General features: G+C 46.3%; 2 protein-coding genes across 5 annotated transcripts in view; both read right to left on the bottom strand.

Annotated features, from left to right (window-relative positions):
• Positions 1–6,044, bottom strand: part of Tbc1d7 (TBC1 domain family member 7) — an 18,514-nt gene extending 12,470 nt beyond the window's left edge. Inside the window, exons 1-3 of one of the 3 annotated variants that reach the window (XM_076939120.1) lie at positions 5,799–6,044; positions 4,398–4,547; positions 3,363–3,443 (exon numbers count right to left, since the gene is read on the bottom strand). In XM_076939120.1, the coding sequence (XP_076795235.1) occupies positions 3,363–3,443; positions 4,398–4,509 (193 nt within the window). In that variant the 5' untranslated portion in view covers positions 4,510–4,547; positions 5,799–6,044. The remainder of the gene's footprint in view (positions 1–3,362; positions 3,444–4,397; positions 4,548–5,798) is intronic. The other 2 variants (XM_034509807.2, XM_076939121.1) reach the window with 2 other exon arrangements.
• Positions 6,045–30,198: 24,154 nt separating this feature from the next.
• Gfod1 (Gfo/Idh/MocA-like oxidoreductase domain containing 1) lies at positions 30,199–133,370 on the bottom strand. Of its 2 annotated transcripts, none has more exons than XM_034511061.2 (2): positions 132,293–133,370; positions 30,199–36,595 (listed from the first exon to the last, which is right to left on the bottom strand). In XM_034511061.2, exons 1-2 carry the CDS (start codon positions 132,543–132,545, stop codon positions 35,676–35,678), a joined length of 1,173 nt encoding a protein of 390 aa, XP_034366952.1. In that variant the 5' UTR covers positions 132,546–133,370; the 3' UTR covers positions 30,199–35,675. The 2 variants fall into 2 exon arrangements, with proteins under 2 accessions (XP_034366952.1, XP_076795233.1); XM_076939118.1 differs by lacking the exon at positions 132,293–133,370 and adding an exon at positions 73,013–73,108.
• Positions 133,371–144,179: the final 10,809 nt, after the last annotated feature.

Below are 144,179 nucleotides of genomic sequence, written 5' to 3'. Positions count from 1 at the left end.
AGTCCTTTTCCTCGGTTTATCCTCACTAGTTAAAGCTTATCTACCGAACGGTCTTCATCAATAAGGCCAGCGTACATTGTATTTCTGTGACATTTTGTGGTTGTTACTTAACTATGCTGCCTGCTATAAAACTATAAAACTCTCTCTCTCTCTCTCTCTCTCTCTCTGTGTGTGTGTGTGTGTGTGTGTGTGTGTGTGTGTGTGTATGTAGGTCAGAGAACAACTTTGTGGAGTGAGTTCTCTCCTTTCACCTTTATGTGGGTGTCTGGTATGTGAACTAAGGTTACCAAGCTTGTGCAGCAAGCACTTTCACTCAGGGTCTCATCTCATGACTTCCCTGTGTGTTTATAAATAAATGGTATCATGAAAACCATGGGCAGACAACCAGCTCCATCTCAGATCAGCTAACACCAGGGCTCTCACCAGTGTTTCGGTCTACAGGGCAGACCAGCCCAACACCAAATATTCCCCAAAGAATCAGAGCCCCAGGCAATAGGAAATGGATTATAGAATGGTAACAATGCATTGTTAAGGCTCAGTTTTGATATAAACAAAATTTTCACTTTATTTATTCCAGTCCCATTAATGTAATGAGACAGTGCAGAGTCAGAGAGTCTGGGGTCAAGACTCTTGGGTTTGAGGTCTAACTACATACAGTTCACTAACTTGAACATTCTCAGCAATTCCTTCTGTTTACTGTGCCTCATCTTCTCCCCATCTGAAAATTAGACATAATAGTGTCTAAACCCACAAGTTGTTGTGATGAAGAGGCAAATTCATAAAGCACTCGATAAAGTGCTCTGGCACATGTGTGTCAGGCACAGGTGTGTCTAGCACATGTGTGTCAGGCACAGGTGCATCAGACACAGGTGTGTCAGGCACAGGTGTGTCCAGCACATGTGTGTCAGGCACAGGTGTGTCCAGCACATGTATGTCAGGCACAGTTGTGTCCAGCACATGTGTGTCAGGCACAGGTGTGTCTAGCACATGTGTGTCAGGCACAGGTGCATCAGACACAGGTGTGTCAGGCACAGGTGTGTCCAGCACATGTGTGTCAGGCACAGGTGTGTCCAGCACATGTATGTCAGGCACAGGTGTGTCCAGCACATGTGTGTCAGGCACAGGTGTGTCCAGCACATGTGTGTCAGGCACAGGTGCATCAGACACAGGTGTGTCAGGCACAGGTGCATCCAACACATGTGTGTCAGGCACAGGTGTGTCCAGCACATGTATGTCAGGCAGTTTATTTGACTGTGATTCGCCTTTGACGCAAAACCCCACAGACCAATTATTCTAAAGGACATTTTGGGAAATAGCAGTTAGACAAGCTCAACACTTTTCATGCATAAAACATGGTTAAGTGTTTTTTCCTGATATAAACTCAGTGTGTCTGAGGGGTTCTGTACCAGGTTCTCAGAGCAGTCAAGGGAACACACTTAAATGTCCTCCATATCTGGGCTGCTACAGACTGAAGAGCTATAGCTGACCTACCAGAGGCAGCAGATTGTCAAGAGTGTCAACTCTTAGACCTGTGTCTAAGAGTTCACCCCCAAAGCTCTCTCTGACATTTACCTAACATAGTACGAGAAAGGCAGCATCCATAGAGCCCAGAGCAACCAAACCCGGACTATAAAGAGCCCTTTATTCTGTGACAGTTCTGCATTTCCAGTGCCTCTGACTGTGGCAGAGAAACAACAGTGGCTTAGGTGATAAAGAAGGTAAGAAAAACTGAGATCAAAAAACAACAACAAATAAAACAGTTGGGCCTTGGCACTCAGGAAGTGTCACATGCACAACATAACATCTTCCATTAATAAGACATACAGGGCATCCCGTAAGAAATGAACACTGGTGATAATTGCCTAAAATGTACCCTTAGAAGAAGTTTACTTTGATGACTACAAAGTTTTTATGTAAAATTTAAGGAAAAATAATTCTCTAAGGAAAATTTAAACAGTTATCATGACTTTTGTAGATGGTCACCACACACACCAACCCAGACAGAGATGAGCGCACCAAAGCTGCCAAGATGCTCAACAACAACAACAACGCCATCTTGAAGTGCTTCCTAGCTTGCATTCTTTTGTGGCTGCCTTATTGCACGGCCACACTGAGGGCTGCAGATTTCTCAGGTTCTGAAATATACAAACAGGGCATGAGCTCTGTTACCTAGCCCCGCCCCTCAACGGAGCCCTTCACGTGAGTTCTACAAATACAAGTGTTAATTCTTTGTCTATCACCGGCCTTAGGAAAGTATTTTAGGCCCCCAGAGTCTATGTCCATCCAGGATAGTAAGACTTCCCTCAGGACCATTCTAGAATTACTGTACATAATTTATGTAAACTATTTACGTTGGTGATGGAACCCACCGATGCCCAGTACACAGAGGTAGTCCATATTCCTCATAAAGCTCCATCCTCACCCCGACTCACAGTGAGTAAACCCCAGCTGCTTAAGAAAGAAATGGAGGATGATAATGAACGGGGATTAGATGCTCCAGCAGGCTCAGCAATGATGGGAAAAGTCCAGGGCTCAAAGGGATGCTGCCAGCTGCTTGTGGCAGACGCCGAGTCAGCTCTCCTTCCTTGGCCGCCCAGTTCTGAAATCCTCTCACACTTGTAGGCAGAAAAAGACTCTGATTCCATTTTTTGTTCATTTGTTTTTGTTTTGCTTGTTTTGAAATCTGTCACATCACTTTTATTTCAAAGGATAAAGGGGCATTTATGTAACTCCCTTAGCGTCAGAACATTATCCTCTACCACTGAGAGTCACAGAATACAATGCGCTAAAGACTAAAACCTAAGAGTAATTTAGCTCAAGATGTCTCTGGACAGATGGAAAACTGGAGGCCAGCATGGCCTTTCTCCTGGCTAGCCTGCTGAGAGTAAAGACAGCCAGTTCTTCTTTCTCCCACCCCAGTGTTCATGCCTGCTGATGTGATTACCTAAAGCACACACCTGCATAGAACTGATTTTGATGGCTACAAAATCTTCGTGTTAAGATTTAAGACAGAAAAATATTATGGGGAAAAACTAAAATAGCTGTCAGTGCTTTTGAAGATGGTGACCACAGAGATGCACTAGATACCTGAGTGTACAAAGGCTTTACTTCAGGAACAAATATTATCTTCTCCACTGCCGTTAATAAGCAGAGACTCCAAGAGAAATCGTTAATATACTTCTGCTGAAGTCACGAGCCGAAAGGCTTTTACAGTGAGCAGTAATTGGGCCTCCTGAGGAAGACCCAATAATCAGCAAAGAATCTAAGCAAATGCTCCTTTTGTGTCAGATGACAAAGGATCCCATTCAACACATTTGAAATCAAATCCTCCCTGCCCCGCCCTCCACTCCTGGGTCTCATACCTAGAAGCACCTTCCATACCAATGCACGGTACATGGATGGGAGAGGGAACCTCTGGCTAAATGTGCAAAGCTTCTCGACGTCTAGAGGAAGGAAAAGAACAATTAGAAATATCCCACGGGCTTACAGCACCTGAAAGTGCAATTTCACTTCTTAAAACTGTCTGGCTCAGACGTGCCTGCAGGAGAAATCCAACGCATAACCAGCAGCAAATTTAGGGAAAGCCATAGAATTAGCCATTTCTAATCTACATCTTCTACCAACTAAGCCATCTAAACCAGCACTTTTGCAGCACGGAGTGTATTTTGCATCTGTCACTGCATCCTCTCTAACATCACTAAACTTACTAATCACAGAACCACGTGGGGAGACAGTGTGGCTCAGTGGCAGAGCATGCCTTAGCATGTGCTAGGCCCTGGGTTCCACTCCCAGCTCTTCCAACAACAAGAAGCACTTAAGTTTGTTTTTACCCTATGGTTCTGTTTTACTGTAAAAACGGGTCTTTATTATTGTTGGCTTAAGATAAATTAAATATAAATGTGTACTGGAGGATTAGCTTCCACAAAAAAATAAATCATAACCAGGGTTCTTGCAAAGTTGACCTAGAAACCAAGGTGCTATGTCTAGAAATTGAGAGGAAATAGATAAATTTAATTAAAAAAAAAAAAAAAAGAACTGATTTCTGTTTAAAGGTGAAGGTGTCTTACTATTTATCCCCTGACTGTCTTAGAACTCTCCATGTAGACCAGATGCCCTTAGACTCAGATCCCCTGCCTCCGCCTCCAGACTGCCAGGATCAATGTTTTACACCATCACACTAAGCAGTGTCCAGTTCTTAAGAAGCTTTACAAAATCTTCTGCCTCTCAATGAATTTGAAAAGGTTTCAACTTTTCTCAAACTACACCACTCTGATACTATGGTTTTACACACACACACACACACACAAATACAACACGTAATAAGTACTGCTTTGAATCCCTTATGGTAATATTTACCTGGTAACTTCAAACAAATGAGCCTAAGCAGTGAGACTCACCCAAACGGTCATCTTTCAGGAGGATTTCCAGTGATTTCTTTTCTTCAACTCCACGAAACCCAACTTTTTCATAGTAGACTGAACGAAAGTTCCTCTGAGAGTCGTCAGTCATGTTTCATCCTTAGAGGAATTTTTTTTTTTTAAGTGAGCCTAAAACCAAAGAAATAAGAATTGGGGAGACATTAAGTGGTTTTTCTCTGACTTTTCAATAAATCAAACATGATAAATTGCCTGCCCCTAAGCAAGGAGCATTAAATCTTTGAATTCACACAACCCTATCCTGCCTTCCTTATTCATCTTGGTCAAAGATACAGATATGAAGATATCGGTTAGTGTCCTCCAGGTTACTAAAATAGGGGGCACAGAAGAGAGCCTCTGGGGTTCATTCTTTACTTATGAGAAACCCTAGCACGATGAAATACCTTGTACTTGTGAATGAACAAAATAGATAAATTAGAAAAGCAGGCAGGTTATGTTATATAAACGGAGCTAACCAGCAGTGTATACTAATTCTGCTTCCAATTTTACAACTAAGGTCTCACTAAGTAGGCCCAGCCTGGCCTCAAACTCAAGAGATATTCACCTCTGCCTCCTAAGTGCTAGGATAAAAAGTGTGGACCATGGCTCCAGATCCAAGATAGGTATGTTTTTTAAAATAAGAGGAGACATCCAAAATATTAACAAGTTATTCAGTTAGTAAGATTCTAGGTGACTTTAATTTTCTTTTGTTTTGCTTAGCTGTGCTCTCAAAAATGGGCATTTGGAGAAATTAGAAGGAAAAAAAAATGCCTAAGTCCTGCCCTTATTTTTTCTTCCTGTAAACACAATTCTGTCAAATGTAATTATCAAAATACAAAAGTCCAACACAGAAACAGCATTAATGTATAACCAGAAGACAGTCAAAATCTGGCAAGACCACTCAAATCATCTCGGAAGCAGTCTTTGTGATACTAATGGTAAACCAAAAGATCAAACTAGGTTAGTGAGCCAGGCACTAAAGATGCAAACATTCTTCCAAAGAATAAAGTCCTCAGCTAATAAAAGCCCCGGAGACATTCCCCAAATAACCAGGGGAGGTTGGATTTCTTGTTGGGAGTTTCTGTTACGGAAAAGATTATAATTCATTTTTATAAAAAGCTATTTAGAATTTAGAATTGTCTTTTAAAAGTTCCACGAACTCTTTAAAGCTGTTTTTAAAACCCCAAATATTAAAATGCAAAATCTGTAGTTTTGAGGGGTTTTTTTGCTTTTTTTTTTTTTTTTTTTTTTTTTTTTTTTTTTTTTTTTTTTAAAGCATTCGCTGCCCCTGTTGTCTGAGAACAGCATTCCTGAGACTGCACAGTGATGGCAAAAGCATGGCCCTGAAAGACGCGCTGTCAAACCCTGCTCAGGTGACTCCACCTGCGGGAAAGGTGCCCGCACCCGGTGAAGTCCCAGGCCCCGCTCTCCCGGCTATGCACGCTTCACCTCTAGTAGAGCAAACCCGGTTCAGATTAAGAGATCCGGGAGGAGGCAGAGAGCAGGCCGGGAACGGTGGGCTACAGGCGGGCAGGTGGAACCATAAACGTCAAGGCCGAGCGAGCGAGGGGAGCGATGCCGCTGGACACTCGACCCGGCCCTCTCCGCCGCTAACTCCCGCCGCCGGATGTGACGTCGCGCCGAATGCGCGTGCGCAGAGAGCATCTGCGGGAAGCCCCACCCACACGCGGATATTGAAGTGGTAAAGCTGGAGGAGCTGAACGGTGGTAGTGGGCTGAGGATCCCTGCGTTCGTATGTATCGACGTCTGCCCCTCTCACCTTGATCTCAAGACCCTGGTGATCGTCTCCCCTCCGTTCAAGCGCTCCTGCTTAGGGCACTCTTCTTCGGCCTCCATAATCCTGCCCAGTGAAAACCGGGATCCCTCAATCAGTGTTTCTCTCACCTCGCTGGGTGGAAAATTGGAAACTAGCCTTTACCTATTGATTGGGCTGCACTGTTTCTCCCAAACGTCCAAAGTGACTATGAAGAAACAAATCAGTAAGTCCTCAGATATTGAAAACTGAGTGATGGACAGGAGAGATGGCTCGGCAGTCAAGAGCACTTACTGCTTTTGTACAGAACCTAGGTTCAAGTCCCAGCACTCACTTGGACTCACAACCATCAGTAACTCCAGTTTCAGGAAATCCAAAATCCCTCTTCTGATTTCTGCCAGTACTAGGCACGAGCATGGTGCACATGCACGCAGACAAAACATGTATACACAAATATTTAAAAACAAAAAACAGTAGACCCCAATGACCAAGGAAAGAGAGGCAAAACCATTTGTTCATGGTTTACTATGCTCAAGGGGCAGCTACTCAGTCAGACCTGGTAGAATGCCAAGTGTGCAGCCAATTAAGGCTGCTTGCTTGGGGGGAAGCTGTGAGCCACTGGACAGACGTGGGGCATCCTGTTTGATTTGTCATGGAGAGCATCTTCTTTGGCCATCCCCAGGCAGCACCGAATTGGAAGCAAGGACTAAATTAGGGAACTATTAGGAAGATCTAACTGTTGGGGACAGACTACTGAGTTGCTTCTTGGGTTGTTTAGTCACAGTCTAAGAACCTAGTTACAGAGGATGGGATGCCCTCTTTAGCTTTCCTTGGACACCAGGCACAAATGTGGTATATAAACACACAAGCAAGCAAAACACCCATACAAATAAAAAAATATTTTAATATAAACCTGTATATAAGAAGAAAATGAAGTTAATAATACACTAACTACGAATGAGCTCATCATTGGATTTAACAGATAGAGTACTCTTTAAGCATTAAAATTAATACTTACTGTTTATTTTACAGGTCTGTGGCCTGGGGAGTATAGCAATGCCTGGGAAGGCTTAAACCACTGTGGTTTGAAAAGCAATCTTCCTGAGAAAAGATGGTTCAGAGATGTGCCTGGCTCTTTAACAGACTGCCAGACTCATGTTTTGATGACATTATTATATTAACTTTAGTTGCTCCTCAAAAAAAGTACTTTTTATTTCAGTTAAATTTCACAAAATGTATTGCCAGTCTGCTTTACTTGTCATGACATTAAAAGTTACAGGAAAGTTAGAAATCACAATCAGATATACGGGTGAGGTGCATTGTGGGTAAGATGGGTGTAGAATTTTAAAATAGAGGAATGAGAGGTGATTGGGTCACACAGCCATGCCACTCCCAACCTTGCCTTCCACTGCCATCCTGACTTCCTCCATTCTGTCTTTTCCTCCATTCCTCCACTCAGTCTTTCTTAAGCAGTCCTTTGGGGTAGCTACTCAAGCTGCATTTACTTCATCTAAACCTAGGGCAAGCCATAACTTAGGCAGACTCCTTCTTCTTACCTCTGACATAGAGCTCTTAGTGACACAGTCACCATAAAGTGCTGGAAGGATTGGTGGCCCAAGGGGACATATGTGGTGGCAGCAAAGGGAGGGCCTCTAACTGCCTATCACTGTCATTTGTGATAAGCTGGTGAAGTGGGCATTATTTCCTTTGTCCCAGACAATTTCAGAAACCCACAATCTGTCTGATTCCTCAGACCCACCCTGAGGTGCTCCCTAAACCTGCTGCCCTCATCCGAGTCTCTGTCCTCCTGTATCCAGGTCTGATTTTCTTCCATGGCTCTCATCGTCATCTAACACTGTTTAATTTATTAGGCTGTCTCCTCCCGCCCACCAGAACAACAGCCCCACAAGGTCAGAAATGTGTGCTTTTCTAATGAAAGCATCCTGTGAACAGGGCCTGGCACACTGTGTTTACTGTGGATGCTTATTGACCGAAAGGGATCCCACACAATGCATGGGAGATCACTCTTTATTAAAGTCGTCTATTTAGGCCATGAGCTGTTAAACGTCATTGCTAGTCGTCTCCTATCACAACACGGGCTTCAGCAGTCCTTTAGAGACGGCTCACTCTATTCACCCATCTAAACCCATGTTTATGGTTTAGGTGACACCAGGGCACTGGTAGAGTGGTGAGCATCATGAAAGGGACAAGTTACCTTTAATGTTGTGACAAAGCAGACAGACAATACATTTTGTAGAATTTAACTGGAATAAAAAAAAATACACTTCATCATGATAGTTAATATTGTCAACTTGACAGGACCTAGATCACCTAGGAAACTAAGCTCTGCCCTGTCTGTAAGAACCTCTGCATTAGGTTAATTGAGGCAGAAAGACTTATCCTAACTCTGTGTGGCCCATTCTGTGGGCCAGTGTTCCAGACTGACAGAGTGATTTAAATGGGAAATGCCTCCTCCCCCCTATCCCCACACACACACTTCATGTCTTTGAAGTACTAGTCCCCAACTTGCTGCTTGCTGTTAGTGGATCCAGTGTGACCAGCAGCTTCTCCTGCCACCATGCTTGTCCTAACACGATAGGGTCTGTCTTCACTTAAATTGTAAGCCAAAGTAAGTCCTTCCTCCCGAGGTCTTGTCAGGTATTTTTATCACAGTAACAAGACAGGGAGCTAACACAGCCACGGTGAGGCGCTGTCTCCCTGAGTGGTTGGGAAAGCACTGCAGAGAAAGCAGTAACTGGGCTGCATAATAAAGAATGTTTACTGTGAGTGTAGCTAGTGGTGAAGCCGCATGCTGTGCCGGGTAGTCTTAGATCAACTTGACACAAGCTAGAGTTATCTGAAAGGAGGGCGTTTCAAATGAGAAGGCGCCTCTGTAAGATTCAGCTTAGAGCATCTTCTTCATTAGTGATTGATGAGGGAGGGTCCAGCCCATTGTGGGGAGTGTTATGCCTGCACTGGTGGTGCTGGGTTCCATAAGAGCTCAGGCTGAGCAAGTCATGGGGAGCAAGGCTGTCAGCAGCACTCCCCTGTGGCTTCTGCACCAGCTCCTGCCTCTAGGTTCCTGCCCTAAATGAGTTACTGTCGTGACTTCCTTCAGCGATGAACAGGGCTGTTGAAGTGTAAGCCAAATAAATCCTTTCCTCCCTAACTTGCTTTTTGGTCATGGTGTTTCATCGAAGCAATAGAAACCCTAAGGTAGCATGCAAAAGGGCCTGGGTTCAAGCCATGGTGCCACCTTTTAAAGTGTTAAATCATAAAGGCAGGAAATGACAACCTGGACATGTGTGTATGACATGGAAGTCATAGCATATTTGAGACTCCACTCCAGTCTGGGCATGTCATGGGGCACAAACAAAAGGAGAAAGTGAAAAAGCAGGTTTGAAACTTGACCGTTTCGTTCCGTTCCGTTGTAGGGAGACTGAGCTCTATGTGCTGGCATTAGCAAGCAGCGCTCAGAAGCAGCTGCAGATTGTACGCCCACGTCAAAGTGAAGGGCAGAGGTGTGAGGGTGCCTCGAAAGTGAATTCTAGGATGCTTAATCAAATCTTAAGCAGAGTATACACATCAGGGATCTCCCCCTCAAATGTGGGATTTTACCAGCCTGGCAGCCCCAGGAATTCAGCTCCCTGTAATTCTCAATAGAAACAGCAGAGGGCATCGACAGCAGTGAGTTCAGATTGCTGGCACGTTGCCCCATAAAGGGAAAAACCAAACTGCCAAGACTGGCTGGGGATTTTGTGTCCACCAAGCAGCAGTGGTTGTTTCCAGATGCTGAGGAAAAGACCAGACTTATGTGCCCCGTAGGCTACAGGTCCATCTTCACCTTGCAGGTAGAAGTTCCTGAACAAAGCAAAAAGGACACAGAATGTCGCCCAGAGGCTCATGTGTTTGGATGTTTACCCCACAGTTGGTGGTATGGTCTAGGGGAGGTTTCAGACCTGGAAAGGTGGAGCCGTTTGTGCAGAGGGGATTTTTGAGATTGGAAGTACGGTAGAGACAGATGTTTGATCTTTTGAACTGAAATACTGTAACATACTGTTTGTGTTGGTTAACCGACATGCATTCTGAGGCATGACTCAGCAGGCACTTTGGAGTTGCGAAAATATAGGGTATACTAAAACAAAATAAGATAATTAAGATGTAACTGGGCTGCATAATCTGTTTTTCTAAGGCTGTAGACAAGGCCGGCCACTTGTGATTGTCCTGTCTCAGCCTTATGGGCATGCACCACCACACATACAATCTTACAGGACCATTGTCATGTATGCTGGCCATTATGAACCTGTCATGTAGTACGAGGCTCTACTTACTGCTGACAACCCAGTTCAGGATTTAAAGAGTGGTCCATGAACCAGTCTGTGGGGCAAGCATGGCCTTTCAGAGCAGGCATGGAGGCAGTTTGATAATTATTTGATGTCTATTGACATATAGTAACCAAAATTGGGAGTTTATGTTTTGTGTGTCTATTATTTCAGTTTTCTAGTTAGGTGATGGCTCATCATTGGTCACAGGATCAGACAAAAAGCCCTGGTTTGTTTTGTTTTTGGTTTTGTTTTGTTTTTGGTTTTGTTTTTGTTTTTGTTTTTTGTTGTTTTTTGTTGTTTTGTTTTGTTTTGTTTTGTTTTTTCGAGACAGGGTTTCTCTGTGTAGTCCTGGCTGTCCTGGAGCTCACTCTGTAGACCAGGCTGGCCTTGAACTCAGAAATCTGCCTGCCTCTGCCTCCCAAGTGTTAGGATTAAAGGTGTGCGCCACCACCGCCCGGCACAAAAAGCCCTGTTGTAGAGAGTATATAGTAAAGTAAAAATTCATAGGAGATACACACATGCACATATACATACATATATGTGTATATATAATATATGTACATAAATATAGAATACTATATATTATATTGCATATATATTGCACTGCTTACAAATATATATTATATAATGTATAACATACATATATAATATACACTTATACATGTATATAATATATAATAACATATAATATACACATACATATGTATTTATAAATAATGCTTCTTTCATGAAAAAATTAAACCTATCACAATTGGTTGGTTGAGGGAGGGCAGTGGTGGCCCATGCCTTTAATCCCAGCACCTGGTAGGCAGAGGCAAGCTGATCTCTGAGTTTGAGGCCAGCCTGGTCTATAAGAGCGAGTTCCAGGACAGCCAAGGCTACATGGAAAAACTCTGTCTCAAAACACAAAAACAAACAACTGGTGGTTTTTGGATCTGGAATCCAAGGCCTGGTGCATGCCACCCAAGCTCTCTACCACCACAGAGCTCACCTGTAGCCCAGCACAGTCTCACAACCACAGAAAAGCTTCTTGAGTCTCAAGATCATCAAAATTAAAATATGATCAGAGATCAGCACTCAGGAGGCAAGTAACAGAGTTGTCATGGTTACGGGCAGCCTACTCCACAGATGGAGTTCAGGTAAGACTGTTTTTGTTTTTGACCGATGTTGTTATTTAGGGGTATGGGATGGAGATTTAGAGATATTGCATTTCTAAAGAGGACTTGAGCTGAAGTTTTGCATGGAGAAACAGCGGGTGGGGGTGGGGGGAGCAGCACTCTTGATTTTCTTGGAGGGAGATCAACTGGAAAGTGAGCAGCTGTTGTGATTTTCAGGCAGGTGTACGTATCCAGCCACATAATACCCTTCACCCGGAAATGTTCCCCGGTCCCAAGTCTTCCCCTCCCTGTTCCTCATCTGTGTGCATTGCCATTGCTTTAACACAAGACTCCATAGTAAGAAGCAAGGGCTCCTGGGAAGATGAGTGCCTTCAGCAGTTCTGATCATCCATAGTGGTTTATCAGCTCCAGGGGCTGCAAATATCCATTCCTTCTTCAACGAATGTCTGAGTCCCTGTTACGTGTCAAGTGCCACACCGGGATGTGCGCCCTCACCCTTGGGAGCTTACAGCATGCTGACTGAAACTCCAGTTGCTATGGTTTTAATGTCCTCAGAAAATTCATTTTCAAATTTCATCACGTCTCTGAGGGTGGGGATTGATCAAGTAAAGTATTTTTACAGGTGCAGAGATTAGTGTTAAATGAAGCTGTAAGCAGGTGGGGGTGGGGGACCGTGGCTTTATAAAAGGGAAGACCCTAGTGAGGACATTCAGTCCTTTTTCACCACACGAGGCCCCTAAGCACCTCAGAGCCCTGCTAATAAGGAGTCCCCAGCAACAAGGAAGTTCCTCCCCTGGAAGCCACCATCCAAGTTTGCACTTCCGAGGCTTCAGAACCATGGGCCAGTTAGCCTTTCCTTGTGTCAGCTGCCTCCACAGGAAACTGACTAAGACCAAATGTAACAGGTGGTTCTGTTAGGTCAGAGGAGACTTCCTGGTTAGGTCCCAGGAAATGAAGAAGTTTATTTACTGCTGTGTACATGAGGAGTCTGTTTTAAGGACACTGGGAAGCCACTGAGGGAAAATGTCATGAGGTGTCCTGCTGGTATAGACATGCAGGTGCTGCACATGGGTCTTGGGGTGGTGAACATATCCCAGGATGATGTCTTGCTATTCCGATTCCGTTCCCCTGTGAGGCTATTGAGCCCAATTAAGGGTAATTTGCTTTAGAAAGATTACATTGTTGACTTCCACCTCTCTGCGATTTAGCTTAAATTCAATTTTAAATTTAAGTTCAAGTCAGGTTTAGCTGTCTCCAAATCGTTCGTTAGTCATTTTCACGATATAAAACTGTCTCTGACAACAGGGCACAGACATTAAGGCTTCTCAAGCTACTAGTTAGGCAAAGAACTTCTCATCTGACGTCTCTGTAAGAAGGGTTATGGGGAACTGTGTGCCACATTGGTTTATCGTGGGGATTGAAGAGAATAAACCCATGAAGCTCTTATGGTTACTTTCATAGCTAAAGCATGACAGCTACACCAGCAGTTTGATATACTAGGCTACATGGGGAGAGCCCTCTTTGTCATCTATGCGTAAGAGTTTGAGGGTTTAGCAGGAGGAGGTTAGGAGTCAGCATCTGTGTACCTGCATAGTACACAGAAAGAAGTGGGAGCCATGTCACAGGGTTGTGCCTCATATAAGAGAGAGAGATGAGGACAGTTACTGTTCCAGACCAAAGCAACTCTTATAAAAGAAAGCATTTAACTTCAGGTTGCTTACAGTTTTATAGAATTAGTCCATCATCATCATGGCAGGGAGCAGATAAGGCATGGTGCTGGGGCAGTAACTGAGAGCTTTGCATCCTGATCTGCAGGCAACAGGCAGAGAGAGCAGAGATTGGGCCTGGCATGGGCTTTGAAACCTCAAATCTCACATCCGGTGACACTGTTCCTCCAACAAGGCCACACCTCCTAATCCTTCCTAAACAATTCACCAACCGGATGAACATGCAAATATCTGAGCCTATGAGGGCTATGCCCATTTAAAACCACCAGAGATGGAGAGACTATGTGTGAGTGGTCTGTGTGGTGTGCTGACGATCTGTTCCCCAGGGCCTCTCACATGCCAAACAAGTGCTTTCTGACTACTAACAGAGCTACTTCTCAACCTTCAAACACAAGCTTTTGACAAAATGGAAAATTTTATTTTTGATGTTGGTGTGGCAGGAAATAGCCACAAGGCAGCACCTTCTATTGAGGGCGCACAACTCATCAAAGAACGCGTCTTTAGCCTCCACAATCTTCTAGGGACTTTCCCTCATTGCTAAGACTATGTACCTGACACGAAACAGCTTAAGGGAGGAAGTGTTTCATCTGGCTCACGGTGAAGTCATGGGAGTGGGAGGCAGCTGGTCGAATTGCGTCTGCAGTCAGGAAATGCAGTGATAAATACTGGCATTCAACTGGCTTCTTCCTTCCCCCCTTTCCATTTTATTCCTCTGGGCTTCCATGGAATGGCGTCATCCCTGTTCAAGGTAGATCTTCAGTCAAGCTGGCAGTACATTGTAGCAAGCAGCCAAGAAATGAGACACACAACAAATGGATACATTTATCTTTTCAGAAAGAAAAGGTAGGTGAGGAGACTTTTGATTGAGCATTGCATATCTGTTAAAGAAGGACAACAGGGCTGGAGTCATGGCTCTGCAGTCAGAACACTTATTCTTGTACAAGACCCTGACTTGACTCCCGTCACCCACATGGTGGTTTATAAACACCCATAAGTCTGGTTCTATGGGATCAAACACCCTTTTCTGATTTTGGTGGGCATCAGACATGTATGAGGTGCACATACATACAAACAGACAAAACACTCATATACATAAAATAAATAAATTTTTTAAAAAAGACAAGGAGGCTAGTGTGCTTGGGACAGAGAGAGAGAAACTGCAGAGCTGTCGGAATCATCAGAAAAGTTCGTGGTAAGGGCAAGCCAGTTTAGTCCCTGTGGGAACATAGCCATTCCTTGAGGAAATGGGAACTATTCTCAGCTGACTTTTCTGTACGAGAAACTGCATCAGTTGCTATACTGAGAACAGACCTCAAGAGGACTTGGATACGAGCCCATGGGCCGACTAGACAGTTGGGTAAAGGATGATAATGGTAATGACTTGGACCAAGGAAATTGCAAGGGAGAAGGTGACAGGAGATCAAGGCGTAGATATACTTCTCTTTGTATGTATACATATGTGGGTATGCATACATGTCTGCACATGTTCATGTGCTTGTATGTACATATAGAGGCCAGAGGTTGGTGTCCCATGTCTTCCTCAACCACTCTCCATTGGAGTTTCTGAGACCGTGGAGTTTCGTGAGACCACTCAGTGACCCTGAAGCTCACTGGTTTAGTTAGGCTGGGTGGCCAGCAAGTACCACAGATTACCTGTCTCCATCTCCCCCACACTGGGGTAACAGGCCTGTGCCTGTCTGCCTTGCTTCTGCGTGAGTGCTGGGCATGAAACCCAGGCTCTAGTGTCCCCAGCCCCTAGATATACTTTTAGGTCAAGTCAGCTGGATTTCAATTTTGATGTGAAATATGAATGAAATATTTGAGGCAACAGCACTGTCTAGAGTTGGGCCACAGCAATTGGGGTGGGGAGGGAAACGGTGCAGAAGAGAAGTTTTTGGAATATTGGTTTGAGATAGATGTCTATGGATTTGGTTGGTCATGAGTCTGGAGAATACAACTTATCAGCTACTTCCAGTTGTGAGCTCACCTCCATTGTCTGCCTACAGTAACAGAGCTGGCTCCTGTAAAGGTTTTCATGTGCCTTCTAGCTTGCTATTCTAGTTTATTAGCAAAATGCATTGGAGGGACAGACACAGCAAGGGGGATAAGTTCTCATTAATGTTTCATGGTAGACCCCTGCGGTACAGTGTCTGCAGTACAGTGTCTGCAGTGCCTGGTGCCTCCAGAGGATGACAGCCTACAGCCCGAGGATCTTGGCAGTAGCTTTCTCAAATCCTCTTGTGTAATTTCGTACAAGTTCTTAAGTGAAGCATCAACCAACAGTTTTCGCCATTGCTCAAAAGGACCATTCTCCCTGAGTCCAATCAAGGCAGTGGCCCAGCATCCTACAGATTACAGCTATACCCTCAACTGAGCCTGGAGCCCAGCCCTGGGCTGTGAAGAGAGGTAGCTGCTTTCAGATATCTATCTTCCATGGTTGGTTCACCTCAGCTCTAGGGTGATGGCTGCTCCTTCAATCTGCTGTTCCTGTAGTCATCAGTCTTTATCCACTGCTAGCCAACTCTCTACCATTCTGGTCCCCCATAATAATTATAAGTGTCCCTGTCCAAATCACTGTGAGGTGTCTGTCTCCTGGTTAGATCCTGACTGATGTGAGAGAATCAGGAAGCATGTAGACAATCGAGAGCTGCCAGCAGATAAAGCCTGCTTAGGACCATATGGTCACCATGGGCGTGGGCCCAGAGACCCCAGTGTTAAAAGATCAAGGAGAAATGGGAAAGCTTGCACGAAAGTCATGAAAGCAGTTGTAGCAAGGTCACACAGAAAGAAAGGTGTTCCTGGAAGTCACGATTAATAAACTTACACGTGTGAGCGATTGTTAGTGTCAAATACGGCTTGATGGCGTCAGGGCTGTTAGACTCTGTGGTCCTTAAGCTCCTGTCTGGGCATTAGAGCCATCTGAATGTGGCTGGAGCCTGGTGAGTGAGATCCTCTGCAGGTGATTCCAAGTTGTAGTCTCTCTCAAGGATGGGGATTCTTAATTAGGATCAATTAGAAGGCAAACAGTCTTTATGAAGGACCAATGGGGTAAGGATTCACTCGGAGCTGAGCAGGCAGCAAGCATACCCCAGACACACCTGGAGGTCTCCTGCGGCCCCACCCTATATCTCAGCCGCTCTTTGTTGAAGTGGGGAGGGATCGAACGCTTGTACACCCGTCAAATTCCCTGTGTCGTTTGCCTCTGTGGTCCCTGGAGCCACATGGACAACTGTCAGCCTAAAGGTAAACTCAAATTACACTTGACTGGTCCCTAAAGACTTTTGGTGTCACAAGCCACACTTGGGTGAGGAGGTGGAAGAGAGAGGGTATTTTTGGTTAAGCATCTGAGCAGGATGTTTACAGAGCACACGGCTCATATTGGTAGCGTGTGCTGTGCTGTGTCCTAATTGCCAGTGGCAGCACCATGTGGCCAAACAGTTACCCAGGACGGAAAAGCCAGAACTGAGCTAAGGGTTGGGTTGGGTTGGGTTGGGTTGGTTGGGTTGGCTTGGTTTGGTTAAGATAAGGTTTTTCTGTGTAGGACTAGCTGTCCCGGAACTCACTCCATAGACCATGCTGGCCTCAAACTCAGAGATCCACCTGCCTCAGCCTCCAGAATGCTAGGATTAAAGACATCCACCACTACTGCCCAGCTTCAGAGCTTTGTTTTTTAATGAGGCAATTTTGTGGCTGTGGTTGTTGTGCACCGCTGCCATCCAGCTCCTGAGCATGGATTGTATGTGCTCCCATCACTGAGTGTCAAAGGTTCGTGCTATACATGCATAGAGCAGTCGTTGAGTGTGGGTGTGTCTACAGCGGGGTGGGGGTGGGGCAGATGAGAAGTATAGCAGGAAGCTAGAAGTCAGACGACAGCGACAGTCACAGGAGTCAGTTCTCTTCTTCCACCATGTGGATCCTGGGGATCAAACTCACGAGGAAGCATGGTGGCATGCGCCTGCACCCCCTGACCCATCTTTTGGAAAACAAAGTTCTGAAACAGCTGTAAATGATCCGTGATCAGCTGCTTGGCAAGAGGCAACTGGAACGAGACCCTTCTCTCCTAAACACAGTCAGAGGTTCAGAGCTGTTTCTGCCTCTGCAGAACTTGGCCCAATGCTGTCTCTTCCCTGGCAGGGCAGATGCTGGGACTGCAGATGCAGGATGTGTTGGATAGCAACCTAATCTCAGAGCAAAGGGAACAGTAACATGAAAGGGTGGGCCATGTGGAGGCCCACAGTCTCTGAATATCACAATCAGGTCTCCCCATACTGCCTTCCAGTTCTCCAAGATGGACTTTGCCTAGGCCAGGAACTGCCTAATGGCCAGAGGAATGATGAACGGATAGGCAAATGAGAGAAGGTCTAGAGATGTAGCTCAGTTTATAGTGTCTGCCTGGTTTGCACAGAGCCATAAATTCAATTCCCAGCATTACACAAACTGAGTGTGCTGGCATGTGCCTGTAATCCCAGCAGCTGATGGGGGCGGAGGGAGTAGAGGCAGGAGGATTGGAAGGTTAAGGTCATCTTTTGTTACATAGTGAATTTGAGGCTAGCCTGTGCTACATGAGACTATTAGGAAGGGAGGGTGAGAGGAAGGGAGGGAGGGAAAGAAAGAGAAATTCTAATGGGGATGACGGAATGTATAGCTCATGTGGACAGATAATGCTGGTATAAGCTGAGGCTGTCCACAGAAGTTAGTGTACAGGCTAGAACATAGAAAAGAGAACAGTAAGTCTAAATGAAACCATAAGCCCAGAGCCACTTGTCAACAGACCTCAAAATACTTCCCTGAAATGCTAAGATGTTGGTGTGTGGAGGCATAGCCAAACACTCCAGGGAATGGCAAAACAATGGAGGAGATTCCAGACTGCCAATCATCTCACTAGTGGGACCCTGCTCACCCTGTGGAGCTTCAGTGGCTACTTGGCAGACAGGGATAAATCTGGGTGTTGTCATGACTTGTCCAGATCACTAAAGCCCTCTCAGCAAATGTGTGACTCAGTGGCCTCTATAACCTGGGTAATACCTGCAGCGCTTTGGATCTGGGCTGAGAAAACCTGTCTGGGAGTGGATTTCAGTGGTGTTTTGTGAGCCAGCTCACTCTTCCCTCCATCCTGACCTGCTCCTGAGTCTGTGGGTCAGTAGAGCACCACTGAACTGAACGGCGTCGCGAGCAGCGCATCACAGGGATTTAACTTATCTGAACACATCACTCGTAAAAGGGCTCTTTGTAAACTCTTTATCTGGGTCAAGGCTCCAGAATCACTGTTAAAGAAAGTACAAGGAGGCTCTTCACAGATAGGGAACAAGACTGATACTGCAGACTCCCATGTCTGTGGCCAGGCTTGAATGGCTCCACAAGCCCTGGCCTCATTTCTACAGCTTTCAGTGTGGGGGATGAAAGGCAGTCCAGAGCTGGAAAGAGTCCTGTCCTGGAGTTGCAAGCTTTCAGTGCTAATGAGCTGTCTGCAGACCTCTGCCAGGCTTGGAAGGAGCCTTTCATGTCCTACACCTGTGTTAGCAGCCGCCCGCCAGTATAAGGAGGATTTGTTGTCCTAAAGAATTACAAATGGCCTTTTTGCTTTGAGGCTCTCCAGGGTAAGAGGATTCATAATGGTGGCATAACGATGAGCATATCCATTTCCAAATGTTAGGCTGGCTTCCCTGGCCAAGGCCAGAAGGTGGCGCTGTGGTTCAACTGCCTGAGATGCTTTTCCATTTGTGTTTCTTTTAGTGCAATGAAAAAAATATGCACAACAAAAGTTTTGATTATTTTTAAGTTTATTGTTCAGTGTCATTTACTAATTCATATGAATTAGTATGTGCAGCCATGGCTCAAATATCTCCAGAATTCTATGAGAGAGCGAGAGAGAGAGAGAGAGAGAGAGGTGTGTGTGTGTGTGTGTGTGTGTGTGTGTGTGTGTGTGTGTGTGTTAGTTGTTTGAGACAGGGTTTCTCTGTATAGCCCTGGCTGTCCTGGAACTCACTCTGTAGACCAGGCTGGCCTTGAACTCACAGAGATCCACCTGTCTCTGCCTCTTGAGTGCTGGGATTAAAGGCATGTGGTAACTACTGCCAGGTTCAGAACTTTGGGTTTTTTTAATGAGGCAATTTTGGTTTTGCTATTATTGTTGCTAATTTCTTGCATTTGAACTGCACTTTGGTAATAACCTTGGCCTGAGATTCTTTGCCATGGTCCTTATGGTGTTTGTTTTGTTTTGTTTTGTTTTGTTTTTCAAGACAGGGTTTTTCTGTGTAGCCCTGGCTGTCCTAGAACTCACTCTGTAGACCAGGCTGACCTCAAACTCAGAAATCCGCCTGCCTCTGCCTCCCAAGTGCTGGGATTAAAGCCGTGTGCCACCACTGCCCGGCTGCCATGGTCCTTAACTACACGGCTGCGAACAGCCATGTATGGCAGATTAATTTTGCAAAGGACAAGATCCTGCTAGTTTCTTGGTGTCCATACCTTAAGCAGGTTGATTTAGTACTCAGCCCATTGGCCTTCCCCAAACTGACACACAAAGGCTCATCACACAGAGGTGGGCTTGGCAGCTTAGAGAATTCCACAGACGAGGAACTATCCTGCCTAAGGTCAGTTTCCCACTCCTCTTTGTAAAACAGTGTTAGCAAATCCATTGCGCCTCCAGCAGCTGTGCCTTTCTTGGCTATGGCGGCAGGTTATAGGGAAAGCTGAGCTTCCAACATGCATCCAAGCCTGCAGGATTGGATCCCAGCCACTTACGGTTGCCACGGAAGAGCGATGTTTTATTGTTACTTTTATTTTAGGCGTATGAATGTTTTGCCTGCACATACATCTAAGCACCACATGAGCGTACTGTCCTCAGAGGCCAGAAGAAGACAATGGATCCCATGGGACTGGAATTTCAGACAAGTAGGAGCCTGTGGTGGTTTGAATAAGAATGGCCGTCATAGGCTCTTATATTTGAATGCTTAGTCACTAGGAAATGGCACTATTTGAAAGGATATGGAGATGTGGCCTTATTGGAGGAAGTCTATCAATGAGAGAGGGCTTTAATGTGTCTTTCTTTGTTTGTTTTTTGTTTTGTTTGTTATTGTTGTTGTTATTGTGTTTTTCAAAACAGGTTTCTCTGTGTTTAAGGACAGCCTTAGCTGTCTGTAAACTCACTCTCTAGACCACGCAGGCCTTAAACTCAGAGATCCACCTGCCCCTGCCTCCTGAGTGCTGGGATCAAAGGCACCACTTCCTGGCTTTAATGTTTCAAAAGCCCACATCAGGCCCAATGGCTCTCTCTTGCTGCTGCCTGCTGATCTGGATGTAGAACCCTCAGCTACCACATTTGCCTGCATGCCGCCATGCTCCCCACAGGAAGATAATGGACTAACCCCCTGAAACTGTAAGCAAGCCCCAATTAAATGCTTCCTTCTCATAAGAGTTACCAAGGTCATGGGGTCTCTTCACAGCAATAGAACACTGACTAAGACAGAGTCATAATGTGGTTGCTGGGAATTCAACTCCGAGTCCTCTGGAAGAACAGTCAGTGCTCTTGACTGCTGGGCCATCTCTCCAGCACCAGTATTTTTATTTTCAACGAACACATAATTATACAAGTGTGTAAAGATAAGGCCACTATCTCAGATATTTAACATTTCGTTGTATTTGGAACTTTAAAAATACTCTGTTTTGAAATACTCAGTTACACACACACATACACACAGTGCCATTTGACATCAGAAGTTACCCTCGTATCCATTTGTTCTACCCGTGAACCGTCTCTATCTCTGCCCCACTCCTGGTGTGTTTCACGTAATGTCTTCCAGTTCTACCCATGTTGCCTCAAATGATAGAATCTCGTTCTTTTTATGGCTGAACAGTACTGTTATGTATGAACGATACATAGTACCTTTATCTGTAGAACACAACAGTAATGCATTTCTAGGTTCATCCCATCTCCTCTGTTGCAAATGCTGCTGCCATAGGTGTAAGTGAAGCTGTTTCTTCAACAGAAAGAGTCTGGATCTGCCCCATCTCCCCAGGGACTGCTCACCTCTTTATAAACTTGCCACTTCAGACATTTGTCACAACTGTAGAAAGCCAGAACACTGATTTCATCTCCTCAGATATCTGCACAAAGATCAACAGGCAGCTCTGCTCTGCTCCCCTTCAGAGCCCACAGTGTTCTCTGTGATCCCTGTACTAGTTTACATCCCCACGCTGTGTAAGCCTTCACCTCGTCTTCTTCCTCATCGCCATCTGTGATCATCCTAAGTGGAAAGAGATAACTTAGGGTGGATTCTGTATTGTCCTGGATATGAACAGTATGTAGTGTTTTGTCAGGTACCTCCCTGTTGGCCTTTTAAAATATCTTCTATTGACAAATGTCTGTTCAGGTCATTGGTCCATTTTTAAAATCAGATTGCTCAGCTCTTTTGTTTTTGCTGCTTTTCTGAAAAGGATTAAAGGCAGGTACCACTACTGCCCAGCTCGAGATAATTTTTTAATGAGAGGTACACATCTATTTTCTTCTATATGTGGGTATCTCTTTTTCCCAGCACAATTAATTGAAGAGATTTCCCTTCCTCTAATGTATGTTCCTTCAAACTTGTTCAAAACTCAGCTGAAAGTGTGTGGAGCCATTTCTGTGTTCTCTGTTCCCTTCGTCAGCCTCTGGTCTTTGTGTATGTGAGTACTCTGAACCTTTGGTTGACGTGACTTGTAGTTTGTTTTTGAGACAGACACTGTAATGCCTCTAGGTTTCTTCCCTTTGCTGAGAATTGCTTTGGTTGATCTGAATCTTCTGTCATTCCATACAAATTCTAAGAATATTTTTTCCGTTTCTGTGGTATTTTGGTAGCAGTTGCCTAGAGTCCATCGATGCAAGGACATCTTGTTTTTTACTGATTATTTTTAGGTTAGCATATGGTGCTGTGGGTTTCATCATAATATCTTCATATGTTTGCGTCATTATTAGTTCTCATTTGTTCCCTGTGTCCCTCTCCCCACTCCAGCTGGTTTCCTTTCTTTTCCCTGATTAGTTTCTCCTTCTGCTTTCTTTCTTTGTTTTTTTTTTTTAAAGATTAATTGATTAATTTTATGTATACGAGTACACTGTTGCTGTCTTCAGACACACCAGAAGAGGGCATCAGATCCCCTTACAGAAAATGGTCATGAGTCGCTATGCAGTTCTTGGGAATTGAACTCAGGACTTGTGGAAGAGCAGTCAGTGGTCTTAACCACTGAGCCGTCTCTCCAGCCCTTCCTTCTACTTTCTTATTATATGTATTTATTTATCCTCTCTATTCTTATTCCCCACCTCCCTTAAGTTTTCTTCCTGGAAAGATGGCTTAGCAGTTAAGAGTACTGGCTGCCCTTTGAGAAGACCTCAGGTTGAACTTTGAGCATACACATGGCAAACAACCTTCTATAACTCCAGTCTCAAGGAGATGCAACATTTCATCTAGCCTCCATGGGCACTGCATGCTTGTGCACAGACATAATACAGGAAGAACACGCAAGCACATAAAAATATAACATATCAAATCACCGCCCCCCCCCCCAGTTTTTTAAAAGATTTCTTCCTCTCATTTTGTGATCCTCTTTCTAGTTTTGTGACCTATACATACACATGCATATTCACACACACCCCATGCACACATACCAACACCAACACATATGATTGTAAATCTAGAGTCTGTGCAGAGAAGAAAACATGGCATCTATCCTTCTAAGTCTAGCTTGTTTCTCTTAAAATACTGATGCCCATTTCCAGCCCTTTCCAGCAAATGCTATGATTAGAATTTCCTTTATGGGAACATAACATTCCACTGTTGTGTAAGTACCATGATCTTTGGTTCCATTTCCTTACTATTGTGAGCAGTGCAGCAGGTAACGTGGATGTTCAAGTATCTCTGAGCTGTGTTGTCAGGCTTGGTGGTCCTCCAGTGTATGTTTCTGACAGCTTTGCTAAGAATGTAATGGCTGCAGTGGTGTGAGCTTATTTCTGGGTACTCTGTTCTGTTCTAGGGATCTGTATGTCTGTGTTTATGCCAGTGCTGTGTTTTGTTACTATGGCTCTGTAGTGTATTTTGAGACCAGGCATTGTGATGCCTCCAGCACTGTTCTTTCTACTTAAAATCTCTTTAGCTACCCAGGATCCCTTGTACTTCCCTATGCATTTTAGGATTATTTTTCCTACTTCTGTGAAGAATGTCATTAATATTTTCACAGAGATTACTTTTGGATATACAATAATTTTCACAATACTATTTCTGCCAAACCCATGGGCATGTGAGATTTTCTCAAATCTTTTAGTCTCTGCTGCAATGTGTGTGTGTGTGTGTGTGTGTGTGTGTGTGTGTGTGTGTGTGTGTGTATGCATCTTTACATTCTTAATACAAAAGTCTTTCTCATCCAGGGCTGGGAGGTGGCTCAGCAGTTTAAAACACTTCCAGAAGACTGGAGTTCAATTTCCAGCCCCTACATGTGGCTAACAGCCATCTGTAGTTCTAGTTCTAAGGGATCTAACACCCTCTTCTGAACACCCATACACATACATTTTTAAAAAATTTAAAAAAAATTATGTCTCTGGTTAGGTTTATTCCTAGAGGTTTGCGTGGTTTGAGTTGGTTTATGTTTTTCTTTGGTTTGTTTGTTTAGCTATTGTGAGTGGATTTTTTTTTTCCTGATTCCTTTCTCAGCAAGATTGTTTTGTAGAAAATCTACTCTCCTTGCATGTTGATTTTGTATCTTACCACCTGGCTGAAAGCACTTATCATATTCATGAGTTGGATTTTAGAATCTGTAGGGTATTTGAAATATAAGAATCGTATGATCTGCAAATAGGGATAGTTTGATTTATTTTCCCATTTGTATCCCTTTTATTTCTTGTAACATCGCTCTAAGGCTTTGAATGCAATATTTAAAGAGTGGCAGGACTGACCACCTTGTTTTCTCCCAGTGTTTAGACGATCTGCTCTGTGTTTACCATTAGTGTTGGCTATCGCTTTGTCATATATGACATTTATTATGTTGAGATATGTTCCTTTTATACCTTGTTTCTTGAAGCCATTTTTAATCTTAATTTTTATGTATATGAGTATTTTGGCTGTATGTATGTCTGTGCATCACATGCATGCAGTACCCAGGGAGGCCTGAGGAGAGCATTGGATCCTGGGACTGGAACAGTTATGAGCCACCATGTCAGTGCTGGGAATCGAACCCAAGTCACTAGAAGAGCAGCCAGTGCTCCTAACCGCCAAGCCATCTCTCTGGCCCTTTGGAGGCCTTTTATTATGAAAGGATGTTGAACTTTATCAAAAGCCTTTTCTGCTGTGAGATGATCAGGTAATTTCTAACCTTAAGGCTATTTACATGCTGGGTTTCATTTACTGATTTGTGTATGTCCAATCAAACTCGCATCTCTGGAACAAAGCCACCTGTTCATAGTGCATGATCTTAATGTGTTACTGCATTTGGCTCTCAGGATTTTATTGAGAATTTCTGCATCTTCATTCATTGCAGAAACTGACATAGAGTTTTCTTTCTTTCTATGTCCTCATCCAGTTTTCCTATCAAGGTAATTCTGGTTCCATAGAATAGGTTTGATGGCGTCCCTTCTCCTTCTGGCTTAAGGAACATTTGGGGTACCTTTTCTTGAAAGGTTTAGGGAGATTTATTACTGCCTCGACTGGTTGTTATGAACCTGCTTGTTTATTTATACTGGGTTTAATTAAAACGGTTTCCCTTTGATTTCCTCATTGCTCTATTACTCACTCAGGAGAACGTACCTAATTCCCTTGCACAGTTTCTCAAGATCCCCTTGCTACCAGTTTCTAGCATTATTCTACTATCACTAACAGAGGAGGCATATAAAATTACAAACTCATACACTGAATAGCTCAAAGATCTGCAAGGGGCAGCATTCTTAAACATCCTCGTGATACAACAGGGCTCACAGTAGTAAACTGTAGTCACTCAGGCCCCCTTGTTCCCAGTTTCTAGTATTACTCTGCTATTCCTAACAGAGGAGGCACATACTTCTCATCCCTGTTCTCCTCTCCCTCATTTTAAATATTTTCATGTGTACATTGTTATTTGTACATCCTTATATAAATTGTACATTATAAACATATATGAAATATCACAACTAAATGTATATTAACATACTTTGGTTATAGATTTTACTTGTTTAATTATTGAGACTTATTTTGTGGCCTAAAATAGCCTGTGCTGGACAATGTTCCCTGTGTGATGAGAAGAATATACATTCCACAGCTTTTGGATGTCATATGTTGTACCATGCTTAGTCTTAGGCAAACGTCTGAGAAGCAGCATTTGCAATGTCCTGTAAATGGCTGCCTGGTCTGCTTAGTCTATAGTATAATTTAACCCTAGTGTTCTTTGTTGGTTTATGTAACAATAGTTCTGGATTCTTCATCAGTCTGTTGATGAAAGTGGGTACATATGTCTCCAGCAGTTGGAGTATTAGCATTCATCTCTTATAGATCTAATCATGTCTTCAAGAGGACAGAGGATAGGGAAAGAGACAAAGGAGGCTGGGAAGGAGACACATCATTGACAGGAGATGAAGTGAAGGGGATACAGAATGTGTCAGGTGTCCAGGAAACAAAAGTGACTAAGAAGCACTCAGTCTGCATAGATGGTTTGGATGCACAGTGGGGTCCATGGCAGGATGGATGGATGGATGGATGGATGGATGGATGGACAAATAAAAGCAAGTAAGAGAGACTGCTTGCAAATAATGGAGAAGCTGGATGTCACAGGAAATCCAGTAAGGCAGGAGATCCAGATCTGACCACAGACTGGGTTACAGAGTCCCAGGGATAAGAAGCCTGTTGAGCTTCCAGCTCTGCGGGTCAAGCCGGCTATGCTGGGATCTTCCACAGAAACGTTCTAGTGTAGGAAGAGAGGGAGACTGGAATGACAGGCTTGTGAGCAGGTTCTCTGAATGCTGAGAAGGGCCAGGAGGCCCTGTGTATGCCAAAAGACAAATGGCAGACACTGAGTGGTAAGGGGCTGAAAGACCCAGGACAGGTGACGGGAGAGGGTAGAATAGAAGCTTTTGTAACTTTGCCAGGGTCAGGGGAATTTGCAAACGGGAAAAACACCAAGAATGGAGGGACCCAAGAGATGACACTTACTTAAAACACAGTGGTAGATATAGAAACATTTTTTTTTTCAGCAACTGCCAGCAGCTTGCTAACTTTGGACAGCCACATTTCATAAACTTCCTGCAGAAACTCCTCCGCCATTCCTTCTCATCGCCATCCTCCTTATACAAGCTGTTCTAGAATCACAGATTAAAGGCTGTCTGCAAAGAGCTCCTCTCCCACATCGCTCCCACGTAGCTCATGTGAATTCACTTATCTGCATAGCCTTCTGTACCTTGAATGCCCAGCTCTCTGGCCTTTCATCCATGTTCTCTCTTTCATCTGTTCTTACACTTCACATGCTCTGATCCTCTTGCTGCTGCACCCTCTTCCCCTTGCCATCCTGTTATAGCCAGCCCCTCCCTTCTTCCCTCCCGCCTCCTCCATGACTTCGATCTGCTCCGTGTTGTCCTTTCACAGCTGGATTTCTACACAGCTGCTATTTCGGGGCCAGTTCTGTCTCCTGCTTTGTGCCAGGAACCTGAGTATCAAGTTCAGCTGCCTCAGCTCAGCACACTGAAAAGCCACCTCATCTGTTGGTGAACTTGTCCCAGATGAAACCCAAGAACATAGTGGGTGTCTAGGCTGTCAGCACGACACTAGGTAATAGATCTGCTTGGTCCTTGCTGTTGGGGTATCTGAAGTGATTAACTCTCTTCCAAAAGGGTCTCTAGGCTTACCCTAACCTAGCCTTGATTGGGACCCTTTCCTTCTACGAATTAGTGGTTTGGGGTGTTTTTTACTGAGCCTTAACTTTGTACAGAAGTACCTCCCATCACCTGATTCACACAGGGTCCCTCCCGAGGCACCGATGACCAATAAGGAACGGATCTAGACAAATGGCATAGACAGATTGTGGTTTTTGTGACTGAGTCCCATTGATGGCCAAGAAACAAATCAATCAGTATCAGCTTTGAAGCTGTGAATCGGCAGCTAATGGGCGTCACATAACCAAATGTGTTTTTCCACCAAAGCATTAGCACAGTAAAGGGTTGTTTTGTTTTGTTTGTTTTGTTTTGTTTTCAAGACCAGTAAAGGGTTTTGAATGTGCCATCACTAAAACTCAATTCAAAACCAAATACAAGGTGGTTTTGGGAGCACTTGCCCATGTAGTATCTTGTAACTTTACTGCCTTGGTTCTGAGCATACAACACATGCAGTTTACACAGCACATGTTGTCATGCTACACGCTACCAGAGGATGCTGCCCGAGACACCTCAGCTTGGAGTCCAGGTTGCTTGGTGTTGGGAACTGCGTCATTTTCACTGGGCAAACGTTTCTGCTCTTATAGAAAGAGAGACTTTAATGTCTCCTGCCATCACTCTTCAGTGTGTAAATATCAAATTAGTGTATCTTTGGGTTGTATTATAATACAATTCTTGATTGTAAAAACTGCTGTTTGAGTTGCTGACTGGAGTTTTGTAAAAACATCATGAAATTGGAGCTGGACATTACAGACTGAAGTAAGTCTAACTGCATTAACATTGCATTGACATTGAATTTGGTATTTTAAAACATTTGTTACATGTGTGTGTGTGTGTGTGTGCGCGCGCGCGCGCCATGCGTGCATATGGAGGTCAGAGGACAACCTTTGAAAGCTGGCTTTCTCCTCCTTCCAGCCATGATTCCTCAGGGATCAAACTCAGATTGTCAGGCTTAGCAGTAAGCACCTTTACCCACCAAGCTGTCTCGCCCACCCAGGGTTGGTATAAATAACCCAGAGATGATTTAACATTTATGAGAGGGTAGTGTGGGTTCTGTGGTACATAGCACCATTTTAAGGAGAGGGCCTGAGCACCCATGGACTTGGGCGTATGTACAGACGGTGGACCAAATCCCCCTTGGATACTAAGAAACAACTGTAATTGCCTGAGAAAGCCTCCCTTGAGTTATTTAACCTCCTATTTTCACAGATGGCTGAAGGGAACAAGTGTGGGTTGATCTGTATGTAATTAAGAGATAAAGGTATTTCTGTAATTAGTATACCATTTGAGAGGAAGCCCAAGCAACCAGGTCAGATTCTGTGGCGTTTATCTTGCAGACCTGTGGTTGAGCCTCAGTCATCGCTGAAGTCACCCCTCAGGAATTTACCCAGCAGATGCAGACTGGAAGATAAGAGTCAAAGGAAGCCTGGACTTGAACAAGCAGGCAAAGGCATCTGAAGGGCTTTAACTGGCACCGATTTCTTAGAGCAGTTTTTAGTTCTATCAAGCTGCAAAGCTGTGTGTGTTTGTGACTTGGCGCTGACCCTGAGGAAGGATGTGTCCTTTTGTCTCATCTAGATCTCTTGATCAGTCTTCCAAGGGATCGGAGACAGAGTCTGGGAGCCCCAGGCAAAGAGACCTTTCCCACTCAGGGAAAGAACAAGGCAGATAAGGCTCAGTAAGTGGGTCCTTACTGCTTACATTAAAACGATGGTATTTTTCCCGTCTTAATAAGATTTCTACATACTTTGTATACATGTAATTCTCCATAAAATATGTCAGTCATTTCATTTCTCAAATGGAGCCAACCAGACTTGTCATGATAGGTACTAAAATACATGAGATTTAAAACAAAAGAAAAGGTTAATCCCAGCACTTGAGAGGCAGAGGCAAGTAAATCTACTTGGTTGCATAAAGAGTTTCAGGACAGGTAGGGCTATGTAGAGACCCTGCCTCAAAAAAAAGTGTGTTTGGGGGGTGGAACTAGAAGGTGGGTGTGTTTACAGGGTTGAGGTGGGTTGACAGACAGACATGAGAGGATACATGGAGTTCCCATGACCCATGAGGAGCCTAGATGGCATGCTGTAAGTCTGGCCATTGCATTGGGCAATAGTCTGGAACCTGGAAGCCATCCCAATCTATGATTCCACAAGACACAGAACAGGTTGAGCATGCCTTGTCCGCACCTGGCCCCGTGTATTTCAGATTCTAGAGCATGCTTCACTTGCTGGTTTGGGGACTTGGGAACACGTGAACAATGGTTGAGCATCTCCAATCTGAAAATCCAAAGTCCATGTGCTGTAAAGTCCATTATGTTGACACTCACTCAAAGGCTTTCAGATTTTGGAGATTTGGGGTTTCAGATTTTTCCAGCCTATATGATTCTGGTTTATGAAGCAAGGAATGATCTGAACTTGGGAACAGTCAGCACCACACAGAAAGGCCACAACGTGAGAACGAATAAGCAGCTCCTAGCTCAAAGAGGTTTGTAAGTGCTCGGGTTTGTGACTTGCAGTCAGCCTCGGTTCCCAGGATAGTCTTCTGGGAGAAGTGAAGATGCTGGGCTCCTGTCTCAACAAACATCCCCTCCCCCCACACCCCCTAATGTGGGCGGGTGGTTCTTTACTTATCTGCATTGCTCTGATTAGCACTGGTGAGGTTCAGTTCCTGCCAGGCTTTGTGTTTTAGCAGTGTTTGAGAGTGGCCATTTTGGACAGTGCTCAACCTAACTGTAAATTTGCATGCCATGGAGTCTCTCTATATCCTTATCCACAAGCCTTACCTAGGTTCTCTTCCCTCTATTTCAACATTTTCAGAATGGTTTGAGACAGATCTCTTGAGTCCACAGTCAGTGATTCCCACCTGTTTAGCTTCATGGATACTGACAAAGCCTCATCCCAAACCCCTCTGTCTGCCTCAGAGCCCCAAAACTGGGCAGCCCCCAAATCAAGAGCACCTGGGGTTAGAAAGACAAGACCAGACTGGAATCATCTCTTCTTTGAAGATTTTATTTGCCACTTTCACCCTTTCTCCCACCAACGCCCAACCCATCAAAGCCATTCATGGACATCGGAAGTGATGTCGGAGCAGCCCAGGCAGGTGGTTGAACATGTCTACCCTGGCCCAGAGCATCACACAGGCAGCAGTGTGGCATCATCCACTCAGGAGCCTGGGACTGCAGATCCCGAGGGAGGGCAAGCCACCTCCGGCTCCACAGCGATTTGCCTTGAGAACACCAAGCACAGCTGCAGCCACTGTCCTTTATCTTTTACATTTCTTTTTTTTGTTTAATAATAGAAAACAAAAAGTAAAACCTTCTATAATTTATAAGCTATTTTTTTGCTATCTACATTATATATAAAATATAGACTCTGTTTTACTTTATAACACACATCTTTTCCCTTTGATAAATAACTTTAAAATATCTAGTATACATGCCTTGACTTTTTATATATATAAGTTTGGTTTTATACATATACATACATATATACCCATGTTTGTAAAACAATAAATATACACTAGACAATGACAACCAAACCAATGCAATTTTGGTTTTAAAAAAGGAAATGAAAACAAATGACAGACTATAAAAGCACCAGGCAGCAAACAAAGCCATAATTGCTAGAAAGTTCTCCCTCCCCTAAACCAGGGACAGGGCAGAATAAAGGAGCAGATCAGGTCATAGGCTTTGCTTCTTCACCTGGGATGTCACATAGCACTACAAATAAGCCACTGCATTTCTTAGAAGCTATGGGGCTCATTGAACAGCCTAGCCCTTGTGGTGGCTGCAGAGGACAGCAGAGAGCTGGACATGGCACAGGAGACAACAGTGACGGGTAACTCCACGGCCATGATGGTTTCCCGGCTCTACTGGCCCAGGCAAGGTTTGATCGCTGCACTAAGCGTCAAGCATTTCAACTAGAAGGTTCTTTTTATCACTCTGTTCTCTGCTGGTGTAAACAAGGGGCTGCAGCAGATTTGAGAGTATTCAGTAGTGCAACGTGTCAGTACCCTGGAAGAGAGCCAGAGACTTCAGTGGCTCTCTCAAGGGCTCCAGCAGATAAGGACCCTGATGCAGGGGAGAAGAGGCCAGTTGGGTCTGCTAGCTTCCTTTTTTACATTAATGCAGTCACTCAGACTGATAAACTCTGAGGAGACCACTGACTTCTCTTGGAGAAGCCCAGGAGGGCTCAACATCGCGGCAAAGGAGTTCTAGAAGCCCCGGCTAAACGCAGAGCATCACCCACCCACTGGATGCCGACCATAATGAGCCAGGAGAACAATACAAGTGCTGGAGATGACTCTGGAGCCATACTGCAGACTCTTGACACCTCCCTTCTTCCTCCCTTGCCAAATAGGATTGCCAAACAGGTGCTAAGTTCTCCAGTGTCACCATCCTATCCTGCAAGCTCTGGGGTTTTGGTGGGTGGAGCAAGAGTCACGGGCTAGTCAGACTGAAGCTTCACATCCATCAGCAGAACAACAGCCAATAGTAGAGGGCCTCACGTCCTCCTCAGGGTGAACACTTGACTCTATGTTCCCTAGTCTCCAGAGATGCATAACTAGAGATAACCCTTTTGTTATAGTCACAAGGTTTTCTGAATACTTTCAAGACCTAATTGAGCCTGGAGGTGTGCCTGAGTGATAGAGAGCTTGCCTAGCATGCACAAAGCCCAGGGTTCTACCCCTAACACAGAACACATTTGTAAAATACGGTTTCCCCGTCACAGCTCAGTGAATACTGTCGGGTGTGGTGCAGGTCTGAGCTCATCAATGAGGCAGCTTAATGGCCTTGGGTGAGCCTCCCCTCCCTGTGTGGTAGCCCCGAAGGTACAATACATCAGTCAGTTACAAAAGATGGGCTCCCCAACCCTGGATCTAAAGAAGTGGGTGGCAGTGGCCATTGCGTTCCTCCCTGGGGTGTTTGATAGATGACACCCTGAAGTCCTTTCATGTGCAGTCAGGTCAACTTTCTCCCCAGGGCAATCATCAACAGATCCGATTTTCTCCAGCATCCACTGGAAAAAGAGACCAGATGAGAAACTTAATTCATAACCCACAGGTCGAGTTCAGTAGCTAGTCAGTGAACTAGACAAAGTAAGAAAGACGTTAATGGTACAATGCACAGCTAAACCCCAAAGTCTGCACCCCTTCCTGGGAAAAGATGTCTCCCTATGCTACACTTAGGCCCCACCACTAAGTCCAAGGCCATCTATGATAGCCTTACTTAGAAAGTCCCCAGGGCCAAGGGCTGCTGAGTCACTTACAATTAAACATCAACATGGGAAAGTCATCTTAAAAGCAGCCAAGTGACATTTCCATTTGGGAAGGGGAAGACACACTACTACTTTCTGCAGCTGTGACTGCCAGCCTGCTGGCATCCTGCTCAACTGGGGGCATTGTGGATCTCAGGCCACTCCTTCTGGTGGCTCCTTGAGGTGGGAGCACACCCCCTACAGGGCTCCATGAGGAATGCTTTACAGGTAGTGGTGTGTGCACTCATTGTGTGACTTTGGGCATGTCACATCTTTGCATATACATAGAGGGATGAGACCGTACCCAATGCTATTTTTATAGATGATGACAGGATATGTCTTCAATACTCTGCATTTCAGTGGGTGAGCCAGATGACACTGTACCTTGAATGCTGACAAGACCTGACACGGAGATGTACTGCCAGGGAAACTAAGATGCTTTGAAGGAACCCCATGATGCAACTTTACCACTGAGAAGAAGTCTTAGAGGAGCTGACAGTGACCACAGAGGAGTCCTAGACTCCAGACTTTGCAGATAAACCCAGGGCACTACCAAACACTTGTGTGTATATATGTGTGTTTATGTGTATATACTACATACATACATATGTACATACACACATGTATGTATGTATGTATGTATGTATGTATGTATGTATGTATGTATACCTGTTTTAAAATCTCTAGGAACCCAGGCTTTTTGTAGAGGCCATCAGCAATATTTATAAAATGCTAGGAGCAAGCAAGGCAAGGAGAAACTGAATGGCAAGGCTCCCAACAGCCTCTGTAGGCTGGGTTATTGCCAGGACTTGGATCCAAGTTATTTTGCAGAATGTTGAGAGCTTGGGATCTCAGCCCCAGACATGCTGCAGCCAATCAAGAGTGTGTACATGGAAAGGCAAGCGCCGAAGGAGCGCTAAAGAAGCTCCTCGCCCCATGTGCCGCCATCTTTACATCCAGAGAGCTGCTTCGGCTCCCTCCCTCCTGCCGGTGCCTCTGCCACGTGCATGCCAGCCAATAGACTCTCGGCACACTTACGGCTCGCTCATGCTTCTTCCAAAAAATACATATTCTTTCTACACCCTCTAGCCTCTAATGGGAGGTTTTTGTTTTTTGTTTTTTTTTTTTTTTTTTGACCCTGCATGTTTATCACAGAGCTCAGAAGCCTCTAGAAGGAAAGCTCTCAAATATCCTGAGGAGAGTAGAGAAACAAAAAAATGTAACCCCAAGCATATCTACTCAGGTAAATGACTTGGAAAGATGAACTTTATAGAGCCATCCACCATGCCCCCCCCCCCATTTCATCCTTAACCACAGCTTTTCAGAGTAGCTGGGGACAGGGCAGAATTACTGCCTCAGAGAGCAATTTAGGAGAGCAGGGACCCCAAAAAGTCTATGATGAGGTTGTGTGCAGAGTGCTGTTTTGATTTGATAACTGCAAACCTGGAACGTTCTTCATGAGGGGTGACAACCAATCAAAACCATGGAAGGTTTCAGCTGACTGACTTTACCACATTGTATGATGGTGGTGGGGTCCTCAAAAGGCAACACCCGCCTCTTCATGCTAGAAAATGACCATGATTCTGCTGGTGTGTGGCCTCCAATACGACTGTCTCTGTGAATTACCAGGGCCCCAGGGAGGAACACTGACTGGACTCAGGCCGACTACTTAGAGTGACAAGTGTTGTGGATTGCCCTGGATTGCCCTGGTCTTGCACGGGCTTATTGGGGTTGGAGATTTACCACAACAGACTAGTCTATATATCCAGCCTCAAAACTGCCACATGCCTGGTGAAGGTTCACAAAGCCAGCCAAGAAAAATACAACACCCCCATTTTCAAAATGTATATGACTTGACCTTTCTTTCAAGACTAGACTCGAATGTCTTAGTGATACTTGTGGATAGCACACATCTGCAAAGGTGTGTCTATCTATGTGACAATAGGCTTTGTCCCTGCCTATTTATAAGCTAGTACTTGGCAATCTCTACTTTCAAATGGAGGGTAAAAAGACTAGGCAACCAGGAGGGGAAGAAAAAGATAAGGTTTTCCCCCCCAACTTGAACCTTCTCCACCTATGCACAGACTCTCCAGGCTCTAAATCCCTATTTTAGAAACACTGAGAAGTATGTTCCCTGTTGGCTTTTTGTTTTAATACCTATGCAGAAGTTTCCAGCTGTCAAAATCCTGAGAGCCAAGGCCAAAGGGAAGGGAAAGAGACTCTATGGGGTGAAGCTACAGGCTTCCTGTTTAAGCCTACGAAGCTCAGAGTCCTAAATGTCTTTCTTCAGCTTGGCAGTTGGAGCTTACAGCAGCTCTGGGGCTGGCCTCGTGTTCCCTTCTTTTGGGGCGCTCATATTGCTACACCCAGGGTTGCAGGCGCCCCCACCCAGGCAGGCAGCTACAGTCAAGTCCATGCCTCCTAGAGACCCTCTTGGCAGGACTACTTGATCACAACTCACACTGGTTCCCACCCCCCCTCCCCCCCCAGTGCTGAAGGAGGGCTCTGATGTAGCTCAATGTAGCTTGTCATCTAGGTCAGCTCAGAGGTACAGCTTACCACACCTCGTTTGCCATCCATTACACTATACCACACTAACAGCAACAAGCCAGATAGCTGTCTTCATGTTTCCTAGAAGACAGAGCAACCTAGGGAGCTGTGCACTTTCCCTTCAGATCCTTACAGCAAAACACACAGTGGCTTCCCGGAATTACAACTTTCTCAAAAGCCCCACCACCTCCTCTACCTCCCTCCACAAAAAAAAAAAAAAAAAAAAAACCAAAAACAACAACCATGTAGGCATTTGAAGTGTCCTCTCCTGCCAGTGGGGGGCGCTGACAGAGAGCCTAGCTCTGGCTGAGCTCCATCTGATATGTAGCCTTGGCTTGCAAAGAAGGCCAAGGTCTGTGGATGGATGAGGTAGGGCAGGGGACAGCCCCTCCTTGCTTCTCACAGTAATGGACTGCAAAGGTGCTAGTTAAACTTTCTTCCTCTCATCATATACCCAATTAGGATGGCACGCCCTTCTGAATATGACATCGGCCCACCACCACCTTAGACTTGGACCCTCTACTTGGGATGGGGACCGCCTTCCGTGCTGTGCATTCATGCTGCCCCTTCCATAATCCCCACCCACGGCCACCGTTCCACAGTGCATTTCCCCTCAACTGGCCCCACGCAGCAGGTCGAGTCCACCTGGTCCCAGTGTGCTAACAGTAAAGGGACATCCTGCTTCTGCGCATGGCCTCACTGATCAGGTAGGCGGGGCTCAGCTCTGGCTCCTCGGTCATGATAGCAATGTTCTGCCACTCTCCAGTCTGGCTGGACCTCTTGATGGTGTCTACCACGCAAAGAGCGTACAGGCAGTCGTCGAAGGTGGCAGCCATGGTAAGAGGCCGTCCGTCCCACGTGCGCCGGTCATCTTGATCCTGGAAGGCCTGGCGCACTGCCTGCATCATCTTCATAGTGCCCCGCAGGTAGGGCGAGGGGATGTCGCTGAATGCCTTCTCAGGCAGCAGGGAGTTGCTCACGGAGGTAGTGTCCTGAAGCAGCAGCTCCTGCTCGAGGGCACTATTGCGCTGTCCATAGAGGTCAGTACCCACTGCCAGGAGTCGCCCAGCGGAGCCCACCACGGTCACGTCCTGCTTGAACTCTCCAGGCACGTTGAAGTTCAGGGTAACGGTGCAGCACACTCCACCCTCCAGCACCATCTGGAAGGTGCAGAAGTCATCGCTGGTGATCTGACGGATGCCCTTGATGTGGTCCGTCTGCTTGACAAAGGTCTTGAGTAGCCCGTGGACCTTGACAGCCTTCTGGCCCGTGAGGAAGGTGAGCAAGTCGATGATGTAGGTGCCCACGGAGTGCAGGCCGCCGCCACCCATCAGGTCATCGCAGCTCCAGTTGTATTTCTTGCCCAGCAGACTACCGCTATGCACCTGCACCTCGCACACCAGCAGCTCACCCACGTAGCCCTCCTCAATCAGCTGTTTCATGCGTACAAAGGCTGGCAGGAAGCGCAGCACGTTGCCCATGATGCTCATGAGCTTGGGGTAGTAGTGGGCAGCTGACATCATGCGGAAGGCGTCCAGCGGCGTGGCGGTGCGGTCACAGATGACATTCTTGCCGATCCCTGGGGAGAGCAACAACAGTAGATCAGTGCCCTGTGTGGAGGGAGCGCTAGGGGGCGCTGCGGCCACCGAGGGAGTACCACGCTAGAGGAGCCCTCTCAATTCTCCCATTGGACAAGCTAGCCAAACAGAAGTCCCTGTTGCAAACTGCAGAAAAGAAACACAACAGATACCCACGATCTTCCATACACACACACCTAGTTGCAGCCCTCAGTGACAGTCTTAAGTATACAGAGTGCCTGAATCCGCTTGCCAGTTCTAAAAGATGGCGGTTTGGTTGTCCCGTCTCAAGACTACACTTGCCTTTGTAACTTCTAGAACCCAGGTAAGGATGGAGGCTCTGGCAGAGGGATGAAGTAATGATGGTTTGTACCACCAGGTGCCATGTACCGGTATACACAGTGCTCTGACAACAGGTCCAAAGACAGATAACTCATATAAACAGATAATCCCTACAAGGATGGGTGACAAATACAGCCAGCATCTGCATTACACCTGTGGACTATGGGCCCTGGCTACACACTGTGCTATACCCTACCTCGGAAGCCTCCGAACAAACCATCTAACAACCAACTCTTCTGTTGTACTTTTACTGGACATGTAAATGGCCCTTTTTGAATTTTTTTTTCTCACGCAATAACTATGAAAGAAAACCAATCCACTTCGCCACATCCACCCCAAATGAGCAGTGAAAGGTGAGCTTCGATAGCTCAGCAGATGAAAAGATTCTGGTGAGCGGTCTGGGAAATGGAGGGAGAGTGCGCACAGAATAGTACCACATCCTGAAGTCTGCAGATAGAGCCTTGTGGATGGTGTCTCTTCCTTCGGGGTTCTGATGCACGCTGTGGTTCGAGCCCCCGGTTCTTATTCCTCAAGGGTTAAGGACACCACTAGAGATAAGGCTGTTCCGGACTCACCTTGTTCAGTCTCAGGAGACAGACTATGTCTTCTCTCTAAAGAAAGGATAGGAGAGCCTCTGCTGCCATCCCATATCCCCGTGGCAGTGTACCACATGAGGTGTGGTAGAGCCTTATGCCCATAGCCAGAGTGTCCTACACATATGGATACCCAGTCCCACTGCTCTGCCTACAGCCTGTGACTGTCATACTTTACAGATGGGCTTGGGTGGCAGCCCTTGTATGCTCTATCCTTGAATACTATAGGCAACCTCTAGACATCAAAGAAAAAACGTGCAACACAAACGGCTCCTGCCCCCAGGGTGCTTTGTACATATTATTTAACACACACACACACACACAAAAAAAACAAACCTGGGAACTGTGTAGAGGGCCAAGAACGGGTATGAAAACTGGAGTGTAACCTTCAAACAGAACAGTGAGCAGTCCAGACACAGAGGCAGGTGAATCTCTGAGTTCAAGGCCACACTCGACTACAGGGTGGGTTTCAGGACACCCAAGGCTACACAAAGAAATCCTGTCTGGAAATAAAACCAAACTAACAGTGAGTCATGACGGGAGATGGCACCCACAAAGACCACTCAATGAGAAGCAAGATGACTAGGATGCAGCAGTACATGTATATAGGCTATGACTTCATCTCTCCTTAAAGAGACAGAAACATGCTGGAAGAGAGACATCATCATTGACAGTAGTTAACTCTTAACTATGGTCATTCTGGTTGGGTCTGGTCTTTCTCTTCTGTAGTGCTGGAGCCTGAATGAGTGAGTGCCTGACAATCTTAATGGGTCCTCTCTCGCTGACCTAAAGTACCCCCAAAACTTTATATGTTCTTCATAGCATGCTATGATCAAAAAGAAAGAGGAAGCAATGCTAGGTTGTTTTAGTGGTTTTATTTTATAAACTTGAAGGTGACAGGGAGACCTTAGATGGCTCTACTTGGGGTGATGGGAAAGACTCTTATCTCTTGGTCCTTGTGCCCACAAGAGCTGGTGACAGCACTGCTGAATTTGAACTCTGTAGGTTTCAGAGGCTCCGGCTGTGTGGATGTTCCTCCTGCTCCGGCTGTGAGAAGCTCTTTGCATGTGATACTGGCGGGTAAAATGCAAGGGCTTGTCTCACTCTAGGCATGACCTCTGCCAGCGACACACTGCCCTAGCTCCCTTCCTTCTTCTTTCTTGAGGTAGGGTTTGGCTAAGTTACCCAGGCAGAATTTTAAGGCCCACTGAGTGGAAAACTGGCATCCTCCTGCCCCAACTTCCCTAGTAGCAGCAATAAGAGACCCGACACCACTAGAGATAAGGCTGCTCCGGACTCACCTTGTTCAGTCTCAGGAGACAGACTATGTCTTCTCTCTAAAGAAAGGATAGGAGAGCCTCTGCAGCCATCCCATATCCCCGTGGCAGTGTACCACATGAGGTGTGGTAGAGCATCTTCGTAGGAAAGATACCTTTCCTCAAAGGCAGAGGACCCGAGCTTTGGGACTGCCAACAATCTCCCAGAACATTCCCACTGCGGCCAACTCAGCAAAGGCCCTTGGAACAACACATGGGTTCCGTTCTGCACACACAGTAAGGGCAAAGCAGACGAGACGCAAACAAAGTGTCTGAGAAAAAGCATTTGTGTTTTTGCAAGCCCCAAACATTTCCTGAGCACTGAGAGCGCTCCATCAGAGTCCTCGGCTTTTAACAGCAGTAGGAACAGGCAGGCATTCTGTGCATCCGCTGCAGCTATGACAGATACCAGCCACCCTGCCACAGGAGCCATCATGGTCCAGCTCCAAATTCAGTTGGCTCACTGAGGGACAGGTCCCTGTGCCCAGAAATGAATGTCTTGGGACACGGCCACACTGGCCATGTGGTCCTGTGTGACTGAGAGTGGATGGTAGAGGACACATGGAACTGTGTCAGGTCATCCAGGGAAGGCTTCCTAGTTGTGTTCTGCATGGAACCAGACCTTAGGCTAGACATGAGACCTCTACAGCTAAACTAACTGCATTTTTAGGACCAAGACTCCCATCAACAAAGTGAGAGCTCCCTGGTTATTAAGGAGAAAGATGGAACCTTCTTACCTATGCATGGAGCTGAGGCTAGGAGACAACAAGAGGCGGGCAGGGAAGCTAGTGGAGGATACACATACTTTAGCTGTGGGGAAAGAGCTCGAGGCCCTCCTGAGGTCTCCCATGGGAAGTGGAAATGAGGTTGTTTTCCAGCCCACTGAGTGTGTTTTCTGTCACTGGGCTAAATGCCCACAGCCCTCACAAGGAGTTAATACTACAGAGGGAAGCTGTTTCCAACTATGAGATACTAAAGCAATCGTGTAAGCAGCTGCTTCCCTCATTTCCTCCAAGCTCAGGGTCTCTCGAGTTGTGACTAAGTCCCAGCCCAGGTCTTGACTTCCACGAGACCAGAACTTCTGTGGGCTGATTCTCCATGCAAATATTGCTTCTGCATCCTGGGAATCTAGGTGAGAAGTTTCCCATGGACACACTGAGGAAAGACACCCACTCTCTGCTCCCCCATGAAGCAGGCAGAAGGTGGCAGCCACCCAGCAGCCAGGGCCATCCCCGGCAGAATCAGCCAGGATCTTCAAAGCATCCTTCCCTGCCAGCGTATTTCCAACTATACACTCCCTTATCTGATCTGGGTGGAATCTTCAAGACTGATGCCGGGTTCCCACACTTCCTCCTGATCATTCCACTTGTGCTGACAGTCCCTTATCCTCTGGAAGCTCTGGGCAGCTGTCCCAGCAGAGTGGCAAAACTCCCAAAAGACATTCCATCAGATAGGGTCCCCTTTGTCTGAGTTTAAAGAGAAGCCCTTTCTGCAGGTAACTCCTTACCCTAACTTACACCCTGGCCCTTCATCTTTTCCGCAGGTGACTCCTTTAAAAGTCTAACCCTCCAATGCTCCCAGACTCTGGGACCAACAAGATGCATGGAGCTCCCAATCCAATTAGTAGAGGAAACCAACCAGGCTATGAGTGCTTACAGGATGCAGAGATGCAAACAATACAATATAGCACAAAAGTGGAGCTGCCCAGCTTCTTTGGGCAAGTGAGAAAGCTTTGCTTAAGAGGTAACATTTTAGTTGGGTTCTGAAGCATGTGTAGGAGTTTGCCTATTCAACATTCAGTTGCTTTCCATTTAGAAACTGATCAAAAACAAAGGTACTTACTTGAGATCCGGAACCCACCAATGCTGGATGGTTTACAAAATATTCTAAGTATATTGTGAAGTGCGATTTTCTGAATTAGGCTCATTAGATTCCTAAAAGAACCTATCATTCAAAAAAAATTTAAGCTGTGAGTCTAAAGAGATGGTTCAGTGGTTAAGAAAAATGTACTTCTCTTCCAGAGGACTTGAGTTTGGCTCCCAGCACCCTCATCATGAGGCTCACAACAGCCTCTAACTCCAGTCAACCTGATAACGCTGGCTGCCATATACACAGATATGCCCCAGCCATCAGGGTGGCGAACAGGGCACTGGGGGACCACCTGGGAGTGAATGAGGGGACAAGGGACATGAAGAATGGACAGCAAGTCAAGAAATCTGATCAAGCTGTCAAATTTTAATTGTTCCCACACAAGTTATATACTCATAGAAGCAGGATATGGGGTAGGGAGTGACGTAGGGTGCTTTGTTTCTGGGGAGCACAGGTGTTCTCAGGGGGGAGTGTCCTCAAGAACAGGATGTTGGCTGGGTAAAAGGTTCAGCAGAAGGAACCGAGCAGAACAGGCTGCTAGGTACCTGTCCATAAGATCTATAGTTATTTGCTCTTAACTAAGCTAGTACTTTCCCACAGAGGCCAAGACTTTGTGCCAGTAAGCACGTATATCTGACAAAGCAGTTAATGTTTAAGCAAGGTCGCTCCCAACACAGATACATACAATTTTTGTTGTTCGTTTGTTTGTTTGTGACAGGGTCTTACTACGTAGCTCTGGCTGGCCTCAAACTCACAAAGCTTCTGCTTTCCTGAGTTCAGGGGACTAAAGGTGTGCATCACCACACCCAGCTCTAATTTCTAAAATAAGATCGTTTTGTTCTGTTTTTTAAAGATCTTGAAGTAAAGGAAACATAGGACTGATAGGCAGAGTCCTGGCTACAGCAGATGAAACCATCCTCTCCGGAACATTTAGCCAGCTCCACTCACAACAGCTCGCCATTTAGGCTAGGCTAGCCCTGACTCTGTTCATTCTTTCTCCCTTCTCTCAATTCTTCCCTACCCCTGGTTCACTCCCCCAAGCCCCCATCCACACTTTGACCCCTGCTCCACTCCCCAAAGCCTTAACACACACACACACACACACACACACACACACACACACACACACACACACACGAGAAGCACTGTCATCGGCATGGATGGCTCATCCCATCCCACTGCGCCCTTCCTCCATACAAACTCCACTGAAGAGATGAACCTGTCTTCAATTGCCAGAGCATCCTGACAGACACAATGTGCTTCCTGAGTTCAGGGGACTAAAGGCATATATCACCACACCCAGCTCTATTATTTAAAATAAGTCTTAAGCAGAACCAGATCTTGAAGTGAAGAAAACATAGGACTGATAGTCAGACTTATCTGATCACGGTGTGTGTGTGTGTGTGTATGTATGTATGTATGTGTGTTTGTATGTGTATGTGTGTTTGTGTGTATGTGTGTGTATGTATATGTGTGTGTATGTATGTTTGTGTGTGTGTGCATGTATATGTGTGTGTATGTGTGTGTGTATGTATATGTGTGCTTGTGTGTGTGTGTGTGTGTGTGTGTGTGTGTCATGACACTGCTAGGGACTGGAGAGATGACTGAGTGATTAAGAGCACATACCATTCTTGCAAAGGACCCAAATTCTGTCCCCAGCACTTACGTGGGTCAGTCTATGACTGCCTATAGCTAACTCCATGGGCTCTTTCTGCCTCTAGCCTCTGCAGGGACCAGTGTTCACATGCACACACCCACCTCACCTCCAGCACACAGAATTTAAAATATTTCTAAACTGGCAATGATAGCCATGTGTTAAGTAAGTACTTTCTGCCAGAGAAGGTTTAATGCTTTACGTGCACACTCTACTGTTCAGCCTGTAGCAATCCTGGGAAGCAGACTCTAATAGAGATATGGAAAGTAGGCCTTTAGGAGGCTAAGCACCTTGCTTTCCTCACCAGTTATATCTGGGACTTCCAACTGGACCCCATCTGGTTTTATGCGCTGTCTCTGAGAACCCTAGCTTCGGGCTAGTGTGGTGGCTCCTCACGTGTGCACCCTGCTACATGTTCCCCATTATTGGTTACTGGTTACTGGGGCCTACGCACACAGGCAGCGTCTGCAGCTTGCAGCCCCAAAGGAGGCTGGGAAAAGAGCAGGCAACTGTACTGAGTGAGCATTGGAAATCAGGACAGAGGGGGCTGGGGAGCCTCACGCACAGCTGGGTAGCATTTCAAGTCTCAGAGCAACTTGATTAAGTTTCCACCCTACTTCTGAACTTGAGATGGAAGTGGGTCAGGGTGACCCATATTCAGCTCCTTTGTCACAGCCCCGGCTGCCGTCACTGGGCCAGGAAAGAGGGTCACTCACCACTAATGAGAGGCAACGATCATGGCCGACAGCGACAGAACCTGAAATTGAACTTGGAAAAGTAGCCATGCAGACACTGGACTCACCCCAAGTCCAGTGTGTGTGTGCCCCACCATCTCCTTTACAGACTGTCCCCACAGAGGCAGGATAGGAAGTGACAAAACATTAGATGGGGACATGGGAAGGGCAAGGGTCCCTCTCTGACACAATTCACCAAGGTGACCTACACACAAAGAATATTTCTTATGCAGAAATACTGTTGAATAAGAAGGTTAAAATAGCAATAAACCAGGCTCAAGGTCTAAATGGATGTAACCTGAGGAAGGGCCTCATGCCTTACAGGCAAGATTAACATGTTTACAGTGGAGGTGTCATAGCCTCCTGTATCCCTGTGATCCAGAGTTTAACCTTATTATAAGTCAGGTGCCCCTCAGGAACCTCTCTGTGAGCTTGTTTAAACTCTTTAGCAACCTCTGGAAGATCCTAACCAGAAACTCCTTAAATCCCACACCTAACTGTTGAGAGGAGAATGAAGTGAGGCTCCTTCCAGAAGCCCACACCTGGACATAGTGCCTGTATCCCATAATGCCTTTCTACTAACTCTGCTTCTTAGATTTGCTTAAACATGTCTCCTAATAAACTCCAGCTGTGTTTCTTACTGGCTCATCCTGAAATTCTTTTCCTTCAGCAAAGCCAAGGACCTGGGTTTACCCAAGCTGAGGTCTCTTGACTCCTCAGGTCCCGCTGGCTGCAGCACGGAGCCGTGTCTTCAAGCCCATCAACGCCATGACCCTAGTCTGTGGCCCCAGTTCCTTTTTGCACAGGAGCCCTATGAGAAATTTCCTATGCTGTTTCGGGAGCATTACTATTACAGAATGAACAACAAGAATCACACCCCAAATACCATACATCTCCGTGAGGCTACAGTAACGGGGAAGATGTGTTCTTGGGAAGTTGCCAGTGAGCTCCTCCCAGCCTGGACATTCCCAAATGTTTTGTTTTTAGATGTGAAATGCACCCCTCACACACACCTTCTCATAGGATCACAGTGTTTGCACGGAAAGTTATGGAACTTTTGGTAAGTAGGGCCTAGCTGGAGGAAGTGGGTCACGGAAGGCCTGGAGAGTCCACTTCCGGTCCCACCTGCATGCTTCCTGCTGCCTGTGTCTTTCCTTTCTTCATGGACCGAATCTAGACCTCTGAGAAGTTGCTTCTATCATGGACTTGGTCACAGTGAGGAGAAGCAACTATACACAGAAATGAGAAGAGTTTCTGCTTTTGGTCTAGGGGAGGTGAAAGAGATGTGTGACGTCAGCAGGCGTGTCTGCCAGAGCTAAAGTGCTGAGCTAATGGCCAGAGCTCCAGGTAGGTGGATCTGGGGCAGCCTTTTCATGCCATCAGGTTGTTTACATGGACTAGAAAGGAAAGGAAGGAAGATGGAGGAGGGAAACAGCCAGGACTGTGAACACTTAGCAGTTGAGTCTTGCTAAATGAATACCCATTGGCCTCAGTTGTCACGAGTGGGGCCAGAAAGTGGTGTGACTTGGGGAACCAATCCAGAGCCAGAGTGAGGTCTAGCTGTTCTAGATGTGTGTCCAAACCCTGAAAATTCTCAACCTGAGACTGAAGGAGTAAGATTGCTTTCTCTGGCCTACCCGTCCCAACGCATGGAGCCTGTGCATGCATGTGGTACGACCCCATATCTCTGCCACCACCCTAGAGGAAGTCACATAGCCTGGGAGCCAAATTACAGGTTAATCGTTCTCTCTCCCTATAAGGACATGTCCAGCAAGCTCCCTGAAATTCCCCTTCATGCAAATGAAGCATTCCCAGCTCCTCAGCCCCAGCCAATGGCATACACTACCCATGAAAACCCCTACCCACTCCCCAAGGTTTATATAGCCCTTGTTCCCCCCAATAAATGAGAGCTGTTTCACTGAAACCATCTCTGGAGAATGCTATTTCTCCTGCACTGACTCCGGCAGTGATCCTGTGTGACCCACGACCCCAGCTAAGGTTCTTCCCTTCCAGCACAGTGCGTAATGGTGCCTGGGTTCCCTGAGGGCAGAAGCAGACACACTGCTGGCAGTTGTGATTCTGGGGAGGAACCACTCTTTAGTCTTGACCACCATTCCTGGAGATCCACCAACTAGATCCTGGGAGTAGAGAAAAGAAAGAGCTATAGTAGCCATAATTTCCTCACAGTAGTCACTTTAGGTGGTGGAGGGTGGAGCAAAAGGCAGAATGCTGGACCATTAGTCCATAAGAATCACTGAAAAGAAATCCAAATGGGATTCTCAGATCAGACAATTCCATTTCCTAGCTCCCTTTCAAGATGGTGGCTTACAACAGCAATTAGCCCAGCTATAGAAGAATACAGAAATGTACATTTGTTTTTTACTCCATAAATGGAGTGTCACTTCTCATCACACGTCTCCCAAGGCCCTCACACAGCGACAGTCTTTAACCCAGCTTTACTACCTGCTGCTTGAAGCCAATGTTTTCAAGAGAAACGCTCTCTTCTCTGTGGGTAAGAAAGACCAGAGATGTTAAATTAGTCAACATCTCAAAAAAAGGGAGACAAGGGGTATACCACAGTGGTGGAGCAGTTCTCAGCATGGACAGGGCCTTTGCTTCATCCACAGGATGGAAACAAAAACAATAAGAAAGAAGAGGAAAGAAGAGAAGAAAATGTAACCCTAGCACTGAAGAGGCAGGATCTTCACAAGTCAGAAGCCAGCCTGGGCTACAGAGTTGAGACCCCCATCTCACAAAGTGAACAAAGAGGAGGAGGAAGAGGTAGATGGGGAGGAAGGTGGGGAGGAGGAAGAAGAGGAGGAGGAGAAGGAAAAGAAGGAGGAGGAGGAAGAGGAGGCAGAGGAAGTGAAAGAAGAGGAGGATGAGGAGGATGAGGATGAGGAAGAGGAAGGGGAGGCAACCTCTAAGGATTATACTTCAGAGAAGGGACCTGAAGATATTTACTCCAAAGGTGTTTTGTTTTTGTCATTGTTTTAAGAACAAGACATGTTACACAGCTTAAATTTCTGGCCTCTCTTGAAAAGTAGAAAGATCCAGAAACACTGATTGTCTTCCTCCAGAGCCTCCAGCGTGATCTGGCAGATGGTGTGTGCCTCGTTGGTTCTGCAGTCCCCGCCATGCCCCGCATGGACTCCTCTCATTACTGTACGGCTCAGCACGATGCTCCTTTGTGAGCTCTTGTTTCCCTAGGTCAGAAGTTCAAGTAGCATCACCGGGTCCCTGATAGGAGCTCACAGAGCCATTCTGGGGAGTAGTCTGCCTCCAAACACACTGAGCCCTTAGCCAAATTCAGTCCCTTCTGGTGGTGGAACTGTTTCCCTGTCGCATGCATGCCATCACCTACCTGCCAAACACAGATTCTGGAGGCTAAATCCTCCTCCCGCTGCTGGCCATCTGACTCCCTCCAGTAACACTTGCTAGAGAGACGGTCTGCCTAGGGTGAGCTCCAGTTAGATCAGATACTTCCACCCACAGTCTCCTTTTTGCCCTGATCTAGTTAAGGGAGTGCTGCCGAGGGGCAAAGTCTTAGGGCACTGCCTACCAGTGACTCCCTCCCAGCAGTCAGCTTGAGCATCGCCTGCCTGCCGGGAGCTCCAGAAAGCTGCTCTGAGGAGATCAGAGGAGGCAGGGAACGTTCAGTATCTCCCAACACAGTGCCCCTCCCCGTGTCTGCACGCCACCTTGCCAACTCCAGGTCTTTCAGCCGTTGTTGCTCCCTTAGATAGACTCGGTGAAGTACTCCAGGGTTTTAAAAAGAACCTATTATTAACCTATTATTAGTCTCCTTGTTACCAAGGTGACTGTGTCTCCCCAGAGCAGGAACAGGTGTTGGGTGGGGCAGGAAAGAGCAGTAGGAAGGAACAGGGGACTCAAACTGCTCTGTGCCCACAAAGCGCCACTCCAGTGCCATGTGGCCCGCATATGACAAAATGGGGAAGCTAAGACTTTGCAATTTACAACTGACTAAGACCAGCAACAACTGACTAAGACCAGCAATCCATACCGAGTACATGTTGTGTGGCAGGGTTCTGATCTCCAGACCCCATGCCTCCCATTAAAAAAAAAAGTCTTTATTCGCATTGGTCAGTTATTGAGGGGTGTGCACACACTGTGGCACACTCACGGAGGTCGGGGGATAATAGGCGTTGGCGCTGTTCTACTTCGTGAGTTAACTTGTGTTTATCAGGGTTGGTGGCAGACATCTTTATGTATTGAGCCATTTCAGGCTAGACAGTGGCTACGTGGGAAAGGCCTGTACAGAATGCCTGAGCCTCTAAGGTTCCCAAAGCATTCAGAAAGAAGTCCCCCAGCCCTGCAAGCTCATACTGATGCATGGTTAAGGGGCCATAAAGATAGCAGAGCCTGATGTCTGAAGAGCAGAGGCGGGAAAGAAAGGACAGAGGTTGCCCGCAGGCAACAGGGCTGTTGCATGCCACTCCCTCTCTCTCTCCTCCTCCCCCCTCTCTTGAGGTCATCTGTCTGATTACTTCATATCTGAGGCAATATACCAGCCAGATCAACTGAAAGATTACCACCAAGAAGGAGGGTGACTGCAGAAACTGGTCAGAGTGGTCACCGTGGTCCCCAACCAAACACAAATACTCCAAAGGCTCTGCCCTCCACAAGCCGGCACTAGCCATCTTGGCCAAAGGTGCTGTGTGACTTTGGACTTGCCCGAGGTTTTACCTCAAGACAAGAAAACATCCTGGGGTCATGCTCATGACACCCAGGGCCCCAAGACTCATGGTACTGCAGGCCCTTGCAGGGATCGGAGCACCTCTGGGTGGCCAAATCCTACCCAAGGAAGCAAAGAAGAACCATCCTTCCTCCTTCCCAGTTGGGCAGACAGGTGGCAGACGGGGAAGACAGCAGCTGGCTCACAACCTCCAACCAAAAGAGCAGTGTAACTAGGAAACAGCCACGATCCCATCCCATAGCCTCAGGCAAACCAGAGCCGGCTGGGGTGGGGGGGTGGGGGGGATAATTATCAACAAGCCATTTCCTAGAGCACCTTCACCTACAAGGTCGCCACAGTGCTGCCCAATCAGTGAGCAGGACTAGCCTGTGGTAACCCAAAGGCTGTGTGTGCGTGTTTGGAGATCCAGCAAGAGTCATTTGGGGAGTCTGCCCAGCCCTTCTATCTTGTTGGTGTGTTGGCATGTACCCCCCACCTAAGGGTCTTCTTAAGGGGCACAGTTTCTATTTGTTAGGTCTCGCAGGCTGTCCAGATATCCAGGAATGAGCTCATTCTGGACTGGAGAAGGATTTCTGCTGGTTAGCATTCCTCGGGAACTTGTGAAACAGTCAGTTCCCTTACCTCTGACGGAAGGGACATACTGCACTCCAGTTAACTTATACTTGTGGCACTTATCAGCATTATCGAAGCCCAGGCTGCCCTGGTCAAAGGCCACTGTAGCATCCTTGCTATAAAGCTACGCTTCCTCCTTTTAATCTATGTGTCTTATCCACTCTACACTATCTTCTTGCTGTGTCTCTTGCTCTGTCTGTCTGTCTGTCTGTCTGTCTCTTTCTCCCCTCCCTCCCTTGCTCTCCCGCTACACCATGCTGACCGTGGGTGGTGGGCAGTCATAACAACACCTAATTTGCAGGCTGTGGTGGCAGAGATGCTAAGAAAGGCTTGGCTGTTCCATGCGAGCATCACTTCAGGCCACAAAGTCTGTCCATACTGGCAGGGGTCCCTGGAGCATCGGGGACTGTCATTCTAGCGATCTGTTTCCCTGTCTCCTATAAATGACTTGTAAAAGAATGAAAATTTCCCAAAAGTCCCAGTCAGCTAAGATCAGCTCTCTGGTCTCTGTGTGGGCCACTGAAATGCTCCTCGAAGACCACAAGTTTCCCAGCTCTCTAGACTCCTGAGATAGAACTGGACAGAGGAAGCCCTGTGTACCTGTTAAGAACCCGACACACAGCAGACTAACTGGATAGAGAAGAGTGGGGGGCCACGGGATACAGATTTGGTTTGTAAAGGCTGCAAGCCCAGACACTCCATACAGAGGAGCAAACCTTGGTTCCTGCTAAAGTTAAAGTCACTGCAGCTACTGTGAGTTCAGAATGGGAGTAGCTGACCTGAGTCCGAAAGCAAGGATAACCAGGCCTGCTAAGGTCAGTAACGGATGCAAATAAAAACTGCATGAGTCGGCTCCAACTGCAGGAATTCAAAACACGTCATTGGCTGAGCGCTAAGTGTGTGACAAAGCAATGGGAGGAGGGAGAGACAGGTCTGTAAATCCAAAGAGGTCCCAGGCCGGCCCTGGTGCAGAAGCAGTAACCGGGAGGCCAGCAAGCTCCCTAAGAGGGCGAAGACGGTGAAGTGAGCCACGTGGTACCAATGCCAAGTTCACTCTATGCCGTGCATAGCCCAGGCAGAGACTTTGAAAGCAATACTGTCTGTCTGGAGTGGCCACTGAGAGGCTAGGCTACACAAATATAGGGCAAAGGTTGCCCATTAGCAGCTTCTAGTAAATAAAGAGGGCTTGGCTAGCTACGAGAGGCTGTCGATTAAAAATTCCCTGGCCAAATTACAAAACTCAGTTTTGGTTGCTGCTCACGGTTTAATTTGTTTTGAGAGGGGAAGAAGGTGTTTCATATAACTCAGGCTGGCCTTGAACTCCCTGTGTAGGATCCTCCTGCCTCCACCTCCCAAGGGCTGGGATTATAAGCACACACCGACAAACTGTTTTTTGTTTTTGTTTTTTGTTGTTTTGGGTTTTTTTTTTTTTACTGTTCTGGAATTGGAGGTCATGCTACAGGCTACTCTACAGACTTGGGCCGCATCTCCAGCCTGCGGCTGATGTCTTGATAGGTGTGTGCCTCCATCCTCATGGTAATAATTATTTCCTGTCACTAGAACTCAGCACCTTAAAAACTGAGGGTGAGGAATGAATGCTGAGAGCGTGTTTACAAAGCACTTGACTCTAAAATCCCCCAGCAGCCCAGAAGCTAGCTAATGTCTCCTCTCCTGTAGCCCTTTCTCTTAAAGGGACAGCACTTAGTTTTCCACCAGAGGTGAAGGTTTGGGTAAGCCCAGTCATCCAAAGCTAAGGCACTGCTCACTGGGGATGGGAGATGGATAGCACGGCCCTCCTCACTGGCTAGAGAAATGCCTGCTTGGTTGTTTTCTTTGCAAACATTTGCAAGCAAGGCAAACTGTTTTTAGTGTGGTGTAAGACGTCCCTAACAGCTGATGTGCCTGGGTTTACATGGCTACCGCAACTTCCTTTAGAACTAGAACAGCCTGTGGCCTTCATGATGGTGTCAGGTGGAGAGGACCCTACCTGCAGATTGAGGAAGTGGGGTAGGAATATACTTTTAAAACAGTGTGTGTGTGTGTGTGTGTGTGTGTGTGTGTGTGTGTGTGTACACATGCATGCATGCCATAGCACACACATGAAAGTCAGAAGACACTTTCAGGGTTGGTTCTAGATATGGAACTTGGCTCCTCATGCTTGGTGGCAGCCACCCTGCTGGCTCTGGAATACCATCTGTTTTGTTTTGTTTTGAGATGGTCTTTTTACATAGTCCTGGCTGTCTTGGAACTCACTATGTAGACTAAACTGGCCTAGAACTCAAAAGATCTACCTGCTTCTGCCTCTGGAGTGCTGGGAGTAAAGGCATACCCTACCATGCCTGGCCTGGCCTGACATTTTAATACTTTTCCATCCCTGTGATATTGTGAGCCCCTTAAAAAGAAGCCAGGATGGAGAAAGAGACCGGCTCCATCCCTGGGAATGGAGTCACAACAGGGCTGTGTACTGGTGTCTCCCCTGTATCCAACCCTGCCTCCATGGAAGGACTCACTGGTCTAAGGCTCTGTAGGGACACAGTCCTGGGAGGAGGCTGGCTGGGGATGCTGGAAAATGAGTCTCTCATCAGACTCGCCAAGGGCTTGGGCAAAGCCTGTGGGAACATGGCTCCTGTCTTAAACCAACAGATGTCCCCAAGGATTTGCTAGATACAGACAGTAAGGTGAAGAAGCACTGGCTTGGTTCGATCTGATCCCCAGGTGGGGAGGGTTTCCCCCACTCACCTTCCTCTCACTAACCCCTCCTGCCCCCACATCTCTTGATCACACCATTGAGGAACTGACCTGGACTTCCTAGGTTGGTGTGGGTTCACGGGTTCTTTGATCTATGAGAAATGACCAAATCACCAAACAATGCAGTTATAGGATCTTATCCCCATCTGAGTGTCACAGGACTGTATTATAACATTTGTAGAGAAATGCAATATTCAGTGTGTACTGAACTCCATGAGAGTGACTGGCATCAGAAGGCCACTGTTCCAGCACTGGCTAAACATGGAGACCTTTCATTATCTATCTGCCTTTCTCTGTGAAGATGAGTTATTAGCCATTGCTCTAATTAGAAACAGCAATGGGGGAAAATGAGGGTAGGGTGTGCTGTGTGGCCCAAGCCTGAGACCTTAAGCAGCATCTGACAAGCACATACCCTGTTTAAAGTCATCCCGATGATTTAAGAATAAAATGTAAGACAATTCTACTCTCTGAACGTGTATGTGTAATCTTTTAAGCCCGTGCCAAGTTGTTAGGAACAAATACTTTGTTATTTGGACTTAATTATTTCTTAAATGAAGTTGGTGAGTCTTTCTTTTGGCCTCGAAGCATCATTTAAATAAAAAAATCATTGGCAAATTAAAGGGCACAGTAAACAGAGACTAGGAATATGTATTCTAGAATGTTCTGTGTGCACACCGCCCCCAGCCATAGCCATACATTTGTTAGAAGGGAGTATACTGGCCAACACCAGTTTATTCCTACCCTCATGCCTGAGTTTCACAGAAGCTCTTTAGTACTTCCTGGTAATTTATAATAAAAGACAGAACTTGGCTCTGAAAAGACCTTAGAGGTGTGAGAAGGAAGCAAAATATGACTCTCTACCTCAGAGGACCCCTGAGGTGGGAGCCTGATGGGGTTAGTGCCTTCCTGACCCCTACAATAAATAGTTTCCTGAACTCTCTGATGCAAAGTAAAATAGTGAGCCATCTTTTGTACAGGTTTATGTGCAAAGGAAGATGGAGAATTTTGCTATAAATCATCTTAAACTCCTATAGAATTAGTAAGCTTCTTGGCTTATGCAGTTGAAGTTTGAATCAATCATTTTATGACTCCAGGTTATTTCTCCCAGTCTCAAAAGGCAGAACCCCCGAAGCTCCAGGAAGAAGGATCTCCTAGGATGTGGAGGTCAGTCAGATTTGCTTAGAGGCAGCAGAGTCTAAATTTCATCCCTGGGGTATCTCGGGGCTAGAATTCTCAGATAGGAACTGTGGTGTTGGTCTGTCTGCCTTCTACATCTGCTGACCAACTGGGAACTGCTACAGATAACCTGGTTGCTTAGCAACTGCTGCAACCCAATGCCAGGGGAGAGTAGAGAAGGTGAGTGTTGGATGCTAGGTTGATGGTCTAATGTCAGGCAAGTGTTATCTCAAGATAGCACAGGCAAGAGAAATTCTACACAGGCACCTGCTCCCACGAGCTCTCACCTTAAGGAAAGGTAAAGGAGATCAGCAAGCTAACAGTGCCACTGGAAACTGTTATACACCCCCAGCACCCCCACTCCCACCTCCGGTACATCTTCCAGTACTGTCCTTCATAGCTGGAGAGCAGTGGTTACAGGAAAGTTCATTAAAGACCACCATACCTTCATGGTTTGTATCCCTTGCAGCTGGGGTTAGTAGGAAGTTAAGAACCTGAGGTCTACAGAAGACTCTTACCCTGCACTTGAGCTTAGAGAAGTATTGTTCTGCTTTTTTTTTTTTTTTTTTTCTGGTGGTTTTGTGAGAACTGGCCAGATCATCCGACTAGTTCACTGAGTAGCTGTGTGCTTGTTTCGTGCAGGCTAAAACCCACAAGCATTAAACACGGAGTTGAAGGAGAGATAATGGTGTCAGCAAAACAAAGTGTCTGAGACAAAGGCAACCCAATGCCCCTCCCACCCCATCCCCACTTCTAGAACATAAATTCTATAGAACAATGCAGATCAGGAGTGGAAGCTCATTGTCAGCTACAAGGGGAGTTCAAGGCCAGCCTAGGCTATATCAACCTGGATCTCAAGCTTCTCCCACCAAAACAAAATAAACAAAATCCTAAAGAACACAGGCTGAAAAATGGAAGCACTTCCAGAGAAGAATAAAAGCAAGCAGTCTATAACTGCACCAGCACGTTGGCAGCTTTCTGTTTCCATAACAAAGAACTGAGGTGAGTGACTTATAAAGAGAAATGCTTGCTTTGTCTTTGTCTTGAAGGTTTCAGCTCACAATCAACTGGTCCCGTACTCCAAGCCTGTGTGGCACATGACAGCAGGGACAGGAGGAGATGAAAGGCTGCCAACCTCACTGCTGGGGAGCAAAAGAATCAGGAAGAGAAAGGGGTTGGGGTTCTATTCCACTATCCCCCTCAAGAGCACATGTCCCAATGACTGGGCTCCATCCCAAAAGCCAAACCACATACACTGTCCAGCCCCAGGCATTGTGTTATAGCAATGCAAAATGGACCAAGATAGGGCCTATGTTTTCAGAAGGAATTATCAAAATGGGATAAACAGGAAAAGGACTTATCAATCAGGATGACAGGCACGGCCGTCAGCACCGTCCTCAACCAGGAAGCCCTAGGTCTGCAATGGAGAGCCTATGAACCCCTGATTAGTTATTATAGCCCTGCCATAGAGACAAACAGAGGCAACGTTAAGGGCAGAAAGGCCCTCACGCTAACAGTCAGACCCTGACTGCTTGGAACCTGACCTCCATGACTCATGATGTCTTACACAACTCTTTCAAGCCTAACTCCTAACTCATGGCCCTTACCCCAATTGGCCAAACTTAGTAGACAACTGGGCTGCAAAATTAGCTACTTGACAAGATAGCGAGGTGTGAGCTTATCTATCCAGATATGAACCCCACAGAATTGGCCCATGAGACATGATGAAGTATTGTCTTTAACTGTGACAAAAGAAGTCCTATTCTTTCCCAGAGTCAGTCAACCACTGCCCAACCTCACCACCCATACCCCCATCCTCACCCCATCCCACCCCTACATCCCCACACCTCCCACTACCCCATCTCTCTCTCTGCCCATCTTCCACAGCTCTGTTTCCCCAAGCAGCATATTTTCTTTAGTAAATTTTCTCTGGTTAATCTTTTCTATACTTGTTCTGGTCTGGTAAGTGGCACTCACAACCCCGCCCCTTGCCAATGACTTTTGTCTTCTATGGGAGAATCTCATTTCTCCTTTCTTGTAACATAACAAGAGATTGGTGGATCAGTCAGACAATCAGGTATCAGAGAAGCCACACTTGGCCCCGGGAAGGCAGATGAGGAAGAAAGTGACTTCAGCTTCTGGCTTCCTCCCCATTAAGTGTGGATAGTAACATCGTGATTTGAGAAGATAACTTAACCCAAGACTGGTGACAAATGTCAGTCCCCCTTCCCTTGAGCTACGGAGTTTAGGGTGCCCGGATTGAAGACCTCATGACCCCTTCACCTTCCTTCCCACTAAAGAAACTTCCTCCACTTAAACGTCCTGTCCAAGTACAAACCCAGGGGAGTAGGGAATGACCATAGCTGTTATTTATTGAGCACCGTCTGCCAGCCACTGTGCCAAATGTTTCTTCTTTGATCGTCCCTGCAGTTAGATTACTGCCTCCATTTTATGGAGGAGGAAATTGAAGTTCAAAGATCATGCATTGAGCCAGTGCCACCTCAAAGACCCAAATACAGAAGCCAGGTCAGAATTGGAACTTGGGCCTGAGCAATGGGGTGGAGGTGGATAATTACATAGCACCACTACCCTCAGGGATGGGGACCTGTTCTCAGGAGATGGTGCCAAAGATTGTGAGTCCTACTGAGAGTGAGCAAAAGACACCTCGTAGATAGGAGGGCTGGCACGATGAGAGACTTCATGAGCTACCTCAAAGCCCAAGGCCTTCCCATCTTCCCTTGGTCCTCATCCCCCCTGCTTCTGGGACAGGAATCAACGTTTTTCCAAGTTCCTTGTCTGCCTAGAGACAGGATCCTCCAAGAGAGGAAGCAATGGTCAAAGACTTCGTGGGTTAGTGACCACAGAAGACTAGACCCATCGGCAGACAGACAGAGCAGACTCAGTCCACACACCTGGGCAGACTTCTGTCACATACTATGACCTTCTTGTCTGATTTTATAGAGAATTATTTGCAAAGTGGGTTTTCTTCTACAGGCCCAACACAGTCTCTCTCAGGTCGACAAATATTCTCCAAGTCTACTGGGTTCCCCTAAAAACCACTTACTGCTGTCCTAAAAGTTGCTGACATCCCATCACTCTCTCCCCCTCCCTGTAGAAGAGGGGTGTGTAGTGTTCCAAGTGATGTTGGGCTAAAAAATAATTAACATTCACCACTGCCCCATGCACGCAACACATTTGTGTGTCTCCTGTTTTCTCTGATGGCGTATTATAACAATCCTTCACACAGGAGCAAACAACTCCTTTTTGTCCCTCCAGTCTTGAGGTAGTTGCAGGTTTTAGAGTGTCAATATCTTAATCCCCAGAACCTGTGAATGTTCCCTTGTGTGAGGGACAAAAAGGGACTTTGCTGATGCTCCAGTTAAGCCAGAGGCCCTGAGAAAGTGATGAGCTCAGATTAGCTAGCTGGCCCACTGTAACCACAGTGCTCTCCCCAAGAAGCGGGTGAGAGTTCAGTATGCGTAACTACAGGTTGTAGAGCAAGAGGCTAGGATGAGCTCACTCACATAAAGGTCACCAGCCAGGGTGTACAGGCAGCTGCTAGAAGCTCCCAGAGAGAGCCCAGTTCTGACAGTACGCTGGACTTAGATGGCTTACCTCTGGGATTGTTAGAGAATAAAAATAAGCAAATAAAAATAAATATTGTCTTAAGCCACTACACCTGTGATAGCAGCCAGGGGAAAGGCATAGGTATATATGGGGATGTGTTGTATCAGGGGAGGAGCACTTACCTCCCAGGAGCAGACGACCTGAGCAGTACTGACCACGAGGGTGCACGTGCCCCTCAAAGGCCCATACCCACAGAGCCAAGGAGAGGCCAGATGTCAGAGAACACTCCAGGGGAGGGACAATGGCACCTGAGACGGGCACTTAGGGCACTTAGAGTAGTGGATGAAAAAGAAGAGGGAGCAGACCCATTGAGAATCTACCTCAAAGGGACAAGGGACAACAGGCATCAGGACCATGGTCCCTCCGTCTGACATTTGAAGACAGTGGCTGTTGTGAGAAGCTACCCTGAACTTTCCAGGTGGCTTTTTGTTTCTTCTCACTTGCAGCCCCTGGCCACATCCTAAAAGGCCAGAGCCATAGCAAATCATAAAATGGAAAGACAGCTGTGGGGAAGGCCCGAGGCTCTGGTACCAACTGGTGGTAAACATCTGCCTCATCTGGTTCCTGGCTAGAAACCAAGCCAAACTAGGAAGGCAGAGTGGGAACAGGAAATACATCTGGCCAAGGGCCAGGAAAGGCTCAGGAATCTCTAGAATCAGTGATGGGGACCTGCAGCAGGGGCGTGGCAGAAGGACATATGCCCATCCAACACCTCTCCAGAGTATCCTTTGACTTGATGAGTTTGGGGACAGAGGTTTTTTTTTTTTTTTAATCTTTTGTTTTGTTTTTAAAATAAAATGTGTTTTAGATAAAAAAGAAACCAAGGGCATTTGGAACTAGATCCAAACTGTGCATTAATTCTTTTTACTATTGGGCTTTTAAGACAGGATCCTATCATGTTGCTCAGGTTGCCCTGGAATGCACTATGCAGCCCAGCCTTTAAGTCTAATCCCCCTGCCTCAGCTTCCTAAGCACTAGGATTACAGGTCTGTGATTCCACCCCTGTGTTTCATTAGTTTTATTCTCGGCATGTAGTGGTGTGAGACAGACCCTAATATGTAACTTACACCTCAGACTCACAGCGATTCTCCTTCCTGAGCCTCCTGAATGCTGAAATTTGCATTAATATTTTTTTGGTATATGTATGTGTCTGTGTGTGTACAGATGTGTATGCAGATATGTATGCAGATATGTATGCAGATATGTGTGCACAGAAGTATGTACAGAAGTGTGTGCAGATGTGTGTGTGCAAATGTGTGTACAGATATGTGTGCAGATGTGTATGCATATATGTGTGCACAGAAGTATGTGCAGATGTGTGTGCAGGTGTGTGTGCAAATGTGTGTGCAGATGTGTGTGCAGAGGTCAGAGACTGACGTCAGGCATCTTCCCCTATCACTCTCCATCTCATCCTTTTATTAAACTTATTTTTTTATAGGGAGGTGGTGAGTACACACTACAGCACATGTGTAGAGGTCAGAGAACAACCCTCCCATTATGTGGCCACTGGGAATCGAACTCAGGTTGTTGAAATTGGCTGCAGGCACCCTTACACGCTAAGCCATCTCACAGGCCCTTATTTTTAGTCTTTATGGTTTATTTACTTGTATGTGCAGGCACAACATGCACACATGGAGGTCAGATGAGGACAATTGGATCCTTCATAACTGGAGTGCACAGGCCTTTGTGGGATGCCCAGCTTGATACATAGCTGCCGGTGCCCCAACTCTGGTCCTTATGAGTGAGTAGTAAATGCTCTTAGCCACAGAGTCACCTCTTAGTCACACCATCTTATTTTTTGAGACAGGATCTTTCAATTGAACCTGGAGCTCACCAATTAGACTAGATTGGCTGGACAGCAGGCCACAAGAAACCCTCTCTCTGTGTGCCTGACCCTAGAATCGGAGGCCCGCACTAACTATGGTGCCTGGCTCTTTATGTAGGTGCTGGCTTTGAACTCGGGTCTTTATGCTTGCACAGCAACCCTTCAGTGGCTGTGTTATCTCCTCAGCCCCTGCATTAAGTTTTAAAAAGAAAAAGGTTTGAATCTAAATCATACCCTCAGATGTGCTCTATCCTCCAAAGGGTACACCCCTTCTCTCTGTCCTTAACAAGAGTGTAGAAGAAGGTGAGAAGCAGCTGGACTTAGGGAACAGAGCACAGAGGCCAGGGTGCAAGCCAGGTTTACCTGCAGGCTCGGCTGCTACTCGCTGTTCCCTATCCGTTTTTTGGGGGGCCCTGTTCCTCCTCTACAGAGGAGAGTCAGAACTCTGGCCTCACAGAGTTCCTATGGGCCTCATGCCACTCACAGATACTGTGGTTTCTATAAGGTTTGTGGCAACTCGTCCTTGGCCAAATGCATGACATCTCCCCAATACCTCACATGACCAGATTTACATTTTTAAAAATTTATATTTACTTATTGTGTGTGTGTATATATATACCTGTGTCTGTATGCATGTATGTACATGCCATAGCATGTACAGAGATCAGAGGACACCTGAAGGGAAAGTTTGTCTCCTTCCATCACTTGTGTGCCAGGAATCAAACTCAAATCATAACACTTGGTGGCAAGTGCCATTAACCTGCTGAGCCATCTCTCCAGTGCTAAGCACACACCACACTCTCTTTATCTAAGCAATAAAATATTTTTAGGTTAAGGTATGAACCTTCTTTTAAAATTCTGCTAGTAATGCTGTCTTCTTTTCTTTGTGCATGCATGCGTGCATGCATTTGCTCCTATCGGGGTCCGTTCATGTCCATGTCAATGTGCGTGCTCGCAGGCCAGAGGCTAACTAACCTCAGGTGACATTCCTCAGAATCTGTCCCCTCCCTTCTTCCCTTCCTCCCTCATTTCTTCTCTCCCTCTATTTTTCTCTCTGTTATCTATCTATCTATCTATCTATCTATCTATCTATCTATCTATCTAAACAGGGCAACTGGAGCTCACTAATTACGAATGTCTGACTAATAAGCTCCAGAGACTCCCCGGTCTTCATTTCCCATCGATGGGCTTGCAATCCCACAGTATCCCCACATCTGACTTTTAAAGTTGGTGCTAGGGATTGAACTCGGGTCCTCATGCTTGTACAGCATAGACTTCATTGACAGAGCCATCTTCCCCAGTGTGTTCATCTCGCAATGGCATTAGGCTATTGCTTAACAGACTGCAATAGACTATGCATGGAACCTCTTAAGCACTAGGAAACAATGACAACAAATCCTATGTGTCTTGCTCTACGGTCATATCCACTTTACTGCACTCCCTAGAGCAGAACCCTAAGCACCCTGAGGTAAAACCTAAGTTGGATCGACCACAGGACTCACTTCCCCTTTAAGCCGGGGCTGGCTAGGTAAGAATCAGGAAAGTGCTTGGCTCTGAAAGTCTACATGGGGCCTCCTTTACAAGTTTATCCTTTTAACATATTAACATTTTGTTTTGTTTGTTTGTTTGTTTGTTTGTGAGACAAGGTCTCAAACTGTAGTCCAAGCTGGCCTGGAACTCAGAGCAATCTTCCTGCCCCAGCCTCCGAGATTAACTGGGATCAATCCCAGGTGACTGAGATTACAAACACCCATCACTATGTCTAGCTACAGATTTGTCCAAATCTTTAAACTAGAGTGATGATTTGAATGTGTATTTATAAAAGCCCTTAAGCTCTATGCTTACTACCGTTATATTTCCCGGCATGCAAATGTGCCTCAGGGAAATTACTCTAATGTCCCTTTGTTCTCAAACATGCGTCTTTGTATGTTTAGCACAGAATGTCCCCTGTCACTGCACAAATTCAGCATCCAAGGAGCTCACATCAGATGTCAAGTTTTGATTAATGGGCTTCCCTGGACTCTTAAAGGAAGTCATTTAGAATCTCAGTGCCTGGAGGCAGAGCAAGGCTCTGTAGAGCAATGAGCCCAGGCATGGACGGACACACACACACACACACACACACTCGAGGACACAACTTCACACTCACATACACATGTATGCACACAGCTTCTCTTTCCTCCTGTTCATTGGCTATCACAAAGAGTACTTGCCCAGATAGAACCCATAGCAACATCCAGAGACACTGGGTTGTTTCTCTGACTAAACCAGCATGACTGTAGCTGGACCCACACCTCTTAATTCCCAGCATACAGCAGAAGAGTTAGCCCCAGGAACCCTGCACCTTTGGAAGAGATGTGCTAGCCAGGTATGGTGGTTATACACCTGTAACCCCAGCATTCCAGAACCCGAGGTAGGACAATTTCGAGCTTGGGCTATTTAGTGAATATCACATTAGGCAGGATATACTATGATGTTGTTTTTAAAAAATAAAAAAGTTTAAAAAAAGAATAAAGTAGGGGCTGTGGAAATGGCTCAGCATGCCATACAAGCCTGAGGACTAGAGTTCAGACCCCCAGAACCCACATAAAAAGCTGGGTAGGTATCATAGCTGTCCGTTATCTCAGCACTGGGTATGGAGACAGGAGGTCCCAGGGCAAGCGAGCTAGCTGGAACAACCAGAATTGGTGAACTCAGGTTCAGTGGGAAGTTCTGACTCAACAGAATAAGGTGAAAGCTGATGAATAAAGACACCTGACATCATCTTCAGGTCTCAATGTACATGAACAGGACATATACATGAACAGTGTACACACATGAACATATGCACGAAAATAAAGAAAAAGTGAAATAGATAGATAGATAGGCTAGCTGTACAACCACTTTGGAAACTAGACACAGTTGCCACCAGGAATACCAAGTATCTACCCAAAAGCTCAACAATCTCATTCCTAGGAATTCTCCAACAGTAATGATTGCATACAACAACCCAAAGGCATCGACAGCAGTTGCAGTTACAGTCACCCCAAACCGGAAACAGCTCAACGTCTATCAACAGCAGACCAGATAAGCAACTCTGACCCACAAAACAGAATTGACTTAAGAAATAGCATGTAAGCTACTGAGACAGGCAGGAGTAATGCTCTCAAGTATTACACCAAGTGAGAAGAAGCAAAGGAGTCACCTCTGTTGACAGACAACTGAAAAATAACAGAAGCAAGCTATCACAAGAGAAAGCACAGGCACCATTACCTGCCCAGGCTGGCGTTGGAGCTGGAAGGGTGGAAATTCATGGCAGGATGCCCAGAATGGTAGAAAGAATCCACAGCCTCAGACTGGTGTGTACCATAGCTGTGTACCTGGTTTTTTGTTTTGTTTTTAATCAAACTTTATCAAGAAATACATTTTAACTGAGTGGTGGTGGTGGTGGTGCATGCCTTTAATCACAGCACTTGGGAAACAGAGGTTAGTATGGTCTACAGAACTAGTTCCAGGACAGCCAGGGCTATGCAGACACCCTGTCTCAAAAAGCATATATATACACATACATGTACACATATACATATATAATGGATGTATTTATTGTCTCCAATTCACCTCAACATAGTAATGTATATAAAGTAGATGTATGTGTGTGTGTGTGTAAGAGCATTTATATGTTTGTGTATAAGTGTGGTCTGTGTGTTTGTGTATGTCTGTGTAAGTTTGTATCTGAGTGTAGTATGGTGTGTGTGTGTGTGTGTGTGTGATGATGATGTATGACTGTGCATGTATGTGTCTGAGTGTGGTATATCCACAAATGTGCATGTGTACATATGTGAGTGATGTGTCTGTGTGATATATATACAAGTGTGCATGCATATGTGTTTGAGGGTGGTGTGTGTATGATCGTGCATGTATGTCTCTGTGTGAGTATTGTGTATGTGCATGCTGTATGTGAACACACCTGCAGCTGTGTGAACCTGTGTGTGCCCACACCTGCTCACGGGGCTAGAGAAGGACATTAAGTATCATCTATCACCATCTATCGCTTTCATCCTTATTCCTTTGAGGCAGGGTCTCTCCCTGAACCTAAAGCCTGTGTTGTCTTTTCTAGCCTGGAAGTCATTGGGCTCTAGCTTTGTCTGCCCATCTCAGTGCAGGGGCCACAGGTTTGCTCAAGGCATGCCCAGTTTGCTATTGGGTGTTAGGATCTGGAATCTAGTCCTCACGTTTGCCCAGCAAGTACTCAATTTCTGAGCCATCTCTTTAGCAACAAGGGTGCCAGGACAACCCAATGAGACAAGAATAACCTTCCAAAACGTAGATGCATACATGCAAAGAATGAAGCAGGACCCCTTCCTCTCATCACATGTAAAAATGTACTCCAGATGGCTCAAAGGCATGAATGTATATAAGTATATGAAAGCAGGAAGGGGCTGGCTGCTATCCTCAAAAGTTGCTCTTTCAGAGAGGTCAACATAGGGCTTCTCTTTTCTCTATCTTCCAAATGGCTATTTGTTCCCTGAAGAGCTGAGTTCCCATCTATGAAGTCATGGGGACGCTGACCTTTTTTTTTTTTTTTTTTTAAAGGAACAGCCCTGGGGCTGGAGAGATGGTTTGGCAGTTAAGAGTGAACACTGCTAGTGTAGAGGACACAGTTCAGTTTCTAGCACCCACATCAGGCAGCTTACAACTGACTGTAACTCCAGTTCTGGAGCATCCAATGCCCTCTTCTGGCCTTCGCAGGTACTACACTCATACACTTTAACCTCACACAGTTGCATGCAGACACCCGCACCTACTTTTCCTTTTAAAGAGCAAAAACAGCACCCTGGCCTCCTGATCCACTAGGAGAGTGGAGATTTTTAGGGAACAGAGATGAGCTCACATTAAGACATGCACACTGGGCAAGCTCAGCCAGCTCACGGTGGTAGTCACCAGAGATGGGAAAACAACTTAAGTAAAATATGTGCTTATCAATGGAGAAACTGCCACTGCCCTCAAACAGCTGAATCTCCCCCACATCCAGGAGGCCTTCTCCATTCTCAACAGTCCATTCATTGCAAAGTTGACTCTAGCAGGGTAGAGCTTAGCCATACCAGCTGATGAAACATTTGGATTGCCCACAGACACGGTAGTTTAGGATTATTGGTCAGTAGACAGTGATCAAAGGGGCACACAAAGAAGAAAAGTAACAATAAAAAGTAGGAAGCCAAGCCTTCAGGTTTCTCTATTTCTGAGCCCCGCTTTCTCCCCAACCACAGACTACTAGTATCTCTTGTTTAAATCTAAGTTTCCAGTGAAGGAAAGAATCTTGGAGGATCCCGGAAGGGCACTATCTGGAGTTAGAGGAAACAGAAAGCATGAACAGAGAGATCCTGAACGAACAGCTTTCCATAGGACAGGGTGCGTGGGCTGTCTGGATCTAATCGCGTCCTGTGAGCACCCTGTTAAAGAACAGATGATTGTGGTCTGTCTCCAGCAATCCCTCATTGACTCTCAAGCCCTGGGGTTCGAGAAGGGGAGACAGCAGAACTCTGCCCAGCACCTTCAGTGAGGATTACGTGTCCCCAGCAGGTGTGAGGTGGTGGCTTGTCAATCACAGAAACACCCACTTGAGTGGTCAAGTACTGGGAGATAAAATAATCCCATGTGTTGAGTTTCTTCCTGTGAAATGAAAGAGGGGAAAAGCCGAGATCATCAGACTGCAGTAGTCATCCATGTACTCTGAGCACAGAGGCCCACTGTACCCAAACAATAGGTATGCAAACACTCAAAGCATGACAATGGAAAAAAAAGAAAAAGACTACCAGAAAATGGAGGCAAATTCAGCAGTGTTGTTCTGGAGTATACTGTGTAGGCTAAGGTAGAGCCTGAGGGGCTGGGGAGGGGGGCAGCCATACAAACATTACATCTTCAGAGCTAATCAAAGAAATGGGAACTGAACTGTGCAGTGGGTGAAGAAAGAGAAGGAAAGGGAACAAGGTCTCTATTCTGAAAACAAGAAGATCTTGCTGAAAGAAATTAATAGTGATCATTGGAACGGGCAGGAAATAACTAGGATGCCGTCCTGTGCTGATGGGTCAGAAGACAATGTTACGTGGGTTCCCCAAGCTGGCCTACAGATTCACCGCAGCTCCTCCCTGGAAACGGACTTTATGCAGAAATTGATTCGGATGATTCTAAAATGATTCATATGAAGATACGAAAGGTATGGAATAGCAAATAATAATGATGATAATCTTGACAGAGAATAAAGAAAGAAAGGCAGCGTTTTGTGGTTTCGTAGCTTACTACAACAATGCACGCACAGAGCTGGTGTAGCACTGGCACAAAGACGAGGAGACTCGCCATAGAGAACTGGGTTTATAAATGTAAATGTGAATCCTTGCTTTTATGTCCCTTTCGTTTTCCATTTTATTTCTTTTACGTGTATATGAATGTGGGTAAGAACAAGCCATTGTGTGTGTACGTGTGTGTGTGTGTGTGTGTGTGTGTGTGTGTGTGTGTGTGTGTGTGTAAAGGCCAGAGGGCAACCAGTGGGAGTTGGTTCTCTCTTTCCACCGTGTTTGGTCTGGGGAGACAACTCAGGACATCAGGCTTGGTGGCAGGAGCCTTCACCAATTGAGCCAACTCTACAACACTCATCACTGACTTTTTAAATAAGTCTGCCAAGAAAACACAGTAGAAAAAAATAGTCTTTTTTGACATATAGTGCCAGTAAAACTGGATAGCCACATGCAGAGGAAGGACCCTGGGCCCTTCCCCACATCATATGCAGAAAGTACTTGGGATTGATCAACAAGCTCTATACTAACGTTGATGTTTCAAACTCTTGGGAAAAAAAAAACATAGTAAGTAAACATTGAGACCATGGAGAAGAAAAACCCTTTTTAGATATGGTAACAGATACAAAGGAACAGAGAGAAAGAGAGAGAGGGAGGGAGGGAGAAAAAGAAAGAGAGAGAGGAAATAGAGAGGGAAACTGGACTTCTTCAATGCAAACAGTTTGTGCTTTGAAGGACATCATCAAGAGAACATAAAGCAATGGGAGAAAATATTTGCAAATCATATATTTGAAAAGGAAACAATACCCATAATATGTAAACCCATTTACAACTCAATGATAGTAAGATAAACCAAATGAACACTGACTGAGCAAAGGACCCAAATAGACAACTCCAAGAAATGCCTGAAAATAACCAATACATTTTACAAAAAGAGGTTCTACCCAACTCGTCACTAGAGAAGTGCAAATCAAAAGACAATGAGATATCATCAACTCACATTGGCTAAGATGACCAAAACAACAACAACCAAAATCCAAAACAAACCCAGAACCCAGAAAGCAGCAAGTGTTGGTATGGCTCTAAGTAGGACACCCCCACATTGGCAGGACCGGGTGGTGTGTGCCCACTTTGGAAAACAATCTGATAGTCTCTCTAGAGGTTAACTATCATGGGACTCTATGACCCACTAATAACATCCCGGGGTGTATATTCAAAAGATCCTAAGATTGTACGTTTGCCCAAAGTGTTCATAGCCACACTATTTATCAGAGCCAGCTTTTGAAACAACCCCCGTGTCTATTAGCCAGGGAATGTATAAACAAAATGGAGTTTATCCCCACAGTGGAATGCAGTCAGCCACAGAAAGAAATGAAGTTCTTGTGTTTGCTACAGAGTGGGTAAGTTTTGGAAATGTTATGGCGTGTACAAAGCCCAACACATGTATGAAGCCCAACATACTCATAAACCAACATGTGGTATGATTTCATTTATATGAATTCTCCAGAGTCAGCAAACCCGTAGAAACAGAAAGAAATTAGGATTTTTCTGAGATTTCAGTAGAAGGGATCCGAGAAAGTAATTGATACTTGATATGGAATTTTATTTGGGGAAGATGATAAAATATCCTAAAATTTTGGTGATGGCTGGAAACCGAAAACTCATTTGAGGGGACAGAGGGAGGAATCAGAAAGCTACAGATAAAATATAGCAAAATGTTTGAATTCTTCAGACTTTTTAAAGATCTATTTTTATTTTAGGAGTGTTTTGTTTGTATGTCAGTGGACCATGTGTGCAATGCCCACCGAGGCCAGAAGAGGGCATTGGATACTCTGGAACTGGAGTTAAAGAATAGTTGTGAGTGGCCATGTAGATGCTCAGAACTGAACCCTGCTCCTCTGGAAGAGGAGCCAGCTGAGTGGTCCACCTTCATGCGTGCAGTAAGTGTAAGCTATACACCAGATCTCCAAGGGATGGTTTAAATGACACACACATAGTTCTCAAATGTTTATATAATTACGGTTCATAAAAATTGGGGATATGCTGGCTTAAAGACAGTGTATTATCAAAAGAAATTCATCTGGCTACTACCTTTTGGGGCTCAGATCCATCTCTCTAGGCCCCGTATTTTCAATTTTTTTTTTAAGTTGCAGGAAGCTAAACAAAATAGTTGGAAGCCAAAATCTAATTCTAAATAAAACTTAGAATAAATTCCTACAGAGTCAGAAATACTGACTACCATTTAATGCACAGGAGAGGGCTGGGTGAGATACTCTATACACCAGCTGAGGGTCCCCAGGAATGGAATGTCCTCTGGGTGCAACATTTTCTTTTGGGGGTGGAGGATGAGGACACAAAGCTATGAAGCCCAGACTGATCTCAAAGTCACCATCTTCCTAACTCAGCCTTCCAAATGCTGGGGTTACGGGTGTGTGTCACCACAGCAAGCTAGCCCTGCCTTCTACCTTGGCAGTTACAAAGTCACCAGCTCGGTAGATATGTAAGTTCACCCACTCTTTGGAATGGAGAGAAATCATAGCCAGACAGCCAGACAGCCAGACAGCAAGACAGAGAGGGACTTGCCCGAGCCTCCTACCTTTCTCAAGGGCATCTGGAAAGTAAGACAGTGTATAAGAAAGCTTTTAAAATTCTTACAGTCAGGGCACTGGCATCTAAAATATGTAGACCTCAATCTTGCATCTATGACCAAACAAAGAGGTTTAATTTCCTGAGCCCCAAAGGGTAGCCAAATGGATTCCTTTTGATAGTACACTGTCTTTAAGCCAGTATATCTCCAATTTTTATGAACATGTAACCATAGAAACATTTGAGTTTCATGTGTATCATTCAAACCATCCCTTGGAGATCTGGGGTATAGCTTATACTTACTGCACTTGTGAAGGTGCTCAGTAGTAGCTAGTGGCTCCCAAATTGGACAACCTAGATGAGGGCACAGGCATGTATTATGTGACCTTGAAGGGGGAGATAGAGTGATTTGGGAAAAAGAGCAGCACACCAGAGGCTGTTCACATGTCATCTCTGTTACCGTTATCTTGCTGTTCTAGAAGCTGGGGAAGGGAGAGGGTTGCTGGGGCTTTTGTCCTCATTGAGGTTCCTCCTTCTCTCATTCCCAGTCTCAGAGTAACCAGAGTGCAGAGGACAGGGACGAAGACAAAAGAAGGTAGGTAATAGGGCTTCAAGCCCACCATTCCCAGGCTAGCTTCTCTTCAAGCTCCAGTCATCAGAGGCCTGAAGGGTCCTGGGGCCAGGAGTCTGGGAGGGCTGAGAAGCCTGCTTTCTGTCCTCAGGTCCTCCCATCCCCAGCTTCTGAAGCAGCCTTCTCTGTCTCCACAGAACAGGCCTCTTGCTCTGCTATTCCCGGCATGCTCTGTTCTCCCAACTGTGATATTTTGGGTTGTTTTTGGCAGGAGGTGGGGATGGGCAGGGGTGGAAAGAACCCCCGAATGTTCTCGCACAGACATCTGGTGCTTGGATTTTGCTGGCTCCAGGGACCGCACTGTAAACCCACTAACACTAATTGCTTTCCTGTCTGCCTTCATTTCTAGTGGAAATAAAATGGCTCTCTAGCTAATGGAAAATGAGCCGCCCATGAGCTGATTTACCTCCTCACGTAAGCATCTGCTATTCTCCCCTGGCCCCTGTCTTCTCCAAAGCCCTTAAGACCTCTCCAAGAGAACAGGGCTCCGGAAGAGTACCCTTATGCCTCCAAGGACTGTAGGACTCCATCCTAACCTATGTGGATGGCAAGGGAAGAGAAGAGGGCAGAGAGAGAAGGGGGAGGAGGCCAAGACCCCTCTTTGTTTTAAATTCACACTCCCAGGAATATTTTTTTCTATCCTTATTTGATGTTGAAGACAAAGGCACAAAGATGTTTACTGACTGCCCTCTTCCAAGTTCAGCTGCCCCCAAAAGGGGGAAATACCAGAAATAGCTGGAACTGAGGTTCAAGAAAATGTATTGATGTTGGTCACAGGAAAGACCTCGCTGACAGATCTGTTGCAGCGGGCTGCCCTGTTTTAGGTCTCACTACAGAAAGTGGGGACCAGTGAAAAGACACACCCCTATCCTATCCCTAGCAACCCTGGCTATCCCCCACCCTCCCATAAGCCACTCCCTTCACCAATAACAAAATGCTCATTTTTCAGCTGCCAAGAATATGAACTACATTTCCCACTTGCCCTTGCAATAAATAAGAATGAACATGGGTCCAAGTTCACATGGCAGGGGTGACATGTAAATGTCCTATGGGGCAGCTCTCCATCTCCCCTTTTTCTGTTATGAATTCCACCAAGGGTAAGGTAATGAGTCACGGTAGGGAGGCGGAGCAACAAGACAGGATCCTGATCACGGGCGCTATGAAGCTGCCTGCTATACTCTTCCTGAGGGACAGCAAGGTACAAGAGAAAGTGGGTTTGGGTCTGGATCATGGGACCTGAAATTGTATCCTTGGATTCTGTCTCCTGAAGAGAAAAAAAAAAGGGGGGGGGGACCCTCTTGAAATAGATGACACCACCCTCTTGAAATAGATGACACCACCATTTGGCTTTCACCCTACAGCTAGCTTCTAGCTCTTGTCTAACTCCTTAGGTGCAGAGACGGTGTCATCCTCATGACCTTCATCCTCCCAACTCTCTCTACCCCCTCCTACTTCAGGGCTAAACCCATGAGAGCCGTAGTCCTTGACAGACCCACTCTGCCATTTAGAATAAAGGTTCACGTTAAAAACAACGCCCTTTGTCAATGTCTCTTTGGCCTGTCTTTGAGGTACCCAGTTAAAATGACCAAGATAATAAGCGCTTATCTTAGAATCCAAACCTTCAGAGCCAAGGCTGGGTTTTTGCATAAATGCCACCTTCTGCTCATCTCTGAAGTCAGCGCAAACATGGAAGGGAACCAAGACCAAGTAGAGGCAGAGGAGGAGCTTTTACAACAGGACTTCGTCGGATGCCTTCGTCTGAGCCACTGGATTTCATCAGCTGACAATTGCGAACACAAGCCCTTTGTTTAAGGTAGCTGGTGACGGAGTAAGCCCGGGTGGCTCATTCTAGATCATACCGCCCCTCTCCCCAAGCTCACCCAACTGACTTTTGGAGATTGCTTAACCCATGAGTAGAAGTTCAGTAGAAGTTTCTCCTCTTGGGCCAGTTCCCAAAGGATAGGAATGCTTGGCTCGGCTCCCAGAAAAATCTACGAAGCTGCCAGAGGTATGTGAGAAACGGTCCCTTCCCCACTGAACACGGCAGAAGAGAGTGGCCTGCAGCCCTGTCAAGTGGCATTTGTCCTCCACGTGGAGAGCGCCTTATGAAATGACAGGTTCTCTCCCCAGCTCCAAAAATAGCTGCCTGATCAGAACACAACTGCATGCAACCTTGGGCCAGGCTGTGGCGGGCAGAGGTCAACGTCCCTTCCAGCTGAGGGCGGTACCCAGTTCCAATTGTTTTGTTTTGACTAATTAAATTTGCTGCACAACATAACCAGAGCTTTAGCTTGGGTGGGGAGGCCAAAGGCTCCTCTTGTTCTTCCGTGAATATCAACTGTGAGTTAGATAAGAGAACACATTTGCTCTCAAAACCAATGTTAATTTCGAGCAGAAAGTGTCTTTTGTTTGTTTGTTTGTTTGTCTGTCTGTCGGTGCTGCTAGCCTCTAAACATTTGTGTTGGCCTGCAAGGACCTGCCCAGGTGGCCTGACAGGGAGAAGAACTGCCCTGGAAAGGAGTGGGAAGAACCACTCAGTCCCCAAAGGAAAGTAGGCTAGTGTGTTGAGATAAAATCCAACCAGAAGCAAACAAAAGATCTAATACTCCCAGGAGCTAATCTGATGCCCAGCAAAGCCCTCAGGCCTCCATCCTCAGAGACTTTGTGGCTGTTCTCAGAACTCTTCCCTGTAAAGGGAACCTCAAGTCATTGTTTGCTTCTAAATTCATTTATCTTGGAACCTTGTTTGTTTTTAAAGAAATGATACATTTGGGTTTTTCTTTTCTCTTTTAATTAAGCAATGCAAGCAAGTTTGAAGGAGAAAATTTATAGTCCCCAGATCCCACCACCTAATCAAGGATTGAGTTTTCTAAACTGTAATTCCAGTTACTCCTTCCTCCATGACGCCTAGGAAGATGGAGAGAAGCAATTTTCAAGGGAATATATTTTTTTCCTCTTTAATAAAGAGAAGTCTGTTGCTGGAACTTGGAAAAGCAAGAAACCAGCAGAAGAACCTGCAGGATTTCTGAAACCATGTAGAGGTAGGCATGTCTGGCCAGTGGCCCCCAGGATAGTTGTGAATGTGTCCCAACACACTTACCATATCACAATGTCAAAAAGTTGAACATGTCATGTCCTGCAACTCCTTCCCACCCAGAAATCCTACCCTGAGACTTTTAGCTTTTTCTGAACTGGCAGGACTCTGAAAGTGCCAGGGTAAAGGTCACAGCCAGCTGAGGTCATCAGACAGGCTGGTAATGGGAGAAACGAAGCCCCAAGCTCTAGCAATTTGAAAATATTTTCCTTGGCGTTTCTAGCAAGATGCCTAAACTTCAGATAAATGTGGCAAGCTGTGTCGGAATCTGTGCTCTAATGGTGCAGCGCTGTGCTCGAAGGATGCGGGGCTCACCCTCTGCACTTGAATGGGTTATCAGACTTTTCCAGGAATGACCGTTTCTCTTAATGTTTAGGAAATCCTTACAACAACAATCGCAAAGGAACAGCACCAAACACTCCCATAGGCTGGCAGGAAAGAAGTGGAGAATGGCTCATGAGACTCCAGGGTTAGACCAGGCTAGGCCTGGCCAGTTTGGATGGGAGAAGAGAAGCTAAAGAGGAAGGAGAAAGAACTCAGGGCAGAGAGCACTCCTAACATTGGCCCTGAGAACAAAAGTCTTCCCTGCCTCACTCCTCCCTTCAGCTTCCCATGTCCATTGGCTGTGTCAGCAAAGCTGAGATTTAAGGACACAGTGGGAGATCTTTCAGCATCACAAGGAACCCTGACCCAACCACATGGCGAAGCTTCAAGTTCTTTCTAGAAGAATCCATGACACTATGAGCAGCCGGGTATATGTTGCCCACATCTTGTTAACTGCTTCCCAGAACAACGGCAAACAGGAGGAGGGACCTGGCAAAGAAGCCAACTCTAACCCTGAGAGGATCCATCGGAGGTGGCTGAGCCTGCCTCCCTTCTGTGCTGACCAATGGACACATGGTGGTCATTTTCACCCCGATGTAGTCACATGACCATCAGAAAGATTCCTTCTTCCAGGACTTCTGGCTTTACAAAGGTGTTATCTGAGTCTACAACAGGAGCCAGCTATCCGTGTGAAAAGGGCAGCTCAATGCGTCCTTCTTACAAAGGGGTTTTGGCTAAGCCTCTCTATGGCTAGCACCAGTGAGAGACTCTCATTACCTATGAGAGACTTGGTTGAAGCTTCAACTACAGAGGCCACATGGCAATCTCAAGGCATAAGCTATATAGTGTGTGTGGCCCCTTTGAACAAACACATCATCAGCCCAGGATCTGAGAAGCCCTTAAGAGTTTCGGCTGCTTTTGAGGACTGTGCAGATTTACAAGGGTGATAGTCATGGCCATGCTTGCTCAGTACTGTTCAGGCTTGAGTGGTCTCAGTGACACTCACTATGTTCAAGGGAAGCCCAAAGGCACCCACCCTGTGAAAGAAGCTCACCCAGACCATCACGTCAAGCCAGGCTGACAGCTGAACGTGTATTTCTGCCACTATACTGAGTGTCACCAACACATCTCAAATGTCAGCATCCAAGATTCATTTGATCTTCATGTCTGATATTCCCCTCGTTTTTTAAATTATTAGCCACAGTATGTGGTGGGGCACCTGCCCACAGTGGTGGTGGAGCACCTGCCCACAGTGGTCCAGCCCTTTGTGTTTTCTTAGGGAGCAGGACAAAAGAGGGGAGCAGTCTGTCTTAAACATCCGCCCAGAGGCAGACACCATGGACTGGGTACCAACTGGCTGTCACTGGCCTGCAGTTCTCTCTTTTGCCACCATAGCACTTGAGCACAGCTGGAGCTGGCACCTATGATGACAAGGACTAAGCATATGTTCCCCATTCTAGGATAATCAAAAGACAAGATCTGATCTAAGAAAAGCCAATAAAAAAAAAAAATCCCTGCTAAAGGATAATGCCTTCAGGGCTATTTATTCAGATCCAGCAAGATAAAGAAGGCTCCCTGAGCTGGGTGTGGTTCAGTTCTTTACTCTCCTCCAATAAGGTAAGCCATGGGTGATACAGCCAGAAAAGAGAGGATATTCCTTATTGAAACAGGAAGAGCCCCCTACGGAAGCATGCACTGATCCTTCCCCCTCCGAGGATGCACCCACTACCAGCCCCAGAGCCATCAGACAAGCCCAGGCTGCTGTCAGACAAGCCTGTGTATAAAGCAAGCACAGGAAAGGCAAAGAACCACCGACAGATATGACACAACCCCTCGAGGGAGGGAGGGAGGCTTTACCAAGCAAACCAGGCTCATTTGCAGAGCTCGGTGGATTAGTTACGTTTTTCTGCACAGAATAACAGGAGCAGTGGGCCCTCTCAGGTACTATATAGAACAAAGATGCCTGCCAGAAAGAGGGCAATATAAAGAGGGCAAGGGATGGCCAGGCTCCTGCAATTCACATCAGGACCAGGTGGATGTTTTCCATCTGCTGCACAGTTGCCAAAGCAACCTCATCTGTTCTTAAAGGAGATAAGAGCTTGCTCATACCTGATGCTCTTCAGGCAGGCTTTTATGTCCCACTACAAGGCTGCCACTTCAGAGCAGTCTAGCCCACTCCCCAGTCTGGATAAACATCATGAAAGTACTTCTAGGGACTATGTTTGTGCATACACACACATACACACACACACACACACACACACACACACACACACACACACCTGGGTATGGTAGCTCATACCTTTAATCCCAGCACTGGTGGGGTTGCAGGAGCAAAGGCAGGCAGATCTCTGTGTTTGTGGCTAGCCTGGTTTACAAACCGAGCTCCAGGATAGGCAGAGTGACATAGAGAAACACTATGTTGAAAAACAAAAATAAATAAATAAATAAAATAAAAATTTCTCATGTCCTCTTGAAGCCAGTCCTTCCCACCTTCCATCCTTTCCATGACAAGTACACACAACTCTAGAGCAGCCCCGCCTTTCATCCACTGAGCCCTTTATGTGAGGCAGGGAGCCCATCTCAACACCCCCAGTGGGTTCCTGGGAATAAGCTAGCACCAAGCCCTATACATGCTCTCCCTTCTTCCTACATACATCACATCTGCGACAAAGTTAATTTGTAAATTAAGTATCATACTGGGTGGATAAACAGGACAGAGAGACATGTCACATCCAGAGTAGTACAGAATGTGATAATATGAGATTTCATTACATTGCTCAGAATGTCATACAATTTAAGACATGGATTGGTTGTTTATTCCTGGAATTTTCCGTGTAATATTTTTGAACTGAAGCTGACTGCAAATAACTAAAAGTCTAGCTTCGGGGGTTTGGAGGTGAGGGGAATATGGTACTGGAGAGTTCTCTAGTACCCCATGCTTGGAGATTTGTAATTTCCAACAGCTGAGCCGTGAAATTTTTTTTTTTCTTAAAGATTATGACATCCACTCAATGGTTCGACTGATTACATGCAGCTCCTAGGACAAAACCCAGAGACTTAAGCTCAAAGTACTCCCGTGCTTTACCAAGTGCAATGGTGCTATCACTACAGACAGCAGAACTGAAGGTGGTGGGTACTTACTGCTTCACACACCTGTCACACAAAGACCCAGGACAATGTCAGGCTCCAAACAGGAACAAAGCCAGGGACACTTCTCCTAATTGCAGCAGGAAGACAATTGGCGGAAGACAGTCCTCTCAGGCACAGCATGAATGGTAACGTTAGTGCTCACATCATTGTTCAAACAATAATAGACATCTGGATTCAGAGTCTGCTAGGAAGAGATTAAGCTAAAAGAGAATAAGGTGCCACGGTATAGAGCACACATGTGGATAGGGACAGACACACATACACACACACACACACACAGACACTTACTTTGGTAGGGATACATTGTGGAAAACATTGTCCCTTTAAAACATGGAAGGATTTCACAGCAATATTTATTAGTCATAGTAGAAGCTAAAGTTAAGTGAGAAGAAAAAGAAACCCTAAGCTGAATTCCTCCAGTCTCCCCTCTTGCAGTACCTGGGAGGAAGGTGTTAACTTGCAGGTGAGATGAAAAGGTATCGGGCTTATCTGACCTGGCTTCAACCCCAGACTGGACTAAGATTATCATTCTGGAAGCTAGCCACTTTCCTACTCGGTTAAACCTTATACATCAAAGCCCCTGGAAGGAACAAGCAAGACCGATGGAGAAAATGAAGAGTGGACTCAAAGTTAGAGACAGGAGCTGGAGGGAGCAAAGCTGTTGGGGACGGGTGGGAGGGGTGGCAATTGTCCGTCCTCATTCATGAGTCAGTCATTTCCCATCTGATATGAAACAGCAACCCAGACACAGGAACTGGCCAGACAGCCTAGGATCCTTTGCAAAGCATACAGCCACTGGGAATGAGCCTCGTTCTATGGAGGCTTGCTTCCTTTATCCCAGCCTTCGGTTTGCTCATCTTTCCAACTGCTCTCAGTTGTACAGACTTTATATCAAACACGGAGGAATGTGAAGGATAACAGGCACCCAGGAGCTGCTCGGAATTCAGACCTGGGCCACCACTGTCAGGAACCTCCCAAGGGAGCATGGAGGTTTCATCTGCTACCTCTGTTCCTTATTTCTTATTCATACTCGGCACTTAGAATTGTAAGATGTTAAAGCTGACAGCGTCTTAGATCTCTAGCTGGCTGGGACTCACACCCATGTTGAAAACATGGTCCCCAAAGGTGGTTACACACCCGGCCAACTAGCAGGACAGTGACAGGAACACCAGTCTCCTGAGCAGGGCTCTAGTAAGGGCTCATGTCACCCTGGAAAACATCCCTGACTTACTTTTCTATGCTAAGACAAAACACCTTGACCAAGGCAATTTGTAAAAGAAAGTGTTTTGTGTTTCCTGGTGGAACTTTTCAGTGTGGGCAACCCTACAGGTGGTTCCTGGCTTTGTGACGTTTCTAAGTTCCTGTTCACAGAAGGCTTGGCATGGAGGACAAACAGCAGACACTTCTTGGGCAAGTCCCGACTGCTATGTTGGACTTTCATGGCATTTCCTCGTGAACAAAGGACTCGGTAAGAAAGATATGGGTCCATTTTAAGTGGTGGGGAAAAATAGTGCTCCAGAAAAATGGCTAAGATGGATGCAGAGGTTGTTGAAAATGTGATTGAGACCTAGAGTCAAGACTCCAAAAAGAAAGTAGAATATTACCCAAGTTCTACTCCTCCCCGGGGAAGGGAAGGATGCCAGAGAAGGCTGCCATGCCTACTCCTAGCTATGGCTCTCCATGAAGTACTGAGAGGCCTGTAGTGTGTACTGAATGGACACCTCTCACATTCCACAGCCACCATTGCCTGTCTCATCTACAAGGTAGCAGGAACCCAACCCCCTTGCTGCCATCTCTGCTAGCTGTTAAGCCAGAGTCAGACCCAACCTCTTCAAACAGGGTATCACAACCTGTCCCTTCCTTGCTGTCAACCCTATGAGTCCATGTAATGTAGAGCCCCAATTCTTTTAGCCAAGGTTTCTATTGCTGTGATGAAATACCACGACCAAGAAAGCAAGTTGGGGAGGAAAGGGTTTACTCAGCTTACATTTCCAGATCTGTAGTCTATCACTAGAGGAAGTCAGGACAGAAATTCAAGCCAGGATGGAACCTGGAGGCAGAAGCTGATGCAGAGGCCATAGACGGGTGCTGCCTACTGGCTTGCTCAGCTTGCTTTCTTACAGAACCCAGGACCACCAGTCCAGGGATGGCACCGCCCACAATTAGCTGGGCCCTTCGGCATTGATCAGTAATTGAGAAAATGCCTTCTAGCTGGATCTCATAGAGGCATTTTCTCAACTGAGGCTCCTCCTTGTCTGATGAATCTAACTTGTGTCAAGTTGACACACAAAAACAGCCAGTACACCCAGTGCTATTCAGGGCTACCAAGTCCCTCTGTCACTCACAGTCCCAAGTCATCACTTCTCTTCCTTCTCCTCTAGCCTCCTTGCTAGGATGGAAAATCCAACTGTACTCGAATGGCCCTCAAGCTTACTGTTGCTTCCATCTGGAACCTGCTGTCCCCAAACACTCACATGTTCCAATCCCCGACTGCCTTCATGCTTCTACCTGCCAGTGTTGCTTGATCTCCTGAGCCCCATTGTTCTCTATGACCTCCTTTAATCAACTGCATGGCTTTTGGTCCCAAGTTCAACAGTCCCTTCAGCAGAAGGAAGACTGTCCTTTCTTTAGTGTGTGTCTCTTCATCCTTCCAAAAGGCATGTGAGCACCATGTAGGCAGTACATGGCCTGTTTGTTTTGGGATGCAGTATCTGACTCAGAGAAGGCACTGGGCACCTGTGTGCTGGCCATGTGTAAAGCCTCTTTCATGGTTTTAAACTACATTTGCTGAGAGAATCATCCAGGGGGAAAACCACAGCCAGCAGCTTCCCTCCAAACTTCTTTGTTTACCCAGGGTTGTGTCTGAATATTCATCCTCCCACCTTTCAAAGGTGACAACCAAAACTGGGATGCACTGGCAGGGGGGCTGAGAACACAGAAGGTGCCATCTGCTTTGAGGGGAGGGGGTTGGAAGGTTAGAAGAATCTTGCAGTCAAACCTCAAGAATCATCTATATTCCTGGGCATCTCCTTAAGAGAAGAACCCAGATCCTGGGCCTTCCAGATACAGCCAGCTTGAGGCACCATATTCCAGAGGTTGGGATTAAGAGAAGAGCAGAGGAGAGACATGGGTAAGTTTACAGGAATGCACTTCCTGTTTTCAATGCCAAGAGCAGCTCTCTCCTAAGTCTTTAGAACAACCTGGGGGTCAAAAGACCCTTTCACAGGAGTTGCATATTAGAAATCCTGCATATATATCAGAGATTTATGATTCAAAACAGTAGCAAAATTACAGTGGTGAAATCACAACAAAAATAATTTTATGGTTGAGGGTCACCATAACATGAAAAACTGAATTAAAGGGTCGCAGCATTAGGAAGGTTGAGAACCATTGGTCTAGCATGAGCACAGCTGGGTACTTGGCTTAAATTATCAAGACACTGAGTCATAGGCTAGATGGCTCAGTGTCAACCAAGGGCTGGTTTTCCTAAGTCTTTGAAAGGAAGTAGGCAGCCGTGCGCTCTTTTGCGTGGGAATGTAATGTCACACTGCAACGCATTTCAAGCCTCGTTTTGTTACTTTTTAAATTCCATGCCCAGCAATTGTGCTTGAAAGAACCGACTCTAAACAGGATGCTGTAAATCACACAATTATATGAAAAGATAGTCATCTATGTACTACTTATAACAGGGGGGAAAAGTTGAAAACAAACCAAGCATCTAAAAATAGGGATAATGACATATGTAATCAGTCTTCACCCAGTGCCTGGCCAGATATCACACTTGCATTTTGAATCATTAAAGTATAGGGCATTTTTACCACCATCTCTACCTGCACTTTCAGAAGATCCCCACCAATCCCCCCATTAACCTCCCTACAAGTGTGACCTCTACATTTGACAACTGTACAGGAACCATGGACCACCATTAGACCTTTCTCTCTGCCCATCCACTTCAGTCTTTGTGAGTCTTCCCCATAAAGGGCGAGTGAAAAAAAAAAAAAGTCCCTCGTTTAATTGGCATTTGTGTTTTATTGTTGTGGTCATTTTAGCATCTGCAGGGCATGCATATATGTGTGTATATGCATATATATATGTGTGTGTGTGTGTGTGTGTGCACATATGTTTGCATGTATATATATGTGTGTATGCTTGCATGTATATTTGTGTATGCTTGCATATATTATATAAATATGTGTGTATACTCACATGTGTGTATATATGTGTATGTATGCTCACATGTATGTATGTATGTGTGTGCTTGCATGCATGTATATGTGTGTATGCTTGCATATATGTATATGTTATATATGTGCATGCTTACATGCATGTATATGTGTGTGTGCTTGCATATGTATATATGCTTAGGGGACAAGACTTATGAAGCTCTGGCAGACTAAAAATAGCCTTAAGCTTCTGATCTTCCTACCTCTACCTCCTTAGTGTGTGTATGCGCCTATCTCCTATGCCTAGTTTATGAAATGCTGGGGGCCAAACCCGTGGCTTCTTATAGGCTAGGTCTCAAGCCCAGGAGCAAACCCAGGGCTTCTAAGTTTACAACTGAGCTCATCCACAGTGTTCTGAGCCCTGGCAACGATGAAAATTACAGGAGTAACTGCTTGGGCTATTGGGCTGGAAGCAAGATCTGTCTCCAGGGGTTCCCCAATGGGGAGGGGGAGTGAAAGAGGGTTTTCTGTGCAAGCACAGCCTTCTTCCAGGGCTGTCAATCAAATGCATCCCAATCTGTAATGGAAAAGACAAAGGACAGTTTCTCCCCTGGGAGACATAGTGAGCTCAAACATGAAATCAAGAACTATAGATCCTTCAAGGAGAAATAAGTCCAGTGAAGAAGGAAAAAAAAATCAATAGAAAAGTAAGATTGGTTAGAATTCATCTCCTTTTTACCTAAACATGCATGCACACACACACACACACACGCATACACACATGCGTGCATACATGAACATTTACATGCAAGCACACACACACATGCATACACATATGCACGCACACATGCATGCATACATGCATGCGTGCACACACACTTACATGCACACTCTAACATGCCCTGCACTGATACACAAATGCCCATGCACACACACATGCATGCATACATGCATGTGCACACACACCTCTAACACACCTTGCACTGATACACAGATGCCCATGCATGAACACATGCACACACATACGTGCATGCACACACGCGTACACACACATGCACACACACACACACTCTAACACGCCCTGCACTGATACACAGATGCCCATGCATAAACACATGCACACAGGCTCTCCATTCTTCATTCTCTCATCATGCCCGTCTTTAATTTAAGGTGCCATTTGGTCTTCATTGTCCTGGTGACAATAAAAAGGAATAAGGCATCCCCTCTGATGGTGAGGCAAACACCCCCAAATGATTTGGTCAACGGTGTACAAGTTGCCAGGCTGGGACTTTCAAGAGAGAGGTGAGCCAGGCACAGTGACACATGCCTTTAATATCAGCACTGGGGAGGCAAAGACAGATACATCTTTGTAATGCCAGTCTGCTCTACATAACAAGCTCCAGGCCAGCTATGGCTCCACAGTGAGACCCTGTTTCAAAGCATAGGAAAAAAATGAGAGAAAGCAAGTGCAAGAGAGAAGATGACCCTGAGGATGCAGAATGGCATGGTTAGAAGGACAAGACGCTACTCATGCTGACAGGGAGCAAGCTGAGGCTCCCTAAGTGTTTAGTGTCCCCAAACTGCTCCATGGGCATCCCCAGTCCTTCCCCATCCACAGCCCAACTCACCCCTTCCTTGCCCATACCCCTCTTCCCTATTTGCTTATAATTTATTTTAAACAATGCCTTGAGAACACAGGGGCAGACATTCCCTCATAGTGGAGATGCCCGCACCTCTACTCTGCAGCCCTTCATAAGCAAGTCACCCGTTCTTTGAGGTGGGTGAGGGGAAGGAAGATGGGATGAAGGAGAAAAGAAGCCCATGTTCTTTTGGGATCACATCATTTCCATGTGGGTCGGAAGCCTAGGCAAACTCAGATACCAGGGACTGGTTTCTTTGTTAAACAATAGATTTTTCCCCAAAGGCTGTGGGAAGGAACCAGGGCAGGACTTCTTGGCATAAAGTTTCTCTTAGTGAGAAGGAGGTGCCCTGGTGCGATGCTTTAGCCTGGTTTGACAATGCTGGAAACAAGGGGCTTCAGGGAAGCTTTGTGTCACTGTGTAGAATGAGCAGATGCATTAAAAGCAATACTTTCAACCCCAAGTGCTCTATCTGGCCATTTCTTCTATAGCCCGCATCGTTTTAGGTACACATCTTTGAGGTGGAAGATCATAGCCAGCAACAAACATGGTGTACAGAAAGTGTCACATGCCCAAGGGAGCTAGAGATACCCTGCAGCTGATTTACTGGACACTTAATCGACCAAGAGAAAATGAAAATCTTGTTTTCTTTACAAGAACCCCAATGTGTCACCACATTTGAGGTTAAATAGGGTTTCTGCCATAGAACTTGGTATAGAGAAACTGACATGCAAATAAACCAGGGCTGGGGTGTGGTTCAGTAGAACACCTGCCTAGAATCTAGAGAAAGGCTGGGAGGCATGGTCAATGGTAGAGAGCTTGCCTGGAATCCAGAATGGAGGGGGTGGGTGCACGAATCTACAATGAAGTACTTGCTTAGCATGCACAAGGCCCAGGGTCTCATCCCTCACACTTCAACAAATAAGTAAGCAAACAAACAACAAAACCCAGAATCCTTCACTCCAATGTAGAGACTGGGGTTGACTGCTGACACTCACAAAATTACACAGACATGGATATGCCTGGAAAACAGAATAGTTGGGATGTGTACTGAACATACAAGACAGGCAGGTGGCTAGCCACCTCCCATCGGTATCACCTGTCACCCCGAGGATGTGCTAAGACCCATTCCACCAAGCAGGGGAGGACACCAAGGGCACTGAGCCACAGACACTCAGATACTAAGAACAGATCTGAGGCTGGTTCCGCTGTGGTCAGGAATGTACACCTCCCTGTACTTCACACTGTCCCCTATGAAGGAGCTTCATAAAGTATCTCAGAGATGGGCCCTTCCCCTGACACTACATGAGACTCAAAGTCTCATGGTCATTCACTCTATCTCTGAAATAATTAGTGATAATGGGTTGAGTCAACCTGAGCTGAGATCTAGGAACCAAAATTTCTGCCCTTACCCTAGACACAGATGAGAACACAGAAGCTAGAAAAGGTCACTTGCCTAAGGCTGTAGAACCAAGCAAAGACAAGACTTAAAACCCAGGAAGTCTGGACATGAGAGGGCATGTTTGCAGCTACCAATTAGGGGCTATTTCCTCCAGGGCTGAGCTAAAACTGATGGGAATCACAAGGACAGGAAATGGCTCCAGACCCCATCTGGAAGGCATGAGCTCGTTGCAGTTCTTTCTGGAGCTCCTTGATAGAGACAGCCGAGTCAGCATCCCTGACTGAAAGCTTCAAGACCCCCAATTCCATGCTGCTTCCTGCTGGACAGATGTAACCTGACTTCCCCACCAGAAAGCCAAGCACGAGCTGCCTCCATGTGAGTCTTGTAGAAATTAAATTTAAATTAAAGTGAGAGTGTGCTCACCAGTTATTCCCTGAAGGAGGAAAAGAACTCAGACCATCTGGCTCATATACAACAGGCAAACCCTAAGGCCACGACTAGGTTTGGGGCCCCTATTTTACTGGGTTTTGGGCCTCTATGTTGTGCCCTGCAAGACACAGGAATCAGCTTCCTGAAGCTCATAAGGCAGGCTGAGGCGATCTCTCCTGCTTCTTCTCTTCTTTCTGCCTCAGTGGGGCCTCCTAGGAGCCACATACACAGCCTGGAGTGTCACAGGCCCATCCTGATAGATCTACAGTGCAGAGATGCAATTGGCAGGGAGCCGTAGAAACAGACATCTGTGGGGCTTGGCCTCCTCAACATAGCACCTGGCTGGTCCTACTGCAGCTCTTCCTATGTCAGGTAGGCCACAAGAAGACTGGAAGGCATGACTGGGACTCAGTTCCCAACAATGACTGTGGTAGCTCATTCATTCTTGGGCAGCCTATCAGGTTCCATCTTTATGACTCTGTGTGTGTGTGTGTGTTTGTGTGTCTGTCTGTCTGTACATATCACAATTATATCACACACATGCATACACACACACACACACACACACACACACACACACACACACACACACATATATATATATATATATATATATATATATATATATATATATCAATTGATTGCAAGGTTCTTAATCGTGAACTCTGTATTCTGTAAAACACAACTGTTTATGCCAAAAGGTTGGAACTTAGTAGGGCGATGCTTCTGGTCACTCCCAAAGGTGGACAGAGTTACAGCAGAAATTCCTCTGAGAACCCAGAAGCAGAGGCCCAGGTCACTGGAGGAGGCAATCCTTGAACTAGGAACAGAGCTTTCAGGCAAATAAGGACTGGAAGAGAAGCCTGAGGACTGAGCCATTTGCCCAATGCTTCAGATTCCCCTCAGGTTTCTTTTGCTCTGGCAAAGGCTGGCTGTGTCCATTGGGAAGAGAGCATTGACCTAGTGGTTGCAGATAAGCTCTTTTTCTTTATCTACATCTCAGGACATGCCCCTTCGTTTCTCTGCCCTTCCTTTTTTGCCTGTAAAGCACTGTTGACTTCATAGCTGTGAAGAGCAAAAGCATGGTAGGGCATCTTTTTGTAAACCGCGAAGCAGTTTGCAACACCATGTTGTGTCCCGACAACCCATTGGACACAATGGAGGTGACTGACAGAGGGGACTGTACTATCCCAGTCTTTGCAGTTGCCTCTCTAGGCCACACACTCTTCGAAGAAGCCACAACACGAGTTTGTCTCACACCTCTGAAAAGAGGACATGTTGGCAGAAGGGTGTGGTTTTCAGAAAAATCCGACACCTCAGCAGACATTTGACGAATGAGAGAGGGTAAGTGAGAAGATGAGAGAGAACCAGGAAGAGTTTAAAATGTGATGATAAAAAAGCAGATAAGAGCCAGAGCGATGGCTCAGCGTTAAGAGCACTGGCTGCTCGTCTAGAAGACCTGAATTCAATGGACAGCACCCACATGGCAGCTAACACCATGTTAACTCCAGTTCCAGGAAATCTGACACCTTCTCACAGATGCTGATCTCAGGTGCCAGCATGAGCACATGCTAACTGTTCATTTCCACAGCCCTTCACACCCCGACTGCTGATGAAAGCGCCAAGCTAAAGTCTTAAACCACAAATTCAGGCAAAACACCAATGCACTAAATAAATTAACTAATTAATAAATAAATAAATTTAAAGATAAAATAAAGTACCTCTATAGCAAGCTTTTGCATTTTTCTGAACTCTGAATTTTGATAGCTACACTCACAAATGTCACTTCCCATGGGCTAATAAAGGTTGTGTCCCACTCTCTGCCTGGCCTGGTACTACCTTTGATGCGAGCATCCAGACTCCAGGTATCCCTGAATGGTACCTTTCTAGACTCCAAGGAATCTTTAACAGGCCCCAGGACACCAGGCTGAGTCTCATGAGTCTGTGGCCACCAAGTGTGGGAAGAGACTGTTTTGAGATCACCTTGACCACAACAGAAGAACAACCATTCCTGGAGGGAGGCTGTGGACTACACCCTTTCCAGAGGCTGCTGCATCTTGGCTGAGCATTGAGGCCTGAGCTCCCCAAGTTATTTGCACACAAGCAACATCCAAAGACTGGTAGGTCTGTGTACTGGTTGGTTTTGTCAACTTGATACAAACCTAGACACAGCTGAGAGAGGGAATCTTAATGGAGACAATGCCTCCATAGGATCAGCCTATATGCAAATCTGTGGAGGTGTGGTCTTAATTAGTGATTGACATAGGATGGCCCAGCTCACTGTGAGCAGTGCCACCCCAGCACATGTAGTTCTAGATTGTATAAGAAAGTGGGCTGAGCAATCCAATAAACAGCATTCCTCCATGGCCCTGCTTCAGTTCCTGCCTCCAGATTCCTGTCTCAAGTTTCTGCCCTGACTTCCCTGGGTGATAGATTGTTATCTGCAAGTGTAAGCGAAATGAGCCCTTTCCTTCCCGAGGGGCTTTTGATCAAAGTGTTTTACCACAGCAACAGAAATCTAAGATAGGCTACATACCTTGGAGATACAAAATCCAGATGGAAACACTGTCTCTTTGGTTTTGTTTGTTGTTTGTTGTTTGTTACATGCTGGGCAGGCACTCTCCCACAGAGCTGCATCTCCAGCCCCCCCCCCCCCCCCCAAGTGGCCTTTTCCTATCAGCCATGTTTGAGGTCTGAATGTAACTCCTTAGAATCTCAAAGTTAAAGGACAATCGATCCACTCTAATCTCAAGGGGTCATTAGGAGGCAAGGTCCTTTCTGGACCTCTCAGGCTGTTCCTTGTTCTGCTCCTAGTGACTCTTGACAAAACATGAGCTCCACTCAACCTGGAGAGACACTAGTCATGGGGCTATGCCTTGTGAGGACTGGGGTCTGGAGAGGAAGTGAAGATGTGTAGTTAGGGGTGGGGGTGAGGTGCCACCTGAGGCCCTTGAGGCTAACAGTGGAAACACAAACTTGACATTCACATTTTCCTAACCGCTGATCTCAGGCACCAGCGTGAGTACATGCTAACTGTTCATTTCCACAGCCCTTCACACCCCGCCGCTCCTCCTCTCTAAGGAATCCACAGAGGTCGCCTAGCCTGGGGGTGGGCTGGGATGCGGGGGTTGGGGGGGTGGTAAAAATGATGTCTCATTAAAAGTTTTCTCTACTTATGTTCATTATCTCATTTAACATCCCTATTTTTCTTATTTTATATTTATCATATCTTGTGTGCAAGTGTTCATCATGTATGTGCACCTGTACATTTGTGAAGGCCAGTGGACAACCTCAGCTGTCAAATGACAGCCATCTTGGGTTTTTTTTTTTTTTTTTTTTTTTTGAGACAAGTCTCTCATGGGCCTGGTACTCACCAAGTAGGCTGACTGGACAGCAAGCCCCAGGGATATACCTGTATCTACCACACAAGGCTGGGATTACCAGCGCATGCCACTGTGCCTGGCATAGCTACGAGGGTTCTGAGGGATCAAAGTCATGTCCTCCTGCCTGTACAGCAAGCACCCACTGAGGCATCACCCTGGGCCTCATTCATTATTATATCTTGGGTTCATCATGCATTTACACTTCGAATAATGTATTTCTATGACCCACACTTCTGCAGCACGCCTTCAACCCTACTCTCTCGGAGCAGCCTGCTGCCATTAGCAAGGGTTCTTGTTGGTCCTCCTTCAGGAGCAGGAGGAGGGAACTTGCAGATCTTTCAGACATCCTAGTGACAAGGCCCACGGAGTTATCTTAAGGTGGATGGCTGCCAGTCTGCATTTGCATAGAAAGCACATGTTGAGAATCCATCTTCTTAGGCACATGAAAAAAAATGGTACCAAATGTTTTCACTGACACCACAGTCCCTGAACATGCTCACTAACCCACTGGAAATGCACATAAAGCCCCGAGAATGTGAGCCCGAGTTCTCTCACCTTTCTAACTTTTTATTTGTCTGAGGATGGACCCCAGGGCTCCACGATAAGCAAGCACGATAAGCTACACTCTCTCATCTCTTGAGCCATGTTTATAAAGCAGCACTCCAGGGAAGGGAGGGGCTCCCTCCCAGAGGAAACAAGGAAAGAGCCCGACAAAAAATGTAAAGACAGAGATCTGTCCGTGGAAGACAAAAGTTAGGGGTCAGCCTGTCTTTCCGTCTGTCTCTGTCCCTGTCTCTGTCCCTGTCTCTCTGTCTCTGTCTCTCTGTCTCTCTGTTTCTGTCTCCCTCCCCGCTCTCTCTCAGCAACAGCAAGGCAAGGGGAGGGGGGATGGTGAACATAAGAAATGAAGGAAAGAGAAGATGTGATAAAGAACGGCTGCCTCACAGGATCTTTTCCATCAAGACATATTTTCAAGAACTCACACAACCCAGGACTCACTAATAGGCCCTAACAATCACGTAACCCCAATATACTGTCTAAGATGAAATGACATCAGAGAGCGGAAAGCTGAAGTAACTTGCCCATACTGGGCCTTCCTCCCCCATACCATCTGTGATGTGCTTCACAGACCCAAATAACTGTCTACTAAAATAAACAACCACCACTGGGTATGGAACCCAGGTCTAACTGAACAATCTCCTGGCCCCCTGTACATTGCATTTTAAGAATCAAACTCTTCATTAATTATGAGAAACCTCCCTTGATTATAGTCTTAGAATGACCATTTACATTTGGCTCCTGGTTTGCCCCCAGGTATGATGATGCATCCCTGGCCAAGAACCACTGATGAGACTTCTCTCTCCAAAGTTCTTCTGCTCCACCTTCAAAACCTAAAGCTCTCAAACAGCTGCTTGCTCTGTGTCTGTGGTATAACAGCACATTCTGTTTAAACAGCAGCTTCCCACTACAATATTCAAAACCACTGAGGCAAGGCCACTCCCTGGTAGCACCCTCATTCTACTCTCTCCACATAGGTGTGGGGGTGGGGGGAGCCCCTAGCTTCTCAGTCATTCACCCTGGGGCTGCCTAGCTCAGCAAGGTGGTTTCTGAACCATCATACAGCTCGCTGTAGGACCAGAAGTCAAAACAATGAGCCACACAGTTCACACATGGCTCTGTCTGCAGGCAGGAAGCTACCATCACTGCATACCTGCCACCAGATCCCCCCAACCCTGGTTACACGGTGTCCCATAGAGGTGTGCACCTGGAAGAAAACAGAAGAGAGAAGCAAGACAAATGAGCCATTTCCACATCAGCCGACGGTTGACACTTCCACTAACGCAACATTTCAGGGACAGGAGAGAAAAGAAGAAAAAGGTAACCTCCGTCCAGCCCCTCACCTTCAACTCATCCACAGCCCTTCTGTCCTGAGGTTCCCCTCAAAGCTTCTAGCTTGTCACATCTCCCCAACCCACCACCCACAATGAGTGTTGTTGGAGGGACAACAACAGGAAGCCACAGCCTGTCCTCACAGCCTGCTCCTCCATGGAAGCTTCTCTCACACTCTGACCACATCTTGCACTCGTGAGGCCACTGGGAAGAGAAGGCAGAGAACACAAGCAAAGCTGCCCCTCCACTCCACCCACTTCCTCTCTTCACGTCTGGTCATAAAACTCTCCAGAGTGTCATCAGTCACACACAGGTCTGTGTTGGCTAGAAACATTCCACACAGACACATGAAGCCCTGTCTACCTGGATTCTACCGCACTGTCCCCCCAACTAGCTGCATATAGCACCACTGCTGTGCGGCTGGGATAATGACCCTCACCTGGGTTGCTTTTCATGGATTGGTGGCCACAGACCAATGGGTGTCCAACAGGGTGAGTGGGACAGCATGAAAAGACCTGGAATCTGCCCTCCTACTATTGTGCCTGTCTCCTTTGCAGACTTAACCATTGAGCTAAAGATACCTAAGGACCACCATGACAGGAGCGGCAGGCCATAAACAGAGAAAAAAGGGTAGCACCTACATTTAGAGAGACCTCTGCGTTTTTGCAGGCAGAGAGGGAGAATATTCTTCTTTATAAGCAAATACCTCTCCCACTTACCCAACATCTGGCACAGCCACACTATGAATTTCAGAGGCCAATTTGTGACCTGAGGCTACCCTCTGGAAAGAAATCAAGCTCTGTCTCCTCCTGTTACCATGTCTCCTGAGTCATTAACGTTATCAAACAGCTGCAGAATCGAACCCTTTTCTTCTTGCATGAATACCAAGATGAAGTAAGCACAGCCACGAACAGCACCAGAGTCAAGGAGAACAATAGTTACAGACAGTGTCACAGCCTAGTACAGATTAAGTGCTGGGCGGCATGGGAGTGCAAAAGCCGTGCGTAAGGCACCATGGGAATACTGATGTTAAGCACAAGATTCTCGGTATAAAAGGAAAGGAAGAAGAGCCAGAAAAAGAAGCAGGTGTTCAGGCCAGACCTTACAAGACCACTCAAAAGCAGAGAGGAGATGGAGTAGGGTGGGCATTCCATGAAATAGGTTAAAGAAAGCATAGTGTGTTCACAGGACAGCAGCCAGAAGGCAGCCGGCCAGCCAAACAAATGTGGAGGCAAGAAATAGTGGGAGAGCCCAGGAAGTGGCTCAGTTAGTTGGTAGAGTACTAGCCTGGCATTACGTGAAGCCATGAGTTTCAATCCCCAGAAGCACATAAACTTGGTGTGGGGTTTACACCTGTAATCCCGGTACTTGGTAGGTGGAGGCAGGAGAGTAAGATGTTCAAGACCGTCCATGGCTACATAGCAAAGCTGAAACCCGAAGACACAACCCTGTCTCATGGGATTGTCACACACTCAAGTGGCATCCAGCTCACCTCAGTAGATCACTACCAGTCATTTCAAAAACTCACACAGCCACAGGGCACAGGCTCAAACCAAACCTACCCAGGGCATCTTCAGAGCTGCCTCTTTTCAAGTCATGGTTTCTCTGTTTAGCCCTGACTATTCTGGAATTCATTCTATAGACCAGGCTGGTTTCAAACTAGAGATCCACCTGCTTCTGCCTCCCAAATGCTGGGATTAAAGGTGTGCGCCACCACCACTCAGCCAGAGCTGCCTCTTTCTAGAGCCTTCGTCTGGGTACCTCCAAACACACATTGGTCCCCATTCAAGACCACCTTTATCTCTTCAAAAAAAAAAAAAGGTGCTTTAGCTCTGCAGCTTCCTACAGCTGCTTTTCTCTCTTTTTCCCCCTTAACATTTATTTATTTATATATTATACAAATATGTACACGTATGGCCATGGTACACACAAAGGTCAAAGGACAGCCAGTAAGCCTGACTGCTCTATTCCAAGAGACACATGGTAGAAGGAAGAACCATCCGGAGGGAGAGTATTCCTAGCAAGGTAAGACAGAGACAGGCAGATCCCTAAAGCTTGCTGGCTGGACAGACAGACAGTCTAGTTGATATGGCAAGCCTCAAGTCCAGAGAAGAGTCTCTATCTCAAAAAATAAGGTACAGAGAGTAATAAAGACACCTAATGCTGATCGCTGGTCTTACACATGGGGATGTGTGCTGCATACATATGAACATGCACACACCAATGAGTAACTAACTCAAATGACCAGGCCTGGTGTCACAGGTCTGCTAGCCCAGCTACAAGGATCACAAGTTCAAGACCTGACTGGGCTATAAAGTAAACACAAGGCCATCCTGGACAATTCAGTGAGATTTTTTTATCTCAAAAAGGAAATGCAACTGGGTATGTAGCTTGGTAGTCAGTAGTAGAGTGTCCTCTAGCACGTGTGTACAAGACACTCAGTTCAGTCCTGGGAACTGAAGATAGCATCATCTACCTATTTGAAATTTCAAATCTCAAGTTTTCACTTAATATGCCTTAGATGCTGTCTACATGAATTTCCTATTGCCGTGACAACAACCCCACGATCAAGGCAACTAATAAAAGAAAGGGTTCAATTTGGGGTTCATGGTTCCAGAGGGATAGAGTCCATCACCATCATGGCAGGGAGCATGGCAGCAGACAGACAGACATGGCGCTGGAGTCATAGCTAAGAGCTTACATCTTGATCCACAATCACGAGGCAGAGAGAACTAGTTAGGAAGGGGGTGGACTTTTTGAAACCTCAAAGCCCACCCACAGTGACACATCTCCTCCAAAGAGGCAACATCGCCTAATCCTTCTCAAACAGTTCTACCAACTAGGGATGTAACATCCAAACATGTGTGCCTATGGGGGCCTATTCAAACCACATCCGACACTTTTCCATGCCAGGATATGCAAATCTAAGTAACAGCTTTTCTGTCCTTCATAATATTATATTACTTGTGACACGGTTCACTTAATACACTCTCCTACACCTAGGCACAGAGGGGAATAACTGCTTTCATTATTCAATATCATAACCAATGTTGCAATACACAGTTGTGCCCATGCAGCTAAGTAAAGTCCCAGAAGTCGATTTGCAGTGGTGACGGTTGGTGTGGTTTTCATCTCTCAAGCCAGTGGCCCATTTGCCAGGCACCTACTTCATTATTCTGTGGCTTTATTCTCTCCATTTGTAAATGAGGGAATGTATTGACATGCTCTCCAGTTACCCCTATAAATGTCTCGTGAGCCTAAGAAATAGCAGGAGGATATTCCTACGGGACATCAGGTCAAAGACACTGTGTTAGTGCTGGACTCCTACCCAAGAGCCCTGCCTGGGTCAGCTCGCACTGAGGGCAGACTGCTGGTCACCTGTCATTCTCAGAAGCTCTGGGTGTTCAGGGCCTGCACGTCTGGCATTCTGGAGGACTCCGTGCTTAGCCTTTCCAGTCATTTTTAGAGAAGATCTATGTTGTCATGAGATGAAGGTCATGTCGTGAGAAGAGGGACTGGTCCATCTCAAAGGGCAAAGAAAGGACAGGCAATAAGGATCAGTCCAGAGTCCACCTCCAAGTCCCAAACTCAGCCTAGATTTCTGCTGCTCTCTCCTTGTCCCTGCAATGGGTTTTTACCTTGATCTGTCCCCACTCCTATGTACAAGACTGGCCTGCAGGACAGTCTGGAAGGCTGAAGCTGTTTTCTCTCAAGCCCCACATGGGAACCTCTAGCCCATGTGACCACTGAGTCCTAGGAAGGCCACTACTTGGAACGAGGCTAGAGAAGCTGAGTCTTTCATCCTATTTTAATTAATTAAAATGCAACTGACGATCTGTGGCTGGCAGCTCCTGTCGGCTGAGCGAGCGAGTCTACTAGTGCTTATATTGTAGGTGACTTTTCAGTCCAAATAAATCAAGGTCAAGATAGCTGAAAGTGAAACTCAATTAATGTCCCCACCTTTTATTTGGTGACAAGGTCTCTGTCCCAGACTGTCTTTGAACTCAAGCCCAGGATGCTCTTGGAATTCTGATCCCCTTCCTGTCTCAACTGGGATTACATACATGTGCCACCAGTTGTGGTTTATGCAGTGCTGGGGTTTGAACTCATGTCCTCACACATGCAAGACAAGCCCTTTATCAACTGAACTGTCTCCCCAGCCAGTATCTATCTTACTTTTCAAGTTTGTATTTATTTATTGATGATGGAGTCTAAGCCCAGGGCCTTCCTCGTGCTGACCATACCCTCTGCCACCCAGCCACATCCACCGCCAATAGTATCATTCTTTATCCCAACATCCTGGCAGCAGAGGCAGAGAATCAGAGAGCAAACAATTGAAAGGGAAAGAAGGATTGAAGGAATGGCTCAATGCTGTGTAAGCCTAAGGACTTGAGTTCGAATCCCAGAACCCACATAAAAGCCAGAATGGAATCTGGAGGGGCCAGAAAGCCTGGAACACTAAGGGAGAAGCACCAAGGAGACACACACACCCCACCCTCACCCCGCCTCATCACCACCTTAAACATGGTGAAAGGCAAGAATGACCACCTGAACCTCCATGTATATTTTACAAAGTGTTCATGCCCTCACACATATATCATATAGATACAAAACACACACACACACACACACACACACACACACACACACACACGAGATCACATGCACACATATCATACAGACATTAAGAAAAAAAGGAAGAAATGAACAAACCAGTCAACAAATAAAAATCACCTGCCATTTTAAATAGATGGCTGGGTGCCTGCAAGTCTGAGAAAGCAGGGAAGCGATTGGGTAGCTGTCCCGAAGAAGCCAAGTCCAAAGATGCTCAAAAATGCAGCTCAAAAAGGCAACACCATTTCAGGCTTAGAGTCTGTGAGTCTGTTCATCTGTCTGCTTGTCTTCCTCAAATAAACCAGCATGCCTTCCTTTTAGTAGACACGATAGACACCCTGTTTGTTTTTCAGGAGTTTTATTTGACCCTTAGAGAGGCTGAGCTAGTGACGTAGACTGGCCTTTGCCCAGCACTTCCCACTATATGAAGCCACACGCATGCACTGTCTCCTCCCGTCTACACAGAACCATCTATATTAGATACCAGATTCCCTCTTCTTAGTGAGCACCAAGCTGTGCAGTGTCATGGTCTGACTTAACCAAGGTGTCTTGAGGCATCTGTCCCACACTCAGAGGTTCCTGTAGGTCCTTGCTTCAGGATGGAGACTGGGCAGTCACAGTTGCAGGGGCTTCCAGGGGGACTCTTAGGTTAATCAGTGTTGGGGGAAGGCCATGACCGAGCAAAAACAACAAAAAGTCCTCAGTGCCAGACTGAGGAAAGTTTCCCCCAAACAGAAAACAAGACAAAAAAAAGGCCACCGATCATGGCTCTGTTCCACCCAAACAGTGGAGCAGCAGAATGGTGAGGCCAAGCAAACGGAGAAGCAGCTACATATTCGACCCAGCTGCCCTCACCTGCATGACAGGAGGTACATGCTGAGAAATGACAGGGGTGGTGGCTCACCCCCAAAACTGCCCGGGATGAAACAGCAACCAATGAGGGCTGCCTTCATTTATGTGGCAGGAATTACTGATAGAAAATTAATGCAAAGTGGTTCATCTAACCACACCAGCATGGACTCTCTCAAACTGAAGGCCTCCCTGCCCCACCCACTGCCCTACACTCACAGCTCTTCTTGAAATGTACCAATATTTTCTTTCTACTATGGTCTCAAGGGTAAATTCTTTCACCAGCCGACTAGAATTTCCCCACCAGTATGCTCCAATTTGCCTAGTGTTTGCAAGGCCCTGGGTTTCATCCCCAGCACACAAACACACACAAACAAAACAAAACAAAACAAAAACCAAAAGCCACTCCACAGGACCAAATCCATACAGGTGATTCTCTGCACCCAGGTCTCTCCATTCCCAATGTGAGATCAGCACTGCTTGTCAGACATTGCCCTCCAGGCTGAGATGAAGAATTCTGGATTCTAGCAATCAGTACAAATAGTTCCAGGGAATGTAAGGCCAACTCTGCAGTCCCAGATCACCCAACGCCCCTGTGTAGTCGAAGGCCTGTTCCATGCCATAGTTCTTTGTTTTTAAGGCAGCATCTTCTTGGACCATCACCCCACAAATCCTCGATGATCCTGGATCAAAGCAACCATGTTCCAAGGCTGCCCACGGAGCTCCCTGGCCAGCCCTCCTTCTCTCTAGATCTTGAGTTCTGATTCCTCCTTCCCCACAGCTGTTTTGGCCTGCTGGAAGCCATTTTGCTGGCAAATGTTTTCAGAAGTCAAAAGCAGACATGTTTCCTATTAAATCAGAGAATAGCTTTCAATGCAAACAGTACCAAAAAAACAAAACAAAACAAAACAAAAAAAAAAACCCCCCAGAGGTTTTTATCCAAGCGTTGCTAGTTCAGGACATGCACAGCCCTTGAAACACTTCCGAATAGATGCTTCTGCCCTAATCTTTTGCCAAAATCACCCTGGTATGTGTCTGCCCTGCCCTCAATACATTCTCCAGCCTTCTGGTCCTTCCCACAAACAGGCAGGAGCCCCTGTAATTATGGATGAAAAGGAAGAGTTGGGGCTGGATCCAGCTCATCTGCGGATCTGAACATAATACAATCACAGAAACCATTTTGCAGTCCACACCTGGCTAGGCTAATCAGGTGGTATCACTAGAATTCACTGATAAGTTCTCTCTTCATAGGCTGGCCTGCTGGCTTCTTCATAGTAGGAGCCTTGTTTCCAAACAGACTCTGAGATATATCCCTTACTTTAGTGCAAAGGTCCGCAGGGTTCACTTTGAATGTCAGCTCGTCATCCTCTGGGTCCATGCTGCCACTACAGACCCAGAGATCTTGGGTTTCCTTGTCTCCGAGCTGATGAGATTTGGGATGAAAATGTCATGTGATATTCTTAGAAAAGACAGACCTCTTTCAAATGACATGAAGCTCACATTACTGACTTGTCCCATAGATAAACATCTTGTAGAAAAGAAGAAAATACCTGAATTTAGAGTTCCTTACCCTTTCATATAGAAAATACATTATTTTATGAAAATTAAGAGCATTTTCAACACAGACAAAGAAAGAAAGGAGAGTGTACAGAAAGAGAAAGAAAGAGAGAAAGAGACTACATTCAGTGAGATAGAGTATAACCCAGGGTAATTAGCTTACTTTAACCATTCCACAATGTTTGCATATTTCAAAGCAATACAGTACAACCCCAGCAACCCTCATTTCTAGTCACATGCAAAGGAATTTTCCGTCCTCATGTTGAAGAGACACCTGTACTCAATTCAACATTAGTCACATTAGTCGCATTTCAATTCAACGTTAGTCACAAAAGCCAAGATATGAAATCAATGCATCCATCAATGGATGAATGAATAAAGAAAATAGGATATAAATAATGGCATGCAATAACCGCCTCTTTTTTTTTATTTTATACTGGGTCTCACAATGTATCTTTGGCTGTCCTGGAACTTACTATGTAGACCAGGCTAGCCTCAGACTTATAGAAAGTCTGCCTCTGTCTCTCATGTGCTGAGATTAAAGCCATGTGCCTGGCCATATAGCCTTTTAAAAGGACAGTTTGGTGGGACTGGAGAGACGGCTCAGCAGTTATGAGTGGGCACCTAATGCTATTGTCGAGGACTCAAATTTGGTTTCCAGTATCCACCATGGAGCATTTCACAACCACCTATTACTCCAGCTCCAGGGGATTAGATACCCTCCATAGGCACCTACATTCATACAACACACACACACACACACACACACACACACACACACATGACAGACACATACACTATACACAAAATTTAAAAGAATCATTTTTAAAAGGACCTTTGATACTCAAGGCAATATGAGTGGATACATTAAGGGACACAAAACTAAGTGATACAGCCAAACCCCAAAAGACAAATACAGTGCTTACAGCTGAGGTTACAGTGAGTCAGCCTCACAGGAAGAGTAGAAAGGGTGTTCCCAGAGGCTGGGGGGCAAGAGGAGGGATGGAACAAAGGGGAGAAACTGTTCAAAGGAAGCAAAGCTCCCTCTAGACTGGAGGAGTAGGATGGTGCTTGGAGAAGAGACGGTTTTTACCATTCTCATCATAAAGATATTGATCAAGTGATGGAGATATATATATATATATATATCACCTTAGAAATAACTTTGTCAGGAGGAAGAGGTAAAAGGTACATAATAATACATGTATTATATATGTATGTATATATGTATATGTATGATATATATATATATATACATATATATATATATATCTTGATTATAATACAAATATCAATCCTGCTATGACAGCACTGCTGTCAGTTACAGAGTGACATAGGCACACCTGCATATGTGAGCAGAAACTAATCACAGTAAAGCAATAGGCTCAGTAGCTGCCAGGGGTGTTGCAGGTAAGTGGGGCAGCAGCTCACATTCCAGTGTCCCTGGCTGGCAGCTTTCCAGTCTTGACTGACACACAGCAGATCCTGCCCTCCCGGGGGCCAGAGTCCCTGATACTCTTAAGGACCATTTCTACTCACATTTGAGTGAAGAGGAACTAATATGCATCAAAATGAGCTCTCCAGGCCACCCTGGCTGTGCTTGCTCCCTTTCCGTCATCTTAGTGACATTTAGCACTTGCACTGTGCCCTTAACTGAAGAGACCAAGATCCTGCCTGATTCATCCCTATATCCAAATAGCCACAGAATTAAAATGGTCTAAGCTGCTGCTGCATATGTTCCAGAACTAAGGGCATATATCTCATGTCCTTTAGCAATGCCTGGCTTCAGTCGTCTCAAATCCATGGCTCAGAAATCAAGAAAAGACTGTTACAGCCAAGGAGCGGGAGGGAGAGAGAACAGGGTCTGGATATTCACTAACCAGGCCGCTTTAAAATAAACAGCAGCATCCTTGTGGGTTTTCTTTTGCAGAATCAAGAGGTTTAGTCTACAACAAGGAATCCCCATGCCTCTGGACAACATCTCAAACACATGTCTAAGCTTAAAAGGGACCAGCAATGTCAGGCCACATGGGACACAGGTTTGTCCATATGTCCCTCAGCAGACCATGTGACCCTCTGGAGCTTGACACCACTGCGTGGATCTGATCACTCAAGACAGCATCTCTTGAGAGTGGCAGAGAATGGAAGCCATGTGAGAAGGGGTGCATAGGGAGGAGGAGGAGGAGGAAGAGGAGGAGGAGGAGAAGGAAGAGGAGAAGGAGGAGGAGGAGAAGGAATAGGAGGAAGAGGAAGAGCTTGAGGTCATCCTCAACTATACAATGAGTTTAAGTCCAGTGTGTGCTCTAATGAGACCCTTCCTGAAGAGGAGGAGGAAGAGGAAGAGGAAGAGGAGGAGGAAGAGGAGGAGGAGGAGGAGGAGTACTAGGTAACAAAAGGGAGACTAGAGATCTGTTTGCTCAACAGGGTAAAGCAGAAAGTGATGAGGGCGAGGACATGAAGAAGAGGGGATCAAAGCCACCATGCTGGACTTCGTACCTACAGTATTGTCCACTTTGCTGACAAGCTCAGCTGTGTTCCTGGCCCAATCTGGCCATGGACCAGAGACTAAGGATGCCGCAGCCTGAAGACTCCAGTCTGGCAGGAACAGGTCTCTCAAAGACTCGAATCATTAAATGGAATCTATTTCAAATTATATGCAAAATGCTCAAACATGGGCCAAGCGTGGTGGCACACACCTTTAGTTCCAGCACTCAGGAGGCAAAGGCAGGTGGATCTCTGTGAGTTCCAGATCAGTCTGAACTACACAGAAAATCCCAGATCAGCCAGAACTACACATAGCAAGATCCTGTCTTTAAACTAAATAATCAATAAACCAATAAATAGATTAACAAATAAATGAATAATTAAATAGGCGAATAAGTAAATTAATAAGTAGCTCAAACGTGTTCATTTGCTGAGGCTTCCAAAACTCTACCCGAAGAACCAATATGTTAACTTGCCCTGCAGGACCAGAGTAATCAGAGAAGCGAGGTGAGAGGTTGGGGTCAGATGTGGAGCTGACTGGATCACACAGCCGTTCTGTATGGAAGCTGCTGCAGTGCAGGAAGGACAGGCCTTCTGAGAAAGCCATTCAGCCCAGGAAAAGCCTAGGATGCAGGTACAGCCAGACCTGGCCAGGAAGTGGGGGGAACAGTAGCCAAGGGTCTGGCTATGGTCATCTGAGTCTCACAATGATTTTCATGTGAGCATGCATGTGTGCGGTCATGTAAGTACACGTGTGTGTACAAAGGTGTGCATGCATGTGTATGCACATGCACATGGAGGCCAGAGGACAAGCTTAGGTGACATTCTTCATCTTTGCTTTTAAGACAAGAACTCCCACTGGCCTGGATCTCACTCAGCGGTCTAGGCTAGCTAGCCAGCCAGTCCCAGAGATCCAACTGTTTCTGGTTCCCTAGCATTGACATCACACATGTGTGACACCATGTCTAACTTTACATGGGTTTGGGGGATCAAGCACAGGGCCTCATGCTTCTTTGGCAAGCACTTTATTAACTGAGTCATCTCTCTAGCCCATCACAGTGACCTACTTAAACAATGCCATCTGTCAGACACACCCCTGCGTGTGAATCACATCTACTCTGCAAATATACATGTGTGTGAGTGGAAAGGAAGCCTGTACTTCAGTTGTTCTTAGTCTGACCCAAACACTTTATAGAACTAGCTCTCCAGAGGACTTATTTAGGCTCACAGTTTCAGGAAGTTTCACCCATCATGCTAGAAAGAACATGGTAGAGAGGCTGGTTCTGTAATATCAGTATAATGCAGCAGAGTATGCCATGGAAGCCATTCATACCATAACTGACCAGGAGGCACAGACCATGCCAGAATCACGTGCTAGGTTATGACTTTCAAAGGCATACCCCTAGTGACCAGCTTCTACCATCCAGGCCTAAGTTCCCCAAACTCTCACAGCCTCCGAAAATAGTGCCATCATCTGGGGAGAGAAGCATTCAAAACATGAGCCTCTCGGAGGTCGGGGCGGCATTTCAGATTCAAACCAGAACAAGAAAATCGGATTCTAAGAAACAGAAGTCTGACATGCCGCCACTTGCCTATCTTGCCAGCTGGGGGGGAGATTATAGAAACCACATGCTCATGCCAAGTCTTTTCTCATGTCACCACTGGCCACTATCATGTCATGTCCCCTATCATCACCAGACTCTTCTCTGCCCACCTTCTAGCTGCCCAACACTGAAGTGACTTCCAGAATTCTGGGGCCATCCAGCTTTAGGTGGCAAAGATGAGGGGCAAACATTTGCACATTTGAAAGGAAGATTGTTGGAAGCCATGTGCTAGCACTTCAAGCTTCGATGCTAAAGTGAGCAGCTCATTGATTTTACCACCATTACAAAGGACCAGAGAAGATTCAAGGTGGAAGCTGTGATGGTTGGCAAAGGCTGCTGGGAAAAAAGTACCCTAGTCTCACAGCGCTAGAGCCTGGAGATCCAAGAGATCCAAGTGTGGGCCCGTCTGATTCCTCTTGGGAGATATGAAAAGAAAACCATCCTATGCCTCTCCTCAGTTTCTGGAAGTTTTTCCACTTTTTTTTTTTTTTTTTTTTTTTTTTTTTTTCTTGTGGAACTGAAAGCAGGACTTTGTGCCTGCTGGGGCAAGGGCTCTACTCCTAAGCCACGCCCCTATAGCTAAGCCACGCCCCCAGCTCTACAGCGAAGCTGCACTCCTATTGCTAAGCCACACCACCAGCTCTATAGCTAAGCCACACCCCTAACCAACTCTTAGTTTTCACACATTAGATCAGGTGGTCTATCTCTTTCTGTGCCTGGCTACTTTACTGGGCCTACTGTCATGTCTGCTGTCCATGTCACCACATATGGCAGGAATTGATTCTTCTTTATGGCTGAATGCATTCTAACCAGTATGTAGGAGTCTTCCAGGCAGTCACTAGGAAGGCATGAAATAGGTAAGGGGGAAAGGTGCATGCAACAACATACATGAGCCAATGTCACAAGCTAAGTCCTGTCTCATGACATCAGCAGACAAGGTCAGCTAGCTGAAGACGCAGAGGACCTGAGGCAGGGGATAAGTACATTCCATCTTGAGGAGGAAGAGGAAGAAGAGGAAGACAGGGGGATAGATAGAAACATGGCAGGCTCTCGTATTTGACCTTGGTTTCTGCAGTTTCAATATTCATAGCTAACCACAGTCCAAAGATACTACATGGAAAAATTCCAGAAATAAACAATTTTAAATTGTGTGCTGTGACAAAATCTTACAGCATCCCACTCTGTCCCACCCAGGATGTGAGTCACGCCTTTGTCCACTCTGTCTCTTCCACCTGCACCTGTTAGTCACTTGGAGGAAAGAGGGGGCCCTCGAGTCCCCGCCCCCTCACTGTTTTTGGTCTTACTGGTCTTCCACCAAATAAGGATATTGAGAACGATTCTAAAAAGGAAATGGAAGTTTCCAAATGCCATAGCAACACGCAGCCTTTCTCACAAATGCCATGAGAGGCAGTGGCTGCTGCCTCCCTGAACGCTGTTCATAATCTCTTTGGCTGTGCCGTTCAACACATCCTCGGCTGCTTACAGGCAAACCAAATGACTTCTGCTGCTAAACCGCCCCAGAATATACAACCTGTCACTGCAACCATGGGAGGTGACACTTCTACCTGGGGTTGGAGGTGAGAGCCTGGTTGTCCCTCTGATAGGCTCAGTGCATTAAGCTGACATCCAGCCCCGCCTGTGGAGACTGAGCCAAGGGTTCTCTACAGCAGGGCTAATTTTAAATGCTGGGATACAAAGCCTGGTGGAATGATTCCTTCTGACCTTGGAGAGTCAAACATCAGGGCAACTGAGGGCAACTTGGACCAACTGTAAGCAAAAAAGAAACTGCCTGAAGAATCAACCAGACACTCCTCAGCTTACAGTGCGCGTATGTCTTACCCCATAAAATCGTTGTAAACAAAATAATATCCTAAGCTCCAAACTGCACCATTTACGGTACCTAGCCTAGAAAACATTCTAGCTTAGGCACTAAGAAGATGATCCTGCAGCGTTAAGATCGTGGGACTGACCGGGAGCTTTGTTTGCTACTGTGACTCAGAATCACAAGGGAGATCTGGAGTACATATGGCTACCTGGGGAAGACCCCCAATCACAATTCTAAGCATGCTTCTTACTAAATGCATACTGCCTTCCCACCATAGTAAAGTTTTTAAAAAAAAGCATTAGGTAGAACCATTAAGCCAGACTGTCTGCATTGAGACTTGGTTTCTTGTGCTCTGTAAAAGATAAGGCAGCCGGTAAAGATATGAAAGCTCGAATGGTTGTCAACGGTTCCTGTCACTCTAGGCTCACATCCCCATCCCCCAACAGAACTCTCAGGAGTCCCTAGAGCATTGAGGGACAGGTTTATGATGTAGTCAAAAGTCATGGCTACTGCCTTAAGCATGCTTAACAGAGACACCACACTTGCTCCCGCATGGTCTTCCAGAAATAATACTTCCCAATGTACATAAGGCTGGGCTCTGGAGCACGTATAGCTATGGAGCTGCTAAACAATCCTCCAGTACTACCAGAGTGAGGCAGGAGGGCAGGCAGGCAGGTAAGCAGGCAGGCGCATGTGCACACACATCGCCACCATCACCACCACCACCACCACCACCACCACCACCCTCTAAGCAATTCTGATCCAGACACATCCCTCCATGTTCCAAAATGTCCAGCTGGGCCATGATTTCCTCAGTGACTTCTTCCAGGTGTTTGCCCACCCAGTTTTAAAAAAAAAATGCTGGGGAACTGAACCCAGAGCCTCATGCATTCTAGGCAAGGACTCTACCAACAGAGATACAGCTCCAGCCCCACAGTCACAAGCCTTAACCAAGCCAGCATTGCTATTAGAGCAGGCAATGACTAAGAATCCACTCCTAACCACTCACACAGGATGGCTCAGTTCTCCCAGCACTTGCCTGTGACCAGGGGTGTGAAGGGTTCTCTACCCAGTATGTCTGCCACAAATCCAACTCTCACGTTACAGACTTGTTTCCTGGGGTTGTGATTGTGTGTCTGTTTTGCCTGGGTTCCTGACTCCCCAATGAAAAGTGAGTGTCCGACAGACCGTTTTCAGGATTTAGGCACGGGGAGTTCAGCCTATTGGTTAGCAGTGGGAACTGTGCGCCAGTAGCCAGGTCTCATGCCTACAAGCAGACCCTTCCAAACCACATTGGGTGAATCCCAAATCCCAGGGCGTGTAATCATCTTACCACAGCTTGATATGATCAGACATACGGCTGGTCCAATCTGATGTGAGGCAGTGATGCTCATGTTAGAGACCCACTTGTGGCAATCCTGGACAGATTGTTAATGGACAGCAAAGTTTCTCAGAATTGGGGGACAGGGGAGCGTGAAAGAAGCTTAGGGCCATCCCCCTGGGAATACCAATGAGGAACAAAACAAGGTTAAGTCTAGTGCTGAAACTCTTTCTCCTTTGCCAGATGGTCCTAGCCCTAGACACAGGAAGAGCTCTGTGCATGCATATGTGTATGTGTGTGCTATATCCATGTGTAAACACACATATGTGCATGTAGAGGCCAGAAGTTGACTTTGAGTGTCTTTGTCTATCATTCTCGACTTTATAATTTGAGAAGTCACTTACAGACCCTGGAGCCTACTGTTTTGACTAGACTGAGTAACCGGTACATCCCAAAGATCCTCCTGTCTCTACCCCCAACTCCACCCTTTACCCCTAGTGCTGGAATTGTGACAAAAATTGCCATGCCCAACTTTTACATGGGTACTTGGGATCTGAACTCCGGCCTCTTGTGCTTGAGCAACAGGCAATTTACTCATTGAGCAGTTTCCCCAACTTTAGAAGGGATTTTGATGCTGGCTGGTCCCTAATCTATGGCCCTTGGCATGACCCATAGGTCTAGAAGGAAGGGGATGACACATAGTACAGAGGACAGGCCTGGTTGAGGGTAGCCTGGCTTGACTACCTGGGCCTGGTGAGGTCAAGGAGAAGGACTGGGAGGTCAGCATGAGGAACAAGATGTCAGAAAGAACAGGGACTCTCTCAAGGTCAGTCTATCCTGAAAAACAAGGAGCTGCCGGGAGGTGGCTTGGCACTTGATGTGAGAAGATCTCTCAGATGCTTAAGGAGTGAAGACCAGAGAAGGACAAAACTTCTTGCCTTGGAGCAGGGTGTGCTGGCTTCACTGTCATTTCAGGGATGATGGTACAGACTAACAACGGAACCAAAGGCATTAGGCTGAGAGACCCAAGGGTGGGAATGTTCACTCCAAAGGCAGTAGACATGGGCTACAGACATTCAGCAGGTTACACTCAGTCCTGGAGGGAGAATACTTCCTATGCTGACATGGAGGTCCATGCTTGTGCTCTGTCCACTAGACCACACCCAGAACCTCTACTTTCACCCTTGTACGAGAGAGAAACAGACAAGCATCACCCCCGTTTCACTGCAGAGAACTTCCTGAACATTCTGTCATGTGGAAAACAAGGAAGACGATACCCTGCCTCCCATCAGAGTTCACCTCCAATTTTGTGAGCATGTGTTTGCATCAAAACTACCGAAGGGGGGAAAAATACTCCATTTCCAGGTAACTTTCCGTTGCCTTTTTAAAATGCAGATTGAGGAGAAAGAACTGTCTTTGCCTCCATGAGGATGTTTCAAAGACTGCTTTGATCGGTTCAGAGCTGCAGGGCGCAGACGGTCTCTCCCTTTCCATCACACCGCCGAGCAGTGTATCTGTTCTCACTCAGCTCCATGCATCCCAAACGTTATCTTTGGTGTTTTGTAGTCACCTCAGCATCGAGCGAAGTGGTTTGTGCATAGGAAAGCTTGAATAAATGTTTATTAGATGAATGGAACAGGCTACAAAGGTAATTTTTGTCAATATTCAAAACACAACGGGTCCTTGCAGATTCCCTGCAGGGACAATTATGGAATCATTTGAAGATATATAAATCAGAAATACAGGTGGTAGTGTCCTTTCTTCTTTCAAAGCATATTTGTTCGGGTTCCCTCAATAATAGTATGTTTTTATAACTTCAAAAGAACACGCAAACTAGTAGGGATGGAAATAACGTCAGGAAGCCAGGCAATGTGGTACATGCCTGTCATCCTGCAGTTAAAAGGCTAAAACAGGAGGAACACGAATTTAAGGCCAGCCTGAGTGCCACAATGAGGTTCTATACCAGTGGTTCTCAACCTGTGGGTCTTGACCCCTTTGAGGGGTCGAATAACCCTTTCACAGGGGTCACCTAAGACTATCACAAAACACAATATTTACACTATGATTCATAACAGTAGCAAAATTACAGTTAGAAAGTAGCCACAAAAATAATTTTACATTTGGGGATCATCACAACGGTATTAAAGGGTTGCAGCACTAGGAACAGTGAGAACCACTCTCCTAGACCAAAGAGTAAAAATAAAGCAGCAGCAGCAGAAGCAACGTAGATTTAGGGAAGAGCTATATTAAAACAAATGCTAAAGGATAACCACACACACATGTACGCACACGCATGCGTGCACGCACGCGCACTAACCTGGAGCTGTCAATCACTCTCTTTTTAATCTGCCCATTTGCTGATATGGAAGTGAGGCAGACACGATGCACAAAGATATGCAACCATCCATCCCTGACCATCAGATCCTGCAATCTACATTGCTATGACCTCACATAAGGAGAGCACAAAGCTCCATCTGTTTTCACTATGGGCTGAGCTGTGCCTCTCCAAAAGCTACTGACATCCTTCGCCCCTGATATCTGTGAAGGCTGCCTTATTGAAATTCAAGTTATCCCAGCCAGCATGGCCAACATCACGATGACACTGACAATAAATCACACTGTGAGGCTATGGGAAAGAGAAAGGCGATTCACTACTATTGGGAGGGAGACTGCCCGCAGTCATTGTGGAAACCAGTAAAGGGGCTCCTCAAAAATCTCAAATAGAACTACTACATGGCTTGGCTAGACCACCCTGGGCATACATCCAGAGGACTCTAAATCAACCACCACAGAGATACTTGGGTATCTATCTTTATTGCTGTTTTAATCACAGTAATCAAGACACAGAACCAGTCTGATCAAACAGACATATACACAAAGGAAAATATGATTTAAAATTAAAATAGAGGCTGGGTGTGGTGGTGCACACCTTTAATTCCAACACTCAAGAAGGCAGAGGCAGGTGGACCTCTGGCAGTTAGAGCCAGCCTGGTCTACATAGTGATTTCCAGAACAGATAGAGTTACACAGTGAGACCCTGTCTCAATTTAAAAAAAAAAAAATGAAATATACAAAGAAAAATAAAATTACAACAGAGATAACGAGATGCTGGTATTGTTCCAGGAGCAGAAAGATAGTCCACAGACCCTCTCAGTCCTGGAAAGAGACCACCACCAAACTCCTGCTGTTTACCCATTAGCTAGTCCTTTTATGGTTTGTTGCATCAGGTCTTAGAAAGAAAAATAAGCCTCCAAAAACAACACATAGTCCCACAGACAGCACACACAGAGGGTGATACTTGAATCCCAGCCATCCTGCAGAAAAAGAGGGGAGGTGTTAACAGGACCCTCCCCTGCCCTGCCCGCATCCTACTTCCCAGCCCTTCTGTGATACCTCTTTTAAACCAAATCAAACCAAATTACCACTGAGCAGACTGGTACAGACCTGTGATCCTAACCAGTTTAGGAGGTTGAGAAAGGAGGATTACACGTTCAAGGCCAGCCTTAGACTACTTAGTGAGACCCTGTCTTAAAATGAAAATGGTTTGAAGAGATCCAGAGACGGAGCTCAGTGGCAGAGCACATGTCTAGTGCAGGAGGCCTTGGGTTTACTCAATCCCCAGGACCCGATATCTCATGCATGAAACCAAGGGGAAAAACAGACAAATTAAGATAGATAGATAGATAGATAGATAGATAGATAGATAGATAGATAGAAAAAATTGATAGATGATTAGTAGATAGATGAATAACAGATGATTGATAGATAGACATAGATGATAGATAGATAGATAGATAGATAGATAGATAGATAGATAGATGATAGATAGATAGACATAGATGATAGATTGATAGATACTAGATAGATGATAGATAGATGAAAGATGATAGACAGATATAGATAGATGATAGATAGACAGATAGATAGACAGACAGATAGCAAGTAGCCAATAGTTCCCCTGAGTGAGAAGTACAGCCCTTTCCATCTGTGATCACACAGGTCCTCACACTCACATGTCACCTACAGAGCAGACACTTCCCACTCTCTGAAAGTCTACTAAGTGTTCTTCATCCTCCCACATGCCACTCAGAATTTGAAGGGGACAGCTGGCAGCCAGGGAGAGATATCACACTGCCTGGTCCTTTTGTGGGCTGCAAAGGGGACAGGGCAAAGTGCCCTGCAAAAAGGCAGAGCGGCTCTACAAGGGACTCAGAGAAAGCTCTTTAGACACCAGGATCTTGGCTTTACCTCTAGCTGCCGCTAACAGAAAAAGTTCTGCTTGCCCTGGTATGAAAAACCCTCAAATACATGATAAATGCATGTAGCTAAGATTTTCTGCCACCTTATTCTGTGGGTCTCTCTAGAATTTCGAGTTTAGTCATCTGACGCCCTCAGACCTCTGAGCATGCTTTGCACACAAGTGCACTAATGGCCCCCAGCTCTTGTCCTTGCAAGCATCTAACAGAAGCATGTGCCTCCTTAATCATTCTAGAAGCTTGGCAATGAGTGGATGCATGTAGAGTGGTGTGCATGTGTGCGTGTGCATGTGAGTGTGTGTGTGTGTTGGTTAGGTTTCTGACCCGATAGAACTGAGGGTACATCCCCAAATTGCTTCCCTCAGAAGTCCCTATCACTGAATCACTGTAGTAATTCCAGACACCTCCCTTTGCCCTTCTCGGTTTTGGTTTCCTGAAAGGGAAAGCCAGCCCCAGGCTCAGAGAAACTCAGAAACTCCTAGTGAGTAGAAAAGCCACCTTGTCACTGTTTTGCAGGCACCAAGGACCACAGTGAGTGTTTTTTTAAAGAGGAAACCCCGCCCTAACTCACCAATACTATGACAGTTTGACAGGGATGTCAGAAATACAGGAAGGGGTATTATTAAGCCATAACCATTGCAAATCCCAGGTTCTGCCAGAGCCTGTCAACTGAGCCCATCCCAGCACCTGACATCCTGTCTGAACTGAAGAAGCCCATTCAGAGAAGAAGCAAACAGCTCTGCCCAATTAAGCACACACACACACACAGAGCAGGGATAGAAAAAGGTCAAAGGTCAAATCGTGACATCACTTGCCCACACTACTTCTCCCCACACCCACACACTCAAATCTGCCCCAGCCGTCACCTCCTGCATTCCCAGTCAGTCACTTTGGAGGCCACAGGAAAGGAGACTCAGTTCCTCACCCTCTCTCTGCAGACTCTCTGATGTCAGATTTGTGTGTGGGGTTTCCCCCACCCATAAGCAAGTCACAGCTGCAGCAGCAACTACCAGCTGGGTGTCCATTCTCACAGGATGAGCCCAGAATTGGTGGCAGGTTCCATAGGTTGAGGGCTGAGCCCCAGGACTGCCTCCACAAACAGACAGACATACAAGCCCAGGCTATCCTACCTGCCTCTGATCCACCTGCTTTAAACCAGGGCTCTATTAAAAATTGTAAGAATAATAATAAATAGACTATAAAATAGCTTAATGATAGGGTACACACATGGCCCTGGGCTCAATCCCCAGCCCCATTTTAGAAACAAGCAAAACCAACATATGAATGAATGAATGAATGAATGATTCCTGATCCTGTATCTCAGTGTGATAGAGCACCTGTGTACCTCCTCATTTGGGGGGGGAGTACAGACAACAAGGATTGCATGCTTAAGGCCAGCCTGAGCAATATAGGGGGAATGTGGCTCAAAATTAATTATTCAAGCCAGAATTAGTTAATTAATTAAATCAGATTCCTGTCACCTCCTCCTCTGGTTCAATTAATTTACTTGTACGGTTCACAGAACCCTGGGAAACCCATCTACTGGTTTATCAGAAAGGATTTGTAGGGCTGGGTGACAAAGCACTTGCCTCATTTGAATGAAGCCCTAAATTCAATCCCCAACACACACACACACAAAGAAATTACAAAGGACTCTAACCCTTTGGGGGGTGGGGCTTGGAGTGCCCCCATCCCTCTCTGGAAGTGCCATTCCCGCCTGACTACCCAGAAGAATGGGGGTTTGCAGACACCTCATTAAGAAGACTTGGTGATGAAAGCCACAGCCAACCAACTTGACCTTCAACCTTTCTTTCCCTCTTCCCGGAGGCAGTGGGTTGAGCTGAGAGCCTCTCGCCTCTCACACGCCCCTGCCCCCCTGCCCCGCCACCACCACAATCTTTCCCTGTGACTGTCCTCAGCCTGAAGCCGGGCAGGAGCTGCCAGTCTTCCGTTCATTCATTAGCTTTCAAAAGCCACTCAGCGCGGCAAGATCTAAGGACTTTAGGATATGTGCCAGGAAAAAGGAAGAGAGATCAGATATCTATGATCTACACTAGCCCGGCTTCCTTCGGCAGTGCTTCCAAACAAGACAGGACTTGGCTCAGTCACTGCTCTAGCCTGACTACTGTTTGGATTCCTGAGTGTATATTGCTGGACATGATCTGGGCACTACCACCCAGGTCTGGGAACCCTGCACACTCAGCCTAGCTCCCACCCAAGACAGTCCTCAGCTCAACACTGCTCATCCCAAGACGGGCATGGCATGCAGGAAAATGCACAAGGCAGTGACTCCACCTTGCAGCTGATCTCCACAGGGTAAAACCAACGTGAAGTCTCTGGGCCAGACTGTAGCTTAATGGTTGTTCACTTGACTACACACACAAGGCTCTATCCCTAGTACCACAAAAGAAAGTGGAGTTTTTAGCTTGGCATGGTGGCACAGGCCTTTAATCCCAGCACTCAGGAGGCAGAGGCAGATGGATCTCTGAGTTCAAGGCCAACCTGGTCTATAGACCTGAGCGAGTGCTATACAAAGAAAAATCCTGTGTTGAAAAACCAAGACAGAGAGACAGACAAACAGGGAGGGAGAGAGAGAGAGAGAGAGAGAGAGAGAGAGAGAGAGAGAGAGAGGAAAGAAATGGAGTTTTTAGACAATGTTCTAATTTAATATATATATATAGATTATATATATATATATAATTATACATACATACATGTAAAGGCAAATGTGTTTGTACACTCACCTGCCATTCCAGCATTCAGAAACCTTGTGAAAGAGAATGAGGGATACACACACACACACACACAGAGAGACAGACAGAGACAGAGAGACAGAGACAGAGAGACAGAGACAGAGAGACAGAGACAGAGAGACAGAGACAGACAGAGACAGAGAGACAGAGAGGCCCTGTCTTCACCTCTCTAGGAAATTTCTATCAGTACTGTCATGGATACAGATGTGTTCCACTTACTTTTTGTTCACTGGATACAAGTTAGCTTTTTACCTGCCCACTGAAGCAAGAATCAAAACACACATATAATGCAGAACTTGATTGTTCTTTTGCTACAAATTAATGCTGAGCAGGTGTTGACTCCTGACCTATGACTTCAAGATCTGGGCTTTGCAGACTCCTGAGTAGGCCTCAGAAGCCTACTGAGGTAAAAGCTGTCCTACTCAGTCACCCAGAAATTATTGAGAAGAAAAAAAACGGTTCCCAGGTAAAATCTAGAGATCTAGAAGAGACCAATGCTAACCCTGCAGGATGCTGACCCACTCAGGGATCCAAAAGCAGGGAAGGGGGAGTCCATCCAGAGAACTCATTCTGGTGAAATACAGGGGGACACTTCAGCTCCTCCCCGTTCCCATTCACTAACGAGTAGGTTAGCAGGCTCCGGAAAAATCAAAGACAGAACTGGTCTGTTGTAAATAAGAAATACATACCCAGGGCTCCTCTGCCCATAGCTCCACAGAGCCCAGCCACATGGCCCAGCTTAGGAAGTAGGGAAGATGGCAAGGTCGGCACAACCTTCCCAGTCATGTTCCCTCCTGTGCATCCTGACTCAGACTTTGCCAGAAGCAAATGGGCACCTGCCAGGGATGTGAGCCATGACCTGGAATTTTCCATGGCCTAAAATGGAAGAATGATGTCTAGAGAGACCCATAACTGGGTTCTGCAGTAGCAGATGCTCAGTAACTATTTGTAGGTGAGGATGAGTTAGCCTTTCATGAGCAAAGAGCCAATGGAGGGCAGGGCTTGACTGCTCGCTTGCCAGTAGCCCCTGATATTCTGGTGGAGGGATGGAGAGTCACCACTATACCCTCATCCCGGGGCCTCATGAGGTAGCTCTGGGGTGCACTTTGAGAAGCTCCTGAGTATGATGAAGTCTGGTCTGGTCTGGATAATGCTTGGCGTCTTTTCTGTAACCATAAACATGACCGATGCCTAGAGTTCAGACATCACAGCCATCTGTGACCAACAGCCTAACGGGACTCAGAACAGGAAGCTAATTAATCTCCATGAATAAAGAACCCCATGACTTATGTTCTCCACAAGTGGAGAAGAGCCAGGTCTTGCAAGAAAAGAAAAAAAAAATGAACGTAGGGTCCTCCACTGGCTTGGTTCTGTGTGGCCTCAATCATTTGCCTGGCTTTTGGAAGGATGGTTGGTTGAGCTCATCCTTTCCCTGAGTGTTTCTTTCCGCTAACTCCCATGCTAAACTATTAAAGTCTCTTCTTAAACTTCAACTCAGCTTCCTATGGGCTCATCCCCAAATTCTTCCCTGTGGCAAAGTCAAGAAGCCTGGCTTCACTTGCCAAGAACTCTGCAGTGTGGAGCTGTGACATTCATCCATCCCTCAACTGTGCTCCATGCTCAGCTCTTCCCAGAAAACTCAGCAACCAGGCTCTGCCACAGCTCAGAGGACCAGTACCCCACCTCTCAGAAGATGGCTACTCTGACTGTCCCACATACTGGGTTTAACAGGGACTGTGAATCAGTGAATGTTTGTTAGTGCCCTAGGTAGGCCTCAGAGAGTCAAGACAACATTTCAAAATCCTCAACAAACAGGTTTGAGTTCCAGCTGCGCTGGCGGCTGGAACACCAGGTGTCCTGGTTGGCTTTTAGGCTGTGATAAAACAAGCACTGAAAGCAACTTGGGGAGGAAAAGGTTAGTTCCATTGCCACATCACAATTCACCTCTGAGGGACCTCAGGGTAGGAACTCAAGCAGAAACTGGGCTCTTTGGCTCTTTCTAAGCCTCCTAGGACCACCAGCCTTGGAGTGGTACTAACCACAGTGAACTGGGCCCTCCCATATCAACCAACAATCAAGAATGCCTACAGGCTAATCTGATAAAGGCAATTTCTCAAATGTGGTTCTATCTTCCCAGGTGACTCTAGTTTGTGTCTGGGTAACACAAAACCAAACAGCATTGAAAGCCAAATACTAGCTTCTCAGTGCCTCTCTTAACAAAGAGACCTTAGGTAGTAGACTTGCAGGAGAAAGGACAGACGGCTTCATTAACATGTGTGGGGACATCACCACGTGATACCCCATGAGATTCAGAAGTACAACACCTCATAGGCAGAGGGGGAGGTGTGACATCCTCCATAGACCCAAAATGTAGCATCTCCTGTCATGTCTGGACCTGATGGATATTGTGGCTTCATGTCACTTGTCAAACCTTAGGGCTTTTGAGCCGAATCCAGGCTCTGAAAAGCCGAACACACAGAATTGCAAGCTCTGCCAGCCCAACCCTTGGTCAAGGTACACAGGAACATTTTTTTTTTTAATGAGGAAGATTCTCCCACCCCTGATCCTGTCTTGTCACTTGATTTTCCGAGCAGGACTCTCAGACTCAATGGGAAACCTGGCCTTCTCCATTTCCAAAGGCTGGAATTTGAACAAACCCAAATTCAAACTGAATCACTGGCTCACACATAGGGAATCAGCAAACAGGCAGCTCAACCTAGGTTCCCACCCTCATCTTTCCTAGGCCATCCCTGATCCGACTTGCTCTTCTTCATCAGAAAGCAACTGATGGGGCTGGAGATTCCATCAGTGGGTGGTGTGTTTGTCTAGCAAATGGCTTGCACAAGATCCAGGCAGCATATAAGTCAGATGTAAGGCAGGCAGGCAGGCAGGCACACACACACACACACACACACACACACACACATACACACTCTCAGCACTGGGAGGCAAAAGCAAGAGCATCAGAAGTTCAGAATCATCCTCGGCTACATAGGGAGTAATACAAAGCCAGCCTAGGCTACGTGAGACCTTGCCACAAAAAGAGCAACCCATCAGAGCAATACACCTCCAACATCCCTCACTCCTTACGAGCGACAGCTCAGAGCTCAGTAAGCCAGCCAGTGCACAGGGGCTGCAAGATGTCATCGGGGGAGAGGACCTGTCTTTTCATGCACAGGGAGAATCACAGGCAAGCAGTTAAGCACCACAGATGGGAAAGGTTTCAGGAGCATGTAAAGGTGCAAGCACGGTGACCCACAACACCGCCCAGCACGCTTCATTAACCGCACCCTTGTATAAGCGTCTCTGGGCTGGCTCTCCAGACCCCAGCACGCAGAAAGGAAAACCCTGCAGAGCTTTGCTTAGAGATTTTGTATGGACTTGGGACATTATTGCCATTTTGCTAGGCAGTACCCTGAACCTAAGTCTATCCATCACAGGAGCCAGAGATCAGTTTAAATGAAGCAAAGTTTAAATAAAGCAAAGTTTAAACAAGCTAAAAATTAAGTTTAAATGAACTAAAACTTAAATCCAGTTCATCATTTGTGCTAACTACAATTAAGGGAGCGGGGGGTTGGGGGGGACCTTTTCCCTGACAGAAGAGCTGTCCATCGTCATAGAAGCAGCCACTGTATAGTGCGGTTCTGGGTCCACAGTCCTACCTCAGGACTGAGGTCTCTTATTTCTCAGCAGGTATCCATCCACTTGGAACTGTGGAAATGGTTCAATAGGTTATGGCCAGCTACTCTTCTTTTAGTAAAATGAGTAACTAGAACATTCAATAAGATTTGTCAGTGGAAGAAGAGTTATCATTACATCATGAAACCTAGATTCCTCTTTGTTCATCTATCAGATATATGGATCCTACAGACCATATACGGGTGTATCTATAACATAAGCCCACTCCGCACAGCAGCATGCTGCTTGTGTCCAGATGTCTGAGTGAGCTCACGCTTACTCACTTCCCCCTTTCCACCTGACTGATCCCGAGCAGATGAGACACGGGGCCTGCTCCAAACATGAGTCCTCCACCCCAAGCAGTTTTCCACTGGCTTCCCCTAGAATCTATGTCCTCTGGGCACAGACCCAGGCAACTGGACAGCTTTATGTACCCTTCAGGGCTCCCCTGCCCACAGACAAGAGGTGGACAGTCACACCTCAGCTGAGTCCATGCCAGTTCTTGGGCCTGTGAGATCGGGCTCTTTTGTATGTAACAGCAGAACAAAAGCTTCTCATAAGGATGTAGGAAGGACAAAGAGGTACCCATAAATCACTCCTGATCCCCTAGACCACAAGGTCTTCCCTTGCCAGTTATGGTTCTGTAGTACTGCAGTATGTGTGCTTGCACACGTGTACACATAGATACACACACATACACTGTGCTGGCTGATTCTGTATCTACACAGACAGGCCACCATATTCAAGCATATAGTCAAACCAATTCCTAAGTGCTCTGCTGTGATTTTTACTGAGATCTGTGTTTAAACCAGTAGACAAAGTAAAACAGACTCCCGGAACCTATGGGTGGCCCTCGTCCAATCCTCAACTTAAAACATCAAAGAAACGCTGACCCAGAAAGAGCTCTATCAGCCCATGGACCAGCATGGCAATTCTTCCCAGTCTTTAGCCTGGTGCTTCTCACCCTGAGGGTCGTGACTGCTTTGGGGAGTCATTATCAGATATCCTGTATATCAGATATTTAGATTATAATTCATAACAGTAGCACAATTACAGTTATGAAGTAGCAATGAAATGATTTTATTGCTTGGAGGTCACCACGACATAAAGAGCTGTTAGGAAGGTTGAGAACCACTGCTCCAGCCCATTTCAGTCCAAGAGAGACTGCTCACTTTGACTCAGTTTCCCTGGAGAACCCAGGTTTCCTCAACTTTCTCCCCCATCATTCAGTGCTCTCTCAAATGCCTCCTCCTCTGACCACTCCTGATTTCCTCTGCCAGAAATGAATGTTCTTTCTCCTGGGATCATTCAGGTAGTATAGTGCTTGTGTTACTTCTGAGCATGCGTACCTGCATGCTTGTGTGTGTGTGTGCCTGCACGTATGCATGTGTGATGCAGGTGACTGAAACCAGCCCATCAGGCATGCTAAGCAAGCAGTTTACCACCAAAGCTATACCTCTAGCCCCTATGTCACATTTTCACGAACATTATTGTGTCCCATATTGCCATTAGCTGAGGCACTGCATCAATTTGAAATCCTATTCTTCAAAGCTTGGTCCATGAATCAGCAACATCAGTCTCCATGACACAGGCTGGAGACACAGAATCTCAGGCCACCTCAGATGCGCAAAGCTAGAGCCCATAAGGATCCCCTTTGTAAAGATTGATGCTCATGACATGTACCAGTTGCAAGTGAGTAGTTCTGGGCTCCGAGAAACTTCATCTCTGTCCTAGAAGACAGAAGTGGCTGGTGTGAGGGGCATCAGGATGTCTGGAACCTTCCCAGATGGTTTTACTAGGCAACCAGCTTGAGAACCACTCTAGAGGAACCCCTTGCTTTATAAGAGAAATCGAGGCCAGGAAGGTTATCAGACCTCTGTGAGGTCACACAGGACCAGAAGACAACTTCTTCCTACCAAGGTTACCTGTCTTCCTAAAAATGCTTTAAGGAATGAGGGAAAGACCCAGTTAAAGTGAAACCTAGAATCACAAGTCCAAAGATAGCTTGAGAAACTTAATAAGATCTTATCTCAAAATAAAAGGGGTTTGGGGAAGACAGAGTGGTCTTAGACTACAGGGTTAAAATGCCTGCTGAACATGTAAATGGTCTGGAGTTCAAATCCAGTAAGTAACACACACATGCACACATATATACATACATACATGTGCACATGTGCACACATGCACACACACATACATAGAACCCCTGGATCACCCAATACCCAGCTGGAATGTGTCAGTATCACCACACCAAATATTTCATAGGTCAAGGAGAATCATCAGGGTTCACCAACATAAAAAGAGTGGCTCCCTTTAAGCTGGGTCATAGGAAGCCTGGCCGTGTATAATAACCATGAAATGCTGAAACGGTGTGAAAAATGAGTCCTGGGGAAAGATGAGTGCCACCCCTTGTGTAGGGTGACCCAAATGTGACCCCTGTGGCAGCAGATGAGCTGCCATTGGCTCCTTGGCTCTCTGCTGAGCCTTGTGACTCACTGTTATGTAACTCTTTTGGAAGCTACGAGGCAATACTGTGCCTTCTGTGGGTGGCCATATGGCCTGGGTTTTCATCTCAGTTGGGACAAGGCAGAAGAAAGAGAGGAGAGAGGAGAGACTGATTTCCTCCATGAATCAGTAGAACAGGCTTATCCCCAGAGGTAAGCAGGGCAATGTCTTCTGGCTTTTAGGAACAATAAGGACACTCCTGAGAGCCCAGCTGCGCTTACCAGTCTTGAGCATGACATGGCGGTCCGTGTTCAACACCTCTGTAACTACAGCCTTTATCAAGTGTCTGAGCTGGGTGAGGCTACAACCAATAACCCCTGATCTGCTCAGGACTTCTTTGTCAAAAACACATTGTTCCTCTGTCCAGTGGAGTCCATGCTTAATGAGGATCTAACAGAAGACAAGCAATCACATCCCCCACACCTACGATGCTGATAAATCTGTGCTGAGAAACTATACAGAACCCAACTGAACTGATGGCTTGACAGTTGGTGGGAGCAGCTACCCACTCGTGTGCATGTTTTCTTGGCAGTGTGCTTAAAGAAATCCAAAAAGATACCCTGAGGGTGCAACACCAACCCGAGGGTTGGTGCACATGTATGTGTGCATATGAATGTATATACATACAGAGTGCATGTGTGCGCTCGGACACACACACACACACACACACACACACACACACACCACACACAGCACTAGCAAGCAACATTTCCACTAAGCCCTGTGACTTTGCTCTAAGAATTCATCTCCTTCCTCACAGAGAGAAGGAAGGTCGCATCCTGGTACAGAGCAGAACTGTTGTGTCTTTATATAAAGAATTTAGAAACCAGAAGCCAAACTAATAAACTACATGACCGCAATAGCAATGAAACTGCACCCCCAAAATAGCTACAAAAACAAATAATTTGGGCCATTGGTGCAAGTTATTTCAATTGATATTCAAAGTGGGAAGGAGAGAGATGGTTTTAAAATCTACTCTAGTACCTGCCTTCTGTAAGAAAGCTTAGTTTTGGGAAGGCCACCTGCCCAAGGTCTACAGGGAATCAGTTGTAAGGTCAAGACAATGACCACACCCTTTCAGTCCTCAACTTGCTACGAAGTACTCCGGGCAGCAAGGTTCTCGTTATATGGTGTTTGTTTGTTTGTTTGTTTGTTTTCTTGTTGGCCATGTTTTAACCTTTTTCATTGTTCGACAGTCTCATATATTTATATAATGAATTGCAGTCATTTTCAACCTATTCTGCTCTCTCATCCCCTACGTTCTCCTACAGGAATTCTGACTCTCCATTTCCTCCTCTGGTGTCTTCTTTTTGTGTGTGGCCTTGCTGAGTTTAGTAAGAGTACCTACCCAAGTTTGGGGGAGGGAGGTGATTTAGTGCATCAAGGGTGGTTTAGCTATGGCTACATCATTGAAGAAAACAGCACCCTCCCCTTACAACCACTAACTGCCAATAGTCCCCTTAGAAGAAATGCAACTTTGTGAGCCCCTTCCCCATCGGTGATGAAAATGTGGCCCAGTCCTGGCAATCAACCGACCTGCTGGGTTTTTGTTGTTGATGTTGTTGTTATTTTTGTTAGTTTAGTTTTGGTTTGGTTTTGGTTTTGTCAGCGGCTCACTTAGCCCAGGCTGACATCAAACCTGCTAATATAGCTATGGGCGCTCTTGATCTCCTGATGCCCTTGACTCTGCCTCCTCTGTGCTGAGACTGCCGTATACACTGTGCTGTTAGCTTACTGTTGCATGATGTAATTATTCAGGGGCACACCTTGGCATGGGGCCGCCAGCTACTCTCTCGCCACATTATATTTCATAACACATGCCCCTGTCTCATCTCTAGATCCTTTGAAGGGAGATGTTAACAAAACCTTCATATATTTTTTTTAACACAGGTTCAAGTTCAACCAGCAAAGGACAGGATAAGAACAGATCAGCTCTCTCCAGCTGTGCTTGGGTTTGGGCCACACAAAGTTAGGGTTATAAATAGTCAGCCAGGAGCCTCCTCCCCTAAAGTGAGAGTCAGGTAAATCTCACTTACAGAAGCACCAGAGGCTCCTAGTGACCGATTCATTGCCTTGTGCTTTGAGAAGTCCAGTCTTTTTCTTTGGTCAATGTTGGATTCCTTTTCCAGTGCTAAAAATGTGTGCGTTTGGGTCACCTAGCTGTTCCTGGCTCAGAGGGCTACAGAATCAGAGGACTAGGGAGTAACATTCATCGCCTCACCCTCCACCTCACCCCCTGATTTCTCTGCTCTGCTTTGTAGTACTGGGAGCACTGAGTCACACCCTCTGGCTTCTCTCTCCCTGAGAAAATATATTTTTCCCGGTAATTTCTGTCCTGGTTGGGTTTCTACTGCAGTGCTAAACTCCATGGCCAAAAGTTATCCAGAGAGGAAAGGGTTTGTTTAGCTTGTACTTCTGGATCACAGTCCATCACTGAGGGAGGCCAAAGAAGGATCTCAAGCAAGGCAGGAACCTAGAGGCAGGAACTGAAGAAGAGGCTGGCCGTGGAGGAACGCCGCTTACTGGGTTTCTCTCCATGGCTTGCCCAAGACCGACAGTCATTAATCAGGGAGTTCCACAAGCAAATATGACAGGGACATTTTCTGAACTGAGGCTCCCTCTTCCCAGAAGCCAAAAAGGAGCTAAACAGGACAATGGCCATGTTTTTATAAAGTCAAAAATCTAGGGAAGTAATCCGCACTCTTACCGCTGTACAAACCATCATCAGGATTTAGGCCTATTACCTACCAGGCTTTCGTTATTTGTTTAAGGGTGTGTGTATGAGGGGTGGGGGTGTATTAAATAAGGTTATTATTGTTAGATCCAAACAAAGCTCCATCTCTTCAAATTCCAAAAGGGAGAGGGACAAATGGCTAGCCGTGGTGCCTCTTAGCATGCCATACAAATGCTGGCCTCCAGAGTCATCTGTGTCACAAGAACCTGTTACCCAATACCAAAGTGGTCAAGTCAGTTTATATAATCGTCAACAGATACAAATATCTGTATCTGTAATTCACCCGTAATTATAAAGTTTTCATTTTTTTTCTACAATCTTCCTAAATGTAGAATTCCAATGGCTACATGTATTATCTATCTAACCAGTGCATTTTCCATGTTAAATAGCGTTCCTCACCCTAAGCTTCTAGAGCTTTACTAACTATAAACAAGAGTTCACTGAGCACTACTGGGTAGGCAGATGTCTTTCCTACTGCAATTTTATTTCCTTAGGAGAGCTTCCTAGAAGTCAGCTCTTCATTTCCCTCCTTGTTAGAGAAAGGCATGTGCCAACTGACAAACTATTCCCATAGCACTTGAGACACCTCTCAGGAGATGTGGGTTTGGTCCTGCTGTGGTAGTTAGTGATTAGGTCTAAGAACATTGACAAGCCGCTCAACTCTTCAGAGACTTGGTTTCCTGGGGCACTGTTTAAGAGACAGGTGTGACAGCGCCCCTCCCCCAACCCCTAGGATCCGCCTGAGGTATCTAACTGCCAGCAGGATTCTCTTTCCATTATTCCACAGGGCTTTCTGTCTAAGGCATCAGATCTCCTCTAGTCTTTCTTCTTCTCTGCTTTTCAGATAGATCTCCAGGAAAATGACTTAGTTAAATCCCACTGTAGGACTGAAGTGTGGATCTGCAAATGAGTGGCGTACAAAGGAAGCCCAGTGGTGGGCCTGGCTGTTCCTCCTCCTCCTAGGGAGTCCTTGCTGCTGCTTCCTTAATTCAGGTCAGCTACAGATTCCCCGCAAGCTTCCTTATGTCTGCAAGAGATGGCCACAGGGTACTACAGCAATAATAAACACATCCAGGCCTGCACTTGGGAACTTCCCAGAATTCAGCATGAGAGGAAGGGAGTTGCCTGTGTGTCTTCTCATGGCCATCTGCCCCATCCCTATTATGTTTCGCCAGTCCTTAGGGACAGTATAACAGCACCAGCCATATTCCTATTAAACCCAACAAACAAAACCACCAACCATACTTTCCCCCCAGAGCACCCCAGTACAGATGGAGGCAAGCGGCAAGCATCAAGTGAGTTCTTTCTTTTTTGTCCTTTACACATATGCTGACCATTTAATTGACTTTTTTTTTTTTTTTTAAACAAAAGGGACTGGGTTCGGTTCCCAAAACCCACATCCTCAGCTCACAACTACCGATAACTCTAGCTCCAGGAGACTCACTGTCCTCTTCTGGCCTCAACAGTCACCTGCACATACCCATCTAAACACATACACCCGCACAATAAAAAAATGAAGAATAAATAGATCTAAAACCAGTCACATATTTGATAAGTCAAGAACCGGGAAATTCAATGCAGGTCTCCTTTAGACCTGAGGGAGCCAGTATAATTCCACTAGAGACCAAGAGGCTGGAAAGTGCTGGGGTAGGCTCCGGATACACGTGATTCTGGAATCCCCCATGCCCCGGGCTGTGGATGGAGGCAGCTGCAATTCAGGCAGGAAGGAGTGGCTAAATCTCACTTCTACAGACAAACATAGCATTGTGGTGCCCATGGGCCTTAGGGGGAAAGCCAGGCTTTCTGTACTCCATGTGAATAGCCCTGCATATTAAATCAGACAAGCGTATCCCTTAGGGCTCCCCACTTGTCTCCCAGGACTCTAGCAGAGAAACATCATCACGAGGGTGTAAACAATTGTCCCTCGAAGTGGTGCTGGAGGAAGCAGAAGCATTTGCAAACAAGCCACACAGTCTCGCTCTCTGCTACTGCTCTTGTCTCCTCAGCTCTGGCACTAAGAAAAATAGAGGAAACCAAGCAGAGGAGCCCGGCTCATCCTCCATCACCCAGTTCTTCATATTTGCATAGAAGAGGAGCACAGTGCCCTGGAGCACCTCCAAGGAAAGAGCAATGCAGATTGGGGTGCTGTGTACTTGGCCTCAATGGAGAGTCTCTTTGCAGACACTCAACTCTGTCACGTGTGTTCACATGCTCAAATGCACACTTCACACCTCCACCTTCACCACCTCCTCCTCTTCTCTCTCCTCCTCTACTACCACAGCCATAGCACCACCACCCCATCATCACCATCACCACCATCACCACCATCACCACCATCACCACCACCACACCACACCACCCACACACATGCTCTCTCCTCCCCGACTCTTCCCTACCCTCACCAAGCTCTGACAAGCTGGGTTGTAATAGCCCGTGCTCCCTAAGGAATGTTCAGACCAATGGATATTGCTGCCACAGCGTATCTCACAGCACAGGACTCAAAGGATGCAGGGCATCATAATCATCCAAATATCAATGGCCCTTTAGTCCTGGCGTTGTGCTCTAGACCTTTAAGCCTCTCCTCTCAGATGCAAATAGATAAAGAAAGATGAAGCCTTTCATTCCCTGGAGTCTTCCAACATGCTGGCAGGAGGTAGCAGTGATGTTACTTTGAAGCCCGGCTTTTCCTTGGGTCCCAGGACCTGGCTGCCAAGTGTGCTCACAAGTTTTTGCAGGATCAAGGAACCTGGAGCTAGCCGGGCACACCTTTAATCCTCGAACTTAGGAGGCAGAGGCAGGCAGATCTCCAGTTTACAGATCGAGTTATGAGTCAGCCAGGGTTACAGAAAAAAACAAAACAAAACAACCCAGTCTCAAAAAAAAAAAAAAAAACAAGAACCAAAACAACAACAACAACAAGAGGCCTGGCAATGAGCTGGGGAGATGGTTACATTGATAAAGCATTTGTACAAGCATAAGGACCCAAGTTCGATCCCCAGGACCCACATAAACAGTCACATACCACGGTACACTTGGAATCCCATCACTGGGGAGGTGGATACAGGTAGGTCTCTGGGGCTCACTGGCCAGCCAGCCTAGCCTGCTTAGATTAGCAGATCAACAGAGAGATCCTGCCTCAAAACACAAAGGGGGCAGCACCAAAGTTGAGCTGTGACCTTCACATGCCTGCTGGAGGTGAAGTCAGGCTGGTAGCCACCCTCCTGCATGTGAAATCCCTTTGTTTCTTTGCTTCTGTCTCCAGTGAAAGCCCAATCCTTACAGAGCTGGTACTCAGGAAGGGAGGAGGCGTCTATTTTCACATTCAATATCTCGGGATGAATTTAAGAAAGTTTCCACAGCACATTTCCTTCTGATTAATAATAGAGTCCTTACTAATACATTGCGAGGGCTGTGTTTAGACCTTGTGAAACCTCCACTAATTAGTTCTGAGACACCAACACCCCAATGCGTACACTCCATTGTCACCTCATCCCTTGGAGAAAGCGAAACACACATGAGTGGATTTGTCTTGTATGAAGGCAGAGCCCCAGTTGTCTCTTAAAGGTCCCACTTAATCTCTTATTATGGAGATTGAATTTCAGTGTGAGTTCCCAAGGGGATGAACCGTAGCAGAGCTTGGCACAGCAGCACCTGCCAGACCAAGCCCCTCCACAGCCCCCTTGTCCCCAGTCCCCACCCCAGCCCTGCCCCACATAGAGCATCATCTTTAAATGTTTCCGGATAAATCCATTCTTGCACGGCTTCTCACATTCAATAAGGCAGCCATTTGGGCTCCTCGACCTGGTTCCTTCCAACACTCCTGATACTTGTGTCCCCTGCTGACCCCAAAGATCTGTGACGTGTTACTGTCACTAATTGGGGCCTGAGGAGAGAGAATAACTTAAGGATACTGACACAAGCTCACACATACATTTTTTAAAAAAAATTTTTTGACATTCTTTAAAATATTATGACTGACACATGAATGACTACTAAGAGACTATAGAGTAATAATTTGACACAGTTCTACACACGTGATGGTTGAATCGGGGTAACTAGCCTTTCTATTGCTTCAACTCTGATCCAGGAAGCCTTCAAACCCTTCACATCTGAGTATTTTGAAATATATCACAGACTGTTGAGAAAGCTGACAAGGATAGAAAGCTACTATGTCCTAGGCCGTCATTAGAGGTCAGCGCCCCTGGGCACAGAGCTGGGTGGCTCCTCAGGATGACCCCACACACCCATAGAGCTTGCCCTTTCTTAAGATATATATGTGAGTATGTGTGTACACATTTTCATTATTGATTCATTCGCTTTTTTTAAAAGTATGCAAGTGCTTGTATGTATGTGTACCACATGTATTCAGTCTGTGCAAGGCCAGAAGAAGGCATCAGAGACCCTGGAAGTAGAGGTACAGGTGGATGTGAGTTGCCAGGTGGGTGCTAGGAACTAGGTCTTCCGAAAGAGCAGTAAGCAGTCTTAACAGCAGAGCCATCTACCCAGCCCCTCGTGTATATATTCATTCATTTATTTAGAGACAGGGTTTCACTGTGCAAACCGCAGTTCTCAGCTTGTAAATAGCAACCCCTTTGTGGGTTGAATGACCCTTATTCAGGCATAGCCTAAGACCATCAGAAAACAGAGATATTTATATTACAATTCATAACAGTAGTAAAATTACAGTTCTGAAGTAGCAATGAAATAATTTTATGGTTGGGGGTCACCACAACATGAGGAACTGTACTAAAGGGTCCAAGCATTAGGAAGGTTGAGAACTATTGGTGTAGACTGAGCTGACCCTCTTGCCTCAGCCCCCCAAATGCTAGAGTTACAGGCAAGATCTACTGAGCCCAACTTTCACTTCTTTTTTTAAAAGCAGAGAAGGGGGTGGGGGAGTTAGGGGTTGGAGAAAGGTCACTGGGTAACAGCACTCAAAGGGTTTGGTTCCCAGAACCCACATGGGAATTCATAACACCTGGTAACTCTAGTTCTAGGAGATCCAATGCCCTCTTCTGGCTTCTATGGGTACCAGGTACACACTTAGTAAACGTACATACATCTAGGCATACCCACATACACATAAAATAAAAATTAATAAGCCTCCTGTGTGTGTGTGTGTGTGTGACAGAGACAGACAGACAGAGAGAAAGAGAGAGAGAGAAAGAGAGAGAGAGAGAGAGAGAGAGAGAGAGAAAGAGAGAGAGATCTATTCAATGGGGCCTCGCTGGGAAGAGCAACAAGAGGCCGTGGAGTGACACACACCACACCACACCACACCACACCCCTGTAATTCCATCTTCCAGACAGGAGGTTTAGATTTCAATACAAGGCAAGAGGCATGCATAACTAAGCTGTCCTGGCTAAGGTGTGGCCATGCCCATCACTAACATTGTCTGGCTCCAGTTTCTCTTGTAAGGTGGTCAGACAGGTTTTCACAGCTGTGTGAACTCTCTTCCAGGGAGACAAGTTCCCATTTTGGCTGCCACCAGACATCAGCTTTTGCCTTCTTCCAACAAGAATTCCTGGAGAAATGCTAATTCTTTGAGGGCCATTGTTTGTGTACACTGACAGCTGAAGGTGTTAAGTCTTTAGATTATCCCTTCAGGACAATTACACTAGAGTACTCACCTTGTATGTTCAAAGGCTTCATCCTCAGCACTGTATAAATGTATGTGTCCACGTGTATATGCATATATAAACATATATGTGCTCTTAAACTTAATAATAAGATTGGTCTTACAGGATCTCACATACAGTGTTTCTTTTCATTGTTTTGTTACAATCAGAAAAATAATGCAACAATGTATTTCATAAATTAAATAACAATGTGACATAAGAAAGGTCTAGTGGCCAGAGAGAGGGCTCAGGTTAAAAGCACTTGCTGCTCTAGCAGACGACCTAAGTTTGGTTCCCAGCACCCACATGGAGGTTCACAACCATCCAAAACTCCAGCTTCAGAGGCTCTAACTCCCTCTTTGATTTCTGTGGGCACCATACTCACGTGTTGCACAAACATTCACACCAGCAAAACACGCCTACACATAAAATAAATAAATCTTCAAACGTTAAAAGAGACATCTACATTCGCACAAATACCAACCAAGCCTGTGCTTTCCTCAGCATAGGCGTGTGGCTGTGCTAAGAATAAGCACCCTTACTTCCTCTATACCTGTTACCCTCCAGCTGAGTGATCATTTTTGCTCTATCCAAACACTGAAGGTAACCATAGAAACACCAGCCAGGAGTCAGCAGCAGACAGAAGCAGAGACACCTGGGAAGTGGGGAGGGGCTGCTCTTTCCAGGTAGCTGAACTAGGTAGCAGGAAACTGCAGACAGAATTGTCTACCACATCGGAAGTGGTGAAGGCTGGCAGGAGAAGAGATGGATGGACAACATTGCTCACACACACACACAGAGAAGCAAAACTAACTCTAGGAAAACACAGCCCAGGTACCCAAGACCAGCTCTGAGCTTCCATGAGATGTTCCCACATCCCCATCACAAATGGTCAGTCTCAGGAGCACAGTGAGGACTCGCCTTCCGCTGCCCCCACAGCAGTGGTGGCCCCTCAGTATCTTCAGCATCACTTCTGCCAGCCCGGAGGGTACCACAATCTTTGGGTACTCAAACCCCTTTTGTAAAAGCACAGTGTTCACACGGAACCTACACACATTACATACGCACTTTAAATCCCAGCTAGATGTAAGGACTGCAGAAACCATGGTCTTACTGCATGGGCCGGGGGATGACAAGAAAAGGTTTGTGTGTATTAGGCACGGGTGCAGATTCTTTCTATGGATAATTTCAACCTGTAATTTATTGATCCGAGCATGTAGAATCCATAGACCGTGAAGTCTGACTGTACTGAGGTTGCAGCAAAGACAAAATAAAAAAACTTGGCTTAAATAACCTTCCCTTTTGAGGGAGGAAAAAAGGAAGGGAGGTAGGGAGGGAAAGAAGAAAACTTTTAAATGTTATTTTCTTTTTTGTTGTTGTTTTTTGTTTTTCGAGACAAGGTTTCTCTGTGTAGCCCTGGCTGTCCTGGAACTCACTCTGTAGACCAGGCTGGCCTCGAACTCAGAAATCTACCTGCCTCTGCCTTCCAAGTGCTGGGATTAAAGTTGTGCGCCACCACCGCCTGGCTAAATGTTAATTTCTAAATCTGGCAGGTAATATGAAAAACATTTCAAAAGGACCATTTGGGGCTTGGTAGAGTCCTTGCCTGGCATTGACAGAGACCTGTGTGTTCTATTCCCCAGCATTGCATAAAACCAGGCATGGTAGAGCATGCCTGTAATCCCAGTAAAGGAGGCGGAGACAAGAGATCAGAAGTTCAAAGTCATCTTCAGCTACATAGTGACTTCAAGGCCAGCCTGGGATAAACAAGATGAGGTCTCAGAAAGAAATGCTTTTAATTGAAAAATAAAATAAAGATCATTCAACCCAGGCTGGATGGTGACTCACATCTGTAATCCCACCCAGTGCCTAGAAGTCGAAACAGGGGGATGGCCCCAAATTCAAGGCCAGCCTGGACTATAAGGTGAGACACTGTCTCAACTCCTGCCCCTCCCCACGAGAAAAGCATCATATGTATAAACTAGCTAGAGAACGGATCATATCAGAGATTACGAGAAACAAATGTTTATTAAGCCAATACGTATAACGAGTGGGGACAACAGACCTGGTTTTGACATAATCCTTCTCATTTGAATCATCCCACATGGTGTATCCTTTGCTCTACTTCACTGGTGAGATACCCCAGGCTCAAGAACAATGGGCACTGGGTGCGGCTGGTGAGAGACTCAGCAGCTAAAATCACTTACTATAAAAGCCTGGCGTTGAAGGTGGAAGCAGAGAACAGACCCATACCCTTGTCCTCTGACCTGCACACGCTTGCTGTGACACCCGCTTGAACACAATAGCAATTTCAAAAGGGCTGGTGAGATGACCCAGTGAGTAAAAGTGCTCACTGCACATGCCTAGAGACCAGAGTTCAATCCCCAGAACCCACCTAATGGTAGATAGGGAGACCAGCTCCATAAATCTGTCCTCTGACCTCCACATACACACTATAATTACATTTAAAAAATTTTTAGTAATAATTTTTGAAACAAACACTTCTCCCAAAGACACACAGTAGTGGCCCACCAACCGGTTCCTGTAACTGGTTACTTCAGCCACACACACAGCACTTCATATGACAACACTCCTCCCAAGTCATATCTAGCAAGTATGTCACAATAGGCCTGCGTATTCAACGCGCTTTCTACTTCCTCTTTCATGTCAGCCTCCCAGTTCAGGTAACAAAATGCCCAACTTCATTTACTTTCTCCCTCCAAGCTAAACCTCTACGGAATCATCCATTTCCAAATCCCCGCACATCATCCCACAATCGAGTGCACCCAGTATCAGTTCAATGCATAAACAGAGTGATTTCTCCCATTTACATAATGCCCAAGGGCTTCCTCAATTCTGCACCTAACTGGCAAACCCAAAATCATTTCCTGCTGAGCACAGGGGCAGGAACCCAAAGAACACAATCACTTCTCTTTTTTTTTTTTTTTCAGTGTTAAGATAGGAAGAGATCCAAAAGAAACTCTGGGGAAGAACTGGAAATGCAGGGTCTGCCAGGATTTCAGAATGGCTTCCCTCACGTCCAAGTCTGCCCTGGTCATTATCTGAAGCCCATATGATCCCTGGTGTGGCAACAATGGCCGGAGACGTCAGTTCTCACCTCTATCCCAGTCACCCTCCTCAGTGCTAAAGCAACCACAGCTGCCAGGAAAGGGTGGACGGCTCCTGGTCTTTAGCTAATGATGCCAAATGCCAAGCGAACTGGTTATCGAAGATCAGAGGTCAGGAAAAGCCTCCAGTTTTACTCCCTGCCCCAGGGTGAGTAAAGCTTCTATTCCCGTGGGTCTTCACAGCTACCTCCAAACATGGGGACAGAGAGCACAACAGCAAGTAGCATCGCATTCCACACAAGGCAACAGGTATTTTTGGCACAGCTCACCAGCAAGGTGATTACTCATGGAGGGAGGCCCCCTCTGTTTCCAACGGCAGAGTGCTGTCATAATTCCAGCGTCTAGCTTGGTCCAGTGTTGCAAACACAAGCTAGGTGGAAATTGTGCTTCTCGATACCACCCAGGAATCTGCATTTTAAAGGGCTCTCTGGGTAATACCAGTGCACAGTAATGTTAGCAGGGAGTGCAGAATACCACACCCGGCCCAGAAATTCTGGGTTGATAGATGTGTCTTGTCCCTAACCTGTGATTCCTAAGATCACGTGTCCACACGATGCAAAGGTCCTCCACATTCACTGATCGTTCTACAGGTATTTGTACCCGACTGCTAGATGACTTGGTATCTGGCATAGTCTAGAGAGGGTAAAGAGGACAGAGCTGCCTTCCAACAGAGGGACAACGAGCAGCTATGAGACTCATCAGCTGTGCAAGTGTTGCCGCGAGCAGAAAGGAGACAAGAGACACAGAAAGACGAAGAGCTGGAAGAGGAACTTTAATGGAATGAGAGGTCCAGAAAAGTCGTTCCCTCAAAATAACACGTAAGCTGGATTTGTAAAGAAAGAGTTAGCCATTCAGAGGAAGAAAAGAGAGCAGTCCATCCATTCAAAGAGAGGAGAAAGCAGTCCAGACAACTATCCAGAGCCTGTGCAAAGAGTCAGAGAGTCAGATAAGTGCCTGGGGAATTCCAGGAACACAATAGAAGCCCTGGTCTTGGAGAATGGTGCATCCAAGAGTTGGCTCAAATGCCAAAGACATAAGAGGCACAGTGGAGGCAGAACAACATAAAGCTAAGTACCTCCTAAGCATGAGTGTTAGTCTAACTTCCTTGGGACCCACTGAAATGCCATTGGCGGGTGTTATTTATGTTCAGACACCTACACATTCAGCTTTCCCATGGTACGGAGAATAGACTGGGCCTAGGCAGGCAGCCAGACAGCATTAGCTAAGGAGAGAGGTCTGCTGCAGGATGACAATGTTTTGGCAGGTTCTGGGTGACCCAAGGCTAGCTGGGAAGTGATACTGTCCTGAGCTGCTGGCCGCTCTGGACTAAACAGTGTGACCTAAACTGTACTCTAGGCATGCTCTAGGTAAGTATCCTCTAGGCATCTGTAATCCAGGGCCTTGCAGAGAGCAGCTCTGAAGGAAACTGACCAAACGCAGTGTGTTGGGTGCCAGCTCATCTGGCAGTATCTACGTCAAATGAAATGTGAATATACTCCTGAACCAGCTCTCAGTTTATGCACTTATGCTACAAACACACTAGTGTGTACAAAACGGCAGCGCCTTGAGATGACTCATTCCATGTTTGTGTTAGACGGGAAACAAACCGAAATGTTGAATAACAGGGTCAAATACACTTTCATTTCACCATACAGTGGAATCCTATATAGCCCAAAACATGACTAAGGATACAGTCACATCTAAATATATGTATGTGTGTTTAGATGTAGGGCATATATTTGTATATGACAAATATATTACATGCACATATATATGCATTCAGTTATCCTTATCAGCAGGTGATTGGTCCCAGAATCCCCATAGGTACAAAGGCTCAAAGATGCTCAAGCCCTTTACATAAAACAGCTGAGCATTTGTGTGGAATCTACACTATTGTCCCAGCTTTTAACCTGTCTGCCTAGAGTAGCTAATGAGATAGAATGCTGGACATGTTGTCTCACTACACTGTTTGGGGCTCGATGACAAGGAAAACATTTGTATTTGTTCAGCAGAAGTACAGTTTCTTTTCTTTGTTTTTCAAGTATTTTTGATGCATGGTTGGTTGAATACACAAATGCAGAACTCACAAATATGAAGGGCCTGTGATACACTGAAATTTTATTTAATAGTAAATGCTTTTGATAGATAGATAGATAGATAGATAGATAGATAGATAGATAGATAGGCAAGTTAACACTGTCAAGTGATAGTGGATAGTGGATTTCCAGTAGCATGAATGAAACTTTACCAATCACCCAAAAGAAATGAAAATTCTTACATGCAGCCTTGCCATGGTGGTGCATGCCTTTAATCCCAGCACTAGAGAGGCAGAGGCATACAGATCTCTGAGTTCAAGGCCAACCTGGTCTACAGAGTGAGTTCTTACATGTATTTACCACTATATCCAGAAAAACCTTGATAGAAGACATTGAAAAAAAAAAAAAGTAAGATTGATTATCTCAGAATAGGGTGCACTGACTCTCCACAGTTTGAAATTTGTGTCATGTAAATATATAACCTATTCAAGCTAACTGAATACAATTCCAATGTTAAACAAACGCATTCAAATTAGTTCTAGAAAGTACAAAGGTTCATGGTACTGAGAGCCTCGAAGGGGACACCAAGGAGGGGGCGGAGGTGAGAAGCAGAAGTAGGACATTCAGGAGGTGCTGATGGTCAGTCTGGTAGGCTGTACTATTCTTAATCCAGATACAGGAACAATGGTGCTCCTGACAGAAGCTTGAAGGTAAGAACCTAGAGTCTCTTCAACATAGCCCATTGGTATGTTAATTATAGCTCATGGAGTGTGTGTGTGTGTGTTCATATGCACACACTCATGCTACAGTGCATATATGAGACTCAGAGGACAATCCCATGAAATCAGCTCTCTCACTCCGTTTCCTCATGGGTTCCAAGGATCAAACTCAGTTCTCCAGGCTTGCATGCCAAACATCCTCTACCCACTGAGCCATCTCGATGGATTCTTGAATGCCTTGCAGGACACAAGGTTGGTCAGGCTCCTTAGAGGCCAGTTCTTGCTTACTGTGCCATCTGGCTAATAAGGCTTTTCCTAAAAGCAAGAGCAATGGTGAGAGTGTCTCTGGTTCCCCTGCGACAACCTGAATCACAATGAAGGATGACCCCCCCCCCCGCCCCCGAGTGAGCCAGGACCCAGAAAGGGTAACAAAGACAGAAAGATTCAGGAGATGGCATTGATATTATGGGGGAACCAATTTCAAGGGTGGGATAGAAAGCAACACAGGACACACACACACACACACACATACACACAAAGCAATCTCTGATGGGAAGGAAATGTGGAAATGGAACAGGCTTAGGAGGTGACAAAAGAAAGAACTGGAGAGGCTGCTGGTGGTCTCTAGCTGTGTGGTCAGAGGTAGCTGGAACTCTTCTCTCTGAATTTGGGTACCCTCATTTGTAAAGTCAGTCAGATGTCTACCTTAGAGACTTGTCTTCATCACATTAAAATGCTTTATACACAACCAACTACCACACTGGCTGGCCCATAAGAGGTTCTCGGTTATAGGCAGCCCTAAATGGCATATAAATTGTGTGTGGCAGAAATATCTCTATAGCAGAAATGCCACTGAGGCAGTGTAACTGCTCTGAAAAGAATGAACACAGTCTAAAGAAACACCCCTCAATTTGTCTATCAGACTATTAAACCAATGGACCCCAAGAAACTGAAATCCCTACCTTCACCTCCCCCCTCCCCCCACCCCCCCAAGGGATTTCTCGTTGGGAGAAGAGAAGGCAGAAAGCTTGGGTCAGCCAGAGGGGAGACTTTTCTCCAGGAAAGCGATTTGCAATTTGTCAACCCACCTAGCAGGAGGGTGGAGCCAAAACAATGAGGGGCAGCCTGCACCTGACAGGAGCCCTCAGCCATGAAGAATTCTAAGCCTCTGGTTAAACCCAATAGCAAGGTCTCACTTGAAGACCTTGAAAACAGACTTGGAGGGTCACCGGGTCCTATTTGTCTCTCTTCTCAATGTTGAATAAATCTCCTTTTCTGCAATTAATGTGTCTGTTTTAATGGGCTTATGGAGGACAGGTGGCTGAACCTGATTTGCTGGGGCAGATACTGTGACCCAAAGTCTGGTAGCAGTAGGACTTTGAAGGAAGTTTCTGGAAATCAAAGGAAGATGTGTACAATGCCACCAGTTCAATTTCACTTATCTGGTGCCTTCTCCTTATCAGGTTGTGACTTGGACTGAGCCACAGGTCAGTCTTGCTCACAGTGGAGAAAGAAGGACGATTCATCAAGGACTCATTAAAGGGATGGCTCTTTTCAGTCCCAGGCAAATGCTAATACTTGCAAACCTCCAACAGCCAAGACCAGCCTGATAACTGTTTGGGGTTTTCCACTTCCTGTGTTATGTGTGCAGAACCTCTTAACCATGACTGTGAAGTCAGTCAGGAGTGGCCTGGAAGGTACAATCGAAAGAAGTCTCATAAGTCTGCAGTGAAGTCTTTAACACCTGTGCAACCACCTTTAAATTCAGTCTGGTGCCTCTGCATTTTCCATAATCATGGACTACCTTGAATCACTGGAAAACAAACTCAAAAGGAAAAGAAGAAAGCCCACAGCCCATCGTGAAAGGATGAACCCGGGCCTATCCCCCTTGTCACACTTAGTAAACTCAGTTAATGGAGCCTCCCAGGCTTCGATCTGAAGAAACACATCAGCCTTGTCAGTGCAAAACAAGAACTTATAGAAATTCTTTTTTCCAGTGCTGAGAGTTGAACCCAGATGCCTGTGCATGCCAGACAGGTGTTCTAGCATGGTGCCACACCCCAAGTCCTCATGCAGACATCATCATCATCATCATCATCATCATCACAGAAGTATACAGAAAAGTATAACAATGGTCCACATCCCTAAACACTTCGGTGACCAAAGTATGAGATTAAGGCTGGAGGTGTAGCTCAGTTACTGAAATACTTGTCTGTCTAGTATGCAAGACGCCCTGGGTCTGATCCCCAGAACCAAATAAACTAGGTACGGAATCTCAGCACTCAAGGAGTAGAGTCAGGAGAATCAGAAGTTCAAGGTCATCCTCAACTAAACAGGGAGTTGGGGGTCAGCCTAGGATACATGAGACCCTGCCTCAAACAATGATAGTAAGTAGCAGAGACCATCAGAGCATTCTTGTTTTGTAATTGGCGCTCCCGGTTCCAGAGTTGCTCCACGGGTCTGTCCTGTAGAGATGCCACCAGAGAGGGGAGGAGAATGTACCAACAAGCTTTTAAATAGAACCAGACCTGAGCCTCTAACATAGATGGGGCTCAAGAGAAACCCGTGTTATAGAAATTGCCCTGATAGATTTTATACTACAGCTTGTTTATCACCTACTTGACACACAAATCCAATGTAAATAACCAGTATAAACCAGCCGTGAGACAGAGAAGAAACATTGGCCAAGTGTCAATAAATAGAATTCAATTCAAAGCTAAAGAAACCAGGCTCCAAAAGCCAGAAGCTTAATACAGTTAACAAGCACAGGAAAGAGCAGTAGCCCCCAACTTCAGAATTTCTCCAGCCTAGTTTGTCAGGAGCTATTTCTCTACTCCAGTAACCCTGACTTCCAAGGGTGAGTATGAAACGTCTGGGGGTGATAAAGCAAGCTGGGTTGTTTTAGGTATGGAAGAGAACTGCTGATGGACAGACTTGCTCAAGACATTCGTTTGAGCACAGAAGAACCCCCAGCCTGCTTGTAAACACACTGTGTCTCGGGAATATTCCTGAGGCAAAATACGGAGGTGCCATCGCACGTTTCCAAAGGAAACTGCAGCGTCTGGCCTTCCCCCACCCCCACCCCACCCCCACCCCACCCCCCAACACACACAAAGCATCCTTGCCTCTGAAACCACAATTCCCACCTCCAAAGAACACAAGGTATATTAGAACACAAGGTATATTATTCTCAACTGGAGTAGAAACCTACTCTTGGGAGACTGTGCCCAAAGGTTAAATTACAATCTTTACCAACCTCCGACACATCTGAGAGTGCTCTGATAGACCCGCCCACTCTCGTCGTCTTGCTTGCTTCCAGAGCAGAAGAGATAATTCCAGCCAGCTGTCACGTCTCTAATCTCACACTAAACTAACTAACAGTGGAGGGAAACAAAACGACCCAAACTGGGTGCCACAGCTGCTCACAACAGGTACACCCAGGAAAAACCCTGCCACGTGTGCGGCCCTTTATTCGAGGGTTCCTGGCCACGCGCTCTCCTCTTCCAGACGCACACGCGCACCAACACACCAGAGCACTAACACAGACAGCTGGGTACCGAGTTTCTCTCTTGGAACAGCAACCGGTCTTCTGCATCTAACCCATTCGGTTCCTATACCTAAAATCCAAGCCTATTCCAGCCTCCGCATCTACACACGTGGGGATGCGCTTCCAGCTGGTACCAGGAGCGAAGCGTGGAGGTGGGGAAGGCCACCGACTTGAAAAGGGAAAGCAGGAAGTAACAGGCTTGGGTCTGGGATTTCTGGGGTATCTGCAATTGGAAAGGGAGCGAAGCGAAGAGTCGAGCTAAAGAAGAGAGGGCTGGGGGAGGGGTCGCTCACCCAGGGTTTTGACAGCGATCTGCCTAGTGAGCGGCGGCGGCAGGTTGATGCACACCAAGTCCACATCCTGGTGCAGCAGCACCTCGTCGATGCGGCTGGTGTAAAAAGGAACGCTCATCTCCTTGGCCAGCTCCTCGGCTTCTTCCTGCGTGCGGCCCCACAGCGCCTTCACCGCGAAGCCCTCATCTTTCAGCAGCGGGATGATGACTCGGGCCGTGAGGCTAGTGCCGAACACGCCCACCCCGGGAAGCATGGCTGCTCAGGTCCGCCCGGTTCTGCTTCTGCCGGGATCTCCAGTCGAACACTCAGGCGCGCACGCTTCTCCAGCCAGTCCCGCAGTCCCCGATTCCGGCAGCCGACCTCGCTGCGCTGCGCCAGCCGCGGAGCCCCGGGCAAGGCGCCCGCGTGCGGCGGCGTGACAGCGCACGGAACCACAGACCCTGCAGGCTCCGAGAGCCTCAGAGCCGTGACTGCTGCAGTACACGCCACTCCGGGCTCGTGTCCTTCCCGGAGACAGCGGCAGGGACTCCGCCAGGACGCACGAGGCCCCAAAGCCCCGTGGAGCCCGGGCTCAGGCTGCGCTCCCGCGGCAGCGCCTGCCGGCTCCGTGCGCCCCGCCGAGGCCGCCCCATGGCCGGCTCATTCCCACAGAATCTCTCTCCCGGGTGGCGCTCCCGCTTCACCACCCTCTCTGGGCTGCGGATCTCCTTTTCCCCCAGGTCCTTGGTAACGAATGGAACCCAGAGGCCACCCGGAGGCCGACTAAGGATGAGGCTCGTAGTGTACCAGGCGCCGATCGCGAGCAGCAGCACCGCAACGGCGGCCACCACCCGGCGCCAGGCTCCTCATTCTGCTGCCATATTCGCTCGCTCGCAGCGCGCCTTGGGCGGCCTCGGCCCCGCTCGGGCTCGGGCTCGGGCTCTGGCTCCGGGATCCCGCGGGTCCGAGGGCGGAGTTGGCGACTTTGACTGTCAGCGGCCGGGGTTCCTGCACCGCCCTTGCGGTAGCGCCGCGCTCCATTGGCCGCCGAGCGTCGCCCCCGCCCTTGTCTCCGCCGCCCAAGGCTCTCGCTGCGCTCAGCGCCCGGCCCCTGGAACCCGCTTTGACTCCTCCCCGGCCCCGCCTGGCTCGCCTGCTGCCCCCGGGTGGCTTCCCTTTCTCTGCGCTCTCCGCCTCCGCGGCCGCCTCCTACTCGTTGTGCTCCAAGCTCCGCCCAAGCAAGCAAATAAATCTATCAAAGCAGGGCGCGCCCTTAATAGGCTAGGACTGGGTTCCTTGGAAAAGATTGGCGGATGCTGAGACCCCCTGGGGAGGCCGGAGGACCCCCCACGAGGTGTGAACAGCGTGGATCACAGTCTCCTCTCCCGAGTATTTTTCTGTGGTGGCTACTGCACTAGAGAAGCTTTCCAGGCACTTAACCCTGAGGTTATTGGAAACTCGTTTCATTGATGAGAAAGTGAGCTCCGGAGAGGTTAAAGGACTTGCCCAAGGTGACACACATAAACAACAATGCGGGGATCGGAAGGCAGACACCAGCATCTCGGCGCTGAACCCCTACCCTAGAGTTCTGACTCGCAAGTGAGCCGGCTCCAATCCCAAACCAACTCCACTCCCGAGGAGGCTCCACTGTTCACCTATCCAATGCTTGTGCCCCATGTGGCACCGGCGACCTCACCCAGACTGGAGGCTCCGAAATGGCTGTGACACGGGGCGTCTGGAGTCTAGCCTTCCAAGCGCTTGTTTACTTCTTGCCTGCTACTCCTGGTCGCTGCCCTCTGTCAGCTTCAGTTCCCAGGCACAGGGCTTCTCTTGGCCTTTACTACATCTGCAGTCAGGAGGATGCTGGGGACCCTCAGACCAAGACGAATGGAAAGCCCTAACTGCGGTGGTGACCGAGTGAGCCTGTGATTTCTCAACATTTTCTCCAAGGCCTAAAGAGATAGTAGGCACTCAACTAAATACACAAATGGATGGATATTCACCACCTGTCACGTTGTGCCCACTTAGTGCTGGGAGGAAGGGGTCAATGCCAAAGGGCAAGGGGACTGCCCTCTCTAGCTCAGTGTTTCCGGAAAGGTCAGGTTACTACTGTCTATCATGTTCACTCCTGGCCTTTAGCTCTCAGCTGAAGAGGCACATGTCTTGCTTCAACATAAGAGAGGAAAACATGATACACCGGAGCGTTTAAAGCAACTTGTAACAACTGAGGTTACAAGTTGAGCCGGGGCTCGAGAGAGCTGTATACACAAAAGGGTGGTGTTGCCGCGAGAGGAGGCAAAGTTGACCTCAGGACGACATTAGTCAAAAGGACAAAGTGCTCCGGGCTTGGCAACAGCCTGGATAGGGTCAGACAAAGAACAGACAAGATACGCCTGCTGATGGTTAGCTGAGAAGTGCTAAAGAAAAAGTGGGTGTGCCCCCATCCCTGCCAGGCTGCTGCTTTGGAGCAGAGTGAGAGCCGGTGTTGCCCCTGGACAGGTGCCTGGTGTGTGCCTTTTTGGTTTGCAGAGTTGGAAGCCGGAGCTGACTCTTGGCTCTGCCATTTACTCCCTGTGGGACCCGGGACAAATATCTTCTCTGTGTCCGTCTGTAAAGGGGGACAACAACTAACACTAGAGAGGCCCGTGTGATTTGACAGTCGTGATGTCCTGAGAAGGATACTCCCTAGAAATGTTTTATATGATATATATGCCCTCTCTTTGATATTTATTTTTATTACATACATTGTATTTTAAAGTAAATGTTAGCCTATGTATATAACTTATGTGAATTCAGTTATATTTTTGTTGTTTGGGTTGGTTTGTCGATTTGGGTTTTTTCTTTAATATTGTTTATATGTACAGGTATGGATACATACCACATGCGTGCATATGCCCTTGGAGGTCAGAAGAGGGCATTGATTGGATCTGTCAGAGCTGGAGCAGGAGCTGCAGGTGGAAACAGAGCTCCAGTTCTCTGAAAGGACAGTGAGCACTTTTACCTGCTGAGCCACTTTTCCAGCCACTGGTTGTTGTTTGCTTTGGTTTATTTGGGTTTCTGTTTTGTTTTAAGATAGGGTCTTGCCAGGCGGTGGTGGCGCACGCCTTTAATTCCAGCACTTGGGAGGCAGAGGCAGGTGGATTTCTGAGTTCGAGGCCAGCCTGGTCTACAGAGTGAGTTCCAAGACAGCCAGGGCTACACAGAGAAACCCTGTCTCGAAAAAACTAAAACAAAAAACAAACAAACAAACAGAAAGATAGGGTCTCATGTAGCCCAGGCTGGAATCTCACACACTATCTAGAGGAGGATGACCTTCACTGAACTCTGATTCTCTTGTCTCTACCTCCCAAGCCTATACCACAAATATGTGCCTATATATAATATATATATGCAGCGACCAGGAGTAGCAGGAAGAAGTAAACAAGTGCTTATTATATTATATATATATATATATATGTAATTATATATGTAATATAATATATATATATATATATTCTCAGTCCCCTGTAACACTACCATTCCCTGTTATCCACAAAGGAGATAAGAGAGACTTTTACGTATGTCTTTCAAAGAGAGGCTGCCCTTTGAATGCCCCTGCTAGAGCATTCAAGTCAGGGTTATCAGTAGCTGGACACTGTCCTTGCTGGTCTGCCTGCTCTCGCTCCATATTCTCCGGAGGCTCAGCAGCCAGAGTGAGCTAAGCGATCTCTTCAAAGGTGAGTCATCTCATGTCCCACAACTACACTGGATTTGAGTCACACACATATTCCAAAGTCCTTAGGGAACCTGAAGAACCCTACGTAACCTAACTTGACCTCACTCTGATCTCGCATACCTTAGTATTTAACCACTTCCGGCTACAGACTGTATTCCAGTGTGTTGACCTCCTAGCTATGCACTGTGCAGGCTGAGCTTGCTCTTGTCTCAAGGCCTTTATATGACCTGCTCTGCCACTGGGGGTGGGGGGGAGACAGACAGACAGACAGACAGACAGACAGTCAGACGCCTATTGCTCACTTTGCTCCAGCTTGTGTTCAGATGTCCTCCTATCCTTAGATCAGGTCTTGCTGACCACCTCATCTAAAGTGACATCCTTGTCACAAACTTCATCCTTTATCAGTTTCCCTCTAGGTCACCTGTTTATCATCCACTTGCCTATCAGACTGCAGACTCACTGAGACTGGAAGTATGCATGTCTCCCTCACTGCTGAATGTCCAGTGCCTGTAGACACTGGATATAAAGTGTGGCCTTTGGGAGCTAGCTGACTAGGGTTTGATACGGTCATCAGAATGGAGCACTGTGATTAAATTCTAGAGGCTTCATAGAAGGAGAGAGGCCAGAAGAGGCAGAAATGTATGCTCTCTGTCTCTTTCCAATGATGCCTGGTACCACTCTGGAACATTGCTAGCAGGCCAACATCCCCAGATGTGGCCCTCACCCTTGGACCAAACCCTGAGCCAAGACAAACCTCTTTTCTTTGTTTACCTATTATGTGTCATTGTGTTATTAGCAAGAGCAGACTGATTGGGGGTGCATAAAGTTTTTAGAACTTAGCCAAGCATGTGCACAAGAGTGATTTGGGCCCTGGAAATGTCAGACCGTCTCTCCCTCTGATGCTAACCTTAGGAGACCTGTTGGTTTAGGACATGAATTGAGACAACCTGGCAGGGGCTGCAGGAGCTCATGGGAGTGATGATGAGGCCTTTGAAGTTGAAGAGGAAAGCCTGCACACACAGACAGACAGAAAAGAGAGCTGGACTAGAGTTTCAGGAGCTGTGCTGGAGTTAGAGGCGAGAATTTTCGAGACTGAAGGAGACTATACTTAAGGTAGAAAGGGAGCCCGTGGAGGTAGCTGGGATATGACCTGGAATTGCTCAAAGATTTAAACCACATCTTTTAGCCTCCAGTATGGTGGGTAGCTTGTGAAGGGCTTGAGACAGCCCTGAGAGAGACTCGTGCAGTCACCCCAGGCCTGAAAGGAAGAAAGGTCTGGCAGCAGATGGGCATGCTCAGAGAGTGAAAAGAGGTAAGGTGGTTCTTCTCGGTCAGTAGGTGTCATCCGGGTGTGCTCTTGTGTCCTACTGGTTTGGTAGGTCTTGCTTCATCTCTCTCAGGCATAGGATGACTCTATCTCCACCCCAGGTCCCAATAATACAACTATTTGAATGGACAGTGTTAGCACATATACAGTTGTGGGTTTTGGTATTTGTTTTTGTTTTTCAAATTATCTGTGTGATATTCTTTACTGTTCTTATGTGAAAGCCTGGCCTAATTCCGCCTAATTCCACCTAATCCAACCTGACATTTGGACGTTTTAAAACAGTGCTGACAGGAGCTGGAGAGATGTCTCAAGGGTAAAAGAGCATGTACTGATCTTGTAAAACACTTGAGTTTGCTTCCCAGTGACCCTTTCCGATGGCTCCCAATCACCTGTCACTCTGGCTCCAGTGGATGCAATGCCCTCGTGTGGACTCAGTGGCTCTGTGCACACGTGCGTGCGTGTGCACACACAGGTGTGCATTTGCATGTGTGTGCACACATGCACAAAGAAATAGAAATATATTTTTTGAAAACAAGCCTAAGATTATCTTTCCCCTCCTTGCTAACATGTGGATGTTGAATGTCCTCCCATAGTTCCATGTGCTCAAGGCTTGGTCCCCACAGTGCGTGGGGCAGTATTGGAGTCTTTGGGAGTTTAGACCTCGTGGGAGGTCCTTAAGTCATAGAGCCATGCTCTTACAGGGGGTGATAATAGCTGATTTTGTGTATTAACTTGACACAAGTTAGAGTCATCAGAGAAGGAGCCTCAGTTGAGGAAATACCTCCATGAGATCCACCTGCAAGGCATTTTCTCAATTAATGATCAATGGGAGAGGGCCCAGCCCATTGTGGATGATGTTATCCCTGGGTCCTGGATTCTATAAGAAGGCAGGCTGAGCGAGCCATGGGAAGCAAGTCAGTAAGCAACACCCTTCATGACCTCTGCACCAGCTCCTGCCTCCAGGTCCCATCCCTGCTTGAATTCCTGTCCTGACTTCCTCCAGTGATGGACTACAGATCTGAAAGTGTAAGCTGAATAAACCCTTTCCTCCCTAACTCACTTTTTAGTCATCATGTTTTGTCACAGCAATAGAAACTCTAAGACAGGGACTATGGAACCCTGACCTCTCTCTCCCTTTCTTTTTGTTTCTTGGTCATGAGATGACCATTCTTACTCAGTGTCATTTTTACCAGACACTTCACCAAAGCAACGGAGCTACTTGACCATGGTCTGGGGTCTCGAGAACCAAGAGCCCAAAGAAATCTTTTTTTCTTGACTTATTATCTCAGCTATCTTAACATAGTACAAAACAAACAAACAAACAAACAAACAAACAAAAACCCCTGACTAACACACACCCCCTTTATCCATGATTGAGCTACCAATCTCTGCAAAGTATTTGGGCAAAGAATTTAGCCCTATTTGAGTGTAATTTAAAATACGATGGGGCTGAAAGGTAATTGTGGTTCTCACACAAGTAGGAGGTCTGGAGTTGAGATTAAAACTGGCTGCAGCAGCATATGTCTGTAACCTCAGGGCCAGGAAGGAGTAAGCTAGCCCTAGCCCAACTGGTGAGCTACCGGTTCAGTGAGAGACCTTGTCTGAAAAAGTAAGGTAGAGGGCCTGCAGAGATGGCTCAGTGAATAAGAGCGCTTGTTGCTCTTCCTGAGGTTCTGAGTTCAATTCCCATAAACCTCATAGCAGCTTACAACCATTTATGATGAGAGCCGATGCCCTCTTATGGCGTGCAGACATACATGCAGACAGAGCACCCATCCATATATATAAAATATACAAATAAATAGAGCCTTAAAAAATAGAGTAGAGAATGACTGAAAAAGACACTCAGTGTTCAGTTCTGGCCTCCACATGTATGTGCACACACATATATGTATACTCTACATGCATACACACAAAAACATGTACCCACATGCACACAAAAATAATTGTCACATGACTCTAAAATTTAGGACTTTTTATTATTTTAGAAATAAAACTGGAGAAGCTGGAGAGATGGCTCAGAGGCTAAAAGCACTTGCTGTTCTTTTGGAAGACCCGAGTACAGTTCCTAGCACTCACATCCATCAGCTTAGGATCCTCTGTAACTCCAATACCAGAGGGATCTATACACACTCCCAGCCTGTGCAGGTACATAAAAGCTGAACCTAAAAGAAATAAAAGTAGGAGTCGTTTTCATGCTTCTAGAAGAATGCTGACTTGGAATTTCTTATATTAAAATAGGTCAGTAATAATTTAAGTATTCAGTTATTATATATTATACACTATATAATATACTTATATATCATAATATATATTTATTGTATATTAATAGTTCAGTAATAATTTGGTGGAAAAAAACATTTGTAAATATTATGGGAATTTCAGAAAAAGATATGATAAGGCACGACGGGGTGATGCTCATCTATGATTCTAGCACATTAGGGTGAAGATAAGAGGGTCACAGTTCAAAATTAGCACAGGGCACATAGCGAGATCTTGCCTCAAAAGCAAAACCTGCTCCACCTCCAGAAAAGACGGAAAATGGGACACATCACTCCACACTGACAGAGTCCCTATAGACAATTGGGTTTCTATGCTTGATGACTTTAGGAGATATGTAAGTATTGTGGCAAAATACAGATGAAGAATCTCCTGCTTTCAGATATGAGTTTTGTTCCCTTTGGGGCACAGAATGGAAACAGACTTTGGTTATTTTTAACAGAGTGGTCACAAATAGGCAATAACGTTATAAATAATATCTGCCTTGTGACATGCTCTCAGCTCTACAGAACTCAAGCTGCGGGTGAGAATAGGCTATGATGCTAGAAGCGGTATCGAAGATCTACCAAGCACTTTGCAAACTCGGTCCTGAGGCTGAGTGCTAAACTGGCTTCCAGCAGTTGGGTTTTTGAAAGTACCTGCTCATCTTTAACTTTCAACTCTTTTAATTTTTCCTCTCCAATATGGCTCCCACTTGACCAGTGCTTGCCCTATGTGGGACACTAAGTTCATCTGGTGAAACGTATGACTCTTCCTGGCTCCTTCAGGCAAACGCAGCTCTCTCCACCATCCCACCTAAGAAACTGATGTTGAGATTTGAGTAACTTGGGGCTGGCAATGTAGCTCAGTTGCTTTGCTTGCCTAACACGCACAAAGCCTTGGATTCAGTTCCCAGCACTGACTAAAGCCAGGAAAGGTAGTGAGTGACGCATACCTGTGAACCCCTGTCACTTAGCAGGAAGACCAGACATTCGAGTTCAAGATCATTCTCATTCTTGGCTATGCAGTGAGTTGAAGGCTTATTTAGACTACATGAGAACTCTCTCACTCTCTCTCTCTCTCTCTCTCTCTCTCTCTCTCTCTCTCTCTCCTTCCCTCCCTCCCTCCCTCCCTCCCTCTCTAATAAATATACACAAATACACGCACTCATACACATACACTCATACAAATACAAATTCACACGCACGCGCGCACATACACACACACAATTAGGTTTTAGTATCTTGAGTCCATATTCAGGAAGTATGCAGCCCATGACCACATCAGACACTAAGCCCCTATTGTGGATCTCCTCACCCTACTCCCACACCTGGCATTCCATTCCCAGAGAGACGGGAATCGCACTTAATTCTCCTGAGGAGGGTCATAAGAACAGCCATCTAAGTCAGGAAAAGATCTTTGCCACTGCTGTTCTTTGGGGACAGGAGCTTGGGTATTGGCCATCTGGTCTACCCTGGATTCACGTGAACCTTCACAGCCCTTCATGCTTTTGCTTCTCTGATTCATAGGAAATCTGAGAGCTTTATAAAGCATCGGGTAATCACTAGCAGGCTTAAAACCCTACTATCCCAGTTGCAATCCGTCTAAATCCCTCAACAGATGGCTAAGGCTCTGTGTGCTGCTCTAACACTCTGATCAATACAGCGTGCTTTTGACCCAATGTCCCTTCTGTTCCTGTCACACTTGCACTGTGTTGGTCTCTGAGGCTTACCTGATTCCTTTCTACCACAGGGCATTTGTACTTTCTGTTCCAGACTCTAGAAATATTCTTCCTTCTATCCTTCCTCTTCAGAGCTGGTTTACTGTTGGCCACAGGACTTAGCTCAGTATCCCCCACCCACCCACCCACTGAAGGTAGTAGGCTGTTTGAATGTGAAAATGTCCCCCTGTTGGATCCAGTGTTTAAACATCTTGTGGCCAGCAGGTGATCCTGTCTTGGAAGGTTGCAAAACATTTAGGAGCTAGAGACTTCCTAGAAGAAGTGGGCCTTCAGGTTTCTTAGCATGGTTCTACTTTCTGTTTTCTGCTTGCTTGCTTGATTGATTGATTGGTTGGTTGGTTGATTGATTGATTTTTTTTCCAGGTTGAAAGCTGGTACACTCAGAAACATGAACCAAAACCAAGACCTTGCCTGGGGATCTTCAGGACTAAGCAGGCACTACCACATCTGCCTCCTTCTAGACAAAATAATGTCCTGGGCCCATCACTCAGTCCATTTTTGGGATCCTACCTCTTATTGGTTCACTTCTGTCTTCACATGAACCAAAAGATTCCTAGAACTAACCTTGGGATGAATAGGACCGGGTAATATTAGGAAACAACACAGTATCCAGGGAGCAATGAAATCTGTAAGAGGCCTTGATTTCAGAACTGAATTCAGAGGTAGAACTCTCAGCTACCCCTCCAGAACTAGCCTGGGGATGCAGGTGTGCTGGGAGCATCATCTGGGGTAGGGGATGCAGCTGTGGATGCAGGCTGCATCTTGAGTGGGAGCTTGAGCTTCAGCTGGAGCTCCGAAGTGGGAGGGGCTACTAGAGCTTACCACTGGAGCTGAGTCTGTTGTGTCTTCAAAAGCTACAAATTAAATTGGGTCTGTGGCTTCTTGATGGAAATGGGCAGCAGCCCTGAGTTAGCCAGCCAGCATTATACCCAGAACTTCCCTAGGCCTTATCCAGACTGCAGAAGAGTTGGGATGATATTAGAGGAGCTGGTTTGAGGAAGGGAGCCAATATCTGACAGGCCTGAGCACACAGGATCACCAGAGGCAGGAGCATTAACAAGGACGTGATCACTTGTAGTAGTGTGAATTAAAACGTGTCCCCATAAGCTCAGGGACTGGCACTATTGGGAGGTGTGCTCTTGTTGGAGGAGGTGTGTCACTGGGGATAGGCTTTAAGGTTCAGAAGCTCAAGCCTGGCTAATATGGCTGTCTATAGATTCAGATGTAGAACTCTCAGCACCATGTCTACCTGCATGCCACCATGTTTCCCTCCATGATGATAATGGATTAAAAGAAATGTTTGTTTGTTGTTTGTTTTTTTAAGAGTTGCTATAGATGCTGGGCAGTGGTGTGCACTCTTTTAATCCCAGAACCCAAGAGGCAGAGGCAAGTGGATCTCTGAGTTCAAGGCTAGCCTGATGTACAAGCAAGTTCTAGGACAGCAAAGACTACACAGAGAAACCCTGTCTTGGATGAAAGAAAAAGAAAGAAAGAAAGAAAGAAAGAAAGAAAGAAAGAAAGAAAGAAAGAAAGAAAGAAAGAAAGGAAGGAAGGAAGGAAGGAAGGAAGGAAGAGTTGCTGTGGTTGTGATGATTCTTCACAGCTCTAAAACCCTAATAGACACTTGTGCTGGTCTAGTGAGTGTGGGCTCATCCACTCACTTTGCAGGAATTTCTAGATGCTCTCTGGGATGCTCCTGAGAGTATCTAGCCCACCTGTTCTTAAACCACACCGGGATCTGGTACTCCTTCAAGTGAAACCTTTGCTCCACACATTGCTCGAAAGTCAAATACTTGCATACTCCCAAAACATGATTCCAGCTCACACCTTGTTCCTTGGTGTACTTGGTGAGCTCCTTGCTTGGAGTTTTGGGGGAATTTGTGGTTCTGGAAGGACTCAAAGACCCAGAACTGGGAGACATGATGCATTTGAGGGACATGAGTAAAACTGGAAGCCTGGGTTCACTGAGGATCCTGGAAGGGAAGCATCTGTACACCTGCAGGTATTAGGGGGTCTGGAGGCATTTGGAGACATGGGGGCAGTGGAGGTCCAGAGAGCAAATGTGTATTTGGAAACATTGCAGGGGCTCCCTTCATTGGAAATTCTGGGATATCAGTAGGCTCCTGCATCTCTCTCCTCTGGGGTTTGAGGATTCTGTCACAGGACCTGGACTTAAATCACCTCTGATTATTGTACTCCCTCCTTTCCACCCTCTATGCTGCTCCCCCACCCTGTAGTCCCTGCCACCTGCTCTCTGCTTTCTGACTGCAAATACAATGTGACCAGCCTTTCTGAGCGTCTGCCTTCTCCACCATAACGACCCTAAGCTGTAGTAAGAAGTGGGTCCACCCTTCCTTAAATTACCTCCTGTCTGGTGTTCAGTCACAGCCAGTAATTAGTGCATAGTCCTTTCCAACCCCGACCAGATGCTCTCCAGCCACACACTGTTTAGTTCCATTTGCAACACTTGCTATGGTCTTTGGTTTGCCCCATTGATGATGCGCTCCTCAGATAGGATGTAAGCACCTTCCAGCAAGAACTCAAACAGGCTCACTGACTGCTAGATCCCAGAGCCTCGGGCAGTCCTTCCTGCCTCGCTGTTGAGTAAAACAAAATTAGCCATAGAAGCACAAAGGGCCAATTTATGGGAGATAGTTCTCTCCTTCCACCTTACAGATCTAGAGTATTAAACTCAGGACATCAGTCTTGGCAGCAAGCCCCTTCACAGACTGTGTCATCTTACTGGCCCTTTTTCTTTTCATTTAAATTTTTTTGGTTAGTAAACAAAATAAATGGGTTTTATTATGACATTTCTCTGCACAGATGTTATCCTACGTCTCTGGTGTTCCCCACACTCCCAATCCTC

The sequence above is a fragment of the Arvicanthis niloticus genome, chromosome 8, assembly GCF_011762505.2.
Source record: "Arvicanthis niloticus isolate mArvNil1 chromosome 8, mArvNil1.pat.X, whole genome shotgun sequence".
Classification (NCBI taxonomy): domain Eukaryota; kingdom Metazoa; phylum Chordata; class Mammalia; order Rodentia; family Muridae; genus Arvicanthis; species Arvicanthis niloticus.
This window is presented reverse-complemented; position numbering and strand designations above follow the sequence as displayed.

Coding starts and splice junctions, on each gene's coding strand:
- Gfod1 (XM_034511061.2), bottom strand. CDS start 132,545: ATGCTTCCCGGGGTGGGCGTGTTCGGCACTAGCCTCACGGCCCGAGTC. Junction 36,596..132,292: donor GATCGCTGTCAAAACCCTGG/GTGAGCGACCCC, acceptor TGCTCTCCCCAG/GGATCGGCAAGAATGTCATC.